The 144,179-nt window shown below is 42.3% G+C and overlaps 6 protein-coding genes across 7 annotated transcripts; 2 read left to right on the top strand and 4 right to left on the bottom strand.

Annotated features, from left to right (window-relative positions):
* Positions 1-163: 163 nt before the first annotated feature.
* Positions 164-1,123, bottom strand: LOC116570763 (olfactory receptor 13C7-like). Its single transcript, XM_032308274.1, has one exon. It carries the CDS (start codon positions 1,121-1,123, stop codon positions 164-166), a length of 960 nt encoding a protein of 319 aa, XP_032164165.1.
* A 7,936-nt stretch (positions 1,124-9,059) lies between these two features.
* On the bottom strand, positions 9,060-10,019 carry LOC116570764 (olfactory receptor 13C7). Its single transcript, XM_032308276.1, has one exon. The coding sequence runs from the start codon at positions 10,017-10,019 to the stop codon at positions 9,060-9,062; it is 960 nt and encodes a 319-aa protein (XP_032164167.1).
* Positions 10,020-22,583: 12,564 nt separating this feature from the next.
* LOC116570767 (olfactory receptor 13C7-like) lies at positions 22,584-23,540 on the bottom strand. The gene has a single exon (XM_032308279.1). The coding sequence runs from the start codon at positions 23,538-23,540 to the stop codon at positions 22,584-22,586; it is 957 nt and encodes a 318-aa protein (XP_032164170.1).
* Positions 23,541-28,842: 5,302 nt separating this feature from the next.
* On the bottom strand, positions 28,843-29,799 carry LOC116570717 (olfactory receptor 13C7-like). Its single transcript, XM_032308211.1, has one exon. It carries the CDS (start codon positions 29,797-29,799, stop codon positions 28,843-28,845), a length of 957 nt encoding a protein of 318 aa, XP_032164102.1.
* A 10,321-nt stretch (positions 29,800-40,120) lies between these two features.
* Positions 40,121-41,065, top strand: LOC116570722 (olfactory receptor 13C7-like). The gene has a single exon (XM_032308220.1). It carries the CDS (start codon positions 40,121-40,123, stop codon positions 41,063-41,065), a length of 945 nt encoding a protein of 314 aa, XP_032164111.1.
* A 15,158-nt stretch (positions 41,066-56,223) lies between these two features.
* Positions 56,224-130,588, top strand: RECK (reversion inducing cysteine rich protein with kazal motifs). Of its 2 annotated transcripts, XM_032307892.1 has the most exons (21): positions 56,224-56,402; positions 69,010-69,068; positions 73,045-73,119; positions 74,062-74,098; positions 75,568-75,653; positions 77,089-77,136; positions 90,045-90,078; positions 92,137-92,334; positions 94,704-94,971; positions 97,102-97,281; positions 100,517-100,729; positions 102,747-102,883; positions 104,892-105,032; positions 106,142-106,330; positions 107,906-108,028; positions 109,958-110,129; positions 123,536-123,728; positions 124,887-125,097; positions 127,077-127,150; positions 128,002-128,157; positions 128,990-130,588. In XM_032307892.1, exons 1-21 carry the CDS (start codon positions 56,303-56,305, stop codon positions 129,209-129,211), a joined length of 2,916 nt encoding a protein of 971 aa, XP_032163783.1. In that variant the 5' UTR covers positions 56,224-56,302; the 3' UTR covers positions 129,212-130,588. The 2 variants fall into 2 exon arrangements, with proteins under 2 accessions (XP_032163783.1, XP_032163785.1); XM_032307894.1 differs by lacking the exons at positions 56,224-56,402; positions 69,010-69,068; positions 73,045-73,119; ... (1 more) ...; positions 75,568-75,653; positions 77,089-77,136 and adding an exon at positions 78,186-78,275.
* Positions 130,589-144,179: the final 13,591 nt, after the last annotated feature.

Raw genomic sequence — 144,179 nt, 5'->3', positions numbered from 1 at the left:
ATGGGACAGAAACGTCCCATTAAATGCTTCCTATTCACACAAAGTGTTCTGTGTAATCAGATTTGCCTATGCACCTTTGATGAAATTAGCCCGTTAACTTATCCTCTGAGCTCCTCAGGTGAGAGAAACTAGGGAATAGAGATCTATCAGGGCCCCTTTACCATCACTGGATGACATGTTTGCGTAGGACCAGGTTCTTCACAGCGGCCTTCACGTCCTTGTTCCTGAGGCTGTAGATGATGGGATTGAGCATAGGGGTCACCACCCCATAGAAGAGGGAGGTGAGCTTGTCTGAAATATCCTGCTTGTCTGCCCCCAGGGGATCCTTGGATTTGGGTTTCCCATACATGAAGAGGATGGTCCCATAGAAGATGACCACGACTGTGAAGTGGGCAGAACAGGTGGAGAAGGCCTTTTTCCTCCCCTCAGTTGATGGGATCCTCAGGATGGTAGCAATGATAAACACATAGGAGACAAAAATGAACAGAACTGGAATGCCCAGAAAGATCACATTGGCCACTGTCATACTAATCACATTGATGGAGATGTCAGCACAGGCCAACTTAAGGACAGCCAGGATCTCGCAGGTAAAATGGTTGATGACATTGTTCCCACAGAAGGGCAGTCGCATAGCTAAGGATGTTTGCACCATGGCAGTCATGCTTCCAGCTGTCCAGCAGCTGACAGCCATGGGCACACAGGCAGCCTTGCTCATGACCACGGGATACCTAAGGGGGTTACAGATGGCCACATAGCGATCAAATGCCATCATGCCCAGAAGCACACACTCTGTGGCTCCCATGGCAAAGGAGAGAAACATCTGCATGACACAGGCTGAGAAGGAGATGGTTTTCCTGGGGGTCAGGAAGCTGTTGAGAATGAGGGGGACTGAGGAGGTTGTGTAGCAGATGTCCAGAAAGGAGAGGTTCCCCAGGAAGAAGTACATGGGCGTGTGCAGGCGGGAGTCAAGGGCAGTCACCAGGATGATGATCCCATTGCCCAGCAGGATGACCAGGTACATCAGGAGGATGAGCACAAAGAACATTTTCTCCAGCTTGGGGTGGGCTGAAAGCCCCAGGAGGATGAACCCCACCACAGGAGATGTTGAATTGGACCTGTCCATGTATATCTTCCCTGTAATCTGCCGGAACTCAGAGAGCAACTTCAGGATTCTCTGATAGGTAAAATGGCCAGAAAGCCATTGAGGATATTTTCCTTGCTAAGCAGCTGGAGAATGGCCCTGGCAATGCCGGGGGCTCTTTACATTGTCCTAATTAAATGCAGAGAAATTGGTCAAAATCTTCTTTGTGACATTGGCCACCTATAGAGGTGTTTGACATTTCACAAAATTAGATTTAATCTTCCTAATCACATTTAAAATTAACATCACACATTTACCTCAGCTTATACCATGTGTGGCTGATTCATTTTAATCATTGTTGTAGGAATTGTTATACTCCATTTGTATGAATTTTTTTCTTTTGAGGCATAAGACTGGTGGAAGTAACTGATCTTAATCTCAATTCCTGATCATTCCCTTCTCTATGTAACTTTGGATATGACTTCCCTCCTTTTTTATAGTTCTCTCTCACTGTCCAATGAATGAATATCCATTCGGATATTGGCGGGAGTCAAGGGCATTCGGATATTCATTCATTGGGATATGCATTCATTCATTCCTTCACTCACCTTCCAAACTCCTTGGAGTACTTACCAAAAGAACTTTCACCAATCATTCAATGTATGGGGATTATCAAGTCCCTTTTCCTCTCTGGGCTCTGTTTCCCTAATACTCATTTTGGAATGGATTGTATTTAGAGATATTCTATCCAGGGACTAAATGATCTTGTGAATTTCTCATTCCTGGACTTTCTGTTCTGTCACTGAAATATACTTCTCTCTTTCTTTCCTGTTCACCCCATGCCACATAGTCATAAGGAATGAAGCCAGGAACTGGGCTGGGCTGGGCTCACAGAGCTTACATATTCTTTTACAAGTTCTCTCTTACCTTTTCTATAGATAGGGTAATGAATAAAACAACTTGTCTGAGGTCCAGCCAATCTGATCTGAAACTAGCAGCCAGAGGAGTTAGCCCCTAAAATGGATGAAAGCTAAATTTTCTGGTCTTTGCTCTGTGTTTGGTTAAAATCCACAAAGGACATGCATTGCCTATATGAAGCCAGTTAAATTCCACCCTGCTGTTGGGACTATTCCAGTCCCTAAAGTGATTTAAAGTTTTGAAAGTGAAGTGACAAATTTTAGAAACTTTATACATCTGGGATTATGTCCCTAAGATCCAATTATTTTGAAGTCCTTCCAGAAATACTTTCTTCCCTCTCCCTCCCTTTATACCCATCCTGTAGAGCTATTGGAAAGCATTAGAGAGGAAGGGTCATTGTGGTTCTGCCAGGATTAACATAAATCCCCAGTCAATGAGAAGAGTCCATGGCAAGTCTAGGAGAATGTGAAACTCACTGCACAGGACAAATCCTTATAGCTCAGTATCCCCAGAATTTCCAAATTCAGGATGTTGGGCTTGGAAAGAGGCAAGTGACCTAGAAATTTTCTTCTTGTCTGTGTTCCTCCATAGAGATTCTGAGTTCCTATCATATGCCAGGCCTTTATAAGGCACTGGGAGAGTCATAAATAAATCTGGTTATAGCTCTTGCCATGAGAGTTTCAAGGTATAGCAGCTGTGGGCTTGAAAAAAAGCCATTTGATTACAGAAGTGATGTCCTATTATTTGAAATCTTTCTTATGCTCCTTTGTTTTATCCTTTCCAGAGAATAAACTTTTTGTTGGGATGGTTAAGGACACTTGGCCAATGTCATGGGTTGAGTGAGGGGCTGTGGGGACTCTGTTTCTTTTACATTTTTTGCCTAATCCTCCTGGCTTTAGCAGTACCCCTTTACCCCAGGACCTAGAGGGACCTGGTGCAGTGGCTGCTCAGTGCTTGAGATCTGTTTGTAGCACAGTACTCTTCCCATTTCTGGCTCAGGATTTGGCTCTGTGAGATCTGCCTTAGAAATGACCACTAATCCATCACTTTCCAGCCTTCAAATTGTTATCACTCTAATGTTCCCCTTCTTCTTAACCTTGTGGTTTTTCATTAAAAAAAGAAAAGAAAAGAAAAGAAACAAACAAACAAAAACCCTGTAGTTTTTCTGTCTCAGGAGGGAGCAAAATTAGGTACATGTGTTCAGTCCTCCTGTATGCCTCAGTCCTGATTCCGTGCAGTTACTAACATCCTCTGTTATTTTCTTATATGTGTTAGTCATTGTTTTTGTCGGTTTCTATCCACTAGAATGGAAGTTTCATAGAGGCAAGGACTTTTTCCTACATTGTTTATAAATGTATCCTAAGTATAAAAACTGGACCTGATTTATGGTAGACACTCAATGAAGAGTTGTTGAATAAATTAATAAATTAATTTGTGACCTATTCCAGTTTTCTTCTTTGCTCCATGGTAGCTCTCCTTTTTATATTTTTACTTTCATCCCATCTTTTTACATTTTTATTTTGTAAACATTTTATAATGTATATAACATATTGGTCCAGTAGAACATTTATGCATTTTATAAATAAATAAGAGAGAGTGTATTAAGAGACAGTGAGATAGTGTAAACTGTAAGGAAGCATGACTTTAAACCTAGGGGACCATTGATCCTAGATACCTAGCTTCTGGTTATGGCTGCAGCCCTTCAGTTATGTCGCAAACCTCTCTTTTCTAAGTGGCTCTTAAATACTGGAAACATCTATCTTTAGAAAAAATAAGCTCACAAAAGACCTCAACGTGAGGCAGGAATCCATCAGAATCATAGAGGAGAACCTAGAAGAGGTTTGATGTCGAACCTCTTTGACATTGGCTACAGCAACTTCTTTCAAGACATGTCTGCAAAGGCAAAGGAAACAAAAGTGAAAATGAACTTTTGGGACTTCATCAAGATCAAAAGCTTCCGCACAGCAGAGGAAACAGTCAACAAAACAAAGAAGCAACCCACAGAATGGGAGAAGATACTCTCAAATGACAGTACAAAGGGCTGATATCCAAAATCTATAAAGAACTCCTCAAACTCAACACACACTCAACAGGACAAATAATCACGTCAAAAAATGGACAGAAGACATAAACAGACACTTCTCCAAAGAAGACATACAAATGGCTAACAGACACATGAAAAAATGTTCATCATCAGTAGCCATCAGGGAGATTCAAATCAAAATCACATTGAAATACCACCTTAAACCAGTTAGAATGGCCAAAATTAGCAAGACAGTAAATAACATGTGTTGGAGAGGATGTGGAAAAAGGAGAACCCTCTTACATTGTTGGTGGGAGTGCAAGTTGGTGCAGTCACTTTGGAAAACAGTGTGGAGATTCCTCAAGAAATTAAAAATAGAGCTTCCTTATGACCCTGCAATTGCACTATTGGGTATTTACCCCAAAGATTCAGATGTAGTGAAAAGAAGGGCCTTCTGTACCCCAATGTTCATGGCAGCAATGGCCACATTTGCCAAACTGTGGAAAGAACCAAGATGCCCTTCAATGGACAAATGGATAAAGAAGATATGGTCCATATATACAATGGAGTATTATGCCTCCATCAGAAAGGATGAATACCCAACTTTTGTATCAACATGGACAGGACTGGAAGAGATTATGCTGAGTGAAATAAGTCAAGCAGAGAGTCAGTTATCATATGGTTTCACTTACTTGTGGAGCATAAGGAATAACACAGAGCACATGGGGAGATGGAGATTGGGGGAAATTGGAGGGGGAGATGAACCATGAGGGACTGTGGACTCTGAGAAACAAACTGAGGGTTTTGGAGGGAAGGGGGGTGGGAGGTTGGGTGAGCCTGGTGGTGGGTTTTAATGGAGAGGACGTATTACATGGAGCACTGGGTGGTGCATAAACAATGAATTCTGAACACTGAAAAGAAATAAAAAAGAAAAAAAAGGAAGCTCACAGAACACAGGACTTTTGGCCCTATTCAAAAAAAAATCTGCAATCTTACTTGTCTGCAACATGTACCTCTCGTTGTTGGAGGCCATCCATAGTGAACAGGGGTGGATGACTGCACCTGTTTTGGAAAGTCACCTCTGAGCTTCGAGAAGCCTTGAGGATCTGGTTTGGAGTGTCTCTCTCTCTCTCTCCTCACCTTGGGTTTCTCTTGCAACTCTTCCACAGCCTGTCACCCCTCAGTACTCCACTCATGGGCTTGGGTCTCCTGTGGAAAGCTCAGGAACAAGTGAGAGGGCCCACACCATTGCCTCAGCTGTTATGATTGGCCCCAATACTGCCAATCATAGGAATGGCAGTATTGACACATAGGAATGAGGACACATATCACAGTGACAACCTGACTCACTTCTATTCTTTACAGGAGCTGTACCCACATTAGCTCTTAACATTTTTTTATGCTGATGTAACTGTTGCTTGGTGGACTGGGGATACCTCAAGCTCCAAGGCCTTGACACAGCCCATCCAAAAAATATTGCTGGGGGCTCTTGGTCTCATCATGAGAAAGAATTCAAGGATAGACACAACACAGCAGATGATCAGTACAAACAGGAGAGTTTATTAAGTCTTATTATTAACTCTCTAGATAAGAGAGCAGGTGGGTTCAAGGGAATGCTGCACCCATGGAGGTTTGGATTTCAATCTTTAATAAACAGTTGTTAATAAAGGGGTAGAATATTCATTACTCAAAAGGTGGAAATTTTCTTCAAAGCAGGTGGTCTCCTCCAGGAGTGTAGGTTATGTGCCTTTTTTTTCCTTATTTGGTCAAGGTTTTCTGTCATGGCTCCCTTAGGGAGAAGACTTTGTCAACCATCTTGGGCCGGTCTGGGTTAATCTGGTTTCCTGTTGTTTTGTTTTGGAGTGCTGCCAGGATAGACCCCTGACTTTAGTTAGTTGTGACTTCCTCTTTGCTAGCTTCCAGGCATCCTGTCAGAACCTAACTAACTGCCTCTAACAACTTTGAGCCCTCGCCATACTTTCCTGGAATGAGATTGTACATGGAAAGAGATAAACTTAATCAATAGGTTCAGTAAAAATTCTTTAGAAATTATAGATATGAATTTTATATATGTATAAATAATTTATACTTACATATGTTTCCTCTTTCCACTGAAAGATCTAGAGACTATGATAAACTCATTAGCACCATTGGCACCCAGATTGTGGTTTCTAAATACTAGTCCCCACTAAAGAAAACAAGAACTCCTTAGAGAAAATGATTATTTCCATGTCTTGAAAGGAACAGTGAATGTTGAGTCTATAATATCTTGACATACCAGAAAGAAAAGAAGCCATCAAAGATTCTAGGGTCAGGGCACCTGGGTGGCTCAGTGGGTTAAAGTCTTTGCCTCTGGCTCAGGCTATGATCCCAGGGTCCTGGGATCGAGCCCCGCATTGGGCTCTCTGCTCAGAAGGAAGTCTGACTTAAATTTTTCCGTAAAACGAAAGAGAAATTCTCCATATCTTGGGTGATGTGTTGTACAGTTCTCTTTGAGCGTTTGATTTGTCATTTCTCTGCAAACCAGTTTTCTCCTTCTTGCAAGGCACATGGCTACATTAGTCCTGCATTTATGTGGTCCCTCAGCTTAAGAGCCCTATGCCAACTAACTAGGGTCTCTATATCCGCATTCATACTCCTTGGAGAGAAAATATGATTAGCTCTGTTTTGGTCAATAGTCTAATCACCTGTGCCCAGGGGAAAGGGTACTACCTTCTCATCAGTTCCTAAGGAGGAAACATCTTGCCTCTGGCAGAACTTTCTAGCTAGTTTGCTACAGAGTCCAGATATGCCAAGCTTAGAATCCCCCTGGGATCATTAAGCAGGATGTGTTGTGACCTAAACCCCCAGGTGAATTGCCTTCACCCTCTACCTATCCCAGGGTGCCATACAAATCCCATTATTCTCTATGTGGTTCTTGGTAAAAAATGGAAATAAAAAAAAAATAAAAAATAAATTAAATATTAAAAAAAAAAAACACTAAGGAGGTGGTAGGCAGATTTCAGAGAAGTTAACTAAAATATAAAACAAACTTCAAGGTAAGTTGATAAATAGGGGAACTGGAACCTAATCAGAATCTGGTTTCAAAGCTTCTTATGCTAACACAAGTATTGTACATGATTTTTATGAGGATTGCCAGTGTTCTTGGATTCTGAAAAGACAATATATGCATCATGTGAACAGTGGAATTTGCATGATGTCACACTTTGAATTTGACAGGAGGCAGACTGGTGTGGAGATTGTGGTGTATAATGTTTATTAGGTAGTGCTCTTGGGATCAACACTGGAAGGGAGGATGAGAAAGCAGGAATGGGCAGAGGCAGGAGTTGGCCTATCATGTAGTCTCAACAAAGGCCACAGTTAACCCCATGGGAAACTCTGGCAGTAGGGTCAGCCTTCAGAAGCATCCTGAGTAGGGGCAAGATGTTTTTATCTCTTCATCAGTCAATCACTGGATATGGGCTACCCTAAGGAAGGGGGCATGATTTGGGGGAATCAGATCTCTTCAGCTAAGAGCACTCTTTAGCTAATTCCTGATTTAAAAAACGACAACTGAAAGCTTTCTGAGGGTAGCGCTTTTATCAGCTGAAGGAGTCCTGTAGAGAGTCCTATAGAAAGATCTGGGTGGAAATTAGTTCTCTAAGTCAAAACTAGTAAAATGAAGTATGTTGAAAAGAATTTTGCCCTGCAAGTATGTTTCATTTTTCAGTCAGTTCTTGACTTATAAAGGATGGGATTGATCCTGAATCAATGTCATCCTCTCTGTAGTGAGCTAAGAAAGACATAGTTGGACTCTGTGCTCAACAGGGAAAGGAGAATTCACACCAGAGTGGGACAGAAAATACTGGGTTTGAAATAGTGGGACAGGAATAGACAGAGAGACTATTTAAGGGCCCACACAGGCAGTGACCCATGACCACGTTTCTGCCCAGTGTGGACAGGAAGGTGCTGTAGGGCTGAAGGGGGTAGCTGGCCATGTCTCAGACAGGAGAAGCCTAGGATACCCAAGCAAGACAAGCAGGGAGCATTTGTTTTCATCAGGAAATTTTGATTCTCAGGAAAATATAGACCTCCAGTTACCTCAAGGAAAAAGAGACATTCAGAGTTCAGTCCCTCACAGAATCCTTGTCACTTTTGGGGTCTCTAGTGACTGAGATCCTCACACATTACACTTCTGGACCCCTTCCCAGGTGTACAGTGAACTGGTTCTGCCTTTTGGTTTTATCATTTAACTACTCTGCAGTCAGCCACCTTGCCCCATCTTCTTCTGGTCCCATGGTACTTCTGCTCTGCTCTACCCCATAGATCCATCCTCTAACTCCCCAGACTATAGGGCCAGACTGTGTACCTAATATGTAAGACTTACTGAGGGCAGGAAAATGAAGCTTAAACCCAGATACCAGCTACGAGTGCTCCTGGGTTAAGATCTTCCACATGCATTTGTAGGATCTGGTTTACTTGCCCTCGAAGGAAATACTCTACATGGAATCTACATGATCCCAATTCCTCTGAGTCTCAGAGGAAGGAAAGGGCCAACTTCATTCTCATCTCCAGTCTCAGACCTGCCGCTAAGAAAAACAACATTGAAAGATCTGCCATTTTATCTCCAACGCAGACAGTTTTTGGTATTGTTGTGTCATGAGGTTTTGCCCCACACTGCCTTTCATGCCTTCTTTGCACAGAAGGATCTTGGATCTTCATATAACTCAAAAGAACACTAAGCTGTTTATCCCAAAACAGTGAAACAACTGCTCACAAGGGTGAATTCAGATGTGCCCAGAAGGGAACCAGAAAATCACTACTTGTTTTTTTAGTAGATCACCCATTTGATCCCCTCAAGTCCCACCCTCCCAGATTTTAAGTTTCATCATTTTTACAACTTGGGTCCAGTAATAGCCAAAGTTCTCCATTATGTATGTAATTCTATTTTCTGGTGATCATTCTTCACATATCTCTTCTATGGGGATACATTCTTTGGAGATTCATGGATGAGAGCGCCAAGAGCACAGAACTACAGGGATATTTGTCCTCAAGATATCACTGGGTAAAGCATTTCTGACTCACCAGGTCCCTCACAGCAGCCTTTACATCCTTGTTCCTCAGGCTGTAGATGATGGGGTTGAGCATGGGGGTCACCACCCCATAGAAGAGGGAGGTGAGCTTGTCTGAAACATCCTGCTTGTCTGCCCCCAAGGGGTCCTTGGATTTGGGCTTCCCATACATGAAGAGGATGGTCCCATAGAAGACGACCACCACTGCAAAATGGGCAGAGCAGGTGGAGAAGGCCTTTTTCCTCCCCTCAGCTGAGGGGATCCTCAGGATGGTAGCGAGGATGAAGATATAAGAGACAAAGATGAACAGAACTGGGACCCCTAGAAAAATCACATTTGTCACTCCCATACTAATCACATTGATGGAGATGTCAGCACAGGCCAACTTCAGGACAGCCAGGATCTCGCAGGTAAAATGGTTGATGATGTTGTTCCCACAGAAGGGAAGCCTCATTGCAAGGGATGTTTGAACCATAGAGGCAGCACTTCCAGCTGCCCAGGAGCCAGCTGCCATGGGCACATAGGCAGCCTTGCTCATGACCACGGGATACCTAAGGGGGTTACAGATGGCCACATAGCGATCAAATGCCATCATGCCCAGAAGCACACACTCTGTGGCTCCCATGGCAAAGGAGAGAAACATCTGCATGACACAGGCTGAGAAGGAGACGGTTTTCCTGGGGGTCAGGAAGCTGTCGAGAATGAGGGGGACTGAGGAGGTTGTGTAGCAGATGTCCAGAAAGGAGAGGTTCCCCAGGAAGAAGTACATGGGCGTGTGCAGGCGGGAGTCAAGGGCAGTCACCAGGATGATGATCCCATTGCCCAGCAGGATGACCAGGTACATCAGGAGGATGAGCACAAAGAACGTTTTCTCCAGCTTGGGGTGGGCTGAGAGGCCCAGGAGAATAAATTCAGTCACAGAGACGGTCTGGTTGGCATTTTCCATGACATGTCTCCTCTTTCAACAGAGGAAACCACTCAGAGATCCAAACTCAATATTCTTTGCCTTGCTTAGGTCCAGGGCATCTAGTCTGGAGTTCTGGTTAGGCTGAGTGATTAGGAAATAGTCTTGAAAGTCCACAGTTTCTATTTCTTCCAAGAAAAAGAAGTAATAAAATCAGAAATTACTTTGGAGCCATAGGACTTCAAATTTGTAATATTTAAAATGATGATTCTGATAATTTAATAAATTTGATCAGGGATAAGACATATAACAGATTCATTTTTACGGTTCTATGTCCATATGGCAATTCATCTCATTCAACTTCAATCAGAAAAGTGACTTTACGTTTCCTTCATGTTCTCCAACTTCGTGCCAGTTACTAGTGAAATGATTAGTTGTGACTGCATATTTTCTTTCTTCTCTCCAGATAATCTAAGAGAAAACATACTCCTGTTGTTCCCAAGATTTCCTTTCTCATGGGTCTCACCTGCTCCAGGGCTTTCCATCCATCTGTATTTCCATCCATCCATCTATCCACCCATCCATTCATCCAATAGTGTCTGACCATCCTTCCACTAAAATATTTGTTGATCACCTAGTATGTGGGGATGACAGTCCCTATGAGAAACAGGGGTGCCCCATAGACCAGACTTAAGTATACTCACAACTTAGCAGGAAAGGGAAGCAGAAGGATTCAAGAGAGGCTAAAATATCTGAAAGGGCATCCAGGGTATTGATGGGACTAGAGTTATGGAAGGCTCCTTTGATGATATGGAATCCAGCTGGGCTTTCAAGGACAAAAAGAGACTGGACATGCAGAGGTGGAAAGGGAGGTAGTGTGTGTTTGGTGTGAGGGGGTCTCTAGAGTAACTTCATGCTCTGGAAATGCTGGTATGCCCAAATAGTTTGAACCTGATGTTCCACGAAAATAGAGGACTGGCTCTAAAAATGCACAGTGGATCACAGCTTCTGGAAATCTAGTTCTCTTAGATAACTAAAGCAGTGCTTTTTTTCTTATTTTACTGGGTCACCCTCCCTCTGGATGAGCACCCTTATAGGAATCAATGAACATTAGTAGTCCTTGAGCCTTTTGACTCAGCTGCTAGGTATGTCACCTGGGTGCCATAGTATTCTAGTATTCTAGTATTCTGTCACTGATTATGCTCCCCAAGTAATCTAGTCCAACCCTCTCTCTCATTCTAGGTCATTTTCTGCACTGCACTGATGCATGGCTTTCAGTTTCAGTTTGGTATCTTTTAAAAACAAAGAGCTCACTATATTTCCAAACAGCATACTGCATTATTTGCAGAGTGCTAGCGTATTAGAAAACGTTTCTTCACATTGAACCAAGCAGGGGGCTTTCTAAGAGTTCCTTACTCATATGATGATAGTCAGCTTCCTTCTGGAAATGCTTGAATCTGTGGAAAGTGATCAGGTCTGTAAGGCAAAGATTTAGGCTGTGTTCTTTTTAACATTCTAACCTGCTGTGTAGACTTCTGTACTTCCTTCCCTCTCTTACATTCTCAGCTTACCCTATTCTGTATTGGGATTATAAGAGATCAAGGATGTTCAAACTATCTAGGAAAGATTTTTTTTTTTAGGAAAGAACTTTCATTTTATTAAATTTAGAACCCTCAAACATAAAGCAGAGCTGCTCTTGTTGAAGTGGGGAAGGAGGATTGGAAAAGTCTGGGCTCCTCAGCCAGGGAGGCTCCTTCAGGGCACTGCAGGCAATTTAAATGGCGCCCTCTGGAGCCTAACTCTGGGACAACTCAAGCCTTTCCATGGCTACTATGTGAATGATGCTCCCTGGAGTTATACAAGAAGGGGCTCTGAAACCATGGGCCCATCTCATTTCTGAGGGTGTCTCTAAAGTTAGATGACTCCATTAAATGAGACTGAAAAGTTTCATAGGCTTCTTCATAGGTTTTTCTGATGCAGGAAGAAGTGGTTTGTGTTGCCCTTGGTCTTTGTAAGACTACTGAAATTGCTTTATCTCTTCCCTTGTCAAGTCGCAACCCCTTTGAAAAATCAAGTCAGAGGCTGGAAATTTTACTGTGCTAATAAAAGGCTGAGGATCACTCTGATAAGGACTCTCACTTACCTTTATCAGAACCTACTGAGAGGGGTGCCTGGGTGGTTCAGTCATTAAGTGTCTGCCTTTGGCTCAGGTGATTGAGTCCTGCATTGGGCACCCCACTCAGGGGGAAGCCTGTTTCTCCCTATCCTACTCCTCCTGCTTGTATACCCTCTCTTGCTGTGTCTCTCTCTGTCAAATAAATAAATAAAATCTTATATATAAAAAAAAAGGAACCTCCTGGGAAAGTGTCCCTACAGTTTGGGAATAGTACATGGGCCAGAAATAACAACAATAGTTTGAAAGGCCCAGGCTGAGATGCCCACCTCTGATTTAAAGAAGGGGTGAAAAACAGTTCTTCCCACCTGTCTTGATAGTGTATTGTAGGCAGAATCTCCAAAGGAACAACCAGAAGGCAACTTGAAATCAGTGCAGTAATTGGGACTGTTGTGCTCCCTGACGTGATTAAAAGTTTGGAAATGCAATCATACAAAGTAAGAAAACTTTTTATACTTCTGGGACAAAATCCCCAGGATCTAATCATGCTGAAAACACTCTGAGAAGTCTTCTTTTTCTCTTTCATTCATTTTCTTGCTGGAACTTTCCATTCTTAATCCACTGAAGGACATCAAGGGAAGTTTTTCTATGTCCTGCTTGAATTTCTACAAACTTCAAAATGCTTAATATTCTTGAGAAGAGGATCCAGAGAGATATGAATTATTTACAAGAATTCTATCTTCATGGTATTACAGAACCAACAACTGTGGGCACAGTGCTTCTAAGTCAAGTGCTCAAGGCATGGCTGTGGACACTTGGGGGGAACGTCCATCTAGAGCCCTGAGGAGACTTTAAGGAGCAGGAGATTTCTGGCCAGGACTTGAACATTGGGGGAGAATTTACACACGAAGAGATAGGAAAGAGGTGGGGGAAAGGGAAAACTATCCTGGTGACAGACCTTGGCAGGTCTTCGGCTTGAGTGTGGTGAAAAAATAATGAATACTGTTATGCTGAAAATAAATAAAAAATAAATTAAAATATAAAAATAAAAAAAATAAGAAGTCAGTAAGTCATTGTAGACATGCTCATTTACACTGAAGATGTGAGCTGGAATGAAGAAGTAAGCACAACATTCCTTCCACAATAATTTTACAAGGAACTCACAGTAACTAAACAGTAAGTCAACAAATATATGATGAAATCATGACCAAGAACCATCCTGGGAAACCAGTCCCTAGCATCAGACCAGAAGGAAGAAGGAATCCTCGGCCCTCAAATGAGCTGCATATGAGAGGGAATTTTCACTATGATTTAGAGCAAAGAAACGGTGACAAATACAATAACAAGCTCCTAAAAGAATACACCTTCCTATTGTGTTGAAGCTGCTAGGAAGTCCATTAGACCAATTTGTGCCTTGCCAATACCAGTCATTATAACTAGTCCATACATTTAGGCAGACTGATAGAAAGTTGTTCATTTGGGGGGGGGGGTAAAATTTACTTACAGTGAAGTGTAGACATCTTAAGCAGATCATCCAGTGAGTTTTGACAGATGTGCACACCCATGCAACCCAAATCCAGTCCAGTTAGAGAATATTTCCAACACTGCAGTGGGTTTCGTATGCGCCTTCCCAGTCCATCCCCAATACCACCCTGCCGAGAGCAATCTCCATTGTTCTGATATGTTTCACCTTTTTAGAAACATCATATAAATAGAATCATGCAGTAAGTATTCTTTTGTCGAAGTCTTTATTCAGAATGATGTTTCTGAGATTCATCCATGTTGTTAAATGATTCAGTGATTTGTCCTTTTTTATTACTGAGTAGTATCCTATTAATATGACCAGCCCATTTGTTTATCTTTCCTCCTTGTTGATGAGCATCTGGGCTGTTTCCAGTTTGGGCTGTTAAGAATAGTCATTTTTAACATTCTCATACAGTGGGGTGCCCTGGGTGGCTCAGTCAATTAAGTGTCTGATTCTTGATCTCAGCTCAGGTCTTGATCTCAGGGTTGTGAATTTGAGCCCCAAATTGGGCCCCATACTGGGAATGGAGCCACTTACAAAAACAAACCAACCATTCTCATATAAGTCTTATTTTTTTTTTATTTAAATTCAAGTCAATTAATATATAGTGTAGTATTGGTTTCAGGAGTAGAATTTAGAGATTCATCGCATATGTATAATACCTAGGGTTCATCCCGAGTGCCCTCTTTATTATTTTTTAATTATGTTCACTTAATACATCATTAGTTTTTGATGTAGAGTTCAATGACTCATTAGTTGCATATAACCCCAGTGCTCATCACAACATGTGCCCTCCTTAATACCTGTCATACGGTTACCCCATCCCCCCACCCCCTCCCTTCTGTAACCCTCAGTTTGTTTCCCAGAGTCCAGAGTCTCTTATGGTTTGTCTCCCTCTCTGATTTTTTTCCCATTCAGTTTTCCCTCCATTCACCTGTGGTCCTCCGCGCTATTCCTTATGCCCCACATGTGAGTAAAACCATATGATAATTGTCTTTCTCTGCTTGACTTATTTCACTTAGCATAATCCCCGCCAATTCCATCCATATCAATGCAAATGGTAGGGATTCATCCTTTTCAATGGCTGAGTAATCTTCCATTGTAGATATACATGTATATCCCCTCCACATCTTCTTTATCCATTCATCTGTTGAAGGACATCTTGGCTCCTTCCACAGTTTGGCTATTGTGGACGTTGCTGCTATGAACATTGGGGTACATATGCTCCTTCTTTTCACTACGTCTGTATCTTTGGAATAAATACCTAGTAGTACAATTGCCGGGTTGTAGGGTAGCTCTATTTTTAACAACTTGAGGAACCTCCATACTGTCTTCCAGAGTGACAAGTGCCCTCTTTAATACCCATCACCCATTTAGCCCATCCTCCCACCCACCTCCCCTTCAGCAACCCTCAGTTTGTTTCCTAGAGTTCAGCATCTCTTATGATTTGCCTTCCTCTCAATTTTCATCTTATTTTCTTTTTCCTTCCCTTCCCCTGTGTTCATCTGTTTTGTTTCTTAAATTCCACATATGAATGAAATCATATGACATTTGTCTTTTTCTGACTGATTTATTTCACTTAGCATCATATGCTCTAGATTCATCGACATCATTGCAAATGACAAGACTTCATTCTTCTTGATAGCTGAGTAATGTTCCATTGTATATATATATACCATATCTTCCATTCATCTATTGATGGACATCTGGGCTCTTCCCATATTTTGGCTATTATGGACATTGTTGCTATAAACATTGGGGCGCATTACCCCCTTTGAATTGCTATGTTTGTATCCTTCAGATAAATACCAAGTAGTGCAATTGCTGGGTCATAGGGCAGCTCTTTCCCAAACTTTTTGAGCTATCTCCAAACTGCTTTCCAGAGTGGTTGTACTATGTTGCATTCCCATCAACACAATAACATGGTTTCCCTTTCCCTGCATCCTTGCCAACATCTGTTGTTTCCTGAGTTGTTAATTTCAGATATTCTGACTGGTATGAGGTGGTATTTCATTGTGGTTTTGATTTGTATTTCCCTGATGCTGAGTGATGTTAAGCAGTTTTTCATGTGTTTGTTGGTCATTTGTATGTCTTCCTTGGAGAAATGTCTGTTCATGTCATCTGCCCACTTCTTGACTGGATTATTTGGTTTTGGGGTATTGAGTTTGAGAAGTTCTTCAGAGACTTAATATACTAGCCCTTTATTTGATAAGACATTTGCAAATACCTTCTCTCACTCTGTAGGTTGCTTTTCAGTTTTGTTGACTGCTGTGCAAAGCTTTTTTATCTTGATGAAGTCCCAATAGTTCATTTTTGCTTTTGTTTCCCTTGGCTTTGGAGATGTGTCTGGCAAGAAATTGCCACAGCCAAGGTCAAAGAGGTTGCTGGGTGTGTTCTCCTCTAGGATTTTGATGTATTCCTGTCTCACATTTAGGTCTTTCATCCATTTTGAGTTTATTTTTGTTGCCCAACCTGATAGTTTCTGTATTTTAATCAGTATGTTTAATCGATTAATGTAATAATTGATTACTTGGATTTAGATTTATTCTTTTCTTTTTTATTTCATTTTTAAAGTTATTATTGTTATGGTATATGCTTACTATTGTTTTATTGTTTTCTATTTATCTCATCAATTTTTTTCCCTCTGTTTTTCCTTTCCTTCAATCTCTTGAGTTAATTGAATCGTTCTTAGAATGAATTCGATTTTAATTTATCTATTGGCTTTTTGGCTGTATCTCTTTGCCTTATTTTTCAGTGGCTGCTCTAGAGATTACTGCATTCATCTGAATCTTTTAGCTGTCTCAAAATTATTAGTCAAATAAGAATATATAAATCAATCAGGAAAACAAATTAATAAATCAATCCCAGTGACAGACTACTTCTACCAGAATATTCTAGGTACTTGCTATTCAAGGTGTAGTCTAAGACTAGTCTAAGACTAGTAGCGAATCACTTGGGATTAGAACTGCAGAATCTCTAGTCCCACTCCAGATTTACTAAACCATAATACGCATTTTAACAGAATCCCCAGATGATTCACATGCACATTAAAGTTTAAGAAGGACTGTCCTCAGTAATTAATTGACATGCTGCAGTAACACAGTGCAAATATTAGACACATGAGGCTCCCTATTTGATGACATCTATCACTTCTTGGAATCCACCAAACCATGATTGTCTTTAGTCAACTTGCATAGTTTTGTTTGCTCCTGTTGTGAGTACTATCCCCAGATGACCATAACCACACAACCACTCTTCTGTTGTATTATTAGTTCCTTGGCTTTCTGGGTTATTCTGAAATCTGATGCTTACCAAGCCCCTCTAAAATGGAAAATGCACAATGCTTTTGCTCCATGCAATGCCACATTTATTTTATTTTATTTTTTTGTGAAGTGTTGTCTTCTATCTCCATAGCTGTGTTGTGCTGACAATGGAATAACTTCTGGACTGAAATGATAGCTCTCTCAAAAGCCAGACAACCTGATTCCGAATTTCTTGGGATATGGCCCTACTGTTGGATACATAGCAGTCATAGGTTGAGTTTCCCAGGTAATAGACTCAGGAATTCAATGCATGCATTTTGTTTATTTTTTTTAATTTTTTTTATTTATTTGACACAGAGAGAGAGCACAAGCAGGCTGAGAGGTGGGGGGGCAGGTTCCCTACTGAGCAGAAAGTCCAATGCGGGGCTCAATCTCAGCACCCTGAGATCCTGACCTGAGCTGAAGGCAGAGGCTCAACCCACTGAGCCACCCAGGAACCCCTCAACACATGTATTTTAGTGGGACACAGACATTTAGTCCATAGCAGCCTTCATTGTGTATCTCCTCCTGATGACTAGCATCAGTTATATATAATTAGGATAACTCCTTTTCTTGCTGGCTGGTCTCTTGGCATAAGAAGTTCAACCTGACTCGGGGATAGCCACAGCTTTAAGTTTAGTAGAAAAAACAAAATGCAAAGTTCTTATAGAAATTTGTCCTTATATTTATGGTCAATTGGCTTTCAAAAAGGGGCGAAGGCAATTGAGGGGGGCAGAAGGGGAGGTAGTCTTTTCAGCAAATGCTCTGAAACAATTGAATATTCATATGTAAAAAATAAATAAGACACCTATTTCACACCGTACAAAAAGTTACTTCAAAAGAGATCACAGACCTAAATGTAAAACTTAACAATTATACAACTTCTAGAAGAAAACATGAGAGAAAATCTTTGTGACCTTGGGTTAAGTAAAAGTTTCTTAATAAGACACCAAAATTTATTTTTAAAAATTGATTGTTGTACTATAAAATTTAAAACTTTTGTTTCTCAAATGACACCATAAAAATGAAAAGACAAAGTTGGGTGAGCCTGGTGGTGGGTATTATGGAGGGTATGTATTGCATGGAGCACTGGGTGTGGTGCATAAACAATTAATTCTGGTACACTGAAAAGAAATTTAAAAAATAAAAAATTATAAAAAAAACAAAAGACAAAAAGGACTGAAAATATTCACAAATTATATATATGATAAAGGACTTATGTCCAGATTACATAAAAAACTCATACATAGGACTAGGGGTGCCTGGGTGGCTCACATGGGTAAGTTCCCAACTCTTTTTTTCAGCTCAGGTCATGATCTCAGGATCCTGGGATTGAGACCTGCATCAGGCTCCATTCTAAGTGGGAAGTATGCTTGAGGATTCTCTTTCTTCCTCTCCCTCTGCCCCTTCCCTCTGCCCCACTCACATGCTCTCTCTCTCAAACAAATATTAAAAAAAACAAAAAACAAAAAACTCCTACATATGATTCAATAATAAAAAGACAAATAGCCCAATTTAAAGTATCTTCACCAAAAAGGTATGTGAATGACTAATAAGCACATGAAAATATGCTCAACATTAGTGCCCATCAGGAAAATACAAATTAAGACTACACTGAGATACTACTGCACATCCACTACAAGAGCTACATTGAAAAGACTTTTAACACCAAGTGTTGGTAAGGACAGAGAGAAACTGGACATGTCATACATTGTGGTAATTTAAAATGATACAGCCACTTTGGAAAATAGTTTAACAATTTCTTAGAATTAAACACATTTGTACCATATGACACACCAATTCCAAACAAAGTTGTGTACTTGAACATTCATAGTAGCATCATTATTCATGAGGGCCAAAAACTGGAAAAATCCAAATGTCCATCAATGACTAGATATACACAATGTGGTAGATCCATAGAATACTTGTTTGTACAAAAAGAGACTACTGATATGTGTTATAACTGGATGAGTCTCAAAAACATGCTAAATGAAAGATGCCAGACACAAAATCTACATATTGTATGACTCCAATTATCTAAATTTCTAGAAAAGGCAAATCTTTCTAGAAATGAGTTGGTTAGTGGGTACCTGGGGCTGGAGTTGGGGACTGACTACAAATGGGCACAAGAGAAGTTTTTGAAATGATATAAATGTTCTAAAATTTGTTTGTAGTGATAATTGCAAGACTGTATAGATTGATCAAAAAATCACTGAACTGTGTAAGTGCTGTGTAGCACTCAGTTAAGTGCTACAAATATCTTGAAATATCATATTTCAAGTAGTAATTGATGAAAATTGATAATGAAGCTTTTTCTTTGTCCCCTGGTGGAAGCAACCCTCCATTAGGAACTAGGATCCTTAGACCTATAAAGCCCGGCATTACAGTGACTGAAAGCTCAAATTCCCCCAGGAGCTCACTGGAGGAGATGTAACCAGAGCTATTCTTGCTACCACTCTTGATTCCTGGACGGTATATTTTTCCTGTTGGGAAAACAGTACCATAAAACAGTCATTGATTTAGGGTTCATACTGCATTCTGGAGGGTTGCATCCCATTCTTGAAGAGTATTCTCTCTAAGCTGGTGCCTTAGCTGTGCTTTCAAAAGACCATTATGTTGTTCTCTTGGGCCAGCTACTTCTGGATGGTGCAGTATATGGAAGGATCAGTGGATCCCATAATCATGATCTCACAGCTATACCAACTTTGCTAAGTGAATCTTGGCCCAAAGAGATATTATGCAGGATCCTTTGTCATTAAATCAGATCCTCTGTGAGTTTTCACATGGTGATGTTGGCTGATGCCCTACAGAGAGGAAAGGTAACCCATACTCAGAAGAGATGTTAATTTAATTTAATTTTATTTTATTTTATCTTTAAAGATTTTATTTATTTATTTGACAGACAGAGATCACAAGGAGGCAGAGAGGCAGGCAGAGAGAGAGGGGGAAGCAGACTCCCCGCTGAGCAGAGAGTCCGATGTGGGGCTCGATCCCAGGATCCTGAGATCATGACCTGAGCTGAAGGCAGAGGCTTAACCCACTGAGCCACCCAGGTGCCCCGAGGTGTTAATTTTAATCAAGGTGAATCATTGCCCTTTCAGAATGGAAATGACCTAATGCAATCAGCTTACCAAGTGGTTGACTATTCTCTTCAAATGAAGGTTGGTCGCTGTTGCTGGCAGTTTGAACAGTCTACTGATGCAGTAGCCACATCAGCCTTTGTGAATGAGACCCTGCTGTTTAGCAAATAGCCTCCCGCCATCATGGCTGCTCAGTTCATTGTGCCAATGGAAGGAGTTGGATGACATCAGCTCCTTAAGAGCCTGTGTTCTGTTTTGTTGTTGAACCTATTGGGGAAGAAGGAGGCTCTGAAGATGCTCCTAGAAATGAACAGCTAAAGAGGTGAGAGAAACCTCAGCTTCAAACACTGAAATACTGCTGTAAGACAGAGTGGGACTCTCCCACCAGAGAATAGAACCAGAGATCCAAGGAAATTCTCAGGTGGGCGTCACCTCAGATTTAGTACTCCCACTTCATTGTATGGGAGAACATACTGGAAATTCTTCCAGAGCATACACTCTTGGTCTCTCGGCTCCATGTGGGAGGGCAGGGATTTGATCCCAGAACTTCTGAACATGTTCCAAATTTACAGGTGATAGGATCCACAAAGGGAAAAGCCACTGTAGCAGGAAGGTAGTAATTGATGACAAGAAGCATTACATATGGAGCTAACAACAACTGTTTTAAAACTGAGTTCTTGAAGATTTCTGCTGTGGCTTGTAGCCTGGCGCTCTTTGCACAAGGCACACTATAGAGACTATCTGCTTTATACAAGGTGGTAATCATATTAGATAAAACTTTTGTTGCTCTCTTTCAAAGAAACTTGGCAATTCACAGACCTGTACCCCTGGGGATAAAAATATATGTTTATAAAAAATAATAAATAAATAAATAAATAAATAAATAAAGGGGGGAAAAAAAGTAAGTAACTTAATCTAGATTAGGGAAGATGGAATCTAGTGCAAAGATAGAGGAGTGTTCTTTAGAAGCAAAAGTGTAGGAATATGGATCAGGCCTATGAAAAATTGGAAACCAAGAACTGGGGACATATGAGGATGCCCTCATCATCTTTGCTCTTTGGCTGTTCTTTTTTATTTTTTCCTCTTTGCAAACTTGTTTTCTCTTTACCACCCCAATACACGTGGGCAAACACAATTACCTCAAAACTCCTAAGTGTGTGTGTTATGGATCCAGTGACCTGCTCCCTGGTTATCAACAACAATCCCCAAAACCTTGCAGGAAGAATCTGGTTGGCGTAGGCAGAGTCAGTGTCACACAGGACAGACATGAGTACCTCATCTATGTGGATAAGGAAGAGGGGTGACCAGGAAAAATGCCCAGAGAAATGGGATTGTTGGCTCATAAGTTAGAAAGCCAAACAAAAACGTGCTATAAAAATAAATTAGAATTGATTCAGTTAAGTGTGGAATTGAACTCTCTTTTCAAATGTCATAAGGCTTCCACAGAGGAGTTATTTAACAAATTTTAATAATAATAATAATGTTCATTTATCAATTTGGAAGATATTCTTTGCTAGCCTTTGTGCATTTTATGTTTTTGCATGTGTGTATGCATATGCTTTATTTTAAGTTAATCCTCACAATAACTCCATGGGGTTGGCTTAATTATCTCCATTTTGCAAATTAGAAAACTACAAGTCTACAAGATTAAGTCACCTTTTTTTTGTTTTGTTTTGTTTTAATGTACCTGAAATTAACACAGGCAGAGGCACCTCCCCATCAGTCAGGCTCCAAAATCCATGTTCTTAACCACAAGGGTAATTACAGGTAGATTTTTAACAACTGGTGCCTGTGTCCAGTCCAAATCCTGAAGAGAGAGAGGAAACTGAGTTTGACCACTGAGGTCTGGATGATTGCAAACATTTTCTAGGGAAATAAAGGAACTCAGAATATAAACTTTGCAGTGTAGTAATAATGAACTAGAGAGTTTTAGAAATTTTATTCTTGGCCTACAATATCTGGATTTTGATTGGTGTTGACACAAAGTTCCCCTTCATAAGTTTGGGTAGGAATAGATGTGCTTTATGTACAGTAAAAGAAGATGGAGGTTCCCAAAATTGGTTCTAAGATATTAAGCAGGAAATAATCAAACAGCAAACACTCTGGGCTCCTTGCAGGGTGAAACAGTGTCATTTGGGGTGTCTTGGTGTTAAAATGGCAGGTTGGTTTTCATTTTGGACACCAATGAAGAAGTGACTTTTCCTCACTGCCACCCTCCTTCCCCATTGCACAGTAGAGCAGAAACAACATAATGGCACATAGAACATGCAGCTGGCCTGCACAGGAACAAGGAAAGTATGTTTTTCTTTTGAAATTTTAATTTTTACTTGTTTTTTCATAATAAAAATAAAACTTAATAGTCACTTATTCTAATTTCTAGGTGATTTAGCACAACCCTTCTTTATTCTAAAGACTTGATGTTCCTTTATCAGTCATTCGGGAAAGCCCCATCCTGATGTGCATCATTTGGGGAGTTTTATGATGGAACTGATGTGTAGGACTATCAAACAAATTCATACATATGAAGTTGCCATTTCCTAGGGGATCTGTGTGCAAAGAATCACAGGATATGCCGCTTTCTTCTACTCACTGGGCAAAGCATTTCTGATTCACCAGGGTCTTCACAGCAGTCTTCACATCCTTGTTTCTGAGGCTGTAGATGATGGGGTTGAGCATGGGGGTCAGCACCCCATAGAAGAGGGAGATGAGCTTGTCTGAAACATCCTGCTTGTCTGCCCCCAGGGGGTCCTTAGATTTGGGCTTCGCATACATGAAAAGAATAGTCCCATAGAAGATGACCACCACAGTGAGGTGGGCAGAGCAGGTAGAGAAGGCCTTTCTCCTCCCCTCAGCTGAGGGGATCTTCAGGATGGTGGTGAGGATGAAGATGTAGGAGACAAAGATGAACAGAACTGGGACCCCCAGGAAGATCACATTGGCCACTGCCATACTGATCACATTGATGGAGATGTCAGCACAGGCCAACTTCAGGACAGCCAGGATCTCACAGGTGAAGTGGTTGATGATATTGTCCCCACAGAAGGGCAATTGTACTGCAAGGGAGATCTGCACCAAGGAATTGACTCCACCAGCCACCCAGGAGCTGGTCGCCATGGGCACATAGGTGGCCTTGCTCATGACCATGGGGTATCTGAGGGGGTTACAGATGGCCACATAGCGATCAAATGCCATCATGCCCAGAAGCACACACTCTGTGGCCCCCATGGCAAAGGAGAGAAACATCTGCCCAGTGCAGGCTGAGAAGGAGATGGTTTTCCTGGGAGTGAGGAAGCCATCCAGGACTAGAGGGATGGAAGAGGTTGTGTAGCAGATGTCCAGGAAGGAGAGGTTCCCCAGGAAGAAGTACATGGGCGTGTGTAGGCGGGAGTCAAGGGCAGTCACCAGGATGAGGACCCCATTGCCCAGCAGGATCACTAGGTACATGGACAGGATGAGCACAAAGAATGTTTTCTCAAGCTTTGGCTGATCTGAGAGCCCCAACAAGACAAATCCTGCCAGAACAGATTTGTTGGCCACTTCCATTTTAAATTCTCTCTTCTACCCTCAGGAAAACTGAGGACAGCAAACACATGTTTATAGGGATCAATATGTGGGGATAACAATGAGGTCCTTCTAGAATCTATTAATTAAATTTACCCTTTGTCATGCCAGTGTATAATATCAGCAGCAAAGTTCTAAAAATCATTGTCCACTGAAATACCTTAAAAGTTGGGATATATCAAATCAAAAGCAGAAAGAGCAGGCCCTGGAAGCCTAACCAAACCGCAATATATGGCAAAACTGTAGCCAAATCAATAGTATTGACACACTTGAAGGAAGGATCTCTATGGGAACACACAAGAGGAACCCTGAGGGTGTGCTGCACACATGGGTCCAGGGCTCTGACTAACTCTTCTCACCAGCCCTGCCTGCCCACAATTGTCCCTGCAGTGTTCTTAGGGGCTTCAGTCTGTCACACTCAGTGATGCAAACCCCTGGCATCACTCCCCTGGCTCTAATTCTGTGTTTGTATAGTAATTTTGTAACTATCATTTTGGCTCCATGTGGAGTCCTACATGGAGAGATCATGATGGGCAGAGGTCAGGAACATTAAGACCTGCCTACCATTTATATTTGTTTCTTTATGTCAGGTTTATACTTCATTTCTTGTGAGTTTGCCTGGTGATCTCCCTTCATTGCACTGTCAGTAGGCAAAATCCTGTTAATAGTTCATTCAGATCCCAATGGAAGCACTTCCACATTCCCCCTCTGTAATCATGGCCTTTGTCCACAGCATTGCAATTCTGCACCAGCCCCCAGGGCTGGGGAGCAAGTGTAAAAGCCAAGGACAAATGTCCCTCATGCCTCCCAGTGTGAGCATTTGCGACTTTGTGAGCAGGCTCTATGCTTTTGTGGCTGTTCTGTAGTCTACAAATCCCCACTCAAACCCTTCCATACCTGCGTTGACCATTAAAGGCACGGCAATGCAACAGTAATGCTTTCTCCCCCACAGAAAAGCAGACCATTCTATCCAGCCTTGCAGAGGGGTCACTCCAAAGAGACATTGTACATATGATGTACTCCAGTTGCGGAGACCAGTAAACCCAATACATTAGAGGAAACTTTGGCCTTGGCTTCTCATGTTAAACAGGAGGAAACAGAAGCTCACGCGTGCTCCCCTGTTGTGCCAGAGCAGATCTACTGAGGAGTGAAGGACCCATTATGAAATGCTGGTCATCTTTGCTTTCCCTAGGACACTCGGGGAAAATAGAGATGCTACACCTTTCTCTAAGATGTTTGCCTTATAACAGAGCTTGGGGTGGGGGACAGGGCTTCCCACATTGACTCTGTGACTCTTACACTATTTCTGTTAGTCTGAAGATATCCTCAAGCAATTATCAGAGGAAAACTGTGAGAATTGGGAACATTTGGAAAAAAAGAGATCTGTTTTTAAAGACATGAGTATTATTGGCTGGAGAATCTCAGACTTGGCAGGAATGTTGTAATGTAACTGGTTTGCCTCTTTCCCCTCAATTGTATGAACATCTGTGAAATGCAATTTTCCCATTTCTGCTTTGAACACCTTGAGCTATGTTGTATCATTCCTCTGTCAGACAGCCTTGACTGTTGGAAGGTTTTCCCTCACATCAACCACAGCTTTCTTCTTCTAAGGTTATCCCCACACTGTACCCCCTGCCCCATCCCTACACTGGCCTATACTCCCAGGACATGCCTGCTTCCTTCCCCTATCAAAGCCTTTCACAGACATGGGAGCTGTGACCAGGTCCCCACTCTCAACCATGTTTTTTCTCTCCCACCTACTTGAAGAAGTTCTGGCCAAAGAGAGAACTCAGTCTAGATCCAGTATGGAGTTGGAGATGAGGCCATGGTGGGGTTGGAGCTTACCTGGACAGAAGGTTTCATGGTAGAGAGGATGCTGGAAGGCTTCTGGCCTTACAGGTGATTGCTTCAATTGCCCACCTGGACCACCCCTGTCTAGCTCTATCTGTTGAGGTTGGGCCTGGAAACCTGCAGCCAGTTCTGTTTAGCTGTCCTGGAGCTAAATCGTTCCTTCAAATTTCATAGCAAGATGAAGAACCTTCAGGGTTGGCCATAGGCTAAGGAGCTCTCGCTGTTCCCTTTCCTGGCCTTCTCCATGCCCAGTGAGATGATAGCCGGAAGGACATCTTGAGTTGCTGTTTCCCAGTGGTCCTGGCAGCCATGTCCAGCCTGCGTGCTTGGGGCAGACACACTTTGTTCTCTGCCGCTTGCCCTCTCTCCATAGGTTCTGTCATGGAGCCATGCAGCAATTTAGAGTTCTGGTTGTTTGGGGCCAGTTTTAATCCCAGAAGCAATTTAAAGTTTGGTGAAGGCCTCATAGGAGTTTAGGGCCTGTGTCCTATGAACCCAATTAGAGAAGTCATAGACAACACTGTAAATCTCAACTCTCACTACAAAGAGAGGTTCCTTAGATTAGAAAATTCCCGTCCTCTCCTTGCCAACCTTCCCAGAAGCAGAGGAGACGACTAAGGTCTGATTGTGCTTTTACCACAATGGTATCTGTTAAAGGAGTCTTGTCCTTGTCTTTGCAAGGCTAAGAGTCCCAACAAGAGGTGGAAGGTATGCCCAGGCCCTGGCAGACACACTGGGCATATTCATGCTTCAGGAACTGACCCTTGCTGCTGTCCCTCGGCACCCATCCAGAGCTGACCAGCTCTAACCCTTAACCTCAAAGACAGGAAGCAATAGACATGTACCACAGGTCAGCTCCAGGCACTAGAAAGAGGACAGAAATGACAAGGGTGGCACCTCTGATTTCCAGTGATGTCCCAGTGACAGCTACAGTCTGAGAGATGATTGCCTGGTGCCCCTAAGCTATATGGGAGCCCAGAGCAGGCAAGAGTCAGAGGAAGGAGGTCAGGGCAGTTTAGGTCCCCACTAAGAAGCAACTCTTTCTGTGTCCTGCCATGCCATAGTAATGTGGGGAACAAGGATTACGGATTGCAGCAGAGGACGTGAGGGCAGAAGAGAGCTCTGGGCTTGGTGAGAGAACAACCAAGTTTAGCTTTAGAAGCTGCTCTGGAGTCACAGGTCAGGCAGGGAACTAGGTAACTAGCATTTTGCTGAGAGTTTTTGTTTAGTTAGAGATCTTTAGTGATGGGGAACCGAAAATCCTTCAGGTAAACTCAGTTGGGGTCCAGGAGGTGAGAGTCAGGCAGTATGGAGCTTGGCCATGCCTGCTCAACAGGGCCTGAGGACAGGAATCTTCCCTTAGAAGTTGATGAGGGGGAAGACAGGGAGGAGGAGCCTTGGATTGAAGCCCAATCTCTATCAAAAGCAATTGACAAAGACCTGCCTTATCTGCAGGGTGGGTTTGCTAATAAGAGACTCTGGGTACTAATGCTTCCTCCGTAAGAAGAAGATGGAAGTTAGTATCAGAGTTTGATGTATGTCCCCATCACCCATGTGGACATGATGGTTCATGTTACCGCAGGGGAAATGCACAAAGATTTCATTATAGGGCATGGGTTCAGCCCCTTTCCACCAATGCTGTTGTCATTTTCATGAAGACTGAGGAGAAGCAGCCCTGGAGACCCCAGGCTGGGGATCTCTATAATCCACAGACCACCACCAGCTTCAGGCTAGGGACTGGCATGTTGGGATTTTCTCTTAGGAAAAAGTTGAACTCCTCCAAGCCCTCACTTAGACCGTCTATAGAAATCTCCAAGCCACACGCCACATGTCTCCGAGCTCAAGGAGTACAGGGGGATAAGAGAATGTTGAAAGGTAGTTGGGGAGAGACATCTGTGTGTTTCCTTTAGCACCTGTATGCTAAGTACATGTTTAGGCACTGAAGACAAATCTATCTGGAACTGTTGGGTCCATCTCAAGACTCCCCCACCCTCTGCCTGGACACTCTTACTTTAGGACGTCCCATCCCAGATGATGTCAAAATGCACCTGAATCACACTTGAAGTATAATTTTGTAGTATATTTGTAATGATTTTTCTATTTTTGTTATTAAAATTATTTGGCTTACAAGTGATTCAATTTATAATTCTACGATTTCTCAACAAAAAGCATAAAAACTCTGGAAAGTGAAAGGACCTAACTACAGATTGTTCTAAGATAATGGGTCGACTGGGTGGCACAGTCGTGTAAGCATCTGACTCTTGGTTTTGGCTCAGGTCCTGATCTCAGGGTCATGAGATCGAGCCCTGCCTTGGGTTCAGCATGGAGTCTGCTTGGGATTCTCCCTCTCTTTCTGCCCCTCCCCAACCCTGTGCATGCTTGCTGTGTGTGTGTGTGTGTGTGTGTGTGTGTGTGTGTGTGTGTGTGTCTCAAATAAATAAAATAAATCTTTAAAATATGATTCATGAATATAAGCATTTATCCATTACTGAAGTTAACATAATGTTCTCTTTTTTAGAAATGCAAATAAATAATTATTAAGGTTTTTTTAAGGGTTTTGTGTTTGTTTTGTAGTTAAGAGCCAACATGTTTTCCAGACTTCGAGTATCTTTGTACTTGGAGAACACCCCACAGACCTGACTACCACACCCTCATGTGCAGGAGGTAAGACAGCCCTGCCGACTCGGCTCAGGAGTAAAGACACTTGTACAATAAGTACAAATTAAGATCCATTTATAGGAATTTAACTTAGCAAATCGTTTTTAGGGAATAATTTTTTTCCTTGAACAAAAGGAATTCACCCAGTTTCTGTTCGTGGGAGCCAGGGTACAAGAGACACCTGAGAAGAATGTAGGCGCATCACACACACAGCTCACAAGCCACTGCTGAGATTTGGCAATTATTCTTTGTCGCAGGTAAGCTTTCCCAAAAAGCTGACCCTGATGGGGAGACTTTCACGCAGGAGAGAGCTCTTAAGATCAACACCTATGGGGTGAAGATGAAAGAAGCAGGAGTGAGCTCAGAGGGCCAACTTGAACTGCCCATAACTCTCAAGGGCCAAGGGCGAACCAGCGCAGGAACTCCCAACTGCATGCAGTCAGCTACCAACACTCCCAACAGCTGAGGTAAGAGGAGCTTCAGCCCTAGGTGGGGTAGGGGTAGTTTTGGGGTGATACACCACTTCCAGCATCCACTACACACCTGTAACCAATACTTCTCAAGGTTAATGTGCATATGAGTCCCTGGAGGGATCTTGTTAACTGTAGGTCTGGAATATGCTTGTCTAAAAATCTCCAGCTGATACTGACACTGCTGGTCCATGGACCACACTGTAAGCAGCATGGCTCTGAACTCCCGTTGCCCCTCACCTAGTATTAATTTGCACTGAATTTCTCAAGTGATCAGAGTGTGTGGGTCACAACGTATCCCACCATCACTGGGTGATGTGCTTCTGAGCCACCAGGTTCCTCACAGCGGTCTTAACGTCCTTGTTCCTCAGACTGTAGATGATGGGGTTGAGCATGGGGGTCAGAAGCCCATAGAAGAGGGAGATGAGCTTGTCTGAAACATCCTGCTTGTCTGCCCCCAGGGGGTCCTTAGATTTGGGCTTCGCATACATGAAAAGAATAGTCCCATAGAAGATGACCACCACAGTGAGGTGGGCAGAGCAGGTAGAGAAGGCCTTTCTCCTCCCCTCAGCTGAGGGAATCTTTAGGATGGTGGTGAGAATGAAGATGTAGGAGACAAAGATGAACAGAACTGGGACCCCCAGGAAGATCACATTGGCCACTGCCATACTGATCACATTGATGGAGATGTCAGCACAGGCCAACTTCAGGACAGCCAGGATCTCACAGATGAAGTGGTTGATGACATTGTCCCCACAGAAGGGCAATTGTACTGCAAGGGAGATCTGCACCAAGGAATTGACTCCACCAGCCACCCAGGAGCTGGCCGCCATGGGCACATAGGTGGCCTTCCTCATGACCACGGGGTACCTGAGGGGGTTACAGATGGCCACATAGCGATCAAATGCCATCATACCCAGAAGCACACACTCTGTGGCCCCCATGGCAAAGGAGAGAAACATCTGCCCAGTGCAGGCTGAGAAGGAGATGGTTTTCCTGGGAGTGAGGAAGCCGTCCAGGACTAGAGGGACTGAGGAGGTCGTGTAGCAGATGTCCAGGAAGGAGAGGTTCCCCAGGAAGAAGTACATGGGTGTGTGCAGGCGGGAGTCAAAGACGGTCACCAGGATGAGGACCCCATTGCCCAGCAGGATCACCAGGTACATGGACAGGATGAGCACAAAGAACGTTTTCTCTAGTTTTGGATGGGCAGAGAGGCCAAGCAAAACAAATTCTGTCACAGCAGACTGGTTGGATGCTTCCATTTCAAATACTCTCCTGTATCCCTGAAAGTACTGAAGGCAGAAATATGTGTTGGTTTTCTGATGGCTTGCTTGAGTCACTACATGGGGATCACAGGGGTGCCTGGGTGGCTTAATGGGTTAAAGCCTCTGCCTTCAGCTTGGGTCATGGTCTCAGGATCCTGGGATCAAGCCCTGCATCGGGCTCTCTGCTCGGCAGGGAGCCTGCTTCCCCTCTCTCTCTGCCTGCCTCTCTGCCTACTTGTGATCTTTGTCTGTCAAATAAATAAATAAAATCTTAAAAAAAAAAGATATACTACATGGGGATCACAATATGAGGTCCCTAAAATTGTAAATAAATTTAACTTGTGGGATTCAGCTAAAAGACCAAGTTATCTAAAGTTAGGCTGTGTATCAGTCAAAAGCATGAAATGCAGAATGTGGAAATCCAGAGAAGCTTAATAAAATAAAAGACATTTTTGTCTAGTCAATGACATTAATATACCTCAAGCAAAAATTACATGTCTGCATATGCTGTGTGTCTTCAACACTTTACAAAAAAGCAGGAGCCTCTGAGTAACTCTGTCTCTGTCATATAATTGGGACCTCAGACTAGCTCAGCTCAGTGACACCAGCCATTGATGTCATGTGGCCCATTCCTGTGGATCTAGTTCTCTCCTTGCCCAGCAAGTTTCTATTATAAGTGGACTTCCAGGGGCGCCTGGGTGGCCCAGTGGGTTAAGCCTCTGCCTTCGGCTTAGGTCATGGTCTCAGGGTCCTGGGATCGAGCCCCACATCAGGCTCTCTGCTCATCTGCTCAGCAGGGAGCCTGCTTCCCTTCCTCTCTCTTTCTGCCTGCCTCTCTGCCTACTTGTGATATCTGTCTGTCAAATAAATAAATAAAATTTTTAAAAAGTGGACTTCCAACACAGTCTTATAGGAAGAGAATATACTGGCTTGAAAACATAAGGTTACTTTAATAGTTTTCTTACACAGTATCTGGTTTACACTTCAGTATTTTATGAATGTAGTTAGTGTAAATCACTTCATCTGATCTTAACGCACCTCTGCTTCTCTGGAACTTGGGCCCAAGGAATGAAATCTTACCTGATGGTCAGAGCCCATTCATAATTCTCACCCTTAGAGTCAGTTGAGTGGGGCTTGAGTCACACGTCTTCCAGTGGCACATAGATGCTTTGCAGACATTGTCACAGGTACTTCTACACAGCTGCCTAAAACATCCAAGCCACAGTGTAGATCATCACGATTTTACTGCCAAAGAGATTAGGAACACCAGATGTCATCAGGGCCTGTAGCAGGGGACCCAAAACAGCATGACTGCCAGTTAAAAACAGGCTGCTGAGTCCTACATTTGGAGATGATCTCAGAGCTTAGTTTTTTGTTTGCTTGCTTTTTAAAGAAATGCTCCTCATGTACATTGGATCCACACCAGTCTGGAGGATCACTGACCTCTTAGTTTAAAGGTAGAGAAACGGAGGCCTAGAGACAGGTTTGTGAATTACACGTGGCCCCGAAGAAGGGGTGCGTTTTTCCTAATTGGTAATGATACAATGCTCAAAAGAGCTTCTCTTGAGATATATGGAATTAAGGGATAGAGAATTGTGTTTAGAGAAAGGCTCTGCTAGTACCAGGGAGTACAGAATTTGAGACTTGGCAGACTTTCCAGATATTAAACCAGTCCAGTTCCCTTCTCTTACCCACCTGTTACAATGATCCTCTCTTCAGGAAGTGATTTCTCTGCCCCTGCTTCAACATTCATACAACAGGATGCTGGGCTGTTGATATCTGCCCTTTTACTCACTTCTCCCTTCCTCCACTTGCCCTAAGACTCCTCTGGGCTCATGCAAAAAGACCTGTTCCCTGGCCACAGCTGCAGCCTTCAGAGCTTTGGAAATAGTTGTCTTCTCCCCAGTCCAGTCCTCCCTGCAGACACTCACCACCACTCTGCACAATAAAGAGCTGGCCATAGACATCACCTGGCAATCACCCAGCATGGAATGACGTCTAGGCTGGGTCTGTGGCTCACAGGAAGGGAGGCCCCTGGAGTGGAGAGGCTGCCAGCAAAGGGAAATGACTCTCTCTGGTGTCACCTGCCCATCTGGGTGCTACCAAGCCATGACCAGGCCTTACAGACCTTATCTCTCAGAGCTGCTCCAGCAACATATGGATACACATTCTTAACATGGGCACATTGTCACCTACTGTCTGACTTCCAGGTGTCTCTAAATGACCCCAGGTATAGAAGGGACCAAAGTGCAGCCACAAGTCACAGTCCATAGAAGCTACAGCTACTCACGGTGCCTTTGCCTGACCTTGAGGCTCAGTGAGACAAGGAGACAAAGGCTGACTCTCAAGGTTGAGACTCAGCCAGGAGCCTCAGCCCAAAGGAGACTGTACCCTGTGTGGGCTGGCAAGCCATGCCTGGCTGTTGGACCCAGCACCCTCTTCCTTGCGCTCCACACTTTCTCCAGAGGGCCCCATGATGGCTCTCTCGGGAATTAAGGCTGGGTTGCTTTGGGGCCAGGCCTTATCCCAGAAGCAATTTAAAGTTTGGTGAGAGGCTCAGAATTTAGACTTCATTCTCGTAGACCCAATTAGGCATTATTGTGAAATCTACCCAACGCCCCCCTCTCAATCCAAGGAAATCTCAGCTTAGAACATCCTCTGGTCAGGTAATCAGAGTTCCACTGGGTTTAGATCACAAAAAATAGGCCCAAGATGGCTCTGTCATTGCCCTCGGAGAGCCTGGAAGGAAGAAGAGCTGGGTCTCAGTGATTCAAATATTCCCAGGGAACTTTGAGCCAGGCAGATTCCCTGCCATCCAGGCACCTCCTCCCCTCCACTCTGACCCAGTGTTCATTCTCTTTCTCTCTCCCCTTCCCTCTCTCTCTCTCTCTCTCTCTCTCTCTCTCTCTCTCTTCCTCTTTCCCCCAACCCACCCCGGTCCCTCTCACCAACCTGCCCACCATTCTGAACAACTGCCGTGAACATGTCATATGTACCAAGCCTTGTGCCAAGTACCAAAGAGTAGAGATGGGGGACATGATGACCAGGAATGGGTCTTTGTCTTCAGAGAAGCCAGCAGAGCAGAAATATCTAGAGAGCAGGCATGACTGAGAAAGCCACAAAGCTATCCAGGAGGCTGTGCTCGGGAGGACTATGCAAAACTCGCCCAGGACAAAAATAGCAGGGACAGGGGCAAGAGGGCACCGGGAGACATGCAGGAGGAAAAACTGATAGGATTTAGAGGTTAGTCTGGGAGGGATGCAGGCAAGACAGGAGTCGACAGTGGCTAAAATCGCAGATGCTGGGAAGCAGCTGGTGACGTGGAGGAGAGCCTGTCTGGGCTGGTCGGGATAGCGGCAGCACCATTTCTGATATTTCAGTCATCTGAATTTTCACACATCTTGTGTGCCCCGCTCATTAATTACTAGTAATAAAGATAGGACTGAAAAACAGATTCTGTGAGGAGTTTATGGCCTATTGGATTTGTTATATTTGAGATGATGGTGAAATGTTGATATTAATAAGAGTTGCCATTAATTTGTAACTGTTTCCTAGATCTTGTCTCACCTAATGCTCCTCAAGATCCCTTGAGGTAAATCTGAGGGATACCTGTATATGAGCAGTGGAGGGACCCTCCATCACTGGGCTCCAGCCTGGGATTCATGGTGTCTAACATCTTGGGCTTCTGGGAGCCTGTCCCTCCCTCACTCTTGGTTTTCTCAGGCCAAGGGGTTGTTATAGGGCTCATGCAGGTGGGCCTTGTCATTAGACAGGCACTGCAGTGTCAATCTGACCTGGCCCCCCCTAAGGCAGAGCTCTGGGTCTCCTGCCTCTAGGACTCTACCACACAGAAGACTCAACCACTCTGGCCCTACTCCTAATCGGCCCCTTCTCTTTTCCCTCTCACTCGACTTCAGCTTACCATGGCTCTGGGTTTTTAAGCCCAACTGACTATTTACTGTGGTTTCTCCTTCCTCTTCTTCCTTCCTTCCATCAGCTGCTGACTATGTCCTGGTGTTTGAGTTCAAGCTCCTGAGAGACAGATCTAAAGGGTTTGGTTAGTCAACATCTAGTATAGGCTGCCAGAGAGCTCACAGGTTAACTGCCCCTAGAACAGGAGTCCACTGGTCTAGTCAGGTGAGTCCTGTGGTCTGAGTGCTTCATGGTACAAAGCATGGAAACAATTTGAGGGGCAGGAGAACGTGGGCATACCCAGTAAGTGAGGCTTGCTGGAACGAAGCAATGAATCAGGCAAGTATTATTGAGATAGTCCAGCATTCAGACTTCGGAAATTATACCCTTGTGTCTCCACTGAGTGCTTGCTGTGTGAGTAGTCTCCTTTCCATGAAGAAACAAGGCCTTGACCCTCTCACCTACCATGGAGACAACTTCACCCTCCTGCCTCTTCCCTTTTCCCTCTTCAAGGAAGTTATGTTTCCCTAACCTTATAACACCTGATTCCAGTCCTGGTTTTATCTCAAAATGGTGGTGGTTCTTTTCTCACAGAGAATGTGCTAGAATGATTCCTGAAAGACTCTCAAAGCGTTTTTAAGCAAGGTTAAAAAGTTTTGACCAGGGATCTGGTCACAGACCTTGTGAATTCCATGGGATGTTATGTCCACATTTGTCCCCAGGAAGCCACAATAAACAGATACCTCTCTACAAAATACGGGAGTTGCTGGGGTTCAGAGTACCCCTTCAGTCAGCTCCACTCATCTTTGGCAAACTCACATTTACACACACCCAAACACATGGAATAAGGATGTTTCTGGCACATAAAGCTTTGTTTTGGCCAATTAAAACCTAAATATTCCCTGGCTGGTCTGACTAGGGCTTCTGTAGGCAGAGAGAAGAAATAAAGACAGACATTTTCAGCAATACTTCTAATCTCAGTGCCCTGAGATCCCACACACAGGGTTTGTAAGAACTCTAGCTCAGTGCTCCTCAAGTATGACTACAGGCAGCTTTAGCATCACGTGGGAACTTGTAAATAATGCAGATCCCTGAGCACCTCCCTTGTCCTACAGAATCAGTCTGGTGGTGGGTCCACCTCTATCCGTGTGTGTGTGTGTGTGTGTGTGTGTGTGTGTGTGTGTGTGTGTACATGTTTGTCTAATCTCTGTATTAGCAAGTCCTCTGGATGATTCTGATGCATGCTAATGTCTGAGAAGCACTGGTCCATCTAGACGTTTCCTAGAATTGGAACCTAGTTATTCTTTGGAAGGAATCTAAGAGGAGGAGGGTATTTTTTGTGAATGATCCAAGCAACTGCCTAGAATCCCTCTGCTCTGGAGTCAGCTCTTCTTTCAGGCTTGTTTGCCCCTAGCTCCTGGCCCTTGACCATCCACACCCCTGTGGACCTCCTCTGGGTCACTGTTCTCTGGGGTCTTTCTATCCTTGGGATCCACTTTGTCTGAGAGTCCTCACCATAGAGTAAGTGGGACCCTAGCACCCCAGAGGTAAAGGGGGAAATCCCATAGATACTCTGACTTTGCATTTCAGGGGGCTGCTGGTCATCTCTTAGTGGGGTACAGTGGCAATTGTATCCAGAGAGGCAGAGAAGGGCCAGCAACCCCAGGCCTCCAGCCACTCAGACGTTTAGTCAGTGAGTCTCCACTCATGAACACACTGTGCACTAGAATGAATTCATCTTGTCTCCTAAAACCAGCAACCCAGTCAGTGTTTTCTACTTCAGTCCTGTCCCCAGCATCCACCCATCATCTGAGCAGGAAATAGTGACTCTACCTTCTTTCCTGCCTACTACACGCAACCAAACTCTAGGATTGTATTTTGCATCCACCGAACATTTCCTGAACGTCTCTCTTCACTACCCCTCCATCCCTTCCCAGTGGACGTCCTTGTCTTCACTTGCCTTTTAGTGTTTCTCTGTCTCTTTAGTTCTGTCCTCCTGCCCCCAATCTTCCCCCATACAGTGTCCAGAAGGACCAACCTCAGATGGAAATTTGACCACAGCAGACCTTTACTTAAGCTCCCTAAATGCCTCTGGAGCCCTTACAGAAATGTATCTCCTCAGGATGCCCCCGAAGACCAGCTAGAGTCCAGTCCCGCCTCCCTCCCCATCAGCAGCACCTGCCCAGAACACTCCGGCCATATTCCGCCCTGCTGGCTGCACCAGCTCTCCTGCACCTGCTCTTCTTTGTCTTTGCTTATGCAGCTGCTGCTTCTGGGATGATTCCCACTCCCCGTTGTCAGGTCAATTGTCACTCATGCCCTCCAGCGGTGTGCTGGTCAAGTTCGACAACAGGATCTCCAGGTCAAAAAGCCCTGATCTGGGGGCGCCTGGGTGGCTCAGTGGGTTAAGCCACTGCCTTCAGCTCAGGTCATGAACTCAGGGTCCTGGGATCGAGTCCCACATCGGGCTCTCTGCTCTGCAGAAAGCCTGCTTCCTCCTCTCTCTCTCTCTCTCTGCCTGCCTCTCTGCCTACTTGTGATCTTTCTCTGTCAAATAATTAAATTCTTAAAAAAAAAAAAAAAAAAAGCCCTGATCTGGAGCATTTGCTGATTTCTGTGGTATAAACACTGCCACGATGGCCAATTTCAAGAACCAACAAAGTCACTGAATGGGAATTAGGCAGGGATGTACACAAGTGGTGAGGCAGCTTCAGCACATGAAAGACTCTGAATCATTTTCCCCCAACCCCACCACCCGCCAGGAGGTCTGACCCCTGCCTCCCTCTGGGCTCTCCCAGCTCCTGGGCATTCTCTTCTCCCTCTCCTGTACGTCCTCCCTTGGTCATTTCTCTTCATGTTCCTCTCTTGCCACTAGAGGGCGCAATCTAGAAGGCGGAGACGGTGGTCCCTCAGCACATCCCTGCCTTCAGGGCAGTACACACCCAGTGATTGCTGGCTGTACCCAGTCTCTGGACCCACCCCAGCTCTTGACCACATGCTGTTAGGGACTGCCGAGAGGTTTCAGAGCACGTGCACAAATGACAGGTTGCTGAAAGGAAGGGATTTGAATAGATGCTGGGTGAGGATTGAGGAAGGAAGCAGCAGGTTGCTTCAAGGGCCTAATTCAACAAGTTGAAATTTAGAGGAAAAGTCCAAGTCTTCCACTCAGGGGACACTTAAGTGGCTCAGTCAGTTAAGTGTCTGTCTTCATCTCAGGTCATTGTCTCTGGGCCCTGAGACTAAGCCCCACATCAGGGGCTCTCTGCTCAGGGGGGAGTCTGCTTCTCCTTCTGTCCCCCACCGTGCTCCCACATGCTCTCTCCTTCCCTCTTTCTCTCTCTCTAATAAATAAACACAATCTTTAAAAAAAAAAAAAAAAAGGAAAAGAAAAAGTCCACTCAGACTCCTAAGAGCCACTGCCTAAGCACTGAGTTGGGGGGATGGGCTTGGGCATAGCACAGGAGAAAAGACTTGGGAATCAGAGTGAGTCCTGGAATCACTGCCCAGCAGGCTGTTGGACCCTCTTAACAGAATTGTGATGCTCAGAGAAAAGAAGGGAGGAGGGGTGGGAAGGAAAAAGCAAGCAGGCAGCTAACTTCCTCCAGGGCCTTCAGCATAATTGGATCTTGGGGATGACCTCCCAGAAGGATACGAAGTTTCTAAACTGAGTACCACTCACTTTCCAAACTTTAAATGACTTCAGGGACTAAAATGGTCCCGAAAAACACACTAGAATTTAAATTATCTTCTAAAGATGATGGCCAGTCCTTTGGAGATTGTGCCTTGAGCACAGGAGGCAGGTGGAGGGGAGAGGACGAGCTGGACCCCTCACCATCCTTGTCACATGTTCTGAGCCCTCAACCTGGCGCTTCAGACCCAGTGTTGCTATTTCTGATCTGCGGCCTCTTCCCAACCCTCAGGAAACAAATGGATCACTTCTGTTCTCCATGTTTCTGATCCAGGTAAGTGCAGGTTTCAATCATATCAGGATTTTCACTAGCAAGCTATATTTCTGTCATCAGGCTTGATTGTAATGGAGTAGAAGCGCAGGAAGGGGAGAAGCCCTGGCATCGGTATGTGTTACTCTCCCAGAGTCATACAGACCCAGCAAACTGCAAGATCATCTGGACTCATCCCACTTCGTACAGAGGGGACAGGGCTCGCCTAGGACCACACAACTCGTAGTCTTTTGCACACATGCACTTGTCCCTTCTTGATTAAAACCATGGAGGGGGTGGGAGGCTCTATTTTTTTGGTAGTTAAGAATCCAAAGTTCAGTAATAATAATGAGCTGTGTTTCTAGATCTGGTGATGATGGCATAAAGGGAATATTTTCTTCACATGATCCACATTCTTAGGAGAGGATGGGCCAGCTCAGGCTGGGACCAATTTACTGCCCCAACACGTACGTCACAAGTAACAGGGTGTCCTGGGTACGGAAGCCAGCCCCACGCTGGGTCCATTCTCCGGACTGCGCAGACAAGTAGTCAATTCCTGAATGGTCTGTTTGCCTCAAAGAGATATATCAATTTTTTAAGATGCTGTGAGAAAAAGGGAGATTGACTCTTATTTATCGTTATGCTGAAACCAAGAGATCTGTAGCTATTTGGAGGCCTGGCATTTGGAAGAGGGATTAAAGTTGCAAAGGAGCAAATTTCAGCTCAGTCTAGGGTGAAGCTGCCTCAGAGTGAATGAGCCTCGTCAGGAAGTGCAGTGTCCCACGTCACTCCGGGACCCAAGTGCAGGCTGGAGGGCCAGGAGGAAGGCAGGAGGAGCTGTCTGCATTGGAAAGGGAGCACATTGCTAACTAAATCCTAAGGCCCATTGTCAGTAGCATTGACGTGATTCTTGTGGTTGCTGTTGCCACGGATTCAATCACTTGTTGGCATGGCCATTTGCCTGACAATTTTCCCCACTAGATTTTGAGCTCTTCAAGGTCATGGGCTATGCCTTTCATTGCTGGGCTCCCACCACTGGGAGTGATGCCTGACCCAGAGCAGATGCTCCATCAGTGTCTGTCAACCTGAACTGACTTATGATGGCACGTACTTGGTCACAGCTACACTACAATGCTAAGAGCCAAGGTGTGTCTCTGAGCTCCCCAGACATAACCAAGGAAGCAGTTGGAGAGCTGAGGGCACTTGGTGAGCTGGATGGAAAATTTATGAATCTTTTAGAGACAGAGCATGTAAATCTGAATGCCCAACACCCTCAGTGTGGCCTACAAGGTTTTGTTGTTTTGTTTGTTTTTTAATTGATCCAGAATAAACCCCAATTTGGGGAGTTCTTAGTCTGAGGAGACATTCAAGTTTTCTAGAAAGAAATGCTGACAGAGTGAGTCTCGGGGCTTTGTGAACAGTCTCAGGGAAAAGCCAGGGCGTCTGGTGCAGGGAGATGGAGAATGAAGAAAAGAAGGGAGATTCAGTCAGAATTCTCCGTAGTGTGGCCACAGTGCGCAGGAGGCCCCTTTGCCGCTCCAAACATACCAAAGGATTAATAGATGTTAAGACCTTGGCACCGTGGCCTGAGCTGATTCTCTCAACAGGTGACACCGGGACAGGGGAGCTGTTGGCTCCCATCTGTCCCAAGAAAAGTGATGCTTGATTTTCTGATGGTTTTCATTTAGGCGGTCTTGTCTCCTGCATGCCTTACTCTTTTTTAAATGTGTGCCAGATGTTGTATTTGCAAAATTCTTTATGGAAGTGATTTGGAAGACTGGGGCGATGCTGCTTTCCTTCAGCATGGATTTACATTTGCTTCTGATTTTGGAAGCACCACCACCAAGAATGAATCTCAGGGCTTGAGAAGAGCTGAAGCTGAGCTACGGCACCTGTAAACAAAGTTTCCTTCAGTTTCTCTCCTGCTCTTGTGGTGCTGCCCTTTGCGATGCCCTACCAAAGGGAGGAAGTGTAGTTAGAGGCCCTTCATGGTGAGCCTCGTATCTCAAAACCTGTCTCCCACCCTCAGGATCCTGTTCATCGCTCTGCTTAGCCTCTCAGCAGCCACTCCCAGAATCTATAAATGCCTCAGTTAACTCACAGCCTCAAATGCTACATTTCTCTGAATTCCACGATTCCCAGAATCATGACCTTATGGTTCTTAAGGTCGTACAACCTCACCAATGCTTTATGCAGATGTTTTATGTCATGGTCTAGTTTTTGTTTTTAATTGTCATATGCAGGAGAGTTTGTCCAATTTAACTCTTCATTCTTACTGGAAGCAGAAGTTAAATATTATTCTCTACTACATTTTTCCTAGAGTCCTATAAGATGACCAAATTATCAGAGTTATTCCCCAACGGCTCCTCAGGGTGGGGATCTTTCCCCTGCTGCCCAGGCACTTTTGGAGTCAGAGAGTGCTGAAACTGACTGCAGAGAGCTCCCACAGGTGACAGAGCAGATGCGTCATGGACAGGTCCAATCAGACCTCCCCTGGGGCGGGGTTCATCCTCCTGGGCCTCTCAGCCCACCCAAGGCTGGAGAAAATGTTCTTTGTGCTCATCCTTCTGATGTACCTGGTCATCCTGCTGGGAAACGGGGTCCTCATCCTGGTGACCGTCCTTGACTCCCGCCTGCACACGCCCATGTACTTCTTCCTGGGGAACCTCTCCTTCCTGGACATCTGCTACACAACCTCCTCAGTCCCCCTCATTCTCAACAGCTTCCTGACCCCCAGAAAAACCATTCCCTTCTCAGCTTGTGCCGTGCAGATGTTTCTCTCCTTTGCCATGGGAGCCACAGAGTGTGTGCTTCTGGGCATGATGGCATTTGATCGCTATGTGGCCATCTGTAACCCCCTTAGGTATCCCCTGGTCATGAGCAAGGCTGCCTATGTGCCCATGGCTGTCAGCTCCTGGGCAGCTGGTATCACCAACTCTGTAGTTCAGACATCCCAGGCTATGAGACTGCCTTTCTGTGGGGACAATGTCATCAATCACTTCACTTGCGAGATCCTGGCTGTCCTGAAGTTAGCTTGTGCTGACATCTCCATCAATGTGATCAGCATGGTCGTGGCTAATGTGATTTTTCTGGGGGTCCCAGTTATGTTCATTTTTGTCTCCTATGTGTTCATCATTGCTACCATCCTGAGGATCCCCTCAGCTGAGGGGAGGAAGAAGGCCTTCTCTACCTGCTCTGCCCACCTCACTGTGGTGGTCGTCTTCTATGGGACCATCCTCTTCATGTACGGGAAGCCCAAATCCAAGGACCCCTTGGGGGCAGACAAGCAGGACCTTTCAGACAAGCTTACCTCCCTCTTCTATGGGGTGGTGACCCCCATGCTCAACCCCATCATCTACAGCCTCAGGAACAAGGATGTAAAGACTGCTGTGAGGAACCTGGTACGTCAATAACACCTAACTGAGTGACTCTCAGTGATTTCCAAGATACCAGAACACAAGACCTCCAAACTCCTTATTGTTTTCATGGGGAAATGGTAACCCAAAGTAGAGAAGGGAGCTTCCTAAGGTCCCTGCTGTAGACCCTCTGACTAAGACTAAAAAGTAAACTGGTTCTCTATCTATTCACCCACTCATTGTTCCAAGTTAATGGAGCTTTTGTCTATGACCCTAGAAGGGAGGAGCCTTCACATTTCTAGAAATGTTGGCTAGTTGTTGGCTTTGTGCACAACCACAGTGACATCGTATCTTAGCTATTTTATGCTAGTGAAGTCTTAGATTCTCTGCCACCAGAAGTTGGTGTGTGTCCGTGAAGCCTTATCTGTGTGTGCAAAATTAAGAAACAATCACAGAATCTGGTTTTAGTAGAACTGGGCTCTTGGAATGTACTATGAGGCCCTGTGTAGAATTGCTAATCACTATACAAGCTTTGGTATTATCCTAGAGGCCTGTGTTCAGTAAGAATAACATAAAAGGTATCATCTATATCATCATAGCATATTGGCTGATAGCACCATGGCAAGAATTCACCTTATGTCTTAGCACCAGGAAAAGAGGGCTCTTACCTTGAGTGTGTAGCCGTCTGAGGAAGCTCAGAGAGATGTTTGGCCTCTCCTCTCCATGTCCCAGCTCCAATCATGCACTGATACAGTACTGCATAGCTGGGAGACAGCAGCTGTCCAACTCTTTTCCCCACACAAATTACATGTGTGTTTGTATCATAGCAACAAACACTCCCATGCAGGTGCCCAGACAATAAGGAAGTCCAAAACATGTTTTGGGGAAAGCAAAGGGTTACAATAATCCTCAGTTGCACAGCTATCATCAGCCATTAGTAAGAGTTGGTTATGGCACGGGTGTGATGTGTGATGGGCTGGAGGGCTGTAGGTTTGGACTTTTGGGTAGCAGCCATAACAGCTTGGAGGATGGAGGTCATACTGGGTGAGAGACCTTCGACTGCACAGAAGAGAGAATTCTATTCAGCCTGGTTTCAGAATAATGTGGATTTTTCTAAAAGTAGAGTCAACCTCAGGCAAAGTTAATCAGGCTCTCGTTCCTTTGCTCTGAGATTCTCTTGACTCCTCACTCTTCTAAGTGTCAGATTTGTTTTCAGGCTGACTTGTCTCATCGTCACAAGATGGCTGCCATTGCTCTGGACCCACAATTTCCCCATTCACTTATGGAATAGGAACCACAGTTCCTACAACCAGAGAACAAATATCCTGAGGTTTGCTCTGACTGTACCCATCAGTGCAAACTGCAAACAAATCACAGTGGCAGGTGAGATCAGATTATGCAGATTGACTTAAACTAGTGGGACCCTACTAAAACAGAAGGTGGGCATGGGGCGCCTGGGTGGCTCAGTGGGTTAAGCCACTGCCTTCGGCTCGGGTCATGATCCCAGGGTCCTGGGATCGAGTCCCGCATCGGGCTCTCTGCTGAGCGGGGAGCCTGCTTCCTCCTCTCTCTCTGCCTGCCTCTCTGCCTACTTGTGATCTCTCTCTGTCAAATAATAAATAAATTCTAAAAAAAAAAAAAAAAAACAGAAGGTGGGGTCAGTCTAACCTAAGTCTACAGCTGCTATATCCAGAGGAACATCTGGTGTTATGAGTAAGAAAGTGATAGAAGGTCAATGGACCCTGGAAGACCAGCAAACAAATGTCCACCATTTTCTGGGCGCCACGTGAGGCTTCCTGACTCTGGGAAATCCCTAGGAAGGGAGAGGGCTGCTTCTACTCCTTCTTCTTCTTCTTCTTCTTCTTCTTCTTCTTCTTCTTCTTCTTCTTCTTCCTCTTCTTCTCCTTCTCCTTCTTCTTAATCTTGAAGAGTGAAAGAGTGCGTGAACCGGGGGAGGATTAGAGGGAAAGAGAGAGGGGAAGCATACTCCCTGCTGAGCTCAGAGCCGAAGGAGAGGTTGGATCTCATGACCCCTGAGATCTCCTCCTGAGCTGAAACCAAGAGTTGGATGCTTCACCGACTAAGCCACCCATGTGCCCCCAGAATGTCCCTCATTGGATATGGAGGCAGCATATTCCCAGCCTGGTCAAATGGTGACTCATTGCCAGATTTAATCTGATTAAAGAAAACAAATACAAGAATATTTTTTGTACATCTGAGTTGTCCTAGATTAAAAACTGTTCCCGGTGTGCTTGTATCATGTCTCAACCCTGCACTGAGAAGTCCTCTTGATGGTTTGCCTTCCAAGGTGAATCTTACTCCTCCTTGGCTTTTTAATTTTATATTTTTTTCTACTTTTAGTTTTCCTTTGCCCCATTTGCTCACCTATTTTTAATTTTTTTGTCCTTGGATGTAGTTTTGGTTTATCTCAGCTCTTTGTGGGATGATGCCAGGCACATGTTATAAGACCAACCAGTGAACAAAGCCACAAGTAAGCAAGCAAATGAATAAACAAATAAAACCCAAGGGAACTAATGACAAAACACAGCAGTGGGGGAGGTAGTTGTGGGGCTGTTGGAGACACAGCTCATAGCTCCTTCTCTGGCCCTTGCTGTCTCTCTTCCCTGCTGTACCTTAGTTTGGGATTAGATACCCTCGAGGTCCTTTCAAGGCTGACCTTCCAAGGTGATGACTCTAACCCCAGGCCACAGGCATGAGACTAGGGATGGTGAAATGAGACTGTAAAAGTCAGCTTCCAGTATCATGGTCCCTAGGGCATCCTTGTCCTGTGCCATTCCCTCACCTCCCAGTCCCCTGGATTTAATGTGTGTGTTACATGACACAAGAGATGGTGATTATATTTCCACATATGTACTTAGATTTATTTACCTGAACACAAGGCTCCATGAACAGATCCCAGGTCCTTTGTCATGGACACTCCCAAAGGTATATCAGTGCTATCTGGCAATTGCACTTGAAAGATTCTGCTCACTGCCACATTCTGGGTAGTGGTAGAGTTCCATTCATGTAGGATTGCATATAAAATACCAAAACTACCTTCAAAGATTAGGACTTCTTGTGGTCTTTCCAGCAGGAGAGAAAAAAGAATACACCAATCTCTACTGAACTTCTCTTTGGGCTTGAGGACAGTTGAAAGGAGGTCAGTTAGAACCTCCCTCCTTGGAAATCTGTAAACTGAGGCTCTTACTCTTGTTGAATTGACCACAATCTGACCCTCCTCACCACCAGGGGTGAGCCGGGCTACAGGCAAATAGAGGAAAGTGGGTTACCCCGGAGAAGGCAGGTGAGGGGACACAGGACAATCTGGGGCTCTCTGCTGCTGTCTCTGCATTTTCCTTTGTGTCATGATCTCTTCATCTGCCTTGCTGTGTTACCAGTGAGCTTAGAGCAAGTCTTACCAACAGTGAATAAGGAGAGGGGGAGGGAGATGAGCTTTATTACAGCCCTTTGCTCCCCGTTTAAAAATTTTCCTTAGACTCTGGGAACACCAATATTTAGGCTCCATCAGCCTCGGCCTTACTAAAACTTCTGCTCACAAATTTTAGGTGATTTCCCTAACCAACCCAAATGAATTCTCAGGGGAAAAAAAAATAAAGAAATTTACTTAAGCCTACACATTTAAGTCTTTGTTCTTCTAACTAAAAGAGCAAAACTAAACAGATTTAGATGAAAGTTCACTGAAGAGTCAGTGCCTTGCAGCTGGCACTGGCCACAGATTCAGGAACCATTAGGACTCCCAGGAGATCCTTTGAGGACCATGGCTGCTTCTATTTGCTCCCAATTAAGACTGATGCTTTGTTCCCCTGGGGGTTAAGTCCGGGAACCTGAGTATTGTAGAAAGTCCATTAGTATTCCAAATTGAATTATTACAACAGCTGCTTCTAGCACTCCTCAAGAAAACAAGAGAGCAGTTCGAAGAGCAGCTGGGTAGGGAGAATGGGAGGTGGGCATGCAGGTTCCTCTGTCAGCACAGACTGGGGTTGAGCCGTTCTGCCACGTCCCTTCAGAGGTACTGTGAGTCCAGGGCCAGGGAGCCAGAGACCTGCCTTCTGATTCTGCTTCCAATGCTGTTTGCCACTGTAGATTCTTTCCCTCTCTGAGTCTCCATTTCTTTGTCTGTGAAATGTGAGTGTAGCCCCCTTCTTCCATCCCTCTCAATAAATAATGCATGGGAAAACACCTAGGGAGAACCGAGCGGGAAGGATTTCATGGCTCACACCCCACAACCTGTCACTCTTTGATTAGGGGTCCCCTCTGGATTCTCCCCTCCACAGTTCCTGAGCTATGGCTCCAAATTGCTAAAGCCACCTGGGGCATGATTTGAAGGAGCCTTGGATGGCCCGTTTGTGGCTCTGGTTACCTCTGCCTGCCGCACACCCGCCATCTGGTGGCCACTTCTGCAAGCCTCGGCGATCAGGGCTTCTCAAATCTCAATGTGCTCAGGAGTTCCCTGGGGATGTTGTGAAAATGCAGATTTGGATTCAGTGAGTCAGAGGTGGGACCCGGGGCCCTATGTCTCTGACAAGTTCCTAGGGGATGCCTATGCTGCTGCTCTGCGGGCCACACTTCCAGCAGCAAGCCTTAGAAGACTGGGGACTGAGGGATGGAAGGAAGAGGCAGGAAAGCAACTCCCGTGTGGAAGGCTCCTGCCACGTGCCAGGTCAGTTGATGTCAGCCATCTGCTCTGGTCTCTCCAGTTTCCAGGGCAACGGTTTGCCCTGTGACCTCACTTCTTTATGGACCTAAGGATTGTTGATTACTTTATTAAGGATTGTTGATTTAAAAAAAAAAAAAAAGGATTGTTGATTAATCAGTTTGTTCAGCTTCTTACTTGTTAGTGGATTGACTACCAAGCTTCTTACACTTTAGACCAGAAACTAGCCATTCCCATCTCAAATAGCTCCAGAGAGCAGTCAAGTGCAAATGCAAAATGTGGTGAGGGACACCCGGGAGGCTCCGTCAGTTAAGCCTCTGCCTTCGGTTCACGTCATGATCCCAGAGTCCTGGGATCGAGGCCCAAGTTGGGCTTCCCTGCTCAGCAGGGAGTCTGCTTCTCTCTCTGCTTCTCCTCCCTGCTCATGCTCTCTCTCTCTCTCTCTCTCAAATAAATAAGAAATCTTTTTTAAAAATAAAAGAAAATGTGGTCAGGTACAGAATAAGAGTCATAAGTATATCAGAGAAGGAAATACATACCAAATTTTATAGAAAACACAATTATTATATTTCTGAAAATATAGTAGTATGAGTTCAGAAAAGTTAAGGAGATGGAAATAACTTCTCAAAAATCAATTGTATTCCTACATACCATCAGTATACAAAAGGAAAAAAAAGCAGGAACAATACTCTATTTACAGTGGCAACAAGTATCCAATAATTGGAAACAAACATCATTCGAGGCATGACAGAATTAAGGGGGAAAAAATTGTGGAAGTGTTTTGGGAGTACAAGAGACGGCAGAGTGATTGACCAGGAATCACTCTTGGGAGAAGCCAGGGAGAAGAACAATAAAAATGACATTAATTTCTAGGCTGGAAGCTCTCAAATTGTATCAAACAGAAGGCGTTCTGTAATATGGGCTCTACCTCCAAATATTTCCATTTCCCTTTGTCAGAGGTAAGGCCAATAAGAAAGCTGGGCTCAGGGCTCAGAAACATAGTTATTTAGTGTTTTTAAATCCCTCCAAGACTCCACTGAGCTACATAAATTGCTAGTGAAGCACAATTGAACAATACAAAGATCTCTTCAAGGGAACAATGTTAGATTCTTCCTACAAGATTTGAACTTACTACAAGGTAGCAATTGCTGAACTACATCATTGCTCTTTTTTTTTTTAATATTTTATTTATTCATTTGACACACAGAGAAAGATCACAAGTAGGCAGAGAGGCAGCCAGAGAGAAGGGGGGAAGCAGGCTCCTTGCTGTGCAGAAAGCCCGATGCTCAGCTCGATCCCAAGACCCTGGGATCATGACCTGACCCGAAGGCAGAGGCTTTAACCCACTGAGCCACCCAGGTGCCCACATCATTGCTTCTTAAAGTTTTGAAACATCAGCAGCATCAGAGGTACTGGAAAACTATAAGAGTTAAATATGTATATGTCAGGTCAAAATTCATAGTGTGAAGGAAAAAAATCACTTTTTGATAGTGGCCAGCCACAGCTTTCAACTGAATGAAGGTTTCCCTCTGATCCACCCGAAACACCGAACATTGCCACACTCTTCTGATGGATTGGAATTAAACATAAAATACCATCGTGATGACAAAAAGCCAAAAAAGAACAGAATAACATATTTGTCCCAGCTGTAGAAGGAGATGTGATTCATTATTTTGAAAGAGAGAAGGTATCGGCACTAAAATAGACAAGTTCAAACACACATTGGACAAAACTCCTGCCTAATAAAGTTTGATCAAACAAGTACCAAACCACTCCCAAATGGAAGTTTGTCTGACTCCACAAGTACTTCTTTAAATATACATATACCCCAAATAACTTTTAATAGGTAGTGAAACAATGGACATGCGCAAACTTGCAATGTTTTGATTTTTTTTTTTACACACCAGGGGCCACTGTCACATTAGCACGTGTGCCATTGAGTTGAATTCCTTTTGCAGAGACCTCAGAACAAATCTCTTCCTGCTGTCTCTGTGCATTTATTTTATCTTCTTTAAATGTGTCCTTGATTAGAATAAGTGTAGTTCTGCCATGATCTTTTCTTTAATCTAGGCTGATGCACATCCGCTCATGTATATATAATTGTACCAGGGAGTACCATACGCCCTGTTCCCAATTAAGCGTCGGGCAGGGCTCAGAATCATCTGCTCAGCGCATGTTCTCATCATGGTGTCCTAGCCGATTGCACAATAACACAAGAACATGTAACTGGTCACTCCGTAACAATGTCGCATTATAAATAGTGATGGGATTAACCATAAATTTGGGGTGCTACTTCTCTAAACTACATTTACGATAAGGAATTGAGTGGTTATCCAACCTTACTAGTAAACCAGTTTTTTTCTGATTTTTAATGTCAAACTAGCACTTTTTAAATTAATAAACTTTGTCTTTTAGAGCAGTTTCAGGTTCACAGGGAAACACGGCAAAAGCCTCTGTGCTCTTCTTCATCCCTTGCTCCCCACCAACCCCTAGGAAGGTTTCATCTCTTTACTTTTTCAGAATGTCATAGAGTTGGAATTCTACAGTAAATAACCTTTTCGGGTTGGATTCTTTCACTTAGTAACATGCTTTTAAACTTCCTCATGTCTTTTGATAGCTTGATAGCTCATTTCTTTATTTTTTTTAAAGATTTTATTTATTTGTTTGACAGACAGAGAGAGAGAAAGGGAGAGAGCACAAGCAGGGGGAGAAGCAGAGGGAGAGGGAGAAGCAGGCTCCCCACCGAGCAGGGAGCCCGACAACGAGGGACTCAATCCCATGACCCCAGGATCATGACCTGAGCCAAAAGCAGAGGCTTAACCATCTGAGCCACCCAGGTGCCCCAAAGCTCATTTCTTTATAATGCTGAAGAATATTCCACAGTCTGGATGGAGCATGGTTTATTTACCCACTTATCTACTGAAGGGCATCTTCATTGTTTCCAAATTTTGGCAATTATGAATAAAGCTGCTGTAAACATCCATGTGTAGATTTTGGTGTAGACATAAATGCTCACAAATCAATACTGAAACAAAAATTTCTCAGCACTTCTTCTTCCAGGTACCATCTTAATTTAAATAAAAAGTAGTTTGAGATTGCAAGGTGATCTATTTCAAAAACAGTGACCCTTTGCAAACTACTCATCTGTATGAATGAGAATTTTCTCTACAGCAGGCAACCAAAACAAAATACCAAAATAAATTGGAGGCTGAAACTGATGCAAAGGCAATTAACATCCATAATTCCAGATTTCAAGTTTTTGTGTTCATCAAAATCTTATCTTTGAATTCTCATTCATTATCATTGAACCAAGTAACTGTTATAAATTTAAACTTATAAAAGAAATAGTAAACAACAATAAAACACAGCTTTTCCCCTCCTTTTTTACATAGCAGGACTCTACAAGATTTTGTTGGAAAAAAGTTGCCACTGCTAAAAAAATAAAAATAATATTTTTTAAGTTTGAAAATTACTGAAATACACAGGCAAAGAGAGTAGAGAATGGGACCAATTTCATTCTCACAGTCTCATGGCTTTTTTTTTTTTTATTTTAAATTCTAGTTAATGAGCATACAGCACAATATAGGTTTCAAGTATAGAATTTAGGGATTCAGGTAGAATTTAGTGATTTATCACTTACATGTAACACCCAGTGCTCATGGTAACAAGTGCCATCCTTAATACCCATTACCTACCTAGCCCATCCCCTACCCACCTCCCTCCATCAACCCTCAGTTTGTTCTCTATTGTTAAGAGTCTCTTATGGTTTGTTCCCCTCTCTTCTTTTTTTCTTTTTCCCCTTCCCCTATGTTCATCTGTTTTCTTAAAATCCACACGTGAATGAAATCACATGGTATTTGTCTTTCTCTGACTGACTTGTTCATTTAGCATGATAAACTCTAGCTCTGTCCATGTCATTGCAAATGGCAAGATTTCTTTGTTTTTTTGTTTTTGATGGCTGAGTAATATTCATTTATCCATTCCTCAGTCGATGGACATTTGGGCTCTCTCCACCGTTTGGCAGTCTTGTGTCTTTAGAGGACTCACCAGAGGTTGGCAGGCATCACAGATTGAGGGTCACAGTGCCAAATTGTATGTGTCAGTATTGGCTGCCTTGGGGCAGGGTTTCTCTTCCTCTTGTGAGATCTCAACCCAGGGGCCAATGGGGAGGTCAGACACACACAGATTCTGCTTTAGGGCACAGGAATCGCTTTTGTTCTACAAAGACATAAACTCAGTTATTAAATCAGCAGTGAACATGATAATAGGTAGAAAATGTTTTCTCTGGCTGGACCGATGCTTCTAAGCAACAACTTCTGGAAGGGCTGATGGACAGCTAGTTGTCTCTGCAAGTCCCTCTCCTGTTAAGTGACTAAAACCTAATTTCATTCAATTCAGTGGGATCTCAGCTTTGTCGAAGCCTCTCCTCAACCCCCCTCCCTAGCTTTCAGAGGCCTATGGAGAACCAAACCCACCAGCTGGGACTGGGAAAGAGGCCAGGACATCTGGTCCTCTATAGTCATCATCAGTTTCTATTGACACCTGCACTGTCGTGTGCTATTGGGTAGAGATCAGGCAAACAGCCATGGCCTCTACAGGCTCTCCAAGCTAACGCCGGCTTGCCCCTCTCCAAGGGCACAGCAAATATTCAGCCACTCTTCGATGGCGCTCTAGGTAGAGACCAGGAAATAAGGCATATTTAGAGCCATTTCTCTTCTACACTCACATGGAGTGCAGGGGAGTTTTAGGACAACTGTCACTTTCCCGAGCTCCAGCAGGACAGGACTGTGTCTCTCAGAGTATTCTTCCAAGTCTGTTGTTCATATAAATGTTTTATGCCCTCAGCCTTTGGGGCTAGATTCTGATATTTCAACAGCTTTTGCTCTGATGACCGCTGCCTCTGCCTTGAATTTCAAAGGTTTGTTTTTAAAACCAAAAAGTTAGGAATTATTGTTTTTGTCTACTGTTCTCCTCTAGGAATCATCTCTGAAGAAATGAATGCCTTACCTTAATGTTTTAGTTCTAATGAAGGGAATATTGGAAATAAGAAATATATTCATATTTTAAAAATTGGCCCATTGTACATACATGAAGCCAGCTATCATCATCTTTTTTTTTTAAGATTTTATTTATTTGTTAGAGAGAGAGAGAGAGAGAGCACAAGTAGGCAGAGCAGCAGGCAGAGGGAGAAGCAGGTTCCCTGCTAAGCAAGGAGCCCGATGCGGGACTCCATCCCAGGACCCTGGGATCATGACCTGAGCCGGAGGCAGACACTTACCCAAGTGAGCCACCCAGGTCCCCCTAGTCTTTTTCTTTTTTTAAGATTTATTTATTTATTTTGGGGTGGAGGGACAGAGGGAGAGTGAGAATCTCAAGCAGACTCCTTACAGAGCGCAAAGCCCGATAAGGGGCTTGATCTCAAGACCCTGAGATCACAACCTGAACTGAAACCAAGAGTCAAATGCCCAACTGACTAAGCCACCCAAGTGCCCTCACAAATCATAAAGTCTTAAAGAATCCAAAATGGACCTCTTCCTTTTCAAGATCAAGCGATTCATGATCATAAAATGTGTTTAGGCTAAACAAATCCAGAAACGTTATTTTCCTTAAAGATTAACTTCAGAAATTTATTATGCATAAATTCCTGAAAGCAAAATATGATCCTAGCTAATTAAAATCAACAAAACCTGCCATGTTCTGCATGGACTTGATACCAGAACCCCAGGATCATGACCTGAGCCAAAGGCAGATGCTTAACCAACAAGCCACCAGGTGCCCTATTGGTAACATTTTAAAAGTGCCATACTGATCCCTAAGTGTTAACCTTTCCTTAGAATAAAAGACAATTACAATAGCACCGTGGAACAGAAGTATGTAAGTCCCAAAGTGAATCCAACCACGTGTGTAATTTTAAGTTTTGTAACAGCCACACTAAAAAGAGTAAAAAGAATAGTGGTGGGGATGTCTGAGTGGCTCAGTTGGTTGGGTGGCTGCCTTCAGCTCAGGTCATGATCCCAGGGTTCTGGGATTGAGTCCCATATCAGGCTCCTTGATTGGCATGGAACCTGCTTCTCCCTCTGCCTGCTCTGCCTGCCACTCTCCCTCCCTGTGTGTGCGCTCTCTCTCTCTCTCTCTCTCTGACAAATAAATAAATAAAATCTTAAAAAATAATAATAACAATAAAAGTGGTAGATATGTGTCTTCATACATTTGTCAAAACCCATAGGATGTATAACACCAAGAATCAACCTTCATGTAAACTCTGGACTTGGGGTGACAGTAATGAATCAGTGCATGTTCATTGATTGTAACAAATGTGCCACTCAGAGCAGGATGTTGACGGTGGGAGAGCCAGTGCCTATGTTGGCGTCAGGGCTATATGAGAAGTCTCTTAGTTTCTGTTCAATTTTGCTGTGAACTGAAAACTGCTTTAAAAAAAAAATGTCTGTATAAAACAAAACAAAAACAACCCAAAACTCAAAATAAATTTAAAAAGACAGGTGGAATTAATTTCAATAATATTTTACATTCTTATTTTCATACCAAGTCTTTAAAATCTGGTGTCAGAACATTTCAGTTTGGACTTGCTATCTCTCCAGTACTCAAGAGCCACGTGCAGCGAGTGGCTACCATGATAGACGGTACAACTCAAGATTTTTGACTCTCCTCTCCTGGGAAAGAACTGGGAAGTAAGGTGGGAAATAAATTCAGCCAGTCAGTTCTGTGTCCTATGTTGAAGGTTGTTCATAGATCTCATATAGTTCTGGAGTGTTTAACATCATTCATGGTCTGTCAGGCACTGTATTAGACATTTTAAATATAATATCTTCATTCCTGTTCTTAAGAAGTCCAAGATAGGGGCGCCTGGGTGGCTCAGTGGGTTAAAGCCTCTGCCTTCGGCTCAGGTCATGATCCCAGGGTCCTGGGATCGAGCCCCGCATCAGGCTCTCTGCTCAGCAGGGAGCCTGCTTCCTCCTCTCTCTCTCTCTCTCTCTCTCGCTGCCTGCCTCTCTGTCTACTTGTGATCTCTGTCTGTCAAATAAATAAATAAAATCTTTAAAAAAAAAAAAAAGAAGAAGAAGAGGGACGCCTGGGTGGCTCAGTTGGTTAAGCAGCTGCCTTCGGCTCTGGTCATGATCCCGGCGTCCTGGGATGGAGTCCCACATCGGGCTCCTTGCTCAGCAGGGAGCCTGCTTCTCCCTCTGCCTCTGCCTGCCATTCTGTCTGCCTGTGCTCGCTCTCTCCCCTTCGCTCTCTCTGATAAATAAATAAAAATCTTAAAAAAAAAAAAAAAAGAAGAAGAAGAAGTCCAAGATAAACGTAAAGGGAAAAACCGAGACCCAGAGAAGTTAAATGATTTTGCCCACCGTCAGACAGCTAGTTAACAAAATGTACTACTAATGTGATTAACAGCTAGGGAGTACAATAGGACTTAGGTGTGTCTTACGCCCATGCTCTTTACACTACATTACATTGCTGCTTTCTATTTCATGGGAAACCTAACTGCTTCTGGTGGTCTGATCAGAGGGAAACAGGATATAAGATATTGGGTTCATCAAAACACGGTAAGGTAATCCCACAATGGATGTGCTGTTTGTTCAAGCATACTGCCCGAGGGTCAGATCAGTTGCCTCAGTGGACAGTCATCAGTAGACTTTCTATATCTTATGTGCTTCATAGGGTGCCCCCCACTCCCACCCAGAAAGGTTAATGAGCCATATAGTTGGCCAGAAAGTGTTTGGATAAGGGCCACAATTGTCCCTGTTTCTTGACTTCCCCCATGATATAGTGGCTGGTCAGCCATCTTTTGGTGTGAGAGGATCTCAGGCAGCTTCCATTTGATGGCTCATCATCACCACTCAGATTTCAGCCGTTCTTCTAACATGTCCATCTCAAATATAAATCTTGGTAGCAGAGAAATTGTCTCTACCACCAGGTGCCCTCAACCTCATTACTGTATCGATTTACTTGTCCAGAGCAACTTTACTGCCATATCTCATAAGAATTACCTGGAAATAAAGTCATTTTTTATTCTATAGCTAAGAGCTCTCCAAGTATTCAGGCATTCTCTTCGTGCCTGAGACTCCAGGTATCACCTCTGTGAGTCGACAGAGGTGCAGCCAACCACTCCTGTTATTAGGGACTTGGGATCTTTGAACCGCAACTGAGTCGTCCTTTATGCTCTTCCTCCTTCTTCAGCTCCTTCTGAGTCACTGATTTCTGTTGGGGTGGGTGGATAGTCTTTCCTCTTGGAACTGTTATGGGTTGAACTGTATGTCCCTGCCTCCCCAAAATTCATAAATTGAAGTCCTAATGCCCAGTACCTCAGAATGTGACCATATTTAGAAACAGGGATTATTGTAGACGTTATTTGTTAATATGCAGTCGTACTGGAGTAGGATGGGCCTCTAAGTCAATATGACTAGTGTCCTTATAAAAAGGATAAATTTGGACACACACACACACGCACACACAGGGAGAATTCCATGTGAAAATGAAGGCAGAGATCAAGTTGATGTGTCTACTAACTAGCCCAGAAGTGCCAAAGACTGCCAATAACACAGCAGAGGCTAGGAAAGAGGTATGAGTCAGATTCTCCCTCAGGGCTCGCAAAAGGAACCAACCCTGCCAACACTTTGATCTCAGACTTCTAGCTTCAAGAACTCTGAGACAATAAATTTCTGTTGCTTAAGCCACCCAGTTTTTAGTACTTTGTTATGTCAGCCTAGGAACCTAATACAGGGACCCAGTGGTCGAATAGCCCATCTGCATGGTTTATAATGATCGGTCTACCTATTGAATTATCTTGGAAGTGGTGGCTATTACCTGCATGACCCCACTTTTCCATATGGAAACCTCCTTACAGACCTCTCTTATGATATTTTCTAAGGTGCACAGAGCTAAAGAGAACTGTTTTGCTTGGGACTAAGGAAGTGTCTGAGACATGAGACTTTCAGTTTTAAAATCAGGACAGTCCCAAGCAAAGCAAGATGTGTTGGTCACCTTATACACCGCCCACTTCCTGCCCAGGTCCTTCCAGGGCACAGCTGAACACAGAGCAACCATCTTAGTCTCCTCAGCTGAGGGGGTTACCACAGGAATTGGGGAATTCTGTGCAGAGGAGTTACATATTGTGGCAGAGGGGTGGAAGCTCTTCAGCGGTCCGGAACTAAAGGTAAGAGGCTCTGAAAGAATGGTGGCAGAGGTGCAGGGAGGGTGTGGAGATGAAGCTGGAAAATGTGATTGAGTCCAATGGCTAAGAACCTCTGACCCCACATTAATAATTGTACGTCACTCTGTCCTATAAGAAAACAGGTGGCCTCTCAGACTTTGAAGCAAGAGAGTTGTCATCAGAGAAGATGTTTCAGAAATTATCTTAATTTATATTTTCCCTTTGTAAACTTAAAATAGAAGAGATATAAAGGGACCTAAAACACATATAAATTACAATATATGGACTTTGTTTGGAACTTGAAAAACATAAAAGGAAATTATGAAATAATGTGGGAAATGTAAACACTGGATATTTAATAATATTAAGGAATTTTAAATTTGTAGCTGTGGTTATATTTTTTTTTAAAGGGGGGGAAAGGGGGGCTCTCCTGGGGACTCAGTGGTTAAGTGTCCGCCTTCTGCTCAGGTCATGATCTCAGGGTCCTGAGAGCACCCACTCTTCAAGGAGTCTGCTTATCCCTCTGCCCCCTCCCCTTCTCCACCCCCACCCCCCACCGCTCCCTCTCTCTCAAATAAAATCTTAAAAAAAAAAAAAAAAGGTGTTAATTTGGGAACGGAGAGAGGGAGAGAGGCACTTTAATAGCCAGTGGGCCCTCTCAAACATTCCCCACAATAGCTGTGGTGGTAAGGGGTGGAGGGGGACCTACTCCCAAATTACTTCTTAAACAAAATCTAAATCTGACATTCAAGGCTCTCCATATCTAGATACACAACCATTCCAACACCTGGCAGGAATAACACCCTAACAGGAATATGTGTCAAAGACACATAGAGGCTACATGTGTCAAAGAGCTTTGGTGGTGAAACTGTCCCTCGGTCCCATTAGGAGAGGGACACTTCAGCAGTGCCCCTCAGATTTTAGGGGAGGTCGAGTTGACCCGGGTGGATTCTTTGCCTGGGAGGCAGCATCTGGTGAGAAAGGATATTAAGAGGCTCACTGAGGGTAAAGAAAAGTGAAAGAAAGAGGTTTCTTTGGTTTAGCCTTGGACTATGCCCTAGCTCTCAGGCGAACTTAGAGTGTGATCCTGGCAGGTCAGTCTCCTCTGTGAGCCTCAGTGACCCCAGATGCAAAGCTCAAGAGGTGGTAAAGGTGTTGTAAGGGTCCTTCCTGCTCTGACATCTTCTGACCCGGCACTTGGGGAAAGCTGTCTGCGGGACGCCTCAGCGAAAGCCGACGCACAGCTGGGCCTTAACAAAGAGACGGGGTCTCGGGAATGTTCCCGCCCCCAGCAGGTTTTGGAAACTCCCAGAGGCTGAGGGGCGGGGCTTGAGAGCGCCGCAGCCAATCAGTAAAGGTCCAGGCCGCCGGGGCGGGGTTTCCGCGAGCAGCCGCGGCTGCCAGGCTGGGTCCGAGCATCCCGTGGCTCGAGACCCCCGGCCCGGACATGGCGGCGGTCCCGGCTTCCCGGCGACGTACGCTGCTGCTTCTTCTGGCCGTGGCGGGGGTCGCGGAGGTGGCAGGAGGCCTGGCCCCGGGCAGTGCGGGTGAGTAACTGCTGGAGCAGCGGTTCGGGGCGGTCCAGGGCGGCCGCCTCAGCGCTCCAAGATGGCGCGAGGCAGGGGGCGGGGGTGCGCGCGACCCCCAGACCTGGCCCAAGTCCGGTGACCCAGGGTCGGGAGGTCCCGGGAGGCGGGAGGGGGCCCTGAGACGCGACGAGCGAGGAGACCTCTCCACCTTCGCTCTCTCTGCTACGAACATCTGCTGCACGGGGAACGGTGACCCGGGTTCGAGGCCTTGCCCTGTCACCCACAGGACAGGGGCTCCCGTATCGACCCTCCCCCCCACAGCGGACTCTGGTCTCTGCCAGAAGTGGTGAAATGCCTTTGCCCAGGACGGTCGCGAGGGTTGGATGGGATTTCCGAGGTGCAGCCGCCTTACCGCAGCCTTGGCCAGTTACTGTAACTTGACCCACGGTTCAGAAAGGCATACCTCAGGCGGCGAGCAGTGATGGGCCCCACAGCCTACCAGGTTCAAGTATCTGAGAATGGGCCCGAGCCTGCTGAATCTAATTCTCCTGCGGTCCGCAGCGGGTGCACGGTGTTTCCAACGTAGCGCTGGGCTCTGGCGGGAGATTAAAATCAGTAAACCCTGCTTTCTGGGGGCTGTTGAGCTTAAGGAGAGTTGTGTTCTTGCTCTTGAGGAATTAAACCAAGAATGGGTAAGAAATTGTTCAGTGTATCCCACTTTCTGGGCTTTAGGAGTTGATGCCAACTCTTGTTCCTCCCCCCCCCCCCCCCGCCCTCTCCCCCAGTCTGTAGGAGGTGGGGTACAGCAGGACACAAGCCACTGGGATTCAAGGAATAAGTGTCCAGAGGAGATGGAAGACTGTGGGGAGGGAGGGAGAGAGATGACATCCAAGAGGGTGGGGGGAAAATTGATCGCCCAGTTGCATAAACATTGTAAGATGCCTGGGATTTATACAAGCAAAGTGGTGAAGTCCATTGCCTACAGGGAGAGACACCTAGAACAAGCAAAATCAAACCCAACAAGATTTTAAGATAGCTTACAGAGTTAAAGGTTTTGTTTGTTTGTTAAGACAATAAAGTATTTAAAGAAGAGAGAGAATTGTATTGGGAACCTAGGATTAGATCATTGTAATTGAGTTCTAAAATTTGGCTGTCAGACATCAAAGGAGAGAAAGAATGAGAATATGCTGTGTATTCTTGGCTAAATCAGCTGACCTTTCTGGGCCCCATTTTTCTCATTAAGCTGATCTAAAGCACTTCCAAAGTTATGGCCTATGGAATACTAGTTGTCCATTCTCATCCCACAACCCCTTGATTCTATGGAGTAATTAAGAATATTTGAGCAAGTTACTTAGCCTTAGTCTTTTTGTGCATTAATATCCACATTTATTTTATATAGTACCTTATGGATTTTATTGTGAGAATTAATTGAAGTAATACTTGTATAGAATTTAGAATAGTGTATAATGAGCACTGAAATGTTAACTATTAAATAAGTTTGGGAAACACTGCACATTGTACCCTTCTCTTATAAATTCACAAAACATGTTAGATTCACAATAAAGGGTCCAGAGATTCCTGTAGTAAAGAACCTTGTTTGCTGGGGAATGGGAAAAAGACTTCTTGGGGTGCCTGGGTGGCTCAGTGGGTTGAGCCGCTGCCTTCGGCTCAGGTCATGATCCCGGGGTCCTGGGATCAAGCCCCGCATCGGGCTCTCTACTCGGCAGGGAGCCTGCTTCCTCCTCTCTCTCTGCCTGCCTCTCTGCCTACTTGTGATCTCTGTCTGTCAAATAAATAAATAAACTCTTTAAAAAAAAAAAATAAGAGGAAAAAGACTTCTAGAGGTATGGAGTTTCTTTTTACGATAATGAAAATGTTCTTAAGTAGTTGTGATGGTTGCACAACTCTGAATATTTTATTTTAAAAGCAACTGAGTTGTACACTTTTAAGGGTAAAGTTAATAGTATGTGATTGTTAATGTGTAAACTGAGGCATATTAAACATTTTAAGAGTTTATTTGAGCAAAAATTGATTTGAATCAGGTAGCACAAAACAGGAAGTGATAGGAGCTAGAGGAAAGATTTTAATAGAGAAGAGGTAGAAGCAAAGCAAGGGAATTATTTGATTGGCTGTAGCTTAGGGGGATGACTTATTGGGAAAGCCTAGGTGTTTGTGATTGGTTGTCCTTAGATTTCGAGTTCTTAATCTTGAGGCATTATAGGCTTAGGTTTTGCTTAAGAAGGCTACCAAGCCATTAAAACCACCCCAGTCTAATGGCCTCCTTGTTTAATAGACTTAACATGATTTATATCTCAATAAAAGTATTATAGGGGCGTGTGGGTGGCTCAGTGGGTTAGGGCCTCTGCCTTCTGCTCAGGTCATGATCTCAGGGTCCTGGGATCAAGCGCTGCATCGGGCTCTCTGCTCAGCGGGGAGCCTGCTTCCTCCTCTCTCTCTGCCTATTTCTCTGTCTACTTGTGATTTCTCTGTCAAATAAATAAAATATTTATAAAAAAAAAAGTATTATAGGGTCGCCTGGGTGGCTCAGCAGGTTAAAGCCTCTGCCTTCGGCTCAGGTCATGATCTCAAGGTCCTGGGATTGAGCCCCACATTGGGCTCTCTGCTCACCAGGGAGCCTGCTTCCCACCCCCCCACCCCCACCCTCTCTGCCTGCCTCTCTGCCTACTTGTGATCTCTCTCTGTCAAATAAATAAATAAAATCTTAAAAAAAAAAGTATTATAGAAAGAAGCTTGTTTGCTTATGAACTCTTTTTTGTTCATGATACCTAAAGGACACATTAGAAAATGCTGGGCTAGGGGCTCTTGGGTGGCTCAGTCCATTAAGGGTCTGCCTTTGGCTCGGGTCATGATCTCAGCATCCTGGGATCAAGCCCAATATTGGGCTCCCTGCTCAGCAGAGAGTCTCCTTCTCCCTCTGCTTCTGCTCATTCTCTCTCTCTCTCTCTCTCAAATAAATAAATAAATAAAATTATTTAAATAAAATTACTTTTTAAAAATGTTAGGCTAGATAATTTCTAAAGGCCCTTCTAGCTCTAAAAATCCATGACAACATATAGTTTGCGTTGTTTGAGAAAAAGAGAAATTCTGTTTGAACAAAAAATGAGATTTGTCCCTCTATTAAGTTCTAGGAAACATTTATTGCCTGGTCCTTACATAAAGGACATTGAATATTACAATGGACAAAAGCTTCCATTGTGAATTTGTAGAAAGTGTGGGAAAAGTTCTTCAATCCTCAATAAAAATTTAGAACAGAATATTAAATTGTATTTCAGTGAAGGCCTGGCTTTTATTCCTGATCAGACAGTCTTCTTTTTCCTCTCGAAGTCTGGGTTTCCCTATATCCTCTGGTATAAGGCTTTATTTAGAAGTCTTAGCTGTTTTTAGCGATTTTTATTGCTTTTCCTGGGGGTGGAGATGAGGGAATGATATTACTAGCTCAGTGAAGAAGGGCACACCTTCTTCATTGGAGGAATGCTACTCTTACTATCCCAGTGTACTTTCCAATGCCAGCACTGCCCTCTCCCCCATTTCTGATATTCTCTTTGAAGGATGGGATGGGACCCTATGCTGTGGTGTCAGGATATGTGTGTCATGGCATCTGATAATAGGTCTGTTTCTATTTAAGATGTTTTGTAATGGTACAAAAAAAGGGAAAGATGAAACATTAAGGGCTAAATTTCAGTAAGTTGACATTTAAGGAATTATGTAATAGCCTAGAATCCTGAAAAAGAATGTAATGAATTTTAAGTTAGAAAAAGCAAACGCCTATCTGGAGGAAAGTAATAAAAAGCAGATTCTCTTCTCAAAGACTTATCTTGGCCCACATTGTGGAAAGAGCTAGGATTGGTGATAGACCAGATATGACAGTTTATTCTGGTATGCTGCTAAAAGTTCTTCTCTCATATCCATAGATTTAAGCAATCTCAGTAACCATACTTTTCACTGTATACCTTTTCTAGAAGGAATTGGAACGATGTCAAGGAGGTAGTTTTTATATACTTTAAGTGTGGTTTTTATTTTTTTTATTTTATTTTTTATTTTTTTTTAATTTTATTTATTTGTCAGAGAGAGAGCGAGCGAGAGTGAGCACAGGCAGACAGAGTGGAAGGCAGAGTCAGAGGGAGAAGCAGGCTCCCTGCAGAGCAAGGATCCTGATGTGGGACTCGATCCCAGGATGCTGGGATCATGACCTGAGCTGAAGGCAGCTGCTTAACCAACTGAGCCACCCAGGCGTCCCTTAAGTGTGGTTTTTAAAAGAGCAAAACATCTCACAGAAGTTTGTTTATTCAAAAAATCTGTATTTATTCAGTGCTTGCTAGCTGTCAGGCACTATTCTAGATACAGGATTGCTGCTTTCAAGGAGCTTACATTCTACCGGAGGAGAGATAGACAATAAACAAATAAATAAAATGTGTTTTGATAGTAATAAGTAGGCTGTGAAGGAAACCAGCTGATAAAAGGATTGTGTGTGTGTGTGTGTGTGTGTGTTGGATGGTGGTGGGGGGGTGGTTCTTTACACAGTGGTAACAGGAGAGTCCTTTTTGGGAAGGAAAGTTCAGAAGCAAAATCTGAAGACTGAATGTCTAAGAAAAATAGGGTTAGGGACCAGAAAGTGCAGAGGCCCAAAGTCAAGAAGGAACCAGTATGGTTGCAACATGGTGAACAGGAGGGTGGGCTAGGGCTAGCAGTACTGAGCCTTGCAAAAAGCCACATAAGGACTATGGATTTTATTCCTTGTGCAGAAAGAAACCAATAGACTATTGTGTAAGAAATGTAAGCTTTGATTTGTATTTTAGATCACTCTGGCTGCTGAAAAAAAATGATTGTAGTGTGGTAGGAGTAACAGCCGGTCGACTGGAAGAAGCCCTCTGAAGTACTTGAAGCAGGAGATAGTGGTCATTTACAGTGAAGTGGTGGTGGAAATAAAAGAGGAGAGATTCAGGATACCACCTGAATCTGATCCCACATGGATTGGATGTGGGAAGTGAGGGAAGGAAAAATTAAAGATTACTTGTAGGTTTTTACCTTGAGCAGTTTATTAAAAAATGATGCCATTTACTGGAGTCTGGAAGTTGGGGAGAGGAGCACAGATTGGAGGAAGGTTGGCACGTGAGCCAAGAAGAGCATCAAAAGTTCCGTTTTTGTATGTGTTTAAGATGGATAATAGAAATGACTGCTTAGGTCCATTTCATACCTGTCAGTAATCCATTCAGCAAATATTTGTTAAGCTGTTAATAGTGCCAGATACTGGGATAGGTGCCAGGTATAAAGGGATAAGCAAAAACAGACATGGGCTCTGCTTTCATGGGTTTATTGTTTAGTAGGAAATTCAGACATTAATTATCATATATATGTGTATATATATATATCTACATTGCTAACATTATGTGGTTGTATTAGTACATACCCATTTACATTCTAAACATGAAGAATATATCTGAGGAAAATGTGATTTAGTTAAGTATATAGCATGTAATATGATGGATGTTGTAAAGCACACAGATGACATGAAGGAGATGTCAAGAAGACTGTAACATTAAGGGAAACTTTTTGGTCATGCCACTGGGTGCCAAGCCTTTTTACTTTTAGATTCCTTTTTTATAGATGGAGTCCTGCAGCGTAGAATGGACAAAGGAATTATCTAAAATTACTGGCTATTAGCCTCTTTGGGGAGGACCTTAGAAGAGTCATTTGCTTTGGTTATTCCAGCATGATGAATGTCTAGGTTATGGCTCTTTTGACCCCTTAAAGGAACAGAAACCAAGGTGGCTCAGGATTGGGCGGCTAGTCTATAGCACCTAACAGGGAAGCACATGGAAAACCAAAGGTAGGAAATTCAGCAAAGCAGACCTCAGGGACTGCTGTGGGAACTAGAAAGCTGCCAGGAGCTGAAACTACTGTTAAAGACAGTCTCTCTGTGCCTCTCTTACCTTTCCCACTCCCCACCAATCAGCTTCCTTTTTTTACTCATCATTTCTGAGCTGCCATAAAACTTCAGCTTCCTTAGCTGCAGCCCTTCTTGACCTTATGGCTTCAGGGCCCACAACCACATGGCCATACACTTCTGTGCCTGAATATATGATTGGGTCCAATTTATCTTTCGACTTAGGCCAAAACCTTGTATGATGTTGCTAAATTATTGATTGGTCACTGTGTGAAGTGTGATACTGGAGTGTCCCGGTGGGAGAAATACAACTTTTTTTAGTTTTTTTTCTGATAAATTCATTGTATAACTAAGAAATTTTTACTTATTAACCAATGAATATCATCTTTTGAGCTGAGAAGTATGCCAAGTGGATACAAGAAGTTTACAGTCAAATTGGGGATACCATAAGTACACACATGAAGTAATTAGAGAAGATTTAAATGTTAAAGTTGCCAGTTCTGACTAGACTATCAGGACTTTCAATAACCAAAAAATCAACAGGGCTTAGAGTTATTGGAGAGTTGAGGTGGGATATAAGCCTTGAAAGATGTTCTGGATTTAGGACAGCAGCGAAAGGGCACTAAACATTTCAGTCAGAAGGCTGTGTTCATTGGCAACTGTAGGCTTTCCTTGTTAAAAAATAATAGAAGGTCAGGGAAGGTAAAGTTATAAGAAGACTTTGAAAGTTTAGAACTGGAATAGCAGGAGGCCATTGTGGGCCCTTTATTAGAAGAGTGACATCATGAAGGGTCTGTCTGGTAGTCATACCTGCAATAGAATCAGACGAATATAACTGGCTGTTTTGTCACTGTAGTACAAGGGAAGCAGTGGAGGGTATCTGTAATTTGCCAATGATTAAGAAAAAATATTTATCTCTCTAGATAGATAAATAAAGCAGTATGATGAAATGTTAGCAATGTTGAACCCAGGTAATGGGTATATGGGTGGTCACTTTTGTTTGGCTCTTCCTTAGCTGATGATATATTTTATATAGAAACACAAATACCACATATTTTTAAAGGAATAAATGTAACAATTGCAAGAATGGGCTTTTAAGTTGAAGATATAGTTGTCATTTAAATGTTTTAAAAGTGTCCATTTCCAGGCTGTTTTGAAAAAAAATGTGATTAAAAATAAGACGAGTTTTTTTTTATTATTAACACATTTTTTTTTTTTTTAGAATGACTTTTTCTAGTATCAGCTCAGATGTAGTTTTTTTCCCTCCTCAACAGTGTGGGATATATATATATATATATTCTGTTTTAGTAATTAATTCTTTAGGAAGACCTTAATTAGGGGGAATCTTTGTTTTCTTTAAAAAAGAAAGCAGGAATGGCTTTTCATTAAATTGAATTATAGCTTTTAAGAGGTTTCTGTGGCAAAATTCCTTTTAACTTCAAAAATCCTATAATTCTATGAATATTTTAGTTTTAGATTAGGGTATTTGTTTTTTTAAGTGCTGGTTGGTCTTAGAAGTTGCATTTTTCCCTTGTGGCTGGAGCATGTGCTTCCTGCTAACTTGCCTATCTTTAGTACACATGTGGCCCAAACTGTTAGACCTTGATGTTTCTAATTATTGGATAATTCTGCTTGCATATTTCTAGGTTACACTGATGTCTTCTTAAAGCCAATATACATGGCTTTTAGCAATCTCTTTGGTTTTTATTAATTTTATAATTACAGACTCTTGGAATGAGGTGCAAAATATCCATATGTCTTTAATGAGGATAATACCTGGGCTTTTTATTTTCATCATGTCAATATCAAGTTTATTTTTAACTAATTTACCTTTATCTGTTCAATTCCATTTCTTGAGAATAAGAGTTTTAAACTATTTTTCTTGAAGAACAAGAAATTAGATTAGAATCAAATTATAAAAACAAAACATTTTTCTAAAATTGTCTTATATAAAAACATTAGGCCTTGGAGAGTTTTTTTGCACTCTAATTGTTAAATGACCCAATTAATCCATTTTAATAGCTCTAAAAAAGACAAAGACCTTTAGTTGCCACATTAATTGCATTTGAATCCCTTCTCCCCATGTGAAGGGGTGGCATGTGAATTGATGTCTATTTGTAGACTTTTATTTCTTGAAAAATATGTACTGTTAAAGATTGTAAAAAGTTTTGTTGTTTCAAGGAAGAAAAATGTGCACCAATGTAATAATGGTTAAGGTTAAGGATAGGATATGGAAAATATGATGGAACATAGGTCCCCTAGCCTGTTCGTGGAGTGTGGCAGTCCTCTCAAGGGAGGAAATGTACTATTAGTGAGGAATGCTCTGTTGGGAGGGGGAAGGGAGTTATTACCAGAAGACTTTGGGCTGCCCTCTGTGATCCCATATTGTCAGAATTATCAGAAGGCTTTTAGAGGGGCCCCTGCGTGGCTCAGTCGTTGGGTGTCTGCCTCTGGCTTGGGTCATGGTCCCGAGTCCCGAGTCAGGCTCCTTGCTTGGTTGGGAGCCCGCTTCTCCCACTCCTACTCCCCCTGCTTGTGTTCTCTCTCTCTCTGTCTGTCAAATAAATGAATAAAATCTTTAAAAAAAAAAAAGGTGGGGGGGAGCTTTTGAAAGACTAGAAGGAAATACGTCAAAATGTCAGCATAGGTTCTGGCAAGATAGTGGGAGTATAGATCATTTTTCTTCTTATTTTCCAAACTTTGGGGTTTCTTTAAAAAAAAGAATTATTTAAAAAATTTAATTTTGGTGGTCACTACTTTGTATATTTGACCTTAACTATTAAACAGGGGGAAATGGGCTTTTATATTTTTAATAAAATTTTCCATTGTTATTGGACTTTTAATTTTAATTATAACACATTTTGCTTCTGTTCTAAATAGACCTTTGCTCCAAGAAACTGTTTTACAAAAGTCCCTAGGCCCAAATCAGACTCTTGTCTGCCTGGTTGTTTACTTTTGCTAAGCTTGTGCTTATTGGGACCATATGTTATCCTGAGTTATCTTTGCTCATGATCAGCTGGATTTTTTTTTGCCCTCAAATGACCTTTTTGTTAGAAGATGGTAGAAAGTGGCAACTTCTTCAGCACTTCAAAAGAGCACATCATTATCACACGAGAGAGCCTTTTTTTGGTTTGGTTTGGTTTTTCTTTTTCCGATCTGCCTTTCCCATTGTAATGCATAATAAGACTGGGGACATAACAGGAATTTTAGAAGATGGGGGAGCATGGTGTGGCATGACAGGGAGAAGGGATGTTTTTTTGTTTGTTTTTGAGAAGGGGTGTTTTGAGAAAGCCTCATGAGTGATTCCCCCCCACCATGCATCCTGTTTTATGGAGAACAATTTCCAGTTTTGAATTTAGAAGCCTTGTTGGTGAAATCTAAAGAGCTCTTTGTTTATTCATCCATTCATTCATTTTCCCCCAATACAGATCCTACCTTCAATCAAAAAAGCTCTGCTTTTGTCTAATTTGAGTACTGAAATTGTGTAGATTGCATTTGAAGAGATAATATTGCAAATTTATATTTTAAACCATTGTATCAGATACAGCTGCCTGAAATGTAACATTCTCATCTTGTCTCCTTTGACAGCCCCTGATCAATCCAGCTGTATCTTTTTTCCAGTTAGGTACACTGTAGAATAATATCATCTCTCTGCTGTTTATTTCCGTAGCCCATTTATGCATTTCCTGGCCTGTAATGCTGCTTGGCAGTGTTTTTCCTTTTCTCTGATTTGTTGTTTCTCAAACTGGCATTCTGAAATGTTAGTAAGTGCCATGAAAAAAATGCTGTGCTCTGAGAAGTCTGTCTACTTAGATCTCTTTTGGGGAGATTAGTAATGTGTAAGCATATTAAAGGCTTTGCGAAGTCCTACAATAAGGAATTCTCTTTAACTTTTTAAAATTCTTCATTTCCCAGTTTGTTTGAACATGAAACGTTTTCTCCTGAGGGATAGATATTAACAACTCATGAGTAGAATACAAGTTTGAGAAACATGTTTATAGTTGCCTCCTTTCTCTGTTCTCCAAAGTGACTGCTCCACACTTCCACAGTTTCGCCTCAAGCCCCCAACCCCATCTCAGCTGTTTTTGTTTTCAGACCTAATCTGTGTTTCACTGAGAAAATAGAGGCTATCAACTTCCCTCATAATTTATTAGTGTCCTTATATCCTTTTCTTGTCTAGACTTTGTTTTACCATCAGACTATATATAACCTGCATAAAGTCAGAGAATATAACATTTATTCACTATTGCACCCCTTGCCCCGAATTCAGTGCCTTTTCTTTTTCCTTTTCTTTTCTTTATTTCTCTTCTCTTCTCTTTCCTTCCTTCCTTCCTTTCCTTCTTTCTTAAGATTTTATTTATTTGAGAGAGAGAGAGAGAGCACATGGAGGGGGAGAGGGAGAAGGAGAAGCAGACTCCCCACGAGAAGGGAGCCTGATGCAGAGCTCAATCCAGGACCCTAGAATCATGACTTGAGCCAAAGGCAGACACTTAACTGACTGAGCACCCAGGCACCTCAGTGCCTTTTCTACTTTTGTTTTTTTTTTTAATGGGATTCTTTTTTTTTTTTTTTTTAAGATTTTATTTATTTATTTATTTATTTTAGTTATCTCTGTCTACAGAGATCACAAGTACACAGAGAGGAAGGCAGGGGGGGTGGGAAGCAGGCTCCCTGCTGAGCAGAGAGCCCGATGTGGGGCTTAATCCCAGGTCTTGGAGACCATGACCCGAGCCAAGGCAGAGGCTTAACCTGCTGAGCCTCCCAGGTGCCCACCTCAGTTCTTTTTCTTAAACCCATATCTCTTTCCAGCAATCACCTCATTTCTCTAATATTCTGTTTCAGCCACAGCTCTATGTATGGAAGTTCAGTTCTGGCACTAACCCCCAGAATTAGAGCAGACTCCACAAGTTACAGGGCATGGTCCCCAATAAGACAGCACTTATCCCAGACACCAGCCACACTTAGGCAGTCTCTAGGCCACCCATACTTTTGAACAACTAGCTATATAAATTCAGGCTTCCCATGACCACCTCAAAATCAGTAATTCACTAGAATGATGTATAGAGCTCAAGGAAGCACTATAGTTATGATTGCAGTTTTATTATAAAGGATAAAATTAGGAGGACCAGCTGAGTGAAGAGCCACACAGGGTGAGGTCTGGGAGGAAATGCAGAGCTTCTGTGCCTTCGCCTCATGGGATCAGTGTGTATCACCTTCCTGGCATATCCGCATCTTCAGCAACTAGGAAAGATCAACTTAGCTGCAGTATCTAGTGTTCATTGGGGTTTCATCACATAGACATGATTGATTGGATTGTTGGCCATATGGTTGAACTCAATCTCCATGTCCAGTCTTGCTAGAGGTTGGGCTGCTGTCATGTGGCTCAAAGTCCCAATCTTCTAATCTTCTAATCAAATGGCTGGTCTTTTCTGACATACTGGCCCCTATCCTAAAGTTATCTAGACAAGACATTTGGAAGTGGAGGGTGTACCTCATTGGCATAACAAAGATAAACCTCTTACTCTAGAAATTTCAAGTATTAGAGTCTTCATCCCAGGACTCAGGGAAAAAGGCCAACTACAAATGGGGAGGGAGGATTTTTTCTTCCCTTGATCCCGCATCCTCCTGTAACCACTACTCTCTTTTTCCCTCCCATTTCTTGTCTCTTTTTTTTAAGTTTTATTTATTTGAGATAAATAAATAAATAAAGCTTGCGCAAGAGGGATGGACAGAGGAGGGGAGAAAGAGAGAACCCCAAGCAGACTACCCACTGAGCACAGAGCACTGCTCAGGGCCTGAATCCCTGAGATCAAGACCTGGGTGGAAACCAAGAGTTGGATGCTTAACTGATTGCATCACCCGGGTGCCCCTTTTCTCTTGTTTCTGCCACACTTAATGAGAGCCATTGTTTGTTGTTTATACTTACTCATCTCTGGTTTACACAACTTAATATCATCCACTTGTAGCTCCACAGAAAGTACCTTGTGAAGATTATTAAGTGGCTTCCTAATTGATAACTCCGTTTCCTTTTTTTGAGTTTTCAATCTAACCTGTATGTTTTGGTACATGACACTGTTCCCTCTTCTGTAATGCTACTCTCTTGAGGCTGACCAGCCTGACTGTTCCATCTCAGTGTTTTTTCTTATTTCTTCCCATGTCATAGACTTTGTGTTCTTTAGATTTGGTGCTATGATTTCTCACTGCTGACTCTCCCTAGATAATGTCTTTCATTTCCATATGTCTCCTTTATGTGGATGACTTTCAACTTGGATCTTTCAGCCGGCTTTACCTGCAATCCAGGTTTAGATTTCTGACTTCACTGCTATTCCATCTGGATGTCCTATAGGCCTTAAATTTAACATCCCAAACAAAATTTACTACCTTTTTTTTAATCACTTAGTCATACATTGTAGATATAAGAATAGAATATAGCCTATAGGGTAATTATAAGGATTGAATGAGATCATGCTTAAAGCAAACTTAGTAAAATTCTGGTGCATAGAAAGTACACATGACAGTCTCCGTTATTAGCCTGCAAGATTCTTGAGGGCAGGGACCATGTGCTCAGACAGCACTGTCCTTGGTTTGTAAATGTTTGTTAAGTTAAAATAATAATAATAATAATCTGTTGAAAAAATATTTTTTGTAGCCATTGGATTTAATTTAATAGTCTTGATTATTTAACAGTGGGCAACATCTGGTGTTTATTTTTTCTCTTAGGTGCACTGTGTTGTAATCATTCAAAGGATAATCAGATGTGCCATGATGTATGTGAACAGGTAAGCTTACATAATAATTGTTGAGGTTATGTGACTGTTTATTAAGTATAGTTTTGGAGAAATCTGCTGGACAGCACCTTAACCAAGTCATCACAGTTCACATCACCAAATAATGGAAATAATTAATATGTGTCTGCTGACATAATGCACTGAAATGAAGCACACATCTTAAGTAGCATTCCTGTCCAAAAATACATAACCCAGGGGCGCCTGGGTGGCTCAGTGGGTTAAAGCCATTGCCTTCGGCTCAGGTCATGATCCCCAGGGTCCTGAGATCGAGCCCTGCATTGGGTTCTCTGCTCAGCAGGGAGACTGACTCCCCTTCTCTCTCTTTGCCTGCCTCTGCGCCTACTGGTGACCTCTGTCTGTCAGATAAATAAATAAAATCTTAAAAAAAAAATACGTAACCTGAATCATGAGGAAACAATAGGGCAATCAAGATTGGAGGGATATTCCTCAAAACAATAGCCAGTACTCTTCAAAGTTGTCAGGGTTAAGAAACTTGCAGATTAAAGGGAACTACAGCTATATGACAACTAAATGCAATATCCAGTCTTGGACTGGATCCTGGAATTTTAAAAAATAAATTGCTGTAAAGGACATTATTGGCTAAATTGGTGAAATTTGAATATGAGCTATAATAATAATGAATCAGTGCTATGATCCTAAATTTGGTGATTGTATGACAGTGACATAGGATAGTGTCCTTTTTCTTGGGAGATAGGTGCTGGGAATTGGAATGAATGACCATATCTGTAATGAATCCTAAAATGTTTCATCAAAATAGCAATAATATCTGTATATGTAGAGAGAGTTAAAGCAAGTGTTGCAAAATGTTAATAATGAGTAACTAGATGAAGACTATGTGAGTGTCCTATACTATTCTTGAAACTTTTCTGTAGGTTTGAATTTTTCTGATTGAGCCTCTTAAGTTCCACTGAGACAATACCTGTGCATAAAGTCTTTACTTTCTTTCATCACCTTGGTTGTGCAGTTGTGGTGTTGGCACTTGAGAACAAATGGCCTCCAGTATCTTTTCTTTTTTTTCTTTTTAAAGATTTTTATTTATTTATTTGATAGAGAGATCACAGGTAGGCAGAGAGGCAAGCAGAGAGAGAGGGAAGCAGGCTCCCTGCTGAGCAAAGAGCCCAATTTGGGGCTCAATCCCAGGATCCTGAGATCATAACCTGAGCTGAAGGTAGAGGCTTAACCCACTGAGCCACCCAGGCACCCTGACCTTGAGTATCTTTTGAAGAGTTTTCAATAATGTATATTTTGTTACTTCCTAGAATTTGGAGAGCTACCTAACTGGAATTAAAACTTCTCTCAAGCAATGTTAGGAGTTTATTTATTTATTTATAAAAATTTTATTTATTTATTTGAGAGAGAGAGCTCATGCATGCATGAGCAGGGGAGGTGGGCAAGAGAGGCAGAGGGGGAGGGAGGGGCAGAGCAGACTCCTTGCTGAGTGTGGGGTATGATGGGGGGTTAGGGGCTGGATCCCACAACCTGAGCTAAAACCAAGACTTAGCTGCTCAGCCAACTGAACCACCCAGGCACCCCCTCAAACAGTTTTTTGAATTTAGAAAGATTTTGCAAAACACTCTTTTTAATTATAAAACAAGATAGCGACTCAGCTCATGTAAGTACATAATTCATGTCAAAACACTATAGCAGATTAAGTTTTCTGCAAATGTATTATCAGAACAATAGCTTTTTTTTTTTAAGTAAAATCCATGCTTTTTAATGTACGGTTTTGATTATGTAACTAACACCATAATACACCAATTTTATCAACTCCTCCCAAATTCTCCTGTGCCACAGTGTAAAACAAGCCCTCTTCTCCCCCGGCCCTCCCTGGAAACCACTGATTTATTTTTCTGTCCCTTTTTCAAAATGCCATATAAATGTAGCCTTTTGAATACAGCTCTGTCAGCATAATGTGTTTCAAATTCGTACATGTTATATGTGAATCCATAGTTCATTCCTATGTATGGCTGAGTTGTAGTCCACGTGGCTAGTATGCTACAGCCATTCCCAGGGGAATGCATTCTATAGACCATCAGTTTATCCATCTAGCAGGGCATTAGGACATACAATCATTCTGAGATTGAGGCTGGTAGGGTTGTAGGATCCAGCTTTTAAAAGCAAAAATGGCTCTTAGATGATATCATCATAAGGGAGCTAAAGCACTGCTTTCCTGACTTTGCTTATTTGGTGAATAAATCTGGCCGTTTATCCTGTAGAGTTTCTCACAATCTGAATTATGCTGTTTGCAACTCCATGGTATCATTTATTTTGTTCCCCTGTCCTCTATATTGCTTAGTAATTGGTAGGTAGATTTAGAGCAGAGCTATCCAATAGAGCTTTCTGCAGTGATGAAAATATTCTATATTTGTGTGGTCCACTATGGTAGCCACTAGCTACATGTGTCAAGTGAACATTTGAAATGTGTTTAAAGATAGATGAATGGATAAGGAAGGTGCGGCATATACACACATACACATACATACACAGTGGAATACTATGCAGCCATCAAAAAACCCCAAATCTTGACATTTGCAATGACGTGGTTGGAACTAGAGGGTATTAAACTGAGTGAAATAAGTCAGTCAGAGAAAAAGAATTATCATATGATCTCTCTGAGGAATTTGAGAGGCAGGGTGCGGGTCGTAGGGGAAAGGGAGGGAAAAATGAAACATGATGGGACCAGGGAGGGAGACAAACCATTAGAGACTCTTAATCTCAGGAAACAAACTGAGGGTTGCTGGAGAGTAGCAGGGTGAGAGGGATAGCGTGGCTGGGTGATGGACATTGGGGAAGGTGTGTGCTATGGTGAGCACTATGAATTATGTAAGACTGATGATTCACAGACCTGTACCCCTGAAACAAATAATACACTATATGTTAATTTTTTAAAAAATTAAAAGTTAAAAAAAAAAGAATGTGTTTAAAGAGGTCGAGAAGAAAGAGAACAAGTTTGGGAAACTGAATTTTAAATTTTATTTAATCATAATTGATTTAGATAGCCACACATGGCTAATAGTAACCTAACGAGACAGGTCCAGAAGCTTGATCTGATTCAGGTTAGGTTTTGCTTTATTTTGGTTTTGTTTATTAGTTCAGCAGGTCTTACTCATAATGTTACTGTGTCTGATTGCTTATTTTTGAAATTAACATTATAGTCATTATTGATAATTGCCTAAATGCATAATTCACTAATGGTTGCAAAATGGTGATATTCTAGCTCTTGTCACATATTAACTATATTTGGTGGTTTGGGAGAAAAACTGTAAGACTGACAGTCTAACTGGAGATAAATCCTTTGTCATTGCCCTTAGCATTCATGGATTTCACAGTCTTAACTATTTGCAGGTAACCATGAAGTTCTATCCCATATATAATGGCTTATAATTTACTGAGACATCAAGTTGTAATTGTAGTAATTAAAATTCTGTTTGGAAGAGAGCCACCAGTTAGCCTGGTGAATGAACTGGTCACCTCCTCAGCATCTTTATTAAAAATGGCTTTGTCTCTATTTAATGGTATTTTATGGAAGTTTATGCCGTAATGCTATTCATAGACTTGTTCACTAACAAGAGTAAGACATAATCTGTTTTACATTGTTGTCAGTTGACTAACAGCGGTTTGTAGAACGGTTTAGAATAAACTTATCTTTTTTTCTTTTCTGTTTTCTTCTTTTTCTCCTTTGTCCTCTAACAGATTTGGTAGCATGGTTTTTTCCACTTTTGGTCATTAGAAAAGGTCTAGACTTGCATAGATGGACTTTCTTGATTATTTGCCAAACTAACCAACTTTTAAGAGATGTTACCTCAGCTTAATTTAGATCTTTCCAAAGGTTTCCCATTTATAAAGGGAAGTTGGAAAATAGACAACTGATAAGTATAGAGGACAAATTTTACATCTTCTTATTTCTTGCAGAAAAATGCCACAAAAACTTTTTTTTTTAAAATAGATATTCTCCTCAAAAAGTGAATCCCGACTAAAGCATCTGTTACAGCGAGCCCCAGATTATTGCCCTGAAACAATGGTAGGTTTTGTTTAACTTAAAGCTTTTGTCTAAATGAAGCCATCTAATGAGTTAACTTCTAGATTCAGGAAAATTTTCAAAATGATTTGGGTTTGTGACCAGATTAAAATGTTAGATTTAACTAGGTATTTTAAAAAGATCATCACACAAATTGCTAGGTAGAATATTGCTTTTCATCTTTTATTGTTTATCCTATGCTGTAGGTATAAAAATAATACTAAATATAAATGTATTACAGTCTTTAAATTTCATAATAACCTTTTATTTGGAATTTGGAATTTTACTTATTTTGATAATGTTCTTAGATATTGTTATTAGATAACATTATTTTGATAATATTATGAAAACCATAATAACTATATCTTACATTTATTTTGAATTTGAAAAGTTAAATTTGGGATAAGGGGAAATGTGTGACTTCTCATTATTCCTATCTTCCCAGTTTTTGGTGTATTGTAGATATATTGCTTGTATGTCTTAATCATGTAACTTAAAAATCTTTACAGTGCTTGATCCATCCTCAGTGTTCAGGACACTGGTGGGCCAGACTACGGAATATGAACTTACATGAGACAGACTTTTTAGATGTGGTGACTTGCATTATATGAGGGGTGAAAACTTGATCAAAAAATTCTGACAGTTATATTTACCTTTACTTGCTCTATAGACACTTTTGTCTTTATGATTAGAAACGGTGATTCCAGTAAGCATCCTGAGTACCCAGACTCATTGTTAGTGCTCTTAGATGGGAAGATAGCGAGCAATATTTTTGCATCTCAGTTTTATTTTTTCTTCCTTCAATAGCTGCTTGATACTCATATAGTCTAAGAACACTGACTACATAGAAACAAACATAATCAAATTAGCTGTACATAATTTCTGTATAAATTGTCCTATTTAGGAACTGGTTATATAAAAGCTTTTTGGTGATTACAATTTTAGGTTGAAATTTGGAGTTGTATGAATTCATCTTTGCCAGGTAAGCAAAGAAGTGTAACATTTATTTAGCACTTTATCTTTAAAAACTTATTTTGTGATTGTAAAATCTTTGTCATAGTCCTGTATCGTAATGTATTCCCTTGAATTCCTATCTTCACTTTCTTGTAGTCACCCAAATTTTCAAATGTATAGTTTATTCTCATTCACTCAATCATTGACTATATTCTTGTCTCTACTTCTTCCATTCTAGTGAAACTGGTCTTTGAAAGAGCACTAGGATCTCACGATATTTAAAATCATACGGACTTTTCTCAGTACTCACTCCCTTTGACTGCCCTGCAGCACCTGGTACTGTGACTGCTACATCCTTATGACTCCACCTTGGCCTCATGCATGACCTTATCCTCTCCTGCCTTCCCTCTCCACTTCCCTCTCCCCATTAAAGACCTTGGTTTTTCATGTGTGTGGTCCTCTTCTCTTCTCTCTCCACACTTACCTGGTAATTGCTTTCCTTCCCAGAACTGTTAACTAGTCAGCCTCGGGAAGACAGCCTTCAAATCTAAGTTGTCACTCACAACTTCTAGACACAGCACCAGGATGGATCTCTGCATCCTGGTAACATCTGAAGTATAAATTTAAAACCAAACTCAGAGGGGTGCTTGGGTATCTCAGTGGTTAAGCCTCTGCCTTCAGCTCAGGTCATGATCTCCAGGTCCTGGGATCGAGCCCCACATCGGGCTCTCTGCTCGGCCCTCTGCCTGCCTTTCTACCTACTTGTGATCTCTCTGTTTGTCAAATAAATAAATAAATCTTTAAAAAAAAAAAAACAGACTCATAAATGCCTGTCTTGTGAATGACACTGGACTGGAATCTCTCAAGTTATCTTTGATTGCTTTTTCTTTTTAGCCCCATTGACTCTGTCCAGGGACAAAGTCACAAGTAGGCAGAGAGGCAGGCAGAGAGAGAGGCGGGGAAGCAGATCCCTGCTGAGTGGAGAACCTGATGTGGGGCTCAATCCCAGGACCCTGGGATTATGACCAGAGCCAAAAGCAGAGGCTTTAACCCACTGAGCCACCCAGGCACCCCACTATTTTGAATGTAATAATCCTTATGCCCTTTTTTGTTTGCATGTTAAGTTAAATTGGAAGCTTAGCCTCAGATTCACAGTTGTAAAGTGAGGAGGCCTCTTCTTGCTTTCCTTAACCTATGTGTCCTCTAGAGACACTGTCTACCCAAGAGTGAGAATGATGTAAAGAGAGTTTAGGGTGGGCAGAGAGAAAAGAAAAAACAAAGCACCTGATAATTATGTTGTGGGGGCTCTGAGAAGACTGACAGCATTGGAAGTAATGGTGGGAGGAGGGCCTTAATAATTTTGAGGCCCTGCTATCTCAGCTAATTTTCCTATGGACACCTGCTTTGACTTTTAGTAAGATTGGCGAACCAGTTTGGCATGCCATTTATGTTTGTTACTGCTTATGACCAAAACATTTGAATATTTTGTTTTTTAAGGTGTCTTTAAGAAGTCTGATGGCTGGGTTGGCTTAGGCTGCTGTGAACTGGCTATTACCTTGGAGTGTCGACAGGCATGCAAGCAGGTAATACTGGGCAGTCCGACTCATAAACTGCGTGGCATACAGTGTGAGTATTAGCTTTGTGTATGTCTTGGACTTCGCCCACTTCATACCTTTGGAGAGGTGACCCATAAAAGTTGCCCATTTAGTATTTCTCACGTAGACCACTTCCTTTTAGACTTGCTGCTTTCTCAGTTATGGCTGCTGCATGTAAGACCTTCAGCCTTTTCTTATTCTTTCTTCTCTTAGCCATGCAAGAGAGAAGAAAGAATATTATAGGAACTGAAGCCTTTTGTACTCTGCCTGTGGTGATACTTAGTCCATGCTGAGTGACTACAAATGGTTGTATAAATTTAGAGTATGCTCGGATGAGAGCACATGACTCGGTTGGCTTATTTAGCTTTCATCTTTCCTTCTCTCTTTTATCATGTTCAGAGTTTATCCTGATCATGTTTTCATATCCCTTCTCTGCTCCTAAGGTGAGCACGACTCCAGCAGTGAACTATGACTTCTCTTTGATTGGATAGATCTCTGGTCCAATTCAAGTTAGGCCCCTGAGCTCTTCCTCACTGTGTGTATTTTCACACAGTGAAATTTCACTGTGTGTGGTTTCTCAGAGTGCTATGGGAAAACTGGTCTCCTAGCTGCTCATACTCCCAAATGGTGAGAGTAGATGTAACTGGGAAATTTAGGTGGACTGGAAACCACAGCTCGAAAGCCTTCTCTTATTTTCTTCTTTTAATGACTGGTCTCTGGACCAGAGTCCATGAGACATGGTGGCACCTTTACTTTCATTCAGACCACTGTACTATTTAGCCTGAGCAAAGCTCACTGAGCAACACACAGCCTAGCAATCCGCTGCTCTGCTCCAGCAGATGAAGCTGAAGTTGCAGTTGAGATGAAGCTGAGTTGCAGAGGATTTGAACTGTAATGGGTCTAGGGGGACATAAAGAGAATTACATAAAAATAACTTTTTTTACTTGCCTGGCATAACCTTTCCCTCTTTAGTTGCTCCGTCCATTACATGTGGATCTTTCCTGAGGAGATTGACTCATAAATCAGTATGAGAATTTAGAATATAAAGGGTTAAAGAATAAGCAGAATATAAATGCCCTGGCAGAGCTTCACAAGAAAATTTGCCACAAAGTGAAATTCAACTAAGAAAAAAGTTCTCTGATTTACATTTCCTTCAGAGTCATCTAGTTTCTGAAACAACAAAAGAACCCTGTTATTATGTGAGATTAAAGCCATAAAAGAGTGAAGTTTTAGCATATCGGGTAGGTTCTGGGGCTGATATTTGTGCCTGAAATTTGTTTGTTGTATTTTGTGAACTTTTAAGTATTGGAGCGTAAGATTTTCCTTATATCATACCAGCAAGTAACATATTAATGTATATTCTTTTTGTTCTGTATTGACTAGCATGTGTAATAAATTAATGGAGAAATTTTTTATCTTTCAGGCATCTTCAAAAAATGATATTTCCAAAGTTTGCAGAAAAGAATATGAGGTATGCATTTTATTTAACAAATTTGGATAGATAATTCAAATATTATCAGAATCAATAAAACCATTAAAATTTAAAAATGAATTCATTCTTGCATTAAACTGCCTTTTACTTTACCTTGTTTAGAAATGTCATGACATTAATCGATTTGTTGAAATTGAACGAAATGCCCTATTAGCTATACATGAGTTAAGAAAATAAGATCTTAAAAGTTAAAAAAAAATTTTTTTAAGAAATGCCTACATCACATAGAGGCTTTAACCTATAATGTATTCATAATAGCAGCTGATTGTATCCAAGTTTGTGCAGTAGTTTTTCCTAGGTTCCATGTCCTTTTTTGCCTCTTTTCCTATACATTGACCCATCCAGGTATCCATCTTTATAAACTATCTCTAATTGAAAGAAACAAAATCACACTGCTAGTGTGAATAGCTTCAAACTTTGCTAGCTCTTGCATTTGGCAGGAAAAGTACTAAATTACAAAGTCACTGGACTACTCCTCACTGGACTACTTTCTTCAATTTTTAGAACTCCATTGTTAAATGTGACATAATTGTTCTTCATAGCGTTGAGACTGTGCAGTTAAGGGTACTTACATGCATATGCCTCATTCATCATTTTTACCTATAAACATTGGGATTCCTTTGCTTTTAATAGTCTGTATTCTCTTGGAAAAGAAAAAACAGTTCTCTTAATACCTTCTAGATTATAGTTCTACCTTTTTTTTCTTTTCTCGATGCCTGTAATTATATCTCTTGATTAATGTTTTTAAATTGGAAAAATCTTACTTATCTTTTGTCCCTTTGTACTATTTGCTAAGTTATATCTGTCTCTCTGAACACATTTCCAGAATAACAGCAACTCTTCTCTGTTCTTATTAAAAGGAGCCTTGCTGCAAAGAAATAAAAGATCTTTCTTTTTTTTTCCTTATCTCTCTACCTTTGAAATAACTAGTTTTAGTTTCTCTTGAACAAAGTGGCTAACTGTGATAATTCCTTCTTTTCTCCCACATGATGTCTGACACTGTCCATCTCCTGTAGCCTGTCCTCCATTATTTTAGTGTGCTTCCTTCTCTTGTCTGGATTTCTGCATTGCCCTAGGAAGTCTGCCAGTATGTGTTGATGAAGGACGGGACAGGAAAGGTAAGAGAGATAAACACTGTCCTATCAGAGAAATACTAAGGATAGTTTACTTTTCCCAGTCTGTCCTCCCTTATTGGCCTAGAATTAAGCAACTATTTTCCAAAAATCTACATGCCAAGGGGGTTCTTTTACATATATATATGTGTAAAATACATATATGTAGTATGATAGATATGAAAAATTTACATATGTAATTTACATAAGTAATATACATCTGTATTACATATATAATATACATTATATTACAAATTTACATATGGAATATAAATCTGTTAAAAACTGACTCTATAAATTATTCAAGATAATTCAAGGCTCAATTTGATTTCTTATGTATTACTTAGAAATAAAAGACAGACAAGAGCACTTGAATGCCGAAGGAGGGTTCTGCATTATAAACCCCAAATAACATTCACTCTCATGATTGTTGAAGTCTAGTCCAAAGACTATGACTATTTGTTATGAAGTGAATGGGGTAAATACAGTGTAACGCAACCTATTTTAATTGGACTGGTTGTTTATCTACAAAGTATAATTTATAAAACTAGGCTTTCAGTCTCTTTTCCTTAACACTGAGAGTGATCCCTGGAGTGAACTTCCAGATGTGTAAGCTGTTACTTTAGGCTTACAGTTACAGGGGTTATAGCATTTACCCTGCAGGATGGTTTTACCAAGCTTGATTAGATATTCAGAGAGTGAGTAATTTTATTTGGAGGAGCTAATGTTTGTCTTTACTGGAAAGCTGCTGCAGAAGCCCTTTTGAGGGCATTTCCTGAAAGTTTAAAAATGTTAATGCCATTTAAAATTCTGTTTTGTTCCAACCAAACTAAGATAAAGCAGTTAATTGTAGAGCATTGTTATGTCTGATTTTATAGCATCTGGTTCCTTTTCTTATACAAATCAATTATTTATTGAATGTAAGAGACAGTTTTATATAATAGAAAGCATAAACTATGGAGTTTTACCTAACTTAGAATTCTAGCTCAGTTACTTATAATTTAACTTCAAATACTAAAGAATTGTATCTGAGTATAGAACTGAAATATATACAACACACATGAGGAAATCAGGGAAATCAGAATCAGGAAAATCAGGGAAATCAGAAAGCAGAGTGAGCGCGTTGGGGTTTATCAGGGGAAACTTTGCAAAGGAGAAAGGCCTGAAAGGATTGGCATACTTTGGTAAAAAGACTGTGAATTAAAAACATGGCTTGTGCAAACATATATGCACAACATATATGTTGTGAAGCATATATGTTGTAAAGGGAGTTTAAAGAAATGGAGAGATACTGAGTATTGGTGTTTTTAAATATAATAACCTGTATCTCAAAGGTAATTAGAAAACAGGACCAAAGAGGAGGAGAGAGATCATGCCCAAGTCAACTGTGAAGTAACCCTTAGACCTTGAGAGTTAAAGAAAACTTGATGAAAGATAAAGTGTTGAAAAAAGAGGAGAGCTGGATTTTGAAATTGCTTTTTCAGGGACCTAGAAGAGATCCAGATACCAATTAGAAGGACCCTACCTGTGTTGAATGAGACTGTTGGAATGAGATGTTCCAAGAAAAGAGAACTAACTTCCTTTCAGTGGAAATGGTCAAACAGAGGTTTACTGGATTCACATATTGTGGGAGGGATTTTTGCAATGGATGGGAGATTTGGCTGATGATCTCCCAACTCTGCAGTTCTTTTTCTGACCCATACCGAAGAAAGAGTACTTCCTTCGGTACTGATGAGTATTTTTTCAGAATCACACTTTTTATTAGAGCTACCTTTATCAACCAATAGCTTGATAACTCTGACACAAGGACATGTTCAGGTGTTGTAGACACGCTCAGTCTGGATTCTCCATGCATTTTCACAGGTGTGGTCCTTGGCCCACCTAGAAATATTGGTGAGGCCACATGGATTTGTAGATGTGTGATACTAGAGTCAGGAATGATAGTGAAAATATTCAACAGCTAGAAGGCACCAGCTGAACACCTGCTGGCTGTAAACCATCACCAAGCCATACTAGCACACACCACCTGTTAGAGCACCATCAGCAAACTATATGAGTCTGCACACACTGCCTCATTAGAGCCAAGGTACAAACTAAGTTGTGTTTTCTGTGAGTTGTGAGACATCTAGTATAAGTTTTTTTACATAGTTTTTGTCTGCAGTTGGCTGAAAATATTTTCTTGGTGATTAAATATTTTAATGGTGATTAAAAAAAGAATTTTATTGTTCATAGTTTTTTTTCTTGAATGTCAGGATAAACGTTAAGTGAGGCTGATTAATTTCCAGAGACTTGGCAATGGCTGTAGAGTGGTGACACAAATTTTAGTTTTGGGTTCATGAATTCTACCTTTATGTCAGGCTGCCATTCATATAACATAGTGGTCATAAATATAAATACCATTTTCATTTGCTGAGTGAGCCACTGAAATACAGTGCTACAGACTTTTATCAGACTTCTACATTTTTGTTTCTTCTTTCTTTCACAGATCCTTTTCTATGTTTCTCTTTATATTCTTTTCAGAAGTGTCATTTTCAATTCTCTTTTCTTTCCTGCCTTTTTTTCACTCCAGTTATTTGATGTTACTTCATTAAGAAAAGCGAGAAACTATAAAGGAAGCAGTAGGAGGTATTTTTGTGAGAGCTCACTTTTTTTTTTTAATTTGACAGACAGCGATCACAAGTAGGCAGAGAGGCAGGTAGAGAGAGAGAGGGAAGCAGGCTCCCTGCCAAGCAGAGAGCCTGATGTGGGGCTCAATCCCAGGACCCTGGGATCATGACCTGAGCCGAAGGCAGAGGCATTAACCCACTGAGCCACCCAGGTGCCCCATTTTTTTTTTTTTAAATCTTAAGGCATTTAAGTTTAAACTAAACAGTTGCTAAACAAAACTAAAATAATGTCCTGTTCTGAGGTTCTGGTTCTGTGAGAATGCTAAGATAAAATTAAGACTCTGAGGATATTAAAAAGAGGCTCTAAGAACCACAAAAACAAAGGCTTTATGAGTTTCAGACTCAGATCTGTCAGTACCATCCTGTCAACACATAGCTCAGTGCACAAGAGAAATGTTCAGGTTAATTTTTATTTTTTGAATAATTGTTCAAAATTCAAAATGGTATACAATTAAGTCTTTTTTCAGCCTCCTGTACCATAACCACCTAGTTCCTAAAGTCATTTATGCATATAAAAGTAAGTAATAGGGGCGCCTGGGTGGCTCTGTGGGTTAAGCCTCTGCCTTCAGCTCAGGTCATGATCTCAGGGTCCTGGGATCTGAACCCCACATCTCTGCTCAGCAGGGAGCCTGCTTCCCCCTCTCTTTGCCTGCCTACTTGTGATCTCTCTCTCTCTCTCTCCCTGTGTGTCAAAGAAATAAATAAAATCTTAAAAAAAAAAAGTAAATTATATATATATATATATGTGGTTCTCCTCCACCCTCTATAACACAAGTGGTCATATATCCCTGGATGCCAGTGTTTGGTACATATTTACATATGCCTACATGGGCTGTACAGTGTATTCTCAGTAAATATCACATTAATATGTTCCGCTTTAAAGATTTCTATGTATTAATTTTATTTTGTTCCTTTTTCTCTCAAGTTAACCTTGATTCTAGATTTACTACCAGAAGCATAAAGGAAAGGGATGAAGAAATAGCCCTTAAAATTTGGAGATAAGAAGGTGGGATTGTCAGGGCCAGGAGGATTATCTGGACAGATAGAGGCCTCTGATGACTCATGTGATTGGATCTGTTCTGCAATGTTCTAAGAGTAGAGTAGACCATCTTGTATGACAAGTGATAGTCTAGGCTGTAGTTAGTCAGCTTTGGGGAGTTTAGCAAGAAGAATAATATAGTACTTTGCCCGAGCAAAGCCTTCAGGACCTAAATGTAAAGCTTCTTTGAGTTAGTGCTAAGGAAATTCCAAGAATTGGCAGAATATGATAAATAGAAGATTGTGAGTGGGAGGCTTGTAGATGAAAAAATGCTGTATCAAGACCCTGTACCAGAGTGGATGTGAGCCGTTACCTGCAGCTGATGAGCTCCAAAAAGAGCGAAACCTATTAGGTCCTGCAGTACTGGCTTAAGATGGAAAACCTTGATTATATTCCATGGGCATTTGGTTTTGTTTTGTCATATTTTGTATTGGAAGGGAATAACTCCTATTCAGTCTCCTTGTGCTAGTGTATTTCCTCTTCTAGTCCTTTTTCTCAGGAATCACCTGAATGAGATCATTCCAAAGGGAAGTTGGATCTAGTTTGATTAGATTGTGACCTGGTCTAATCTAAATGGCCAGGCTCTTCCTCCTAGGCAATCTCATCTACTCCCATAATTTTAATTGTCCCATTATGATGATGGCAACTCCAAAATCTTCTTTGGCTAACCTTTTTCTCTGAGTTCCTCAGTCACTACTGAATATGTGTACTTTTGTGTTCAGTGGGCATTTCAAATCCATCAAACTGATTGTTACCTTCCCTACTTCCCCTTCCCTCCAAGCCACTGCTACACAGTTTGTGTGTGTGTTTGAGTGCATGTGCACACGCACACATATCCAAGACAAATTTTCATTCATTTCTTGTTTGGTTGTTCCAGTGCAGTCCTCCCAGACACATAAACTAAAAGCCTAAGAGGTATTGTCTACTCCTTCCTCTTTATCACCACCTCCCACAAATAAGAGACTATCAAGCCCTAAAGATTTGCCTCCAAAATCTATCTTAAGTCAGTCTCCCTTCCAGATCCTCAGTTACTGCCTTCCCTCAGGACCCTATACTACTTTTCTGGACTACAGTAGCTGCCCAGCTAGCCTTCCTATCTAATTTCTCCCTTTACTGACTCTCTCCAGTTCTGACAGGGTGATCTCTTTAAAGACTAGATGTGGTCCTGTCACTCCCTTTCTTAAAACTCGTGAGTGGCTCACCTGTAGGATATAGTCCATGTTCCTCGGCTGGTAAACTAAGCTTTTCTCCATCTAGCCAGTGACTGTCCTCTCCTTTGCTCTTCAGCAGCATGCAACTTGTAATTTCCCAGACTGACCATGTGTTTTGTTAGTTGTAGTTGTAGGACTTGTGTGTTCTACCTAGAATTCCCTCTCCTGGAATCCATCCTATTACCCCATCCATTGGTATGCTGGAGCCAGCTCCTCCTAGCTAGGGAGAAGTGTTAAATATTCAGGAATTTTGCCAGCCAGTTTTTAACCCCAAAACAGCCATGATGGGGGTATTTTCACCACAAACATCAGCAAATATTATAAATCAGGACTTTCCCTCCATCCTCACCCCTACAAAAGTTGGTCCTAGCACACCAGTACTCCTGTCCAACTGCCAACAACCTTTGCCTCAAATTCTGGCTTAGGTAGTTCTTTGAAACCTTTCCTGCCCAGCCCTCTTTCCTCTATACACATAAAATTGTTACTTCTAAACACTTTACAGCTTGATTATAGCATTTTTGACGTATAGTATAACTCTGTATTTACATGTCCCTTTTTAATATTAAACTCTTAAGTTCCTGGGACAGAGTATACCTCTCAGTTGTCTTTGCATCTGTCATCAATCATTCACTTAACATTCACTGAACTGATAACACACCAAACTGATACATTTAATGTGTCTCAGGCACTGTTCTCAGGATACAAAGGTGAGGGGATTTAGCCACTGTGTAAGAAGCTCATAGCTAGTCCATGGTAAGAGAGAAATTCAAATAGCTCATTATAATACAGTGAAACAAGTCCATTGCTAGAAAGCTGTACAAGACACATTGGAGCCTAAAACAAAACAACCCTGCACAGTGTAATGGGAAACTCTTCACAGAGCAGGTAAGGCTTAAAGGATGAACAAAAATTTGTTGACTTTAAATAGGTGCTACAGTTAGTATTTTTATAGATAGAACTTTTTAGTAGAAACTTTTTCCATTGTGGAAAGCTGAATTATACACAGTTCTTTGTTTCAGAGTAAATAGCAGTTTTATGTGGAAACCTTGTATAAATGTCTATGTATTAGGCATTCTCAGAATGAGTACAGAAAGCACTGAATGCTGTATCTGTTATCACAGTAATGTTGTGTAGCAGACTATTCCCAAACTCCATCATTGCCTGATACTACAACAGTTTATCATTTCTTATGAATGTAAGGGCCAGGTAGGCAGTGCTGGTCTGGCCAACCTTAGCTGATTGGGCTGGGTTTACTCATGGTTCTGCAGTCAGCCTGAAGGTCAGCCTGAGTCTAGCTTCTTTAGGATACTGTTGGGTAAGTCAGCTCAGCTCTCCTCCATGCGTCTCTTCTAGCCTTCTAACTCAGGCATGTTCTGGTGGTGGTGATAAGAGCGCAAGAGAGGAAGTGGAAAGATGAAAGTCCCTGTGCAGGCCTCTGCTTGCCTCAAGCTTGCTACTGTCCACGTGACCAAAGCAAACCATGTGGCTAAGTCCAGTTAGTGTAAGAGAAATAGGTAGAGGAAAATGTGAAGAACTGGGGCCATGACTATAGTCAGTCTACCAAAACACTGTGCTGAGCTCTGTCCTAGACCTTGGGTTACTCTACAGATGTTCCTTGCTCTTGAATTTGCTTACAGTTGGTTGATAATGAGTAAACTTTGAGCAGTCTAGGCCTATTGTTTTTATTTCAGTTTTGAGTGTTTGTTTTTATCCAGCTCTTGAAATGGTATTAATTATTTGGGAGGCAGAAACTGAAGAAACCCTCATTTAGCAGTATCTAATCAAGATATTAAATCCTTGACATATTCTAGTCACTTAAACTTTTTGACTAAAAAGCCATGGTGTCCACAATAAGGAAAAAACTTCTTGTAGAAGTTTAAAAACGTGTTTGTTTTTAAAGGTCAATTATTTATGGGTGCCTGGCTGGCTCAGTTGGTAGAGCATGTAACTCTTGATCTTGGGGTTGTGAATTCAAGCTCTGCATTGGACCTAGAGCTTACTTAAAATAAAATTAAATAAAAATTAAATAAAATAAAGTAAAATAGAGATCAATTATTTAATCTCTCCAACTTAGCATCTGATGAGCTAGATTCCTCATATGAAATGCAAAACTTCAATGTGGGAGAAATTTCAGTCCATTTATGAAAAAGAAACATTTTATTTATTGAGGCCTTAAGAACAGAGCAGCTCCTTTACTTTTAACTAGTAGCCTTGGGAATAGGGAACATTAAATAACGGTTCATAAAATGTGCTCTTTTGGGTCTTTATCCAGAAGTAACTGAAGCATCCAAAATGATCCCCTTTTTTAATGAAGTTCATGTAGTCCGTGTTTGTTTAGTTTTCATCATGCTCATCATTGAGACAAATGGGCAAATGGAGAGATGTTAAGTAGGAAAAGAAGAGTCCCAGAAATGGAAAAGGATGTGTGGCTGGGACAGAAAATAAATCCACAGAGCCACCTTCTGAGCAAGTGATTGGATCAGGAGAGTCTACCTCCCAGTTGTGCTCTAGTAGCTCTTCCCCCAAAGGAGGGTCAGTATGGCTTGCAGGATCACTGTGGTTCCCTTGACTTTTATTTTACTTTGTATTTTAGTTTTCCTGTCAGGCTTGCTCCCTGCTCCCAGCATTAGGTGGAAAACTTGTTGCAGTTCTCTAAAGCCACTGCAAGTAGGGCAGGGAACTAGAAGTAGCTACCTGAGGAAAGATTCATGATCAAAAAAATTTTTTAAAGATTTTATTTATTTATTAGAGAGAGAGAGCATGAGGAGGGGGGAGGGTCAGAGGGAGAATCAGACTCCCCACCAAGCAGGGAGCCCGATGAGGGACTCGATCCTGGACTCTAAGACCGTGACCCGAGCCTAAGGCAGTTGTTCAACCAACCGAGACACCCAGGCATCCCATGTTCAAATATTTTTAAGAGAAATAATATGAACCTCAAGAAATGATTGTTGTCCCTACAATTTAATGTGCTGATTCTAAAACTAGGAGACTGTTAAAAAGAGATTACAGGGGCGACTGGGTGGCTCAGTCGTTAAGCGTCTGTCTTTGGCTCAAGTCATGATCCCAGGGTCCTGGGTTCGAGCCCCATGTCAAGCAGGGAGCCCACTTCTCCCTCTCCCACTTGTGTTCCCTCTCTCACTGTGTCTCTCTCTCTCTGTCAAATACATACATACGTACATACATAATTTAAAGAAAAAGATTACAATGTGACGTAAATTCAACCTTGCATTGGCTGCATTTGGAAAAATAATCCAGTCTTCTTACAGCATAGTGGCATGAGAGAAAGTGTGGTGCCCTGGCTCTGCCCTTTGTGCTTACTGAGTACATTGTCTGTCCAGCTGGATAGTGGAGGCTTTTAGATTTGAAGATCTTTTGGGATCCCGTCAGCTCCAGCACACTGCTGTGCTTTTTGGCTTTCTGAGGTTGTGGCAGATCCTCATCTTGGTAACACTAATTTTTATCTATTCTAGAAGAAGATGAGCAGAGGAGGGAGTTGTTATATGGAGGCAAAGTGCGTACAGTAATGGCCAAAGGTCGGAAGAGACTCCATCATGTTAGTATAAAGCCTCAGTTACCTCTTTGCCACCAGATGGCGACCAGACACTTGCAAGACAAGAATTAGCTTTAGCTAAGACTTATTTTTTTTTAAGATTTTATTTATTTATTTGACAGACAGAGATCACAAGTAGGCAGAGAGGCAGGCAGAGAGAGGGAAAAGCAGGCGCCCTGCTGAGCAGAGATCCCGATGCAGGGCTCGATTCCAGGACCCTGGGATCATGACCTGAGCTGAGAGTAGAGGCCTTGACCCACTGATCCACCCAGGTGCCCCAGCTTTAGCTAAGACTTAACAAATGTCTTAAGAAACGAAGAAATTATAAGTTAATGGTGTAACTGATTATATGTATGTCTAAAACCCTGTCAGACTATCAGCAATAGTTTCAGCAGTGAAAAGGCCGTTACCTATGATTTATACATTAGATAGTTACCCAAGGTATAGTTTATGCCTACCTATAGTTACTTAATGTTAAGAATCCTTTATCAAAGAGGATGATGTGATCAGAGTTTGAAATCATGATGCGTATAAGGTAAGCAAGAGAGAATTGATTAATTCATCAAATGCTGGTATACTTGGAATGAAGGACCATTCTTTAAAACCTTAAAATTAATAAAGATAAAAATAGAGATATAAAAATTGTCTTTATTAATACTAGAGGTACTGCTATATATAGTTCAATAAAGTAAACTTATCCATATAAGGTCTATCAGTGAACATTAAGAGAAAATCCGAAGTGCTTAAGGAATATTTCTGAACTGTGGACGTGACATCGAGGGAGACAGTTGGCCCTCCTTTTGCCTCAGGGGTTGACAGACTTTCTGTAAACAGTCAGATAACAAATATTTTAGGCTTGCAGTTTATATGGCCTCTGTCTACTCAACGCTACCATTGTAGTATGAAGTAGCTGTATACAATATGTAAACAAATGAGTGCGACTATTCGATAAAACTTTATTTACAAAAAGAGGCAGCAGGCAAGATTTGGCCATGTGCCATAGTTTGCTAACCCACATGAGGGTGAAGGCTAGAGTTCTAAAGATTTCTCCTTTTTAGGCTTCTGTCTCTGGCTTTGGTCAAATAATGGGTTGAATTAGATGATCTCCGACATTCTTCAGGTTTTGTGTCCTTCAGTATCTCTCCCTGAAGCTAAGATCCACCAGGCCAAGTCAGAATGATATTTCTTTTATTTATAAGGTCAAATTTCTAAAAATCCAGCTTGAACAAATTTGAAAGTCTCCAGAACAGGGTTTCTGAAACTTGGCACTATTAATGTTTCGGTCTGTTGTTTGTTGTGGAGGAGCTGCCGTGTGCCCTAGAGGGTTTTTAGCACCACTGGCCTCCTCTGCCCCTTAGATGCCAGCAGCGCACATGCTCCCCCTCCACACCCAATGCCCCCTGGGGAGCACATCACCCCCAGCAGAGAACCACTGCTCTGGAGACTTGTATGAGTAACTGGAAGAATATCAAAACTGGAGATAACGCCATTTGACTCAGGATGGCCACCAAGATAATAAACGCATTCCTTCAGGTACAAGGTTGAAAAAGCCAAGCCCAAAAGAACAACCAGTTTATTAGAAAGAGAAAGGTGATGAGAATCAAAGGGGGCTGGAAACTTGGTAGTAGATTGCTTTTTATTTTTATTTTATTTTATTTATTTTTGAGTGAAAGGGAGTGAGCGGGTGGGCGAGTAGAGGAGCAAAGAGAGAGGGAGAGAGAGAATCCTAAGCAGTTTCTATACTTGGTGTGGAGCCCAACTCAGGGATCGATCTTCCGACCCTGAGATCATGACCTGAGCCTAAATCCAGAGATGGACACTTAACTGAGCCACGCGTGTGCCCTGGTAGATTGCATTTTAATACTGATTTAAATCATTTTATGAAAAGTGTTCTTAGAACCACTGAACCAAAATAGATGGCTATATATAACAGGTAGGTAAAAAGTCAAACAAAAAAACATGTCTGAAGAGATATCTAGAAGAGATCATTAATGTCAAAAATGTTTACTTTTCACTCCATATCACTTGAGATCTCTAGCAGAAAGAACTCAGACTGGATGAATCATTAGCCCTTATCTATCAAGTCTGGGTTTTTTCTTTTGTTTTGCTTTAAATGGATAAATCAAGTATAGTTTATTTCTACAGTAGAATATTACTTAGTGGAGAAAATGAATGCAGTATAGCTTCACACAGCTGCGTAGGTGGATCCTTAAAGGTAGATTTTAAATGTCAGTAAAGCTGCTCCTTTAAAAGACTAGACCACATAGCTGGCTTATGATTTAGCTACAGTTAAAAGCTAAAGTCATCTATATTGAACTATAAGAGCACTTGATTTCCATCTTCCTTTTGTTTATGCCCATATTATTTCTTTTAGGAATTCATTCTCTTTCAGTTGTAATTATAGAATATTAATCATAGCCAATAAGCCCTGAATATCCATATGGCTTTGAACAAGAAATTTTTGGGTTTTGTCTTATTTTGCCTCTTGTTTTCCTTAGAGTGACTTAACACGGTGTGATGTTTTCTGAACAGTGATCTGAGAACTCAAAATACTGATTCTAATCTCAGGTTCTGTTTTTGACTTGTCATATGACCTGGGGCAGTCTCCCCACTGCTGAGGGAAACAGTTTGTTCATCTTTAAAGTGGTAGAGATTCCCCAGCTTCCCAAGGTGGTTACATAAGAATCATCATTTTGTTTTTATTTTAATTCCAGTATAGTTAACATACGGTGTGATATTAGTTTCAGGAATACAATATGGTGATTCAGCAGTTACATAAGAATTATCTTTGAAGGCTTATTTAATAGGTAGATTTCTGTGGTTTATTCCCAGCTCTTGATTCTTTAGTGTAGGGTAAGGCTTAGGAAGCCCACATGATTCTGGTGCATCACCATGTTTGAAAAGGATTAAAGATGATCTTTAAGGACCTTTCAACTCTAAAATGCAGTGTTACATGAGATCTCTATTTCCCTAAATGCCTTTTATTATATTACCTTCTGGGAGCTCTTTTATATACTGCAAGAAATATTTGAGATCAATACATCGTAGGTTACCCCACATATACACAGCCTTGGTTTGCTATACTGTGATCATCTTATGGCTCAGGATGAGAATCTTGACCCCCAATGATTGTGTTAGAAGATGATTTCCCTTTTCACCAGGGTCCCATCTCAGCTTTCTTTGTCTTCATCCTTGGATTTAGAGAAGAATTAAATAACTTGATATTCTGATTTCCCTGTAACCATAAAGTGGAATAAAATTAGAAATTCTGTATCGTGGTTAACTTGTTTGTTTTTCTTTAATTTACAGAATGCTCTTTTCAGTTGCATTAGCAGAAATGAAAGTAAGTATATTGTCAATGGTTATATGAGCAGTCCAAAGAGCAAAATACAGTTTAGAGAATACAATTTAGCTGTTACAAATGTTGCCAAGACCTGGCATTATGACGTGGGCTGTTAGTAAGCTGCCTGAAGGATTTTGGTAGGCTCTTTCCTCAGTGGTATTCAGGGTATTCGTGAATTATGACAGTTGCTATGTCTTAACAGTAGCTTTACAAAGCAGATACGACTGTTAGATAGGAAGATCATGCCCTACTTGAATTAATAGGATTAGTTGCAGAAATTAAGCATTCCCAGGTGATACAATGTTGTGCTTACCAAGGACTACTTCCCAATTCATTCAGCAGACATTTACTGCCTACCTGCTCTGAGGAGACAGACACAGGATTGATAAAGTGTCCTGATAAAAGTGCTGTGGGAGTTCAGAGGAAGGAAGGATCACATCCAGCAGGGGTGTTTAGAGTTGACTTTGTGGAGTTGGCAGCTGAGCTGGGCCTTGAAGGATGGACAATATATCAACAGTGGAGATGGGAGGAAGGGCATCCCAGGTGAAGGGAGTACTGAGAGCAGTTGCAGCTAGCAAGACACAGCTGAGGAACAGACAAGTTGTTTGGATTAGTTTGGCAGTTCAGTGTATCAGAGTATGATAAGAAACATCAGCTGGCTAGACTTTATCTTCTAACCCTCTCTAATTAGGGCTTAATTCACAATTTCCAAGACATTCTCATAGTAATCTCTGTCCTCCCACACTGGCGAGGAAGCCAGGCTAATGGAGGAATCAGAAGATGGGCACCTTTGGCTTTTTTTCACTTGTCTCTTCTGTCCTCAGTATTTTCCACCCCACCCCTCAGTTTATCTTAAGGTTAATGGTGATACATGTAGCCATTAATTGCTCTTTTTGTTGAAATTGAACAGTTCAGCAATGAGGACACTAAGTAGTAACTGTAAGTTACAAACAGGTGGCACAATAAGTATTAAACAGTTTCCTGATGCAGGAAACAGACCTATCCTGTATCAGTTCAGTCCTAGTTTAATTTGTGTATAATTTTATCCTTGTCATTATTTCTGGAAGTTGCCTGATTCCTTGCTGATTCCCTGGTCAGTGGAATTCACCAGAAACCTGATTCTGGTTCCTCCATAACCTTTAATAATTGTAAGAGATTTCCTACCTGCCTTTCTCTTACCCATTTCCTGCCATACCTGGGTTCCCTTCAGCTTTGCACAGACCCTCTAACCTCTCCTATGTGGGTCTCTTGCACTTCCCCAGTATAAAACCCACATCTGCACCCCCAACCACTCATCTAGGCCCCCCCCAGAGACCTGAGATGGTCCCCCTTGATTTCTAAAAATGCTCAAATCAAAAAAGATATTTCAAATGTGGGTTTTACTTTTCAGTATTAAAGCAGGTAATATCAGTTGTGAGGTAAAGACCACTTCAAATTAGACATGTTCTTAGAGATGTTCAGATAGAACTTTTGAGAATTTTTTCAAGATACACAGTTATATAACTGTCAAATACATGAAGTGAGCCTGGTATCCCAGTTTTTACTGGTCTTGTTTTATAAATGGGGAGCATATTGGGTTTGGTTTTATTTTGGTTTTGTTTGCCTTGCTTTGTTTGTTAATCCCCACAAATCTAACATGAAAAGAAGCTGTTCCAGTGGTTCTTGGCATGGGCAGTATTGGCATTTTGGGAGACTGCTTTGGTTCTGTGAGATGGCCCTGTACGTTGCACAGCAGTGAACAACCCAACCCCATGCACTAAATGCCAGCAGTGTTCCCCAAGTCATTGTGAAAACCAGAAACATGCAGAGGGGTGATCGCACTCTTCCTGAGAACCACTGTGCTGGATAGACTATACACTCACAAATACTGTCTCTCTTAACACCAGCAAGCACCTGAATGTCCTCATGGCTATGCCTATAGTAGTGATGATTTAATCTGTGCCGTGGCTTTATTTCTCAAATTCAAAAAGGTACATAATGTTCTATTAATATTCTGATGATTTATTGTTAGCAAATGGCTATTTCCATTTCAACATCATCTCCTTTTCTTCCCCCTAGTGGGCTCCGTTTGTTGCAGTTATGCAGGCCATCACACAAACTGCCGAGAATACTGTCAAGCCATCTTTCGAACAGACTCTTCTCCTGGTCCATCTCAGATCAAAGCAGTGGAAAGTTATTGTGCCGCTATCAGCCCGCAATTAATACACTGTGTGAACAATTATACCCAATCTTATCCAATGAGGAACCCAACAGATAGTAAGTCAAATGAACATACTCCTCTCATTTCAGTCATTGGTAAAATCATTTGTAAAAAGGAAGTAAATTCTTGAGAGATCTGCATTGGTCAGTTGTTTAAGCGTCTGACTCTTCATCTCAGCTCAGATCTTGATCTCAGGATCGTGAGTTCAAGCACCCCATTGGGCTCCATGCTGGCTGGGTGTGGTGCCTACTTAAAAAAAGGAAGTAAATTCTTGTAGATAATCTGCAGTCTCAGTCATTTGGGAAACACCAGACTTCCTTTGGTGTTTTAATTTGGCAGATTGCATATTCTTATCACAGCTGAAAGGTACCAAGAAAGGTAGAGCTGTCAAGGGTATGAGCAATCAGGCACTCTTTGTTCTGGGGATGAGAGAATTCATTAGTATGGATATTTTGAAAGAAAGTTGGGTTATGACCATGAGAATTTCAAATGATCAGACCTTTTAATCTAGCAATTCCATTTCTCAGAATTTATCCTTCACAAAGATTCATAAGTTTGCAAAACTGTACACACACATGTAAAGGATGTTTGCTACCACACTGATGGTAATGGAGAAAAATTAGAAATAACCCAAATACCCATCAATAGGGTATTGATTAAAGTTGATGAAATAAATTATATATCTGTAGAATAACAGTACTTCATAACCAACATAAAGAAAAAAGCATGTTTATGGAAAAAGAAGTCTAAGATATAGTAAGGAAGATAGTCAAGTTGCAGAACTAACTGTATAGTATAATACATTTTTAGTTATATACATATTTCATTTTATGTTTTTATAATGTTTGAATTTTTATAATGAACAGTTATTACTTTTACAATAAAAGCATCATAAAAATGAGAAGAGATCCTGATACTTTGGAAAATCAGGACCTCCTAATGAACCTGTACCTTATGGGGTCTTCAAAGTCTCAGCTTTATATGTCCTATAATCCATTTTCTTCATTTAAAAGTGACCAAACTTTAAGCAATTGACTAATTAACCAAACTGACAAAACACACAAGATTTATAAACCAAATGCCAAAATTTTGTTTACCCTGGGATACTGAGAGACTTGTTTTTGTAAACTCAGAGGCATTGATATGCGTCCAGCAGCTGAAGCAGAACTCTAATGCTTATACTATTTTGTGGTGTGGCTGATGAAATCAGAGGATGAAGCATTTGCCACAGATAACCTTTATTCATTTTTTTTATTTTAAAGATTTTATTTATTTATTTGTCGGAGAGAGAAAGCAACAGTGTGAGTGAGCACAAGCAGCGGGAGCAGCAGGCAGAAGGAGAAACAGGCTCCTCAGTGGGCAGTGAGCCCGATGTGCAACTTGATCCCAGATCCCCAGGATCATGACCTGAGCTAAAAGCAGATTGAGCCACCCAGGCATCCCTATTCTTTTTTTTTAAGATTTATTTATTTTATAGAGAGGGTGCATGTGCATGGGGGAAAGGGCCAGAGGGAGAGGGAAAGAGAATCTTAAGCAGACTCCCTACTGAGTGCAGTGCAGACTCAATCTCCCAACCCTGAGATCCCTACCTAGGCCAAAATGAAGAGTCTGATGCTTAACTGACGGCACCACCCAGGCACCCCAAACTTCATTCATTTTAAAGGCAGAAGCAACCTGATGTCTTGTCAGAATTTGCTATTGTATTATTTAAATACAGCTTAGGGGGGCCTGGGTGGCTCAGTAGGTTAAAGCTTCTCCTTAGGCTCAGATCATGATCCCAGGCAGTGGGCACCCTGCTCATCAGGGAGTCTGCTTCTCCCTTTCCCTCTGACCCTCCCCTCTACTTGTTCTGTTGCTCGAGTCCTCTTTCTTTCTCTCTAAAATGAATAAATTTAAAAATCTTAAAAAAATAAATTACAACTTAGTTAACTTGCACAGATATGTGAAAGCTCTATAACCCAGAATGTGATAGAATATGGTTTTTGTGGATTTTGCTATTGAAATTAGTCATCTCTGTCATTCTGTCAAGAACACAGTCCCTTTTAGGCAGTTGTTTCTAGCATGAAGTAATTCCAGTTTGATCTGTAATGATTATGTTCCTTTTCCAGGAACATAAGGTACTTTGCATGTCAGGACTTCCTAGGTGTAGGATGAGATGAACTTTCATTTGTATAGTATTGGTGCTAAAGATCCCATGTTTGGAGACAGTGGTAAATTCTGGTAATAGATACCTTGTCTACCTTTAGCTCTTCAGTTATTTGTTAGACTGCAAATAATGGAGAGAGAATTTGGTAGACCCTGTGTACTGCGGATACTGAAATATGACTGAGTAGTAGTGTTTCCAGGATACCACCATGTTCTTCTGTTCTGAGCAGTGCATGACATAAAATCAGCTAATTAAGCCACATATATTCTGAAAATGTAGGTTTATATTGCTGTGACAGAGCTGAGGACCATGCTTGCCAAAGCGCCTGCAAGAGAATTCTGATGTCTAAGAAAACAGAGATGGAGATTGTTGATGGCCTCATCGAGGGTTGTAAGACGCAGCCTTTGCCTCAGGATCCTCTTTGGCAGTGTTTTCTTGAAAGCTCACAGTCTGTTCACCCTGGAGTTACTCTACACCCTCCTCCCTCTACGGGCCTCGATGGAGCTAAATTGCATTGTTGTTCTAAAGCAAACACTTCAACATGTAGGTCAGTATCTCATTTTCCTTTATTAAAACTAGTAGAAAATAGCATTTTACTTAGTGATTTTAAGCCTAGCAAATGTACATTATGTTTTTGCATTGTATAGACTTAAGAGTTTAGAAGATATAAAATCTTTCTTTCATCCAGCAAACAATTATTGAGTGTCATGTGTATATAAGACATTGTTTTTGAACATTGCTAAAAAGAACTGTATTTTGGGGTATAGAGAATTAACATTGGCAGGGCAATGAATATTTAAAAATGATGCAACATGGATTCTACCCTCAAGGCTATCATTAGGTAAGCTTACAGTTTAGAAGATGTTTTGATGTGACCACTAAGGGACATTCTCTTTGCTAAATTATGAAACTTTGAACAGTAACTGACCTTTTGTATATATTGGTGAATGATCTGGGTTGGCACTTAAACCCAAAGTTAGATAGCAGTATATTGGCATTCATTTGGATGATACACTTAGGGAAAAATTACACAAATATAAGACAGAAGAAACAATCTAGAAACAAGAATAAATGGAGGTAACTAAGGTCATGGTAGAACACAGGTGAACTAGAAGTTTACTTTATTAGGGATATTTTAGATGAAAATGGACCACGTATTACTAGAAATCCTGAAATATCACCTACCATGAGTGAAACAGTTTTTCCTGAAACTGAATGGACGTTTAGCAAAAAGTTTGCCTAGAATAACTCCTCAAATACCAAAGATATTAAAAAAGCTGGAAGATATCCAAAGAAAATTAACAGAAGAGCTTAAAGAGAAGTTAAATTGGTCCGGTAATTAAGGGAATTTGATTGCTAATGGGAACGAAATGTATTTATGGGAGGGATGCTGAGTAATTCTTTGAATGTCCTTAAAAGTATTTATGCCCTAAAGTCACTGGAGATTGGAATTGCTGTGTCGTCTAGAAGAACTTCACTAAGAAACACTTTGCCCTACCTTACCTTGATGTAGGATTTTTTGGTTTATTTCCATCTTATGATTGATGTTGGTTTGTATAATTCCTGCATATATATAGAAAACTAATTCTGAGATGTTACTGAACAGTCTGTTGAAGGTCATAGAGAAAGTTAAGGACTAGAAAAAGAACTGGTTTCCAGCTCAAGGTACAGATTTTAACTCAGTTGCACCTTCCTCATCTCAAAGATAGATAAGCTCCATGGAGAACAGGGACTTTATCTCCCCTATTTACTGTGATATATCCAGTGCCTTGAACAGGGTCTAACACAAAATAGGCACTCAATAAACATCAGCAGAGTGAATGAGCAAAATTATAAAAGTAAAAACATCCTCCTGATAGGGTTAGTTATGGAAGTCAAATAAAATGTGGCAGGAATGGAGAATTTTTATGTGTGACTTTGCACATTTTGGGAGTATTATATTTTATATTACATGTATTTTTTAAACATTTTTATTACTTTTATAAATTTTAAAAATTAAACTAATGTGAAATTAGTTTGGAAATGGTACTGATACTATTTTAATCATATGCAAGTTGTTTTGTAATCATTGAGTACTGCAAATAAGATTGTCATATATAAACTACAATAGTATATAGAAGCCTTGGAATTCATAAGCTTTTACATGTAGACTACCTTGGCCTATCTTTAAGAATGTAAGTGGCTTTGGGATAACTTTTCAGGGAGAAACTAATGAACCCTAAGTCTGTAAGCCTTCTTAAATCTAAGGACCATGTCACAGTTTTACCTCCTGTGAATGAAATATAAATATAGGGGAATCTGTCTTTGTGGAGGCAAAACCATATGCCTTACCTTACTTTATGTAAAGGTAAGACAGAGATCAGAAATATAGAAGAAATAACTGTGCCAAGAATAAGAATGTACAAATACTGTAATAAAACATTACCTTTAGCACTGAGCTTTGTAGCAATCACGGGAAAATGGAAAGAAATAGATGACAAAACAAGGTGAAGATTTTCATGGAAAAGTTCACTGTTTATGGCTCTAAATTCTAGGAGATAAATTTGAGTCTTTTGGTTTTAGTAAGTTTTTTTTATTTATATTCTGCAGTATAGTTCATAGATTTTGAGTTTTATGCTAATCAAATTATTTATTCATTTGGCTCATCTGTGTTTCTGCATTTGTGCCTTTGTTTCAGAGAACTGTGCACTAAACTTTATAGCATGAGCTGGGGCAATACACAGAGTTGGCAAGAATTTGATCGTTTTTGTGAATATAATCCGGTGGAAGTGTCCATGTTGACCTGTTTAGCAGATGTTCGGGAACCTTGCCAGTTGGGCTGTAGAAATCTTACTTACTGTACAAATTTTAACAACAGGTAGGAGTAAACTATTGTACATGGAATGGAAGTATTTTATCATTATCTTTTTCTTAAATAAGTGAAAAGACCACTTTACTCTGATTTTTACTCTGATGCTAAGTTAAAAGGAAGTAGTATTTTTTTTTTCTGATTTCATCTTTAAATGCTATAATCTGTCCAGTAAATCACCTCTGGGAAAGGAAGTACCATAACAAAGTTCCTTCTAGACTAGTGATACTTAAAGCATCTAGAATTCAAAGAACCTTTTCTGCCTCAGTCTACCATTCTTCCCCTCTTCCTTCTATTACACAACCAGTGGAAAGAATACATTGCAGAATAAATCACTGTAAACAATTTGGCCATCAAATGCCCTCTTTTGAACTGGTTTACTTCAACCAGTCTGGAAGTCCCACTCAGTTCCCTATTTCATACAAAAATATTGTCTTCTTTGTATTTTCTTGAGGTATCAGTATGGTCAGAAAAACTACGGCCCAAAACTGAATGCCTGAACAAACAGTGAAGAAAACAAAAAGGCATCCAGAGGCATAGAGAACACCATGTCAGAGAAGGCAGAGACACAGTTTCTAAGCAAGAGGGAGCTGGTTTTATGAGCTACAGTCCGGAGATCAAGGGGGCAAAGAGGGAAAGAATCATTCAGTTGGGCCAGACAGAAGTTCAAAAGGACATAAATCCTATTCTTTTAAAAGTACTCAGAATATTTCTTTAAAAAGGTATTCAGAATATTATGTCGAGTAAGAAAACTGAGATATCTTTACGGTTGGGGATAGAATATTAGCCAGTAAGGACCTGGTTTAGAGATTGAGTAAATTTGAAACCTATGAAATGTTTGAAGTTAAGCTTGGACTTAAAGTCTGGCTTCGGGGGATAGTGGAGTAGTTTGTATCAAACTAATACTTCTGCAAGTACCAATTATGAACTCTGTACAAAATATGAAAAAAGTATTGTTTTGGAGGTGGTAGAGAATAACCAATAGCAGGAGGAGCTGTATCTCATGAAACATAGAAACCATGCTGCATGAGGGCCACATTTATCCAGTTTTTCCTTCATGAGCACCCTTAGCCCCCTCACATGGCCTAAAAAATTCAAGCAAAAAGCAGCAGTCTTGGGCTGAGGAGCTAGAGATCAGAGTTTAGGGCTGCCAGGGTGGCTAGATGTAGGAGTAGAAAACCCCAGAAAGGTGGGAACCAATAAAGGAGTTGCGCCTAAATCTGCAAACAAACTCCCTGTAAATCCTTAAATTTAACAAAGTGACATTATACAAGGTTAATGTAGAAAAGCCAACTGTAATTCTGTATGTTAGCAAACAATAGGAAAATGAAATTTATTTTAAAAATACACATTTACAAAATTACATCAAAAACACGAGATACTTAGGGTAAATTTAACAAAAGAGGTGCAAAATCTGCATATTGAGAATGAGAAAACTTCGCAGAGAAAAATTAAAGACAGTGAATAAACAGAGAGAGGTACCCTGTTAATGGATTAGAAAGCTCAATATTGTTAAGATGTTAATTCTCCTGAAACTAATCTCTAGATTCAGTACAATCCCAATCAAAACCCCAATTGTCTTTTTAACATTGAAATTGCCAGACTAATTCTGAAATTCAAATGAAAATACAAAGGGCCTAGGATAGCTACAATAATTTTTTTTTAAGATTTTATTTATTTATTTATTTATTTGACAGATCACAGGTAAGCAGGCAGAGAGAGGGGGTAAGCAGGCTCCCTGCTGAGCAGAGAGCCTGATGCAGGGCATGATCCCAGGACCCTGAGACCATGACCTGAGCTAAAGGCAGAGGCCTAACCCAGTGAACCACCCGGGCGCCCCAGCTAAAACAATTAAAAAAAAATTGGAGAACTTAGAGTATCTGATTTTTTTTTTTTTAAGATTTTACTTATTTATTTGATAGAGCTCACAAGTAGGCAGAGAGAGAGGGAGAAGCAGACTGACTGCTGAGCAGAGATATTGATGTGGGGCTTGATCCCAGGACTCTGGGATCATGACCTGAGCCAAAGGTAGAGGCTTTAACCCACTGAGCCACCCAGGCACCCCAGAGTACCTGATTTTAAGACTTGTTATAAAGCAACACAAATTAGAGGAACCTAGGGTGTCTCAGTGGGCTAAGCGTCATGATGCCAGGGTACTGGGATGGAACTCCATGGCATGCTCATCACGGAGTCTGTTTGTTATTCTCTCTCTCTCTCCGCCTCCTACCTGTTCTCTCTCTCAATAAATAAGTCAATATAATTAATTAATTAATTAATTCTTAATTAATTTAAGATGGGTCATAGAATGAAACAAAACAAAAGCTGAAAATATAAAGCTTCTAGAAGAAAATATAGGAGAATATCTTGATAAACTTGGTATAGATAAAGATTTTGTAGACAGGAGACAAAATGTGCTAATTATAAAAGAAAGCAATAATGAGATAGGGTTCAACAGTAAACACTTATTCACTAAAAGACACCATTTAAGATTTCTCAAATCTTGAGAGAAAATATTCATTGTATCACATATGCACACTTACAGTCACACACACATTTGACAAAGGGCTTGTAACCAAAATATATAAATAACTCCTATAACCTCATAATAAAAAAAAATCAAACAACCCTTGGGGCGCTTGGGTGGCTTAGCTGGTTAAGCATCTGCCTTTGGCTCAGGTCACGATCCCAGAGTCCTGGGATCAAGCCCCACAGCAAGCAGGCCCTTTGCTTAGCAGGGAGCTTGCTTCTCCCTCTCCCTCTGCCTGCTATTACCCCCGCTTGTGCTCTCTCTTTCTCTGTCAAATAAATGAATAAAATATTTTTTAAGGATTTTATTTATTTATTTGAGAGAGAGAAACAGATATGAGAGAGAGCGCAAGCGGAGAGAGGTCAGCAGGAGAAGCGGGACTCAATCCTGGGACTCCAGGATCATGACCTGAGCCGAAGGTAGTCACTCAACCAACTGAGCCATTCAGGCACCCAATAAATAAAATCTTAAAAAAAAAAAAAAGTCAACCCAATTTTTAAAAAATGGGCAAAAAAACTTTCAAGGGTCTTTCACCAAAGATGACATCAAAATAGCCCCCATACATTCAAAGCTGATATCCTTTGATGCATCATATGTACTTTTCTTAAGAAAATCAGATTTTCCTATTGCGTTATGTATGTATGTCAGAATCTTAACTATTACTTCTCTCTAGAAAATAATTTCCGCTTGATTCTTTCTGGATGTTTTTCTTTTCAGGCCAACAGAACTTTTCAGGAGTTGTAATGCTCAGTCAGATCAAGGAGCCATGAATGACATGAAGCTGTGGGAGAAAGGAAGCATAAAGATGCCATTTATCAACATACCTGTTCTTGACATTAAGAAGTGCCAGCCAGAAATGTGGAAAGCAGTCGCTTGTTCACTGCAGATTAAACCTTGTCATAGTAAATCCCGGGGAAGTATTATTTGCAAGTAAGTTTCTTCCCTCTTTTTTTTTTTTTTTTTTTTAAAGATTTTATTTATTTATTTGTCAGAGAGAGGGCGAGAGCGAGCACAGGCAGACAGAGTGGAAGGCAGAGTCAGAGGGAAAGGGAGAAGCAGGCTCCCTGCGGAGCAAGGAGCCCGATGTGGGACTCGATCCCAGGACGCTGGGATCATGACCTGAGCCGAAGGCAGCTGCTTAACCAACTGAGCCACCCAGGCGTCCCAGTTTCTTCCCTCTTAATGACTCTCCAGTCTTGTTTCAGATGATGGTCTGAACCGCAGCCTATCTTTAGAGTTTTCTCTCCCACCAGTTCCCTTTGCCCATCCTCCCCACACGTCAAATGCTCTCTCACTTTTTCCTTCTCTGCTTGAAACACTCTTCCATCTCCATTTGCCCACTCCTGTCTTTCTTAGCCTCTCTCAAATGCCAGTCATTCCCATGGAATCTTCCCAGCTCTCTCCTGCTAATAGTAATTTATCCTTCCTACAAACTTCTGTAGACCTTCACCTGAACTTCTCTTATGGAATTTAGTTTCAGAAATATTTGTCAAGTGCCTTCAATAATTCTATTTTTATATTTTAATTTGTGTACTCATATACTGTTAGACTTTGCTCTCCTTGAGTTTATACTTTATGACTTCTTTTTCTTGTCTCCTCTTTTCTCTTTTTCTCTTCATCAGGGATTAGCAGAATTCTGACACACAGTATGGTGTTCCATACTGTTTAATGAGTGAGGGAGTTAGTGAATATAGTTATTAGGGCCTATTTCTAGTGAGCATTTTGTGAATGGTTTGCTTTTGTGAATGGAATGCCAGATACATTCTATGGCATGACTTGCTAATGACTTGAATAAGGGGAAAGATGGGGGGCAACTTGGGTGACAAGAGGCAACTAGTGGGAAATTTATTGACTCTTAGCATAAGAACTTATAGAAAAGGAGTCAAATCCCTTTTAAGACTGAGAAATTTTAAAGTAGTATACTTTCTAAAACCAGCAGCATTACCCATGTAGTAATCTATGCCAGCTGATCTTCAACATCTATTTTTCCAAAAAGCTTTTCTAAAAACCAAGTTACTATCCAGCCCCTAAGCTGTTGGTGTATGTCTTGGTGCCGCTGGGCACTTGATGACTGATTGCAGATCATTTCAACCTTAAACAGGGTCCAGATACATTCTATGGCATGACTTGCTAATGACTTGAATAAGGGGAAAGATGGGGGGCAACTTGGGTGACAAGAGGCAACTAGTGGGAAATTTATTGACTCTTAGCATAAGAACTTATAGAAAAGGAGTCAAATCCCTTTTAAGACTGAGAAATTTTAAAGTAGTATACTTTCTAGGTGTTATGGGTCAATCCCCTTAACATTGATAACAAAAGGATATTTAAAGGGGGCCTGGGTGGCTCAGTCGTTAAGTGTCTGCCTTCGGCTCAGGTTGTGATCCCGGGGTCCTGGGATCAAGCCCTGCATCGAGCTCCCTGCTCAGTGGGAAGCCTGCTTCTCCCTCTCTCACTCCCCCTGCTTGTGTTCCCTCTCTCACTGTGTCTTTCTTTGTCAAATAAATAAAATCTTTAAGAAAAAAAGATATTTAAAAAGAGAAGGGGAGGGAGGGAGTAAGAAGCAAGTAAGTATAAGATGCTGAAAGAAAAGATGTATGATTTTGCAAAGAGCAGATCAGACTAGTCTAGTTTAATTTCCTTTCGAAGACCGGGACAAGCCACACTGATGGTAGTAACAGTATGAGCATAAAATTTGAGCAAGGCCTTTGATCTCAGGTAAGAGAAAGGGATGCTTTGCTAGTGTAATACATTACTTACTACTACTCTGCAACCTGGGGTAGTCTTGACTCCTGGGTTTTTTTGCCATTACTCTGACAATTGTAAAATTGTAAAATATTTTATGAAAACTCACCTTCTGGAAGCCTTCAGATTGATACTGATTGATACTGACTAGACAACATGAGGAGGTTCCTTGAACCCTAAATTTGTGTGTATTTTTCTTCTTAAGATCAGACTGTGTGGAGATTCTGAAGAAATGTGGGGACCAGAACAAATTCCCTGAAGATCACACAGCTGAAAGTATTTGTGAGCTTCTGTCACCTACAGATGACCTAGAGAACTGTATACCTTTAGAAACATACCTCAGTAAGTACTTTGTTTTTTAAGATTTCAAGTATTTCTGCCTTCCATCTCTGCCCTTCATGTTTGCTTTGGATGAACATCTATCTATTGCGAATGTGTGGTTTAATGATTCTATCTCAATTGCAGACTCTTATCTTATTTGCTTGGCCTTTTTGGCCCTGGAAAGAACTGTCATTTTAAAACATATAAGCCCAAGTGACTGTCTTATCAGTCTGAGGAAATGATGAACTATTGTCAATCAGGAATTGTAAGCAGTGAATCTGGGTCAAATCATTGCTGTCCCCTTGCCATGATTTGACCAGGAAGTGGAATTTCCCCCCAGGGCATTTTTAGCTTTTTGTAATTAGAACATGAGTGGGCCTGAGCCAGGCATTGGTTTAGACACATATAGGGAATAAGGAATTGACTGTCTGAGTTAGTATATGAAAATGGAACTTTTGTCTCTGCCAAAATACTCCTGCCAAGAGCTAGGCAAAGAGCTAGAAGAATAAGTTGGTATCTCCTTAAGGGATCCTGGAGCTGAGTTTCTCAGCAGGAGGTGACCTTGCATGGAGGAAACCAGAGGGATAATGAGAAGAACTCACACACACTATGTATTGTAGTAGCGGTAGTACAAGTGTCTAGGATGCCCCCACAGGGCATTAGTGCCCCCAGGCTAGCTGGAACGCAGACCTTGAATTCAGCTCCAGCTTGCTTTGTTCTCCTGTGTTGCATATGACTTAAGTTCTACTGCAAATGAACAGAACAATAGGTAAACGTAAAGGGAAGCCCAGAAATAAATAGTCCAGAGCTGTTAGAGTGGTTCACCGTCCAGAATCCAGCCTCTTTTTGCTTTCTGCATTCTCCTTAGTGTTTCGCTTCCATCATCAAGGTAACTTCAGGTACTTTATTCTCATGACATGGCTCCTAGAAGTCTAGCCACCATATCTTAGTGTAAGGGAAAACCACCCTAGCTGTAAGGGAAACTGAGAAAGATGATCATTTTAGCTATGGACCCATTGTCACACCATTATTAGTAAGCAGAAAGAGAAAAGTGGATGCTCGATGTGCAGCTAGTAATATCAGCCACATTTTCTTAAGGCCAACAAACTATGTCCCTCAGCCTTTATGATCAGTGTAACCAAAAAAAAAAAAAGAAAAGAAAAGAAAAAAAGAGCATTAGACTAGAGTATAGACCTCTGTGACTTTGGACAGATCACCTCTTTCTGCCTCAGAAAGGCTAGACAAGATGAACTCTAGGAACTCTTACACCTTTCTTAACCCTGCAGTGTGAGTCTGGCCTAAAATCAAGTAAGCAAAGCTAATGTATTCACAAGCCTAGACTCTATTAAAGCAGTGAAATATATATGTAGAAGGAAAAAAGTTAAAAAAACGTTTTTGTTTGAATTTTAGTACTTTCTTTAAATATCATATATGCTTAATATAAAGTGAGACTCTTCCATGGTCATTATTTTATAAGGTGACAAATATAATCATGGTACGGGATCCATCTTACCATAGTGAATTATTGTCGTTTATAGTAAAATGTGCCAAGTTATTCCTCTTGGGCATAAGCACCTCTTTGACCACTCTACCCAATGTATACTTTCCATTCCTTTATACTACTTATTACTTATCATTGGGTGACTTTTTTATTTTTACACACAGAGACACACAGACACACACATTATACTCTATATATCCCCAGTCTGCTTATTGTCTCTTTCCCAAATAGAATATAAATTCTACATTAGGGATTTGTCAGTTTTGTTCACTACTGTATCTCCAGTGCTCAGAACTTTTCCCAGCATATCATAAGTACCCAGTAAATAAACAGGTGAATAAATGTATATATGTTTATACTAAATTTACAAATTATCAGAGAATCTGTGTGTTTTAATGGTTTCCTGGAATCGGGCCTTGGTTTCTGCTCATGAGCTCTCATTTATTCTAGCCATAATTAATTTGGATAATTTACAGACCTCTGTTACCTTTTTGGGTTGGTTAAACTGATCTGTGTTTGATTTTTCAGGGCCAAGTACTTTGGGTAACATTGTAGAAGAGGTCACTCATCCCTGTAACCCAAATCCTTGCCCTGCTAATGAGCTCTGTGAGGTTAACCGGAAGGGGTGTCCATCTGGAGATCCCTGTCTTCCATACTCTTGTGTTCAAGGTAAGAGGTAAATGGGTGTGGTTGTGGAGTGGGTATGGATTTGTGCTGCTGGTGTTTCTGTATAGGGATACTCTTTGAAGTAAGCTCTAAATAAATAAATAAATAAAAATAAAATCTTTTTTAAAGATATGTGTAATTTTACAACTAATTATTTTATTTTATTTTATTTCTAAACATATTTTATTTTCTAAAGATTTTATTTATTTACTTGACAGAGAGAGAGATCATAAGTAGGCAGAGGCAGGCAGAGAGTGGGGGGGAAGCAGGCTCCCCGCCGAGCAGAGAGCCCAATGCGGGGCTCAATTCCAGGACTCTGAGATCATGACCTGAGCTGAAGGCAGAGGCTTAACCCACTGAGCCACCCAGGCACCCCACTAATTTTTTTTTAATTCAGGAATCCTCTTCAATAAGAAATGCTTATCCCATTGAATTTTGATAGTCTTTCTTTCTGCATTCCTTTAGGGTACAGTGGGCAACGCTTTGCTTCCTTTTATTTATTTCCCAATTGAAAATGTTTCTTTGTCCTGTTAAAATCACCATTTTAAAATATCTTAAAGTAATAAGGAATAGAAGATTAAATTAAATAAGTATGATATCTCAAAGGATCATCTATAATATTTGTATAATACCAGAATATATCAGTCAAGATAAATTTTGTTAAAATTGGAAATGAGTGGATTTTCCTTAAGCCCAATCAAGTATTCAGCTTTTCTTGAATTTATGATATCCTTATATTCTATCCCTAAAATTTTTCCTGACCAAGAAGTTTCCATAGTTCATTTTTAAAATATCTGTGATTTTTTTAAATATCCTTGATAAGCCCAAAGCAATAAAAAAAAATACATATCTTATAGCATTTTTATACTGAACTATAGCTAACTCTGGGGTATAGGTCCATAATCACCACCATCTTATGGAACATGGAATTTTCCGTCTGAGAGGATATGTTTCAGTCAGTGAACCAGACCAATTCTTTGACTTAGTGAAAGTTCTATAACATAAACTTTAGTAGCCACACAATACCTATGAGACCAATGTAAAATATATCTAATGTCATAACAATGTCATGGCACAATACCATCTCTCTCAGCTTATTTTTGTTTGTACAGGTTGCAAATTAGGAGAAGCCTCTGATTTCATCGTCCGTCAAGGAACACTAATCCAGGTGCCATCGTCTGCTGGAGAAGTTGGTTGTTACAAAATTTGCTCATGTGGACAAAGTGGACTCTTGGAAAATTGTATAGAGATGCACTGTATAGATCTTCAGAAGTCATGTATTGTTGGAGGAAAAAGAAAAAGTGAGTCTTGAGCTGTACTTATTTGCTTTTTGTTTTTAGTATGAGATTAGTTATCTTTTTTTTTAAGATTTTATTTATTTATTTGACAGACAGAGATCACAAGTAGGCAGAGAGAGGCAGGAGAGAGAGAGGAGAAAGCAGGCTCCCCGCTGAGCAGAGAGCCCAATGCGGGGCTCAATCCCAGGATCCTGGGATCATGACCTGGGCCGAAGGCAGACGCTTTAACCCACTGAGCCACCCAGGCACCCCTGAGATTAGTTATCTTAATTTTGTAGGAAGAACATTGGATAGATTCCCACCAAAGAGTAAGGTCTACAAATCAGATCCTCCAGGCCAGTATTTTCCAAACTGTACTCGACAGAACACCAGGACTGGGGCGCCTGGGTGGCTCAGTGGGTTAAAGCCTCTGCCTTCAGCTCAGGTCATGATCCCAGGGTCCTGAGATCGAGCCCCACATCGGGTTCTCTGCTCAGCAGGGAGCCTGCTTCCCTTCCTCTCTCTCTGCCCGCCTCTCTGCCTACTTGTGATCTCTGCCTGTCAAATAAATAAATAAAATCTTAAAAAAAAAATACTACTGAACCTTTAATTGTGTGCCAAGCACTATGCTAAGTCTTGGCCTGTGTTATCTCATGTGACCCTTCCAGTTGTTCTTTGATTTCTGTGTTGTTGTGAGGAAGATGATGCTCAGACAGGTCACCCAGCTAGTAAGTGACTAAAGAAGAACTCAGTCCTGGGTCTATCTGACTCCAAAGCCCTTGACATCCACAGGCAAAGACAGAGGTGTGCTCCTTCCCATTCCTTCCTCAACTATATCTCTTTATGAGAAGTAAAAGTCAGAGTTTGATGTTGTAGAAAGCAAACTATTGACTAGGCATTGGGAGACAGCACATGAACAAGTGCCACCCTTTGATGCCCTCTCTAAAAGTCTGAAGGTCTTGCTTTCTTATTGCTTCCTTAACCATGTTTTGCTTATAGCCCTAACTACCATTCTGTCAATATACAACCTCTGAGGATAAACAGATTCATTCCTTCCATAGACTTCCAATGATTAAATGCCTGCTCTTTACAGAAGAACATACTAGCACCTTATGGGGCTGAAACTGGGATGAGGGATTCAGGTCATGTTGTATATGATCAAATGGGGGAGCATTAGAGCCACAAAAGGAGCAGATCCAGTGCTCTTCGAGGACCCGCCAGGGCATCAGGAGATGCTCTTCATTCCTGCCAGGGCATCAGGAGAGTCTTCAATTCAAAGATGGCATCAGGGCTGATTATGGAGAGATGACTAAAGTTCCAGAAGGAAGAGAGGACATGTCAGGCAAGAGGGGCAGCCAGAAACATTCTCAGAGAACAGGGAGCAGTCTGGTAAGACTAGCACTTTGGGGGTTTGGAGAGAAATGGTGGGAGATAAGCATGAAAATATAAATATTACAGATTTAGCTTCTCAGTTTGTATATTCAGAAGTCATCTTTCAAGAATTTCTATTTTAAAACTTTTTAAACTATTAAATTGTTAAAATATGATTTATTTATAAATGCATGAAATGGAGCAACATGTTATTTCTCCTTTCCTTAGGTCATGGGACCTCCTTTAACATTGACTGCAATATCTGTTCTTGTTTTGCTGGCAATTTGGTGTGTTCTACCCGCCTGTGCCTCAGTGAGCACAGTTCAGAAGATGACCGGCGCACCTTCACAGGTAACCACGGCCACCCGGAAGCAGCCCTTAGCGGCCGTCATCCCTTTGTACCCGTTTCCCTTCAAGGTAGCTTCACCACTCTCGCCGTAACTGCAGATGTACGTGGTAAAATAAATACATAATCTGAGAACAAGGTACTTTCCCTCTCTGGATCTGTTTCTTCCTCTGTGAATTGAAGGCATTAAACAAATGATTTCCTAGGACCCTTCTAGCACTAATACTCTGAAATTCCATGGGTTAAAAAGAACAGGGCCAGTGACTGGGACGGTTTTAGTAAAATGAAACTTTGTACCTACTAAAATCCACCCCTACCATTATATTAGAAAATGTATTTTCTAAGTTAGTCTGTGTTGTAATGTTTTTCTCATCACCTTTTCCCTGTCTTGCCTTAGCTTACTAGTTCATTCCGTGGAGACCCCTATAATAAAGCTATAAGTAGGAAAAGTAAAGAATGCTCCTTCCAATCTAGTGTATAAAATCTAGAAATTAGAGGTTTAAAGTCTGGCTTGGGGGATTTCTGGACTGTCAAAGGGTAATACCAAAACCAAAATAAAGACAAAGGTTGTAAACTCATCATGTTCCACTCTCCATCTCCTTAGAGAAGGGGAAGAACAAGAACTTGGGAAATTATTGTAATTTTGAGACTTGGGCATTTTTATAAACATCTCTGGGTTGTGTTTGGACTGAAACAATATCTGAGTCCCAAAAAATGAGATACACTTTGTGGCCAATAAAATCTCTTTAGAGTCTGTTAGCTAAACAGTCATTACCTTAATTTATCCCAGGACATGAGGGGCTACACACCACAGGGAAAAAAAAGTCCTGCTAGTTGTAAAGTTCATCTTCCAAATACATTTGGATATAAGTAAGTTAATAAGTAAATTAAATAAATAAGTAGTTTTCCATAAAAATCTTCAATTAATTCTTCATCCCCAGTGGTTTTATGGTTTCTCTAAGCAGAATGAATTTCCCTCATCAAAACAAGCAAATAAAGGATAATAATAAGGACAACAACAACAAGAATGACAATAAAACATCAAGACTGGTACTCAGGATAGGTAGAGGGTGGGGTGGGGTTAGTCCTGCCTTTACTTCCCTAGCAGCCTGCTGTGTACTTCTTATTTCTGATATCCTTTTTATTTTAATGGGCCGGAGGTAGACCAGTAAATCCCTAATCAGTTCTCCTCCCATCCCTCTCCATGTGCCATACCAACTCCCGAGAAAGAAGAATCAACTTGCTGCTGCAGCTTTATGAAATGGGGTAAATTTAGGGGGCTACCTGGCTCGTCTTTACCCAGAACCAAGCGTATTTCAGATCTGGAGCAAAACAGATCCCAGTAGATAGCAAGAGACCCTGCTGTTGCTGTCAACAGCTGTAGCTGCTTCTCAAGAAAAGAGCATCGCATCTCACTGGCCTTTTGCTTACTGGAGCGTAACCCAGCAGAATAAAGCATAGCAATGTCAAGAATGCAGTGTTCTTGACTGATGCTCATAAACACTTCTAAGTCTCAAAATAACAGTAATTTCCCAAGTTACTTTCTTCTTGTTTTGGTTTACCCTTTAACATTGCAGAGATCTCCCAAGCCAGACTTCAGACATCTAAATTCTAGATTATTCACTAGATTGGGAGGAGCTTTCTTTACTTTTCCTACCTATAGCTTTGTTTACATGGGTCTCTACCTCTGGGGTCAAGGTCTGGAAGCCCTCAATTAGCTGGCAATAAATGGAACAAAGGAAAGCCAGTATGCAGACAAATGCCTTTTCAGAGCCTTGCCGTCTTTAAAAGCACTCTCAGAGACTGGAGGGATGCCTTTTCCTGAACTTAATTCACAATGCGGTTTTAACTTAAAAGTTCTGTGTTAATTAGGAAATATGACAGGCAGGAGAACGTATAAGTAGCCAGCATTGAATCTGTGTCCTCTTCCACAGGTCTGCCCTGTAACTGTGCAGATCAGTTCGTCCCTGTGTGTGGGCAGAATGGCCGCACTTACCCCAGTGCCTGCATTGCTCGCTGTGTGGGCCTCCAAGACCATCAGTTTGAGTTTGGATCATGCATATCAAAGGATCCATGTACTCCAAATCCCTGCCCAAAAAACCAAAGGTAAATTAAATGACTCCTTATCTTTTTTCTTTTTTTTTTTTTTTTTAAGTTTTTATTTTAATCACCTGGTGCTGATCACCTGTTTCACCAGTCTCCCCACATACCTTTCCGCTGGTAACTATCACTTTCTTCTCTATAGTTGAGAGTCTGCTTGTTGTTTTGTCTTGCTCTGTTTTTTGCCCCGTGTGTATTTTGTTTCTTAAATTCCGCATCTAAATGAAATATATTTGTCTTTCTCCGACTTCTTTCACTTGGAATTACACTCTCTAGCTCCACCTATGTCATTGGAAATGGAAAGATTTTATTCTTTTGTATGGCTGAATAATACTCCATTATGTATATATGTATGCCACATCCTGGAGAGTGGCTCAGGTGTCCCCAGTATGGAGGACTTGGGGCCCAGGGCTCTGGGGACGGAAGCCCAAAGACACAACCTGGGTTTATTGTTAGGGCCTCAAGGGCATAGCAGGCCTGATCTGCCAGCACAGAAGTGGGCTCCCAGGGAGCCAAGTAGAGAGCAGGGTTGGCAGGTGTTCAAGGATATTTCAGCCGTGCGGTCACCTGGCATTTAGCAAGCTTTCTTGCAGGGTTCAGGCACGACCACTCAGGACCACAGGCCGGTCCAGGCGGCTCCCCTGAAGTGAATTCACCAGGGCATTCTGGCCAATTCTCAGGAGCTTTCTGCTCAAATTGACATCAATTTGGGCAGAAAACTTGTGAGAGTGGGCCAGCATTGGGCAGCGATCCGTGCTGCCACGCGCCTGGTGTCTGCAGCACTTTCTAGCTAGGTGCGTGTTGTGACCATCGGGGACCGTGGGCCGGGCACAGGAGGCTCCCCAGCAGGCCCCCACTGAGGCGAGCATCCTGGAGGCAGAGTTGAGGGAGGGGGTTAGGCTGAGGGTCAGGCTCCCGATTTGTGGCCCTGCTTGGGGAGGGCACCAAAGTTGGGGGTGGCCTTAGGGGGGCATGCGGCTTTCTCCCGCTCTGAGGGTTTTGCATGGCTCCAAATGGCACGGTATCCTCCGGGAGAGGGGGGCAGAAGTCCTGGGGTATGGCTTGGAGCCCCCACCATGGAGGGCTTGGGGGCCAGGCAACCCAACCTAGGGATAGGGTTCAGGCCTAGGGGCATGGCAGGCCAGATCTGCTGGCGCTGCAGTGGGCTCCCAGGGGTCTGAGTAGAGGGTGGGGTTGGCAGGCGTTCAAGGTGATTCGGACCACACATACACCTGGTGTGTAGCACGCTTTCTCGCAGGGTTTGGGGTGCAACCACTCGGGACCATCGGCCAGGTCCAGGCGGCTCCCCTGAAGGCCCACCCTGCTGGAAGCAAGTTTGGTGGGGGTTTCCAGCCAATTCTATTGGTCCGCATTGGGCGGCGATTCAGGCAGCTCACCTGCCAGGTGTCTGGAGTGCTTTCTTGCTAGGTAGGTGTTGCAACTGTCAGGGACCACAGGCCGGACCCACGCAGCTCTCCTGCCGGCCCCTGCTGAGGCAAACTGCCTGTGGCCAGAGTTGAGAGAGGGGGTCAAGCTGAGCATCAGGCTGTGGGTTTGTGGCCCGGGGGGGGGGGGGGGGGGCGCTGAAGGTGAGGGTGGCCTCAGGGAGGCATGCGGGTTTCTCCCACTCTGAAGGTTTTGTGAAGCTCCAAATGGCACGGTTTCCTCCTAGAGGACAGGTGGTATTCTGGCGTGTGGCTCAGGGTCCCCAATCTGGAGGGCCTCTTGGGACAGAAGCCTGTAAACCCAACCTAAAGTTAGTGTTAGGGCCTAGGGGCATGGCAGGCCTGATCTGCTGGAGCTGAGGTGGGACCCCTGGGGGTCTGAGTTGAGGAGAGGGGTCACGCAGTGGGTCAGGCTCCAGGTTGGTGGCCAGGGGGTTGCCAGATTTGGGGATGACCCCAGGGAGTCATGCAGGTTTCTCCCAGTCAGAGGGTTTGGAGCAGGACCAAATGGCACAGTTTCCATCTGGGTGGCAGGCAGACTCCTGGGGTGTGGCTCCGGTGTCCCCAATCTAGAGGGCTTGGGGGACAGAAGCCTAAAAACTGACCTAGAGATCGGGTTAGGGCCTGGGGGCATGGCAGGCCCCATCAGCTGGTGCTGCGCTGCGGCAGGGCTCCTCAGGGGCCAAGTACAGGGTGGGGTTGGCAGGTGTTCTGAGGCAATTCGGGCCACACGTGCACTTGGCGTTTAGCGTGCTTTCTCACAGGGTTTGGGCGGTGACCACTTGGGACCATAGGCCCTTTCCAGGAAGCTCCCCTGAAGGCCCATGCCACCAGAAGCGAGTTCACTGGGGAATTCCGGCCAATTCTCAATGAGCTTTCTGCCCAAATTGACATCGATTTGGGCAGAAAGCTCACTGAGAATTGGCCAGCGTTGGGCGGCGATGCGGGCCGCTCATGCACCTGGTTTCTGGAGCGCTTTCTCTCAGGTGTGTGTGGTGACCATCAGGGACTGAGGACTGGGCCCATGAGGCTCCCCAGTGGGCACCCACTGAGGCGAGCTCCCTAGGGGCAGAGTTGAGGGTGGGAGTTGAGGGCAGCCCATGAGCCCTCCAGGTTTGTGGCCACTGGGGGAGGGGGGAGGTGGGCGCCAAAGGTGGGGGTGGCCTCAGCGGCACATGCAGTTTTCTCCCACAGGAGAGTTCTACGTGGCTCCAAACAGCACTGTTTCTTCCTAGAGGGCAGGCAGAGTCCTGGGTGTGCCTCAGGGATCCTCCATCCGGAGGGCTTGGAGGCCAGGCCCTGGGAGCTGGAAGCCTGACAGCCCAACCTAGGGTTTGGGTTAGGGCCTAGGGGCATGGCAGGCCTGATTTGCTGGCACTGAGGCGGGACCCCGGGGAGGCTGAGTTTAGGGCAGGGGTCTGGCAGCAGGTCAGCCTCCGGGTTTATGGAGAGGGCGGAGGGTGGGGGTGTAGTGCCAAAGATGGGGGTGGCCTCAGGGGGGCATGCACCTTTCTCCCGCTCTGAGGGTTCTGCAGAGCTCCAAATGGCAGGGTTTCCCCCTAGGGGGCCAGTGGTGTCCTGGGGTATGGCTCAGGGGTCCCCAATGGAGGGCTTGGGGATGAGGCCTTTTGGGACGGAACCCTGAAAACCCAAACTGGGGTCAGAGTTAGGGCCTAGGGACATGGCAGTCCCTATCTCCCAGTGCTGAGGCAGGCTCCTTGCATGGCTGAGTTGAGGGTGGTGTCTGGCGCTACATCAGGCTCCGTGTTTGTGTCCAGGGTCCAATTGAAGTTGGAGGTGTCCTCAGCGGGGCGTGCAGGTTTCTCACACTCTGATGGTTCTTTGCATCTCCAAACAAAATGTTTTCCTTATGGGTGGCAGGTACAGTCCTGGGGTCTGGTTCATCGGTCCCCAATCTAGAAGGTTTATGGGCTAGGCCTCTGGGGACAGAAGCCTAGAAACCTAACCTAGCTAGGGTTAGGGTTAGGGCCTAGGGGCAGGGCAGGCCGATCTGCTGGCACTGAGGTGGGCTCCCCACATGTGTAAGTTGAAGACCCAGTTTAGGTGGCGAGTCAGCCTCTTCTTTTCTGGGCACTTTCCATAGTTTGGCTATTTAGGACTTTGCTGCTATAAACACTGGGGTGCAGGTATCCCTTCAGATCACTACATTTAAATCTTTAGGGTGAATACCCAGTTGTGTGATTGCTAGATCGTAGGATTGTTCTATTTTTAACTTTCTGAGGAATTTCCATGTTGTTTTCCACAGTGGCTGCACCAATTTCCATTCCCACCAACAGTCCAAGAGTGTTCCTTTTTCTCCACATCCTCACCAACAACCAGTTGTTGATTTTAGCCATTCTGGCTGGTGTGAGATGATATCTCATTTTAATTTTGATTTGCATTTCCTGGTGATAAGTGATGAGCATCTTTTCATGTGTGTATTGACCATCCATATGGAAAACATTTCATATGTCTTCTTTGGAGAAATGTCTGTTCATTTCTTCTATTTTTTTTTAACTGGATTCTTTTTTGGGTGTTGGGTTTTTAAGTTCTTTATGTGTTTTGGATACTAACCCTTTATCAGATATGTCATTTCCAAATATCTTCTCCCATTCTGTAGGTTGCCTTTTAGTTTTGTTGATTATTTCCTTGGCTATGCAAATCCTTTTTATTTTTATATAGTCCAAATAATTTGTTATTGCTTTTATTTCCTTTGCTTCAGGGGACCTATCTAGAAAAAAATTCCTACAGCCAATGTCAGAAAAATTACTGCCTCTGTTCTCTCTAGGATTTTTATGGTTTCAGGTCTAACATTTAGGTCTTTAGTCCATTTTTAATTTGTTTTTGTGTATTGTTTAAAAAACTGGCCCAGTTTCTTTCTATTGCATGTTGCTGTCCACTTTTCTCAACACTATTTGTTGAAGGGACTGTCTTTTTCCGATTGGATATTCTTTCCTTTGTTGTCAAAGATTAATTGCCATATAACTGTGGGTTTACTTCTAGATTTTCTATTCATTGATCTATGTGTCTATTATTGTGCCAGTACTGTATTGTTTTGATTATACATCTTTGTAATATAACCTGAAGTCTAGAATTAGGATGCCTCCAGCTCTGCTTTGCTTTTTCCAGATTGTCTTGGCTATTCAGGGTCTTTTGTGTTTCCATAAGCATTTTGGGATTATCTAGTTCTGTGAAAAATGCTGTTGGTATTTTGATAGGGATTACATTAAATGTGTAGATTGCTTTAGTATTTGTTCTTTCAGTCCATGAGTGGGGAATGTCTTTCCATTTCTTTGTGTCATCTTCCATTTCTTTCTTTTATAGTTTTCAGAGTATAGGTCTTTTACCTCTTTGGTTTGGTTTATTCCTAGACATCTTGTGATTTTTGGTGTAATTATAAATGGGATTATTTTCTTAATTTCTCTTTCTGCTACTTCATTATTGGTGTGTAGAAATGCAACAGATTTCTGTAAATTGATTTTGTATACTGAGACTTTATTGATTTTGTGTATCAGTTCTAGCAGTTTGTTGGCAGAGTCTTTCTGGCCTTTTTTTTTTTTTTCCCCTCATCTTTTATGTATAGCATAGAAGCATGTCATCTGCAAATAGTGAAAGTTTTCTTCTTCCTTACTGATTTGGATGCCTTTTATTTCCTTCTATTGTCTGATTGTTGTGTCTAGGACTCCCAGTACTATGTTGAATAAAAGTGGTGAGAATGATCATCCTTCTCTTGTTCTTGACCTTAGGGGGAAAGCTCTCAGTTTTCCCCTTTTGAAGATGATGTTAGCTATGGGTTTTTCATATATGGCCATTACTATGTTGAGGTATGTTCCCTCTAAACATTTGTTGAGGGTTTTTCTCATGAATGGATGTTATACTTTGTCAAATGCTGTTTCTGCATCTATTGAAATGAACATACGGTTCTTACCATTTCTTTTAGTGATGTGATGTATCATGTTGATTGATGTATGAATATTGAACCACCCTTGCAACCCAGGAGTAAATCCCACTTAATCATGGTGTGTGATTTTTTAAATGTATTGTTGGATTAGGTTGCTAGTATTTTGTTGAGGGTTTTTGCATCTATGTTCATCACAGACATTGGCCTGTAGTTCTCTTTTTGTGATATCTTTATCTGGTTTTGGTATCTGGGTAGTGCTGGCCTCATAGAATGAATTTGGAAGTTTTCCTTCCTTCTCTATTTTTTGGTATAGTTTGTGAAGAGTAAGTATTAACTCCTTTTAAATGTTTTGATAGAATTGCCTATGAAGCCACCTGGTCCTGGACTGTTGTTTTTTGGGAGTTTTTAAGTTACTGATTCAGTTCTTGCCAGTAATCAGTCTGTTCAAATTTTCTATTTCTTCCTATTTCAGTTTAGTAGGTATTTGTATCTAGAAATTTATCCATTTCTTCTTGGTTGTCCAGTTTGTTGACAACATTTTCATAATATTCTCATAATGGTTTGTATTACTGTGATGTTATTATTACTTCTTCTCCCTCCTCTAGCTCCTGGTTTTCATTGATCGGTTGTATTGGTTCCAGTTTTTGTTTATTTTAGTTTCTATATAACTTATTTCTGCTCTAATTCATATTATTTCCTTCCTTTCTGTTGGTTTGAGGTTTTAATTGTTCTTTTTCTTGCTCCTTTAGGTATAAGGCTATTTATTTGAAATTTCTCCTGCTTCTTAAGGTAGGCTTGTATCGCTATAAATTTTCCTCTTAGAACCACTTCTACTGTGTCCCAAAGGTTTTGCACCACTGTGTTTTCATTTTCATTTGTTTCCATATACTTTTTTAATTTCTTCTTTTATTTCCTGATTGACCCATTCATTTTTAGTAGCATATAACTTAACCTCCATGTATTTGTGGTCTTTCCGGATTTTTTCTTGTCATTAACTTCTAATATCATAGCATTGGGTGAGAAAAGACATATGGTATGAGTTCAGTCTTTTTAAATTTGTTGAAGCTTGTTTTGTGGCCTGATAGGTGATCTATTCTGGAGAGTGTTCCATCTGCCCTTAAAAAGAATGTATTGTGATGTTCTATGATGGAATGTTCTCAATATATTTGTTAAATTCATCTGGTCCAGTGTGTCATCAAAGCTATTGTTTCTTTGTTGATCTTCTGTTTAGAGGATATGTTGATGTCAGTGGGGTGTTAAAATCCCTTACTTTTGTGTTATTATCAATTAGTTCCTTTATGTTGTTACTATTATAGTATTTGGGTGCTCCCAGGTTGGGGGCATAAATATTTACAATTGTTTTATCTTCTTGTTGGATTTGAACCCTTTATTATTAAATAGTGTCCTTCTTAGTCCTCTTGTTACAGTCTTTATTTTAAAGTCTGTTTTATCCAATATAAGTATTGGCCTTTCTTTTGTCTTTCTCTTTCTTTTGGCATCCATTTGTATGATAAATATTTCTCCATACCCTCACTTTCAATCTGCAGGTGTCTTTAGATCTAAAACAAGTCTCTTACAGGCAGTATACAGATGAGTTGTTTTCTTATCGATTCTGTCAGCCTATTCTTTGATTGGAGCATTTAGCTCATTTATATGCAAAGTAATTATTGATTGCTGTGTACTTATTGCCATTGTATTACTTGTTTTGTGGTGCTTTCTGAAGATTTCCCTGATCCTTTCTTGTCTTTCTCTCTTCAATGGTTAGCTGGTTTTCTTTAATGATGTATTTGGATTTCTTTGTCTTTATTCTTTGCATATTTATTAGTAGATTTTGAATTGTGGTTACTATTAGGTTTGTATATAACATCATCTCCATATAACAGTCTATATTAACTTGTTGGTCATTTAAGCTTGAACTTATTCTCCTTCCCACGTTTTAGGTATATGGTGTCATATACCTTTTATTTTTGTGAGTTCTTTGAATTTTTTTTACAGAAATACTCATTTTTTATATTATGTATTTCCTACCTTCATACTACAATTTTTGGTCTTTATACTCAAAAAATACTCTTTAATATTTCTTATAGGGCTGGTTTAGTGGTCATGAACTCTTTTAGTTCTTGTTTGTCTGGGAAGCTCTGTCTCTCCTTCTGTTCTGAATGGTAGCCTTGCTGGATAGAGTATTCTTGACTGCAGGTTTTTCCCATTCAGCACTTTGAACATATCATGCCACTCCTTTCTGGCTTGGAAAGTTTCTGGTAAAAAATCCACTGATAACCTTATGAGGTTTCTTTTGTCTGTAACTCTCTTCTTTTGTCTTGTACCTTTTAATATTTTTTTTATTTATCACTGTGTTTTGTCGGTTTTTTTCTTAAGATTTTTATTTCTTTATTTGAGAGAGAGACAGCGAGAGAGAGCATTTTTCTCTCTTCTTCTAGGACTCCTATAACATGAATATTGTTATGTTTGATGGAGTCACTGAGTTCCCTAAGTCTTTTCTCATTTTGCCTTATTCTCTTTTCTCTTTTTTGTTCAGGATTATTACTTTCCATTATTCTGTCTTCTAGGTCATTAATTCATTCCTCTGCTTCTTTCAGCCTGTTGTTTTTTCTTTCAAGTGGGTTTTTCATTTCATTTATTGAGCCCTTTATCTCTGTGTTATTCCTTACTCTGTGTTAAGTGTCTCACTTATGTCCTCCACTCTTTTGTCAAGTCCAGTGAGTATCCATATGATCATCACTTTAAATTCTCCATCGGCATGTTACAACATCAGTTGTTGTATCTATTTTGCTTAGATCTCTAGGCATGGCCTTGTCCTATTCTTTCATTTGGGACATATTTCTCTGTCTTCTCATTTTGTCTAAGTCTCTGTGTGTTAAGAAAGTCAACCACATCCCCTGTTCTTGAGGGTAATGGCTTTATGAAGAAGTTCTGTAGTGCCCTGTAGTGTCTCCTGTTCCTCAGGGCCTGGTGCTTCTGGGAGTGTCTCCAGTGTGTGCTGTGTGTACTCTCCTATTGTGTCCTGGCTGCTTTATCCTTCAGGCCAGTCATCAGCAGAGGATCTCTGCTTGTTGTGGACAGTGCTTGGTCCTGGCCTGAATGTGGTGCTTTTTACCTAGATGTAATCTGGTCTGTTAGTGAAATGAGACCTAGCACCACTGCTACTAGAACCTAGGCTCTCCAAAATCCCACATGAGGAGATGCAGTGTTACTGGGGTTTGGGCTAGTCTTCTGGAGGAGGGTGCCTGCCACACTGGGACTCAAGCAGCTGTGCCCAGAAGGGGCAGTTCTACCAGAACATGATGGTGTGGGGCTTGGTTTAAGCAAGTAAAGTAGTGAGTGTTGGTGCTGCACTGTTTCCCAAAGGTGGCCCTGTGGTTTTGCTGAGAAGCAGGGGAGGGAAATGACACATTCCAGTTCCTTTTTTCCCTAGAAGGGTCTCTCGGTGAATGCCATCTCTCTGGGACACATTCTGAGATGAATGAATAACCGCCCTACTATGTGCCCCGCGTACTCTTCAGATCGCCACTTCCACACTGTATATCTGCAAACTGTTTGCCCTGCCTTCTTTTCAAAACCAGCCCCAATGTCTTCTGAGCTCTTGCAAAGCCAAGCACACTGACCTTTAAAACTCCAGGCTTTAAGCCCCACTGGTTCCAAGAACTCGTGAAAATCAGGCCCTCTCACTTTCCAAGCCAATTGCTATGGGGATTTGTTTTCCCCATGCACTCCCCTGTATACTAGTTTGTCTCTCACCTTCCTTTGCAACTGTGGCTGCCTCCGCACCACAGGGGCTACAATCCATTTCTCTCCCAATCCATGTCTCTGCACTTCCTGCCTTCTTCTCTACTTTTAGTTTTAGAGTTTGTTCTGCTAGTCTTCAGATCAATTTCCAGAGTATTTAGAATGGTCTAATAGTTATCTAGTGTGTGTGTGGGTTGAGGTGAGCCTAGGGTCCTCCTACTCTATCACCATCTTCCCCAATGGTTCCTCATCTTTTTCAACTAAAGACCAGCACTTACCAAGCATCTATTGTATACCAGACACTGAAATACCAAAATGAATTAAGAAGACCTCTGTCCTAAAGAGTACATTCGACAGGTAAAGAGCCATGATAAAGCTCCTTGATGACACACTGTGATTAGGGGCCCAGAAGTGTAGCTGATGCAGCCTGGGGGAAGCCTGGGAAAGCCTCTAGAAGATGTGATACTCAGCTAAGAAGATGAGAAGGAGATTGCCAGCAAGGTTGACAGCAGAGGGTGGTGTTGGTGAAGGCAGGGAGAACAATAGGAGCAAAGATCTTGGCCACTAGAAATGAGAAAATAGTGTGATGTCTCTTGGGAGCTACAGCAATTCTATAAGACTTAAACAGAAAGTGCAAGGCACAGAATGGTAGCAGACAAGATGAGAGAAATGGATGTGTTCTCTTTATTAGCTATTTATGCCTGATAGTAATAGAAATTTTCTTCTACTTATCTACCTCCATATTAGGGATTGGACATGAGAAATCTCTGGAAATGCAACTTCAGTTTTGTGCGAAGTTTTTTGTTTAGGGGCTTGTTCCTCTGCAGTTTCCTCATGAGCTCAGAGTACAATGCACCTAGACTTAATGATGGGTTTCTGTATATGGTGGCCAGAGGGCAGGAGTCCTGCTGACTGTCTTAGGTTTAGGCTTCTAGAACAGTTTTCCCTAGAAGCCTTAGAGACCTGAATAGGACATATCCTTTCCTAGTGAAGAATGTTGTGGAGAATAAGCAGTTGCATCTCCATCCTTAAAACCTGTTGCAGTAGGGAGTGAAGGAAAGATTCTCACACATACTAAGAGAAATGACAAAGATAATTGGTCATCCATCTGGCAAAGTATATACATGAAAACTTAGCCCAAAAAGTTCCTATAGAAGGAAGTCAAGATGCTGGGCATAAGAAATAAACGGATAAGATGATATAGTTGTGTTGGGAGGTGACTTGAAGGCTGTTTTGTTATTTGTTCATTTGTTTTCTCTGTTAGCTAACCCTTCTGAATAAGGTTTTTCTCTTATAATAAAACAATAAAATCCCAAAGTGGGAAGGTCATGCTGGGTATAGTACAAAACCAATATAAAAAGAAAAGATGAGGGCGCCTGGGTGGCTCAGTGGGTTAAGCCTCTGCCTTTGGCTCAGGTCATGATCCCAGGGTCCTGGGATCGAGCCCCACATCGGGCTCTCTGCTCCACAGGGAGCCTGCTTCCCTTTCTCTGCCTACTTGTGACCTCTCTCTCTGTCAAATAAATAAATGAAATCTTTGTTAAAAAAAATATATGTGTGTGTGTGTGTGTATTATATACATATATATATACTATATGTATAAAAAGAAAAGGTTGAGTGTGCCTGGGTGGCTCAGTTGGTTAAGCGACTGCCTTTGGCTCAGGTCATGATCCCAGGGTTCCAGGATCGAGTCCCACATTGGGCTCCCAGCTCTATGGGGAGTCTGCTTCTCCCTCTGACCTTCTCCCCTCTCACACAAATTTTCTGCATCGTAACAAATGATAAACTGGAAAAACATCACAGAGAAAGGGCTGATATCCTTAGAGTATAAAGAGTCCCTACAAATCAACAGGAAAAAATCAACAATCTAACATCCTCTGACCAAACAGAGAAGTTACAGGGAGCTATGAGTCTGCAGGAGCTGGGAGTCACTAGATGGAGGGATCTTAGGTTTCTGAGTCATTCTGTGGAAATCCACTTGCTGAACACACAAATGGATTGTATTTGAACTTCTGTTATATTAAAGTACTGATACTTTGGAGGTTGTAGTCACTAGAGAGAATTACTCTATAAAAGCCTTATTTCAAATGTTTAATAACTATTTATTTTTCTATGTTTATATCTTTGGTTCATTTTTCTGTTAGTTTTTTTTTTTTTTTAAGATTTTATTTATTTATTTATTTGACAGAGAGAAATCACAAGTAGATGGAGAGGCAGGCAGAGAGAGAGAGAGAGAGAGAGGGAAGCAGGCTCCCTGCTGAGCAGAGAGCCCGATGCGGGACTCGATCCCAGGACCCTGAGATCATGACCTGAGCCGAAGGCAGCGGCTTAACCCACTGAGCCACCCAGGCGCCCCTGTTAGTTTTTTTTTTATTTTTTCCCATTTTTGTATTAGGTTGTCGATGAAGGTTGCTCTTGAGAAGCTTTCATAGGCCAGGTTTAAAAGTGACATTTACCTTTACTTCTAACCACACTCTCCTGTTAGAACTCAATCATTTGGCCACAACTTTTGCCAGGGAGTCTGGGATATATAATCTAGATGTATGCCCAGGAAGAAAATTAAATGAACTTGATGAACATCCAGCCAAATGTACCACCATGCTTCACCTTTCTTATTTTAAGAGAAATGCAAATTAAATTAAAACTACAACTATACACCATTTTCCATCTATCAGATTGGCAAAGGTAAAAAGTTTGTAACGTAATGTAAGGAAACAGGCACTCTCCTACAAGAAGGGGGTTGAAGGAAGGGTTGGTACATCCCTTTTGTCTAAGCCTATCAAAAGTTTAAATGCACATACTCTTGACTCAGCATATATAAATATTTATACTTACATAAAAGATCTTGGAAGACTAAACAAAAATTGACAATCGCAGCTGTTTCTGGGAAGTTAGTGGGGGCAGCTGGGATGGAAGAGTAAGAGGCAGACTTATTTTTGCACCATATATAATTTTCTCTCTTTCCGGTTTCACCATGGGCTTGTGTTATCTGTTCAAAAAATAATTGGTTAAAAAATAAAAGTTGTGTTCATTCATCAAATATCTACTGATTACCAGCCATCTTTCTAAAGGACACAACGATAAGCAAGACAGAGTCCCTGCCCTGATCATGTTTAATTTACTCCCTGAATTCTCAAATTTCCAATTGATCTTATTTCTCTATACTCAACTTCATAAAGTTTTTCCTTCCACAATTACCAAATGCCTCCTGATATTCTTGGTTCTCATCCCTTCCATGTTAATAGATAATGAAGTTCTAAATATTCTTCTCCATTATTTTTTTTCAAATGTCTTACATTTCCCAAAAAACCATAACTACATGCATTCTAATTTTAAATCCCATCAGGAAAGGCGGCCATATGTTAGTAGTGATGGAGCTGGTGGTCATTTCAGAGCAGGAGACTTATCCCTAAAGAGATTAGAGGTCATTTCCTTTGAAATCAAAATAATGCTAGCTGCTATATTCTTCTCCTTTTATTGTACAGACTAACATTTGTGTTTCCTGTTATTTCAAGGCCCAGTGAAACGTCAACATTTTAATAGGTCTCCTTATAGAAAGTTATAAATGCCAATGTAGAAATGAAAGAGCAGAAAAGTCGAAAGAAGAGCTATCATCCCCAGCCCCTCCAAGGAAGTTCAGGAATTAAGAATGAGGCAAGTCCTGACATTACTAGGAAGACCCAGCTTTGTGGGGTGGCATTGTCTCTGTGATTCACAACCAGCCAGTGGCAGGTCCTCAGCCAATAAGCACAGAAGCCTGAGTTTTTCAGCTCATACTGTGAAGCCTTCTCTTAAGACAGACTCAGTAATACCCAAGCTGGAAATTAAACCCCAGAAAATGCTTCTTTTATTATTGACTAAAAGGCCTCTAGCGTCAGACCCCAACCCACCTGATGAGCCCTCATATCCTGCCACTTCTGTCCCTGTGAACTTGGCTCCTACCCTCAGGGTCACCTCCCCTTTCCCCCAGCACCGTAGTCACACCGCACCTTTGCTCTTGCGGCTTCCTCAGCCAGGCAGGCCAGTGTGGCCCTCCTTATCCCCCAGGTGACAACCAGGACACCACCTGTTCCGGCTGCTTTCTCCAGGCTCCTGAATCAGAATGACTCATTCCCACGGGCATTTTGTGTAGAACCTACTTGCTCACTTCATATGCATGCTTGACTCTCCTACTCTACATAAGCTCTCGGGGATAGGGACTCTTTCAGACTTCCCTCTTGCTTTTTCTCAACCTCTTGTCCCTTGTCAGTGCCTTAGCGGCCCCATCATCACCCACCCCCACCTGCAGCACTGGCTGATGGTACCACATTTGTGTTTTTCAGATGCATACCCAGACCACAAGTCTGCCTGACAACTTTTGATAAATTTGGATGTAGCCAATATGAGTGTTTGCCAAGACAGCTCACTTGTGACCAGGTTCGCGATCCTGTTTGTGACACAAACCACGTGGAACATGGCAATCTCTGCACTTTGTACCAGAGGGGGCAAAGCCTCTTATACAAAGGCCCTTGCCAGGTACAGTTGATTGGCTGACAAACCCAAGCATAAAATCAGTTGATGGTCTTTCACAGATGAAGCAACAATTAAGACCACTTGGGGGTCTTCTATGAATCCTATCAAATCTAGAGAATTAAAATGAGCCATCCCAGACCTGGCTTTTTCTTCCTAACTCTGGAGGGCTGTCCTACTCCTTTTGGTACCTTTGGGCATCTAGTGGACAAGCAAGAGCAGAGTGGCCTCATGCCAACCACCATTAGGAAAATAATGTAAAGTTACACACCCTGGGGTGCATCAGTACCATTTTCACTTCCCCTTCTGTGGCACTCATTAGCATATGGTCCAGGAAGAATGCAAGTTAAAACCACCAAGAAAAGAGTGTTTTCCCACTCTTTCCACTGAATTCCCACTCATAGAAGAGTGAGTGAAAATTTCTTGAATACTTGGTGTCTTTTTACATCAGTTTATCTTGAAGCCTTTTGCATTTCGTGTCCAGAAAAATACCCCCCAAGGACAACCACACACACATACACACCCCTGCAGGGCCCCCACTCATGGCCAACTAACACCTGACATGATTGCTTCTCATTTCCTGGTCTTCACCGGCAGGAGAATGCCTTCAGCATGTCTCCCCAGGTCTGTTATCCCTCAGAGCTTGTGTTCCAAGTGCATTGATACCATCTACTCTGAATTCCCAGTCTTCCCTTCCTATCTGTTCCCTCCTACTGGCTGCAAGTTTTCTCTTACTTAGCCTAACCTATCTGATGGGTCCAGAGTCTCCACCCCACTGAGCTCTCCACTCTTCCCTCTCCCTATCCCTACCCAGCATGAAATGATAAGGCTTCTGAATTTGCATGGAGATTGATCTTGTTTTCATCAAACAGGTAGGTACTTCGGGAATGATAGAAGTCTGGGATGGGGGAAGGAGTATCTCATATCAGTTCACAAGGAATGAGCACCCAAGTCCCAGAGAGGATCAGCAAAGTAATCATTTCAGTTCATCTTGGGACAGCCCTATTGACCCCACCCCCAACCCAAAGTTTAGCTGACCTTAGGAGCTTAATTAAGAGGGTCCAGGAATTTATACCTGTATCTTTTTTCCTTTGTTTTGTGCTCCTGGTTAGGAAAAGTGTACTACAGAGGTTTATAGGCTAAATGTGCTTTGCTTGTCATCAGCCCTTCTGCAGAGCCGCGGAGCCCATCTGCGGGCACAATGGGGAGACCTACAGTAGCGTGTGTGCCGCTTACTCCGATCGCGCAGCTGTGGATTACTATGGGCCCTGCCAGGCGGTTGGGGTCCTCTCTGAGGACAGTTCTGTCGCTGAGTGTGCTGCAGTCAAGTGTCCTTCCCTCTCTGCAACTGAGTGCAAACCCATCATCCCACCAGGTAGGCTGGCAGTATTTGGGGTGGGATTGGACAAACAGACTTACCCACCTCCAGGGAGTAAGTCACTCAGAAAGAGAGTTGACTCATTTACTTAAATTTTTCAAAAAGTCTTGACTTGGAGCTCCTGGGTGGCTCCATCAGGTAAGCATCCAAGTCTTGATTATGGCCCAGGTCATGATCTTGGGGTTGTGAGATCAAATCCTGCCTCAGGCTCCAGTGCTTGGTGCAGAGTCTACTTGAGATGCTCTTTCTCCTTCTCCGTCTGCCCTTCCCCTACTCGTGATCTCTCTTTCTCTCTTTCTAAATAAATAAAATCTTAAGAAAAAAAAGTTTTGGCTCTACCTGATGCTGATTAGATGCATTACTCTGGGTCCCCCTTAAAAAGCTCTAGATTAATTTAGACATCATCTTGTCCATGGGATTTAAAACAATATAGCAGGGGCGCCGAGCTCAGTCAAAAGAGCATGCAACTCTTGGTCTCAGATTTGTGAGTCTGAGCCCCACATTGGGTGTAGAGATTACTTAAAAAATAAATCAGCTTAAATAAAGAAATAAATAAAACAATATGGCAAATGTTTTCAGGCAAAATCACACCAAACACCAATATATAAATAGATAAAGCGATGGGGCGCCTGGGTGGCTCAGTGGATTAAGCCTCTGCCTTCAGCTTAGGTCATGATCCCAGGGTCCTGGGATCGAGCCCCGCATCGGGCTCTCTGCTCAGTGGGGAGCCTGCTTCCCCCCCTCTCTCTGCCTGCCTCTCTGCCTGCTTGTGATCTCTGTCTGTCAAATAAATAAATAAAATCTTTAAAAAAAATTTTTTTAAATAAATAGATAAAGTGACATTTCATTACTAAAATTATGGTTAGTAGCTCAAATGTGTAAAGTTTACTCATCATAAAGGTAATAAAGAACTAGTAGTTAATGAATAAAGAGTAAGTAATTAATGAATGAATAATTGAAGTACTTTTGAGGAACACAAACATTTGCAATTCAGAGAAATGTAAGATATTGGTCTTAGATTGGCCTTAGCATCTAGTTGCCTATAATCAAGAAAGTCTTGTTTCATACAGTGTTATAAGAATAATGGGTTTTTTTTTTTTAAGAAGATTTTACTTATTTATTTGACAGAGAGAGAGTACAAACAGGGGGAGTGGCAGGGAGAGGGAGAAGCAGACTCCCACTGAGCAGGGAGCCCAACGTAGGGCTTGATCCCAGGACTCTGGGATCATGACCTGAGCCGAAGGCAGACAGTTAACGACCTGAGCCACCAAGGTGCCCCAGTAGTAAGTTTTCTTAAACTACTTACCATAGAGTGCTGTACTTTTCAGTTAAGCAGAGATAACAGATAAGACTTTATCCAGTGTCTGCACGGAACAGGTTAATCTGGAGTCTCACAAGTTCATTCATCCATTCCTGGATTCATCAAGTGTTTCTTGAGCTTCTACTGTTTGCCAGAGACTCTTTTAGACACTGGGGCATAGCAGTGAGCAAAAAAAAACAAAGCCTCTTTCTTTCTGAAGACCATGTTCTCATATTTTGTCATCATTTTCAACAGCTTAAATATAATTTTTAAGATTAAATTTGAACCAAACACTCATGGAATCCCTAAAACATCTGCTCCCTTGTTTTACAGACAGGAAATCAAAGGCACAGGAAAGCACTTCCCTGGGATCACAGTGAGTTCTGAGGCAGGGCAGGGTCCAGGCCCCAGGCCCCACACCTCGTGAAAGGCGAGCTCTCTCTCCATCACGGGTTGCCCTGAGAAGTGGTAAAGGATGAAGGCAAGGGTGGTGGAAGGATTTGGGTAAATGTATAGATAATAAGATCCCAGCTGGTGAGGGAACATATCTAAAAGTACATCAGGGAGGATAGCTACAACTCTCCTAGCACAAAATGAAGGGTTGGTTATTTCACTGGCTATTTTGAATTTTAATTTTCTAATTCTGAACACGCATAAAATGGTTTCTGTTATACAGGTGCTTGTTGCCCATTATGTGCTGGAATGTTAAGAGTTTTATTTGACAAAGAAAAACTGGATACTATTGCAAAGGTAAATCACTTTATGTGCCACATACTGTTGAAACCTTATTGATAAACTTCTCAGTAATCCACAGAATAGAATGTGTTGTCCCATTTATAGAGGAAGAAAGTAATTCACAGAAAAGCAGATTGCCCGACACTGTATAGCTCATTACTAGTAGAACTCAGGGTGTCTGGCCCCCAATCCTGTGCTCCTTTCCCCTGCACTCTGGCTGTTCGGTGACCTTGTTATGCACAGCACAGCCTGACCTGCCTTAGAAGAGGCCCCTGGCTTGCATAGTACGTTGAGTTAGGGCTGGAGGCAGAACCAGGCAGCCAGAGACTGGTAGATGCCTGTATGGTTTCAAGGCTGCCTGCCCTCACAGTCCCCATTCCTCCCCACCCCCATCCCCCAGGCGGGGGGGTGGGTAGGGGGGAGGCACTTCCAGAGCCCACCACCTTCCCGTGTCTGCTTTGCCCCTTTCCCTTCAATGTACCATCACTTCTGCTCCACTTCTGAGGACACAGGGTTCCAGAAATGTAGCAGCCAACACTACCACTACCGAAAATTATCCTGTTTGGATTCAAACAACTGTATATTTATAGGAAGACTTTTTAATCATTTTCCTGTGGCTCCCAACTCAGAACAGTACCTTAAAAGGGAGTAGGGGCTTTGGGTTAAAGTGTTTATCTTGAGCTACAAAGCTCTGGAGTCAGACAAAAGCCCTCTGGAGTGGACTCTGTAGATTTCGAATTTAGCCAGCAGGAGCTTTTTGGGGCCCCATACTTGGGAGTTCCAATAGGCAAAATAGCAAGGCAGCCTCAGCAGTAATAAGGAATTCCTCTTTTATGCAGGTAATGGAATTTTTTTTCTCTTCCCAGGTAACAAACAAAAAGCCAATAACAGTTCTGGAAATACTTCAGAAAATCCGCATGCACGTGTCTGTTCCGCAGTGCGACGTATTTGGATACTTCAGTATTGAATCCGAGATAGTGATCCTGATCATTCCTGTCGATCATTATCCAAAAGCTTTGCAGGTGGGGTTCAGCGCGCCTTGTGCAGACTTCTTGTTTAGAGGATTTAGGAGAGGGAGGAAGTAGAAGCATTTGGAAAGTTAGGTAGGGCAGGAGCGGGAAAAACAAGGGCAGTCTGGGAAGGTGTCCCAGGTGACCGCAGCCGGGCTCATCTCTGACAGCAGAATGTGAAGGAGTGGGAGAGCCGAAATGCTGAGGGGCCACTCAGAGTGCGCGCACACAGAGGGCTTATACTTACGTATGGATGAGGCAGCTGAAGCCCTGGGAGGGAAGCGGCTGGTGCAGGTCGTGCAGTGACACAGCCCTAGACGAGGACACCGGCCGCATGGGGGCTGTGCTCCCACTTGGGAGGAGAAGCCCGCCGGGCCTGGTCTTATGGACTCCATTTTTCTTCCTCATACTCTAGAGGTGATCCTCACTGCTGTGGGCCCAAGTGTCAGCATCAGAACAGTGGGGGCTCCAGTGAGGGGAGTGAATACAAGCGGTTTGTAAATGGCCAGTCAGGAAGCTGAGGAAAGCCCCATTGCTGTCCTCTGGGATGGGTAAGGAAGCACTGAAAGTCCATTGCCTGGGACTGTGTCTAACTGTGGGAAGGTAATGTCTGAACGTGGCTGAGTGGTAAGGGCAGTGGCATTGTGCATCATTTCTTTTCTGATTTAATTTCCCTCGGTGCTATTACTATTGGTATAATTAAGACTATATTAAAATGTTACTTTGGCTCAGAAAAGGAAAGAGAAAGTATATTCTCTGCTGGGATATATGCGGATTGTGTCTGACTTGACCCTTTCACAGGTTCTGTGGTTGTAGATTTTAAAATCTGATTCTCCTTTCCCAGATTGAGGCCTGCAATAAAGAAGCAGAGAAGATTGAATCCCTCATCAACTCCGACAGCCCCACTCTGGCGTCCCACGTCCCTCTGTCTGCCCTCATCATTTCCCAGGTACAGGTCTCAAGCAGTGTGCCGTCGGCTGGTATCAAGGCCAGAGCCCCCTGGCCCTCCTGCCTCGTCCTCCTCAGTCTGAGCCCTGCTTTGCACATGGTCTGGACACGTATCTGACTGCCCATGAAAAGTGCAAAATGTTCCTCCATCAAGTTTTTCTACATTGTGAGAGACATGCAGGACTCCTGGTTTGTAGTTGAATAGTGGCCAAGGAAAAGCACTTGTCACCTCTGTTCACCACACAGTATTTTTTTTTTAATCTGCCAATATTAGGGGTTTTGTTTTATTACAAATGTCAAAATATGTTCTTCCAAATACTAATGAAAAGAGGATGTCTTCTTCTGGTGGATCACTGCCTTACACTTTATACTTTGCTCATTAGATGGGTCATCCCACACTGTAAAACAAATTAGGAACCTTTGGTTAAGTGAGATGATCACTTTTTAGAAAGATAACTCACTTTACTATAAGCTTCACACCCAGAAACTTCATTTCGGAGTTCCTTTAAATACTAAGGTGTCCCTGGTGTGTGTGTGTTTACAGATAATTACCTACTCTATCTAGAAGCTAGGGGTCACTGTGAAGAGCCATTTTAGAGTGTGAAATAAAGGTAATGCATCTTTGGAATTATCATATAACTCATCAGGCAAATTTAATTTGCAGAAATTTAATTCAGGAACCCATCTATTATGTTAAGCAAAGCTTGCTAAGGAAGTGGCATTTATGAGATACATTGTACACAATAGGCTGAGTGATTACTAATGTGTGTATGACTTTGTGAAAAGGAGAAATTATACCACATCAAAGCAGATTGCATTATGCCTTTTTATATTAACCGATATGTATTGTTCGGTATTCATCCGAGTTAAACTTAAGAGTTTTTAAATATCAATTTTTAAACCAATTGCTGCTACTTATATACTTGCCAAAAAGTGAAATAATTAGTAGTGTAAATAATACATGATATTTCTATTTTATTATGAAGAAGGTAAATAGCCATATTTGTAAAATGACAATCATGTGTGTTAACCCAGTACTTTCCGTTCATGAAGACACATTGTTTTTTGTGATATGCACAGTGTGGGTAAGTGTTCTGTCTGACTTTCTTTTTTGATATAGAATTATAAAGACTTGTGGTTTATATATTTAAATATGTCAATCTAAGTATAAAAGTGTTTGCATGTTGTCTAAGCAATTGAATACTTTGAATGTGTTTCACAGTTTGAAATAAGCTATTCAATGTAATGCCTCCTGTTGGTATGCACCTAAACTTAGATGTTACATGAAGTATTTTTTTCAGTATTATACGTACCCTTTGAAATATGTAGGGATATGTTCATTATACCAAAATATGTTTAAAAGTGGGCACTTAAAGCTTTCAGAATATTTCAGTGCTGATGTAGCATGTTTGTTGCAATTGCTTTTTCTATATAAATGTCTTCAATGCAATATACTGGAAAGCTTTTCTATTTTAATAAAAATAATTTTATATGATTATGTGTACTTCCAAGCAGTGTGGACATTTAAAATGAAACCACTGACCACTCTTAGGTAAGCTATGTCCTTTGCTCTGGAAAAAGAAATTGTGGGGGTTTTATTATTCCAAGCCAAGGGCCCGGGGAAAGCAGGGCAGCTGGAATGGAGCTGGTCAGACCAGATGGAGGCTTGAGCAGAGGGCATATGGTGGCCGGAAGTCAAGTATAAAGACCCCAGCTTTAGGCCCTCCAAGACCCCAGAACAGACAAGACAGTCCTACTCCCCACTGCCTTGGGCCCAGTGTTGCAGTTCCAGGGCACACCCTGAGGCAGAGAGGACTCTGGGCTGTGGAAACAGAGGGCCTGTTGATTAGAGCCTGAGAGGATCTGTCAGTCAGCTGAGGCTAAGGCCCCAAACCTCCATGGCTGACAACAAAAGAGGCTCACACTTTACTCCATCCCATGTTTACTGTATGTCAGCTACACTCCTGCTTTATACCGTCTTCACTCAAGGACCCCTTCCAGTGTCCTCACAGAGTGGGAGGAAAGAGGCTGGAGCTCTGAGGAGCTACTCAGAACTTGCTCTTGGGCTCCTGGTCCTCACAGGGTCGACGGCACAGGTGCTGTTAAGGCCCAGACTGAGGTCGGATGCCTGCCCAGTTCCTGGAGAGGCCGCTGGGGTCATCACTTCTGCCACCACAGATTCACATCCAGCTATGACAGATTGCTGTGCAGGAACTAGGAGACCCATTGGTGTTTTACCTGGAGGCATGGCTGGCTGACTTGATCTCCGGCCCAGACCACGCCATAATTCTGAAAATGGAGTGGCTGAGCCAGGTCCTGCCAACAGTGGACATACTTTACTCTGGAGACTGAGCTGGAATCACCGTCTGTGGTCAACCCTGTGTACAAAATTAGGTGGAGAGCATACCCCTGAGCCCGGCATGGGGGCACCAGGAACATGGTGCCCGAGATATGTGTGTACACAGAGGAAAGAGCACGTGAGGACAAAGGAAGATGGGAGCCGTCTGCAAGCTAAGGAAAAAGGCCTCAGAAGAAACCAACCCTGCTGACATCTCGATCTTGGACTTCTAGCCTTCAGATCTTTAAGAAATATCTGTTGTTAAAACCAAAAAACAAAACAATAACAAGAAAAGGAGGAGGGGAAGAGGCAGAACGAGAGCTGTTCCTTAGGCCTCTGCTTAAAAGTGGCTCTGTTATTTCTGCTTACGTCTTACCGGCCCAAGCAAGCCATGTGGTCCCTCCTGAGTACAAAAGGTAGGGAGGTACAGTCTTCGGGGGTGGGTGTTGTATGTTGCGGGGAGGCAACAAGGATGGAGCTAGGGGAGGGACCATGAGTATTTGGAACAATAATAAAGGCCACTGTGGAAGTCGTTTGTCATCAGGATAGCCAGGACTGACTAAAATGTTTTATTAGAAAATAAGTAGAAATTTCATGTTCTGAGAAGGAATAAGAGAAATGAGAGAGGTGCTTGGGTTTGGGGGAAGGAGAATATTAAGAAAGAGAAAGATCTGTAAGTTGCTCCTGCTCTAGACACAATCATGAGAACCCTGAAGACGGGGCAAAATAAGGCCAAGTCAGGTCCGTTTGGGGAGATAATGCTCCTCACTTGCACGCTGCTGTGGCGAACACGCCCTGCTGGCCATGTGGGTGATGGTCGGTGGTTCTCCAGCACCAATGCAGCAAGGAGGCCCTGCCGCTTTGCTCCCCAGCATGCTGCCTAAGGCCCAGTGTGTTGGGCTGGTAGAGGCCTTGAATCGGGATTATGTGGGAAACAGCTGGGGCTGTTGGGGGAGAGTGAGGAGGTTCCTGCACCCCAATAATTTTAGCAGGGAGGACCTGGAAGTTCAGGAAGAAGTGGTTCTGCAGGAAGACAATTTAGGTGAGATAACCACATGAAAAGTAGTTTCCAGAGAGATCCAGAGGCTCCTCTGGCCATAGGTAATGAAACCAAGATACTAGAAAAACAAATGAAATCATTCCCCATCCAGTCTATGGTAAGTTATTGGACAGGAATGGACCCTGAGAGAGTCATTGGTCCAGCCTAGGTCACATGCCCACCTCTGTGGCAGAGAAGGAAAGGCAGGGAGCTCTGGTCCCACCTCAACCTGATGGAGTGGATTTCTCTCAGGGAATAACCCCTTTCCTAGAAGAGGCCTTCTGCCAGATGTATCCTCTGGGGAGTGTGCATTTCTTTAATAGGCCACTAGCCCCCAAACCAGTTCAGCCTGGGAGCACACAGCAATGCCTCGCCCTCAGGCTGAGCACACACCTGGGGGTTTTACACCTGTCAGCCCCAGGAGCCCACTAACAACCATAGGGCTGCTCTGAAGGCTGGCCTACTAAGAAAGGGAATTATCCAAAGTGACTAATAATCATATATTTGTTATACCAAGAGCAAAACTGGGAACAAAAAGGACAATCTGTGATGAGTGCAAGAGATTTAAATCCGTTAGTGCAAAAAGGAACAGGCCAACTCAAAGAAGATTCTCCTCACTTCCTGGAAGCCTCGCTTCAGAAACAGCTTTATCGGGGGCTTCCTGGGGCTCCAGGAAGGAGAACCCGGGCTTAAGGCCTGTCACTGGATGAAACTGAAGGGTTGAGCCCTCCAAAGTCACCATTTTCCTATAGCACAGGGACAGCACAGGTATGTCCCTCATGCCACCACCTCCTCATTTTGTGTCCGTGGCAGAGATCACAGCTCTGTCATGGTTTCCTGGTGGTTGTCTCAGCTCCAAACTGAGCTTCGAGCAGTGTTCTGAGCAAGAAGAAAGATAAGAGTCACAAGGGCCTTCTCCTTTTGCTGCCAGTGCCTCTTCTGAGTATGAAAATTATTTCTCAGAATAGTGCCTCCTGGGCCCAGATCAGATGGTACTCTGGGCGCAAGACGACTGGCCCAGGAAAGCGGCATGGCTCCAGTCGGCTAGCCGGGGGCTGTACCCCCGCTGCCCAAGCTGAGCCAAAGTCCAGGAAGGCAAGCAGGAAGGCAAATGCCACCAACAGCCTTTGCCTCAAGATAAAACCAGTCTTTTGGCAGGCTCAGCTTGTTAGGGCATAAACATGAAAACCCTTCTACTTTTCTAGGAACTGCCCTCAGCTGTTCTAGGTGAACCCCTGTCTGCAGCTGGGTAGCAGAGCCCCATACTGACATTCTCAGCCTCCATATCGTGAGTATTACCTCCAGCTGCCCAAACAGCCTCATTTCATTTCTCAGGCCTCTGACCAGGTTAATTTAAAACTGCAATCCCACATGCAACACCTCCTCCAGCCTCAGCTCACTTCTCAGTGAGTTGTTGAGCTTGGCATGGTGTCACTATCAGCATCGGTAACAGTCCTAGGATGTCTTCAGTCCAAGCTTTGGGACATTAGTTTCTGGTAAGGTTTGTCCACTAAGATCTCCTGAGTGGCACGGCCGTTAGTTACGGCTTGCCTGTACACGACAGGAGCAGGAGATCTAACTGCGGTATGTACAGGTGTAGTTTGTATACTGTCCAGTGTGCCTTGGGAGGAGTTAGGAAGAGGAGAGACAGGGGAAGTCAGAAGGCTTCTTAGAGAGGGTTTGATCTGAGCAGGGCCCAAGAGAAACAGGAAGGCTTTGCCAGAGGCCTTCAGGAGATGTATTCTCGGTAGAAGGTGCAGTTGTAGCAAAGGCACAGAAGCAGGAGAGCCTGCGTGGGTCCCAGCGACAGATGAGGAGAGCTGACAAGTTAGGAAGGGGAGATGTTGGGTGGATCAGATGTGCTGGCCTCAAATATCAGGCCAGAATGGCATCCAGAGCCTCACGGTTCTTCTGACTGACCTGGTGTGCATCAAACTTCAGTGTCATAAGAGATCTTTGATTTGAGATCATCCCCTGATCTCATTCTCAGGCTGCGCTTCCTCTCCTCCGTCCTACGAGCACCCTGGACTCCACTGAGCAGACGATAACTGAGCCAGTCCAGGTGCCAGGCTTTGCCTGGGGTGGCCTCCGTTCTCCGGGTTTACCCTCAGCCTGTTTCAGCTCCAGTGCAGGAAGAAAGTTAAGCCTGCCTGCAATGCTGGTGGCCTTGACACAAAATGCATAGAAGACATTTTATTTTCCTTCTTTTGGTTTAATGATTTTCCCTCAGCCCTGGGCTGCTGGGAGTCAGACCCCCACATCCCACAGACGCTGCTCCATTTCTCAAAGGGACAGGAAGCCCTGCTCCAGGATACTCCTCTCCCCTTGCTTCCTAGCTGTGGAAGAGGCCTGAGATGTGAGCCCTGCCAGCTGAAGGGAAGGGATAGCAGAGGCCTCATTCCTAAGGAAATTCCTTTCCCCAATCCAGCAAGCCTGGAGCTAGAGGGTAGATTTCCACTATGTATATAGAGGGAAACGGGCCCAGAGAACAGAAGTACTATCCCAGAGTCGCACAGCAAGTCAGAGCAAAGACAAGGCCCAGGGCCAGGTCTGGGCTTTCCCTGGCACAAGGAAATGGGCTGGATTTGTGCTTCTGGGAGATGGAGCCAGCCATGTGGGAGAGTTCCACAAGGGTGGACACCAGGGGGTGGCTAGAGTGAACTAGGTTCAATGTCAGGTCAGACTGACAGGGCAGGAACACTAGGCAGGGTCTGATAGACAAGTCCAAGGAGAAACAGGAATCATGAGAGTAACTGATACAGTTCTCTAGCATTTTTATTGACGGTTTACACAGTGTGTTTCATCTTGTTCTCTCACTGGCCCACAACAAAATGATGCACAGAGACAGTACATGCAAAGTCTAAGGCTGACTTAGATTCTCAGGAACTTAAGCTCCTGGGAGGCAAGGGTAAGGGAGGAAGCCTTCATATGGGGAAGCATGCTAATACCCCTGCTCCCAACTCCAAACACTTTAATTTTTCCAAAATGAAGTCCACTGTACCGTTTTCTCATTATAAAAAATAACACATGCATTTCCCCAAATACTTGCAAATATAAGCAAAGGGAAAAGTTACCCACAATGCACTTTCCTCTCCCTTCTTCTACCAGTGAGGCAAAATCCTTCTAGAGCCTTCTCTGTAGGAAGCTCTCTGATTGGGGCAGGATCCCTCCTCCATCCACCTGGGGGCAGAGGTGGTTACCTTCCAGGCCTGCAAGGGAAACTTCAGGAACCTGGTTTCAGATTTGGGATGTCTCTACTGTTCCCGCTGGCTTGGCACATTCCTGCAGATGGAAACTCCAGCTTGGCCAGAACCAGGTGACATGCTACCCTCTTCCTGAGTACCACCTCACCTGTCTTCCCCCTACCGATCCGGCACTGAACTCCGCTGGAGATGTGAGTAGTTGCTTTCCTGTTGGTCCCCGTGGGGCAGGAAAACAGGTGGCCCTCCCAGTTGGGCTCTTCTGAGGAAGGCTTGATAAGGGAACCATCCACAAAGGTGTGAGCAGAGTGTAAGAAACTGCAGGGGGTTGTGGGTGACAGCTGTAACAGGTCGCTCCTAGGGCCTCTAAGCCCACAGCGGGGAGGTGGTCCCCAGGACACAGAAGGGCCCCCAGGGCCCGTCTTTTGCTCCCATCACCGAACCCAGTCACAAGACCGAGGATAAGGGAGCCCGCTGCTGTGACAATGCAGGTCAGCCTCCTGGAGGGAGAGAGGAGCCAGGTCAGTTTAGGGAAGGAAGTGGAGCAAAAAGAAGTCGGGGGGGGGGGCACATGTGGTCTGCCCAACCATTCCAGTGCGGCACCCAAGGTGGCGAAGGCCTCTTGGCTTCACCCTCTGGAGACGACCCCCGCCCAGTGCGCTCCTTCCTGCCTGACCCCCCTCCCCTCCTGGGTCCTCTCCTGGCCCTTCACAACACCATTTCAAGCGTCTGTCCCCACCCTTCCTGGTGGAGACCACTTCCAGGCCCTCTGCATCCTCTTCACTGGCACACCCTCAGGCAGTGGCCCTTGAGGCGGCTGCTCTGGGGCCCCCTCACCTGCCCGGCAGCAGGCACCCCTCAGAAGAATGAGTCTGCGTTTCGTTGCTAAAACAGCCAGGGCTGTTCTGGTGAGGAAGGGAGGTAGTCCCCAAAATAAAGTGCATGTGGTCCTGTGTGTACAGACAGAAGCCTATACCTGAGGGCTTTTAAAATGCGGGCTCTGGGTGCTCCCAGCCTGCCCCCTGGTGGAGCCTAACTGGTTACTGATGCTTTGTAATAAAGTTTTGATTATTTATTTATTTGTTTGTTTGTTTTATTTGTTTATTTGAGAGAGAGTGAGAGAGCACCTGTGGGGGTAGGGACAGAGAGATGGAGAGAGAGAGAGAGAGAGAAAGAGAACCTCCAGCAGACCAGCATGGGCTTGATCTCACGACCCTGAGATCATGACCTCAGCCAAAATCAAGAGTCAGATGCTGAACCAAATGAGCCACCCAGGTGCCCCCTCACTGATTTTTTAAAAATATTTCTTGGACCTGGCTATCATTTTTAAATTTTTATATTAATGTAATGGATTTCCTTAGGTTTTTCCAGAGGGAAGCTTACAGCTTCTTCTCTCTCCCTTCTGATATTTATACTTCTTACATCTTTCTGTTGCTCTAGTATTGGCTAGAACTCCCAGAACAAAGTGGAGTAACAGTGGCGATAGCTGGAAACCTTATTATGTTCTTGACTTTTAATGGTAATGTCCAACCTTTCACTGTTAAGCATGGGGGCTTCCCTTTATACTGCTGAGGGAAAATTTAAGAGTTTTTTTTTCTTTTTAACTCAGTAATGGATATTGAATTGTAGCAAAGGTATATTTAGCATCTGTTTATGTTTTTCTTTGCCTTATGAATATAAATCATGAATATATTTCTTAATACGAAACCATCCTTATACCCTTGAAATAAATGTTATTTGGTCATAATGTATTATTCAAGTAGTACAGTACTAGATTCAATTTGCTGGCTCTAGCATATATATTCATAAATGATGTGCTATGGTTTTTTGTATTTGCTATACTTTTCATTGTTTATGCACCACACCCAGTGCTCCATGCAATACACGCCCTCCACAATACCCACCCCCTGGTTCCCCCAACCTCCCACGCCCGTCCCCTCCAAAACCCTCAGTTAGTTCCTCAGAGTCCACAGTCTCTCATGGTTTGTCTCCCACTCCAATTTCCCCCAACTCCCTTCTCCTCTCCATCTCCCCATGTCCTCCATGTTATTTCTTATGCTCCACAAATAAGTGAAACCATATGATAATTGACTCTCTCTGCTTGACTTATTTCACTCAGCATAATCTCTTCCAGTCCCATCCGTGTTGATACAAATGTTGGGTATTCATCCTTTCCGATGGAGGCATAAGACTCCACAGTATATATGAACCACATCTTCTTTATCCATTTGTCCGTTGAAGGGCATCTTGGTTCTTTCCACAGTTTGGCGACCGTGGTCATTGCTGCTATGAATTGGGGTACATATGGCCCTTCTTTTCACTACATCTGTACCTTTGGGGTAAATACCCAGTAGTGCAGTTGCAGGATCATAGGGAAGCTCTATTTTTAATTTCTTAAGGAATCTCCACACTGTTTTCCAAAGTGGCTGCACCAACTTGCATTCCCAACAACAATGTAAGAGGGTTCCCCTTTCTCCACATCCTCTCCAACATAAGTTGTTTACTGTCTTATTAATTTTGGCCATTTTAACTGGTGTAAGGTGGCATCTCAATGTGTTGGGTTTTTTTTTTTTTAAGATTTTATTTATTTATTTATTTGACAGACACAGATCACAAGTAGGCAGAGAGGCAGGCAGAGAGAGAGGGTTAAGTAGGCTACCTGTTGAGCAGAGAGCCCGGTGTGGGCCTCAATCCCAGGACCCTGGGATCATGACCTGAGCCGAAGGCAGAGACTTTAACCCACTGAGCCACCCAGACGCCCCTCAGTGTGGTTTTGATTTGAATCTCCCTGATGGCTGTTGACCAGGGAGCCGGATGCAGGACTCAATTCCAGGACTGTGGGATCATGATCTGAACTGAAGGCAGACACTTAACTGACTGAGCCACCCAAACTATAATATTATTAAGTTTGGTTGATGCAACCAAGCCTTGAGATTAAAGAATTTCTCCAAGGTCACATGGCTGGTAAGTAGCAGAGCAGGGACATTTTGAACCCAGGCCTAACTTAAAGCTTATGTTCATATTCATTATACTGTGTATTTTCCTTTAAGAACAGCTTTGGCCACATCCCATATATTTTCTGACAACAGTAATAATCAGAATATAAAAGGATAAAATAAGGAGATTTTCTGCCAAGGTTTTTAACTTCTAGTTGCCATGGCTTTCTACCCATTGAGCTACTACAGTGAATTTTTTGTTCTAAAAACCTCTGCAGAACAAGAGCCAAAGCCTGAAGCTCTTAAAGCATAGTTTGTGTCTTAAACTATGGGGAAGACTTTATAACTATGTTAGAGCTTAGACTGAGAAGGGCCAAGTCATGGGATGCAGCACATCCTGGGGAAACAGATTTTAGGACAAAAACAAAATGCCTTTAAAAAAAAAAAAAGATTGTATTTATTTATTTGACAGGGAGAGAGACAGCAAGAGAGGGAACACAAGCAGGGGAACACAGCGAGAGGGAGAAGCAGGCTTCCTGCTGAGCAGGGAGCCTGATGTGGGGCTCCATCCCAGGACCATGGGATCACAACCTGAGCCAACAGCAGACGCTTAACGACTAAGCCACCCAGGTGCCCTATCCTTGTACTGGAAAAGGGAGATCTGGTTGACATTTGCTGGGTTTACGCTGCTCAGCTTGTGGTGAAGATGAGTGTAAAAGATCTTGTACCTAACTATGGAGGCTGCAAGGGGGTAGACATTCATTTCTCTCTTTTCTTTCTGAAAGCATGGGTGAAGGCATGGGACCCTGGCTCCACAGATGCTCCTGCCCAGGAATCTGAGTCCGGAGAAGGTGACCCAGAAATGTAAAGAAAGTCAGGAAAGATTCTGGATTGCCTGAGTATTAATCCCCAAGAGACTACCGTAGATGTGACTGAGTTTCCTTCAGTGTTCAAGTTTACGTTTTCTGCCATCAGTTGAACTTGGACTCGATCTAGACAAAGAATTCCCTTTTTACACATCTAAATTGTGATTGGGAAATGTTGAGTGCACAGTGTAAACAGTGACATTTAAAGAGTGCTAAGTATCATCTCATTTAATTGGGAAAAAACCCTCTAAGTGTTACTATCTTTTTATGAATACCTGGATCAGAATCACAGTCAGGGGAACAGAGCCAGAACTTGGACGACGGCACGTGACTTCATGTCCACGCTCCACACTCTCAAACATTATAGTTATTCCATATTCTAATTCTCATTCATCTCTGAACATCTGCTTTGATTTTCCCTTTCAGTGTGCTAGGAGGGATTTTTTAAAATGTATAACTAGTTCCAAATTTTTCAGTTAACCTTTTGTTGCTAAGTTTTAGTTTTATTACATCATGCTCAGAAAATTTAACCAAACTATTCTACTTTCAGGAATCTATCATGGTTTACTTTAAGGGCTACTATTGGGGTCAAGTTTTGTATTTGTACCCTAGAAATTTGAAAATAAAGTTACCCAGTTTAAATGGTCTTAAGACAAATTAAAAGGCAGATATTGTCAGACTAGATAAAAATAAAGATCCAGGGGTGCCTGGATGACTCAGTGGGTTAAGCCTCTGTCTTTGGCTCAGGTCATAATCTCAGGGTCCTGGGATTGAGCCCTGCATCAGGGCTCATTAAAAATCTTTAATGACTACATTAATATCAGACAAAGTAGATTACACAGGAAGGAATACTACCAGAGATAGAGCCCTTTCATAATGATGGGTTAATTTATCAAAACGATGCAAGAATTTTCACGGTTTATCCTCCAGATAAAAAGTTTTAACGCACATGAAGCACCCATACAATCTACACATTCAATCCAATCCCTGTCAGAGTACCATCAGCATTTTCCACAGAGCTGGAACAAATAATCCTAAGATGTGTATGGAACCACAAAAGACCCCGAATAGCCAAAGGAATGTTGAAAAAGAAAACCAAAGCTGGTGGCAATTCCAGACTTCAAGCTCTATTACAAAGCTGTCATCATCCACACAGTATGGCACTAGCACAGAAACAGACACATAGATCAAAGGAACAGAATAGAGAACCTAGAAATGGACCCTCAACTCTATGGTCAACTAATCTTCGACAAAGGAGGAAAGGATGTCCAATGGGAAAAAAAGACAATCTCTTCAGTAAATCGTGTTGGGAAAATTAGACTTTAACTTCCCCCTTAAGAAACTGGAAAAATAAGGGCACCTGGGTGGCTCAGTCTATTAAGCGGCTGCCTTCAGCTCAGGTCATGGTCCACATCAGGGTCCTCTTGCTGTGTGGGGAGCCTGCTTCTCTCTCTCCCTCTGCCTGCCACTCCCCCTACTTGTGCTCATGCCCTCTCTCTTTCTCTGGCAAATAAATAAATAAAATCTTTTAAAAACCTGGAAAAACAAGAGCAACTTAAACCCCATGTAAACAGAAAAAAAGTAAGAAATATAAAAATCAGTGAAATAGTAAAAGGGAAAAGAATAGAGAAAATCAATGAGACAAAAAGCTGGTTTTTAAAGATCAATAGTACAATTGAGTCTCATGATTTGCAGCAGTTATGTTCTATAAAATTGCAGGGGACGTTGCATTAGAGAATACTGACCCACTGCTGCTAGGGTTACAAAACAATCTCAGCAAGTAGATTAATTTATAAATACAGAATCCACAAATAATGAGGATCAACTGTGTTGATAAACCTTTAGAAGGCACAATATCAGAACTGATAACGGGTCATCGTTAGACATCATTCAGTTAAAGGATGACAATATTAGCAGCCTCATGCATATAAATTCCATCATTTAGGTGAATGAAATAGACAAATTTATTAAAAGAGTCAAGTTACCAGAGCTCACTGAAGAAGAAAAGGACAATCTGAAGAGTTCCGTATCTATCAGTACAGCTGAATTTGTAACTGAAAACCTTCCCAACCCCCAAAAAGAAGAATAAACACACCTCCATGACTAGATGGCTTCACTGATGATTTGTAGCAAATATTTAAGAAAGAAATAATACTAATTCCATACAGACTCTTCCAGAAAATAGTAGAGAACCCTTTCCAACTTTCTAAGGCCAGTGTTGATCCCCAAATCTGAAAAAGACATTACAAGAAGGAAAAACTGAATACAGAGCAAGCAGCCCACAAAAAATAGATTAAAGAAGATATAAATAAAGAAAATGATACACCATGGTGATGGACCAGCAACTCGATATAATTAAGAGGTCAGTTCCCTCCAAGTTTATGTACGTATTCATGATAATTCCCATCAAAATCCGAACAGGTTGTTTGTTTCACAGTAATTGATGAGCCGATTCTATGGAAATGCAAAGGACTTAAAATGTACAAAGAAAAAAAAAGTGAACATAGCAACTTTGAAAAGAAAAAGAAGAGGATTTACACTACTTGATATCAAGATACATTATGGCGCACCTGAGTGGCTCAGTCAGTTAAGCGTCCAATTCTTGATGTTGGTTCAGGTCTCCATCCCATGCTTGTGAGTTCAAGCTGCACATTGGGTTCCACAAAGGGAATGGAGCCTACTTAAAAAAAAAAAAAAAAAAAAAAAAGATTTATTATAAAGCTGTAACAATCGAGGCAGGGTGGTATTAGTGTAAAAATATGTGTATCAATACATGTATAGATCAGTGGAACAGAATAGGGAGCTCACATATAGATAGCCAAGTCCAGAAATGATACTGGAGCAATTGGGCATTCATATGCCGGATAATGAGAGAGAGAGAGAGAGAGAAAGTTCTAATCCTGACTTCATACTACGAATGACTTCATACTACATACCATAATCAGAATGAGTGTAAGAGCTAAAACTAAATATGAGAGCTAAAACTTTAAAAACTTCTAGAAGAGGGGCACCTGAGAGCTGCAGTCAGTTCAACATCCGACTCTTGGTTTTGGCCCAGGTCATGATCTCAGGGTGATGAGATTGAACCCCACTTCTGACTCCATCTCAGGGTGGAGTCTGCTTGAGATTCTCTCTCTCTCCTTCTGTCCCCCTCCCAGTTTGCAATCAATCAATCAATCAGTCAACCAACCAATAAAATCTTTAATAAAAGTTTTAGAAAACATAGAAATATTTCATAATCTTGGAGTAGGTAAGTAGTTCTTAATATAGGAGGTGAAATGAAAAAAAAGTGGTTAACTTGGGTCACCTGCTCCCTATGTCTGACCTTTGTTACCATTTCTCTCATCTCTGTCTGCTCCCTGGGCACTGGCTGGGACAAGCTGGGCAATGGTACCCACCCCCCACAAGCCCACAGCCCTTGGAAGGGAGGAACTTTGGCTCTGCCCTAACCCCACTTAGCACACTGTCCCTTCCACAAGCCTGCTGCTAAGGCCACCTCTATAGCCCCCAGCATCCCAGCCCACACAGACTCCAAAGATGCCACTAAAGTTTGGATTTTGTCCTCTCGCCCCTCCAAGCCCACCCTTATCTCAGTATGGGGGTGAAACAGGAGTGAAACTCAGTGGTCCCTCTCAGCAGGCAGTGAGCGGCTCCATTGTGCTCAGCTGTCTCCACTCCTGGCCTTGAAGTTTTCCTTACAATGGAGACAGCCTTCTGGGGATTCTAGAGGTGATATGGAACAGGGTGTATTTGTGGACATTTCAATGGGGATTTTTGGCAAAATAGGAGAGGGCACTGAACAACACAATGGGTTGGATCATCACCTAACACCAAAAAATCTCTTTGATTCAGGGTGGGCCACCCTTTCTAACACTTTACCACAGTTTGAAAGTCTGACATAGGAGTAGGAGGAAGTAGAGAGTACCATTGCCTTCCTGGACTTTCGAAGCCTGTGCTATTGCAAATTCTCCCCTTCTAATCAGCAAGTCAGTTCACTTCAGTGCCCATTTATTGAAAGGCTACCTAAATTTAGCTTCCTTTCCCTCAGAGTTACTCTGGGGAGTGACGCAGGTGTCCCAGGCTGTGTCTTCATGCACATGCTGTTCTCACACAGGGGTAGGGCATTACTGAGACCAAGTCTCCCCAGTGCCAGGTGTGTACTGACCACTGCCCCCAAAGTCAAGAAGGGTTGGGGTCTCTGGAAGTTAAAGGGACCCAAAGGCCCTGAGGGATAGTTAGGACTCCAGTGGGCAGAGTGAGCCAGCACCCAGACTGTGGAAACAGCCCCAGCAAAGGTGAGGAGGGAAGAAGTTTCCCAGCATGTTTGGGGAATATGGGGAAGTCTAGTTTGGAGCATGGGATGAAGCTAGGGAGTTGAAGAGACAGGTCTGGAGCCAGACTTCAAGGGTGGGGGATTTGGCTTGGTTTGATACCCAGTGAGGGACAGGCCCATGGGTCAGAGCAGGGCTGCTGCACCCTCCCTGGCAGGGCCCACGCAGGGTTGAGAGGTTAGGGGGGTGAGTGCGGGACTCCAACCCTGATTCGCACCAGAGGGTATGGCAAGTGAAGAAGACAGAGATGCCCTTGGAGTCCTGTGTCACTGGGGAGCAGAAGGTGGGGCACTCGGAGACAGGTATTCAGGAGGGTCAGGGCGAAGTGGAGAGAGCCCTGGCCCCTGCCGATGCGGGCTGGAACTGTCTGCCTCGT

Source organism: Mustela erminea, chromosome 12, assembly GCF_009829155.1.
Source record: "Mustela erminea isolate mMusErm1 chromosome 12, mMusErm1.Pri, whole genome shotgun sequence".
Lineage (NCBI taxonomy): Eukaryota > Metazoa > Chordata > Mammalia > Carnivora > Mustelidae > Mustela > Mustela erminea.
This window is presented reverse-complemented; position numbering and strand designations above follow the sequence as displayed.

What these genes read in the sequence shown, in the direction of transcription:
- LOC116570763 (XM_032308274.1), bottom strand. Translation starts at nt 1,123, where the DNA reads ATGGACAGGTCCAATTCAACATCTCCTGTGGTGGGGTTCATCCTCCTG.
- LOC116570764 (XM_032308276.1), bottom strand. Translation starts at nt 10,019, where the DNA reads ATGGAAAATGCCAACCAGACCGTCTCTGTGACTGAATTTATTCTCCTG.
- LOC116570767 (XM_032308279.1), bottom strand. Translation starts at nt 23,540, where the DNA reads ATGGAAGTGGCCAACAAATCTGTTCTGGCAGGATTTGTCTTGTTGGGG.
- LOC116570717 (XM_032308211.1), bottom strand. Translation starts at nt 29,799, where the DNA reads ATGGAAGCATCCAACCAGTCTGCTGTGACAGAATTTGTTTTGCTTGGC.
- LOC116570722 (XM_032308220.1), top strand. Translation starts at nt 40,121, where the DNA reads ATGGACAGGTCCAATCAGACCTCCCCTGGGGCGGGGTTCATCCTCCTG.
- RECK (XM_032307892.1), top strand. Translation starts at nt 56,303, where the DNA reads ATGGCGGCGGTCCCGGCTTCCCGGCGACGTACGCTGCTGCTTCTTCTG. An exon ending in AATGAGGAACCCAACAGATA is followed by an intron (nt 92,335 to 94,703) that starts GTAAGTCAAATG and finishes CTGAAAATGTAG; the next exon opens with GTTTATATTGCTGTGACAGA. An exon ending in TCCATACTCTTGTGTTCAAG is followed by an intron (nt 105,033 to 106,141) that starts GTAAGAGGTAAA and finishes TTGTTTGTACAG; the next exon opens with GTTGCAAATTAGGAGAAGCC.